Here is a 138,003-nt window from a genome sequence, read left to right as displayed (position 1 = left end):
ACAACAATGAAATCGGAGGATACGGATCTGGGTTCGGGTCGCCACGGGGATCGGTTTTGGGTCCTGGTTTTCGGAGCTTACCAACTACACCGACCCGACCCGGATTTATGAACATTTGGGAAAATGGTTTGGAGGAAGAACCGGCGATGGAACGGGTCGAGTCGGGTCGTGAACTGCGAGCGCAGCTGTTCCAGAAGCTGAGCAAAGAGAATTGCATGGGTCGGGTTGACCCGGATCCGGGTCAGGGAGCGGGTGATACTCCTGATGTCGGGTGGGTCTCTGACTTGGTTATGTGATTTTAACCGGATTCGTAAATTTAATTAAAGGAATAATTATCTTCGTGGGAGGTTTTTTTTATGAATCTCTTCTCTTAGGAAAAGAGGAGATTTTCTCGGAAAGTTTTTATGTAAATATTATTTCCTAATTTCGTATAATCTCTATTTTATAATCGATGATTCCAGGGAGATTTATTTCTCAGTGTATAGGAGTTGCTTAGGATTTTTCATTATGATGGATTCACTAATAATATTATTATATGATATTGTTGGTTTTTGGTTTTGATATTATGATGTTCGATGCAAATCTCAATGTAATTATTAAATATCTAATGAATGAAATGAGGATGTAAATTATTTATTTTGTTATGTGCTACATAAGTGGCCATTTCTTTAATGTACTTAGTTTTAAGTAATGATTTGTTTTGGTTAGTTTATTTTAGGCATGCTCAAAGTGGTGGTGATGTGATTAACCTCCGTAAACATCATTACCGTAAAATGAGTCGGAGATTGTAGTTGTACTTGTGTGTCCTTAAGTTCTTAACTTATATAAACCAAAAGTTAAATAGAAAATTATACTCTGACTTAAATAATGGATCTTAAACTGTATCGTAACACCTTGCACGTTGCACGATTTTGAGCTTATCCAGTATGAGATATGATACTTGGCTTAAAGAGTAGGGTTTATAAGTGGTTATATCGAAATTATTTGGATTTATAATCAAAATTCTTTTTCAGATAACTGAGAATTTTACATGTGGCCCTATTAAATATGAGTTTTTTTTTTTATCTATGAGGGAATCAACTAAAATAAATTGTGCACTTTATCTCCATTAACTTTCATATTTAACATAAAAAAAGTTTTTTGATTAAGGATTAAACTTTTTCCTCGCAAGCTTCTAAATTATAAATATACAGTTAGGCCGTAGGGCCGATCTTATCTTGGGTCCTTAGCAACAGAATAATTTGATAAAATTGGATGTTGGATCGGTTTGGAAATATTGTAATGTTTTCTGACCATAATAAACTATATGTTATAGTATAAAGTTGTCCAACATGTCTGGTTTAGGTTTTGAATCACCTTCTTGTTTGATGGTATTGAAACACACATCTGGTTTAGAAAACAACTTTAAAATAACTATATATATATAATGAACGTTTAATAACTTTTTGTGGAATAATGTAATGAACGTTTAATAACTTTTTGTGGAATAATGTAAAAGCGAATGTCATATTTTTTGGTTAAACAATGGGCGATACTTCATCTTTTAATTTTGATATTTGTCAATGTTTCATAATGAATTAATGATCACGACGTACTCTTAACGACGCTTTTAAATATTTTTCTTCAATGTTAAAAACTCTTTTTTTCGGGAAAAAAAATCTGAGTATTTGACTTTTAAAAAGAGGTCTGGTAGTCACAGATCTTATCCGAAGTAATATTGACTTTTAAAATGAGGTCTCGTAGTCATAGATCTTATCCAAAGGATTGAGCTTAGGACTGATAAATTTAATTATATGTTTATATTAGTTTTTTTCGATCTAGAAAAGCTGAGTATTTGCAATGATTTAAAGCAAAGCAAACAGTTAAATAAAATAAAGTAAACCACAAATATTATTTATACATTTTTTACAAATCGGTTCTTACCTGTATATTATTAGTATAGTATATCATAAATTTGTTATGTTTATTTACAATTTGTGTCTTTTTAATGTACATTACAAAAAGTATAAAAGAAAAAAATTATAAACATTAATATAAATTTTATATTATATGAAATATTTATAGAGTATACCAAGATTTTAATCTTTTACTCTTTATCATGTTTTTAAATAAGAAATTCCGGACTTCTATTTCTACCGCCTTAGTCTTCACATCTTGATTTTTTTTTTGTATTTTTGGAGTGACTTTTTTTACATTTCTTTTATCATTTTTATGTATTGCATCAAAAATTTTGAAATGTCATTAGATAGTGTATCAATTTTCATATTGTTTTTTTGGTTTATTTCTGTACTGCATCTCGGATATCCAAAATTTTGGAAATGAAATCTATATATATAATTAGAGAATTTTCTCTCCATCTAGGGTGTTCACATCATCATTCAAGTCATTATATTTTACATTTTATGTGGGCTCCATATTCTTTATTTATTAAAATAAAAAATATGAAAACTAAAATTAATTCACCTAGTTTATATTATTATCTTTCATTAATAAAAATTAATTTACAAAAAATAAAGTAAATATTAAAAAAGAAACGAAAAATAAATATATAACACAAAATATAAACAATTTGAATAGAGATTTGATAAATATAAAATTAGAAAATTCATATAATAAGTTAATATTTTTAAAATTCATATAATAATTAATTATTTTTAACTGGTTAGAGATAGGAAAAAAAAACTTATTATATATTTTAATAGTACAACAATCATTTTTAAGAGTAACAATTATGCAGTAGAATAAATAAAATAAGAGTTAAAAATATCACATTTAAAATTTTTATGAGTTTAAATTTAAAATAAAAAAAATATGAAGGATTTTTTTTATAAAATAAATGTATTTAAAATTAGAATAATTTTTATGAGTTCGTAAATTACACATTTTAGGAAAATCATTATCTAAAATCATAACATACGCCAGATTATATATGTGAAAAGAGAATTTTGTATTTTGGAAATGGTTAAGGTAAAATGCAAAATTTAACGTCGAATCCGATGTTTGTAAATAGGAATGAGTCTATATATGAGATTTGATGTCTATAAAACAGTGGAATATGCACCAAAATATGGTCAAACAAGCCTTATGACAATTGACAAACATCTTTCCAAATTTTCTGATCTTTACTTCAAAAAAAAAAAAAACGATCATACAACTTATAAAAAGAATTGAGTATTAAAAGATAAGAAAAATAAGAAATGATCTATATATCTTGAGAATTAATTTATACTCGAGTATATTATAGTGAACCAATATAAGGTTAAAAGATAGTAGATGTCAAGAGACGACGAGTAAGTCATAGAAAATAACGAGATAAATTTTTGTGGAAAGTTTGAAATTTTTTTACTACTTTGGAAAGATAATTCACATAAGTTAAGTAAAATCTTATAAAATTTAAATAATTATATTTATACTAAAAGATTCATATTGATAAAAAATTTAAATTAAAATCCTACATAACGAACGGATACATAATCTAGTATACATAAATGGAGTAATATGTAGTTAAAGATTGGATCACCCAGCCTTACTGTTTACATTATTTAAGATATGTGTGCCCAATCCTAGTTAAAAGGCAATGCACATTTGAGGGAAACATTATAATAATGTTTATTAGATCTTTTGATTAAAACAGGGAGACATATGGGGTCCATTTTTAGATACTGAAGAAATCCATATATGTATTGACGAAATCGATTTAATTATCAATTAAAAACATATAGATATGGTTATAGAGGAAAAGTCCAAATTCGTAGAGTTGAGTTAGTGATTATTATTAGTCTACACAATTATAATAAGTGATCGAGAAAAGAAAGAAACCTATGTAACTAGACTCCATTACTTAACGGGTGATATTGTCAAGAAAAAGTCGAACCAAATTATTAATTATTTATCCTAACCAAGTCTATTATCAATACAATAAAAACAACAAAAATCCTTCCATTGTTGATACCTCAGCATTTTGGAGTATTACAGGATTGACATGTCATTAAAATTATCAATCAATCAAAACATTTCGATTAATACAACTCAGATTTCTCAATCAATAATAGCTCTTTCCAATTTCAAATCACTTAATAATGATTAAATTAAATTCAAGCCCAAGCCCAAGCTCAATTGATTTAAATTTTTAAAACAACAACCTAATAATTAATTAAAATAGAAACAACTCAATGCCTAAATTTCTATTCAAAAATCAATTTAACGTAAGGTGATTATTAATTATTTCGTAGGTAGTCACGCCATTATATATATTTTTCAAACACGTAAGCTAACATAATTTTTTTTTCTAAATGCAAAACATGGTTTCCTTTTAAAAAAAAAATTGATAGCTTCAAGAATGGAGGCAGATACCAAAAAAAAAATTATAAAGAAAAAAAACTCGAAAAAAATATTTAAATTTGAAAATAAATAAAAAAAAATATTTCAAAAGTACATATACTTTTCGTCTTAAAGTACATAAATTTCTATGTTTTGTTTCACCGGTAGTTTTAGCTTTAAGTATCAATTGATGAAAAATATGAGTGGTCGATTGAAGAAAAAAGAGAATCATGAGCAATGGTGAAAAAAGGTTTGTGAAGGCTAAGATTCGGAAGAAATTAAGAACATGATATAAAAGAGACCTAATAGACAAATGGGTTGGAGAAAGTTTGCTTACTTAAACACAAAGTTAGATTTTTAATCATTATTCAATGTTTTCAGCTCTACTAAAAAAGAGAAAAAAATCTAAAAAATAGCTCACCGGTTTTGATTGAAGCTCTTGGAGCTTCTTAGAAATTCAAAAAAAAAATAGCACGATAAATAATCAAACACATGCAGCCATGTTCCTTTAGACTTTATATAGTTTAATTTGAATAACAAAAAAAAAATGGAGTTTGGAATTATAGAATGTACTTGAAGCGACTAAAGGTTCAGTTGTTGATTTAGTGCACATAATTTCAGAAATACAACAACAAATACAAATAATAAAACTCTCATTTCATTCAAAGAAAGGAAAAATTCAAGTCATTAATCTTTTGTTTCAGAATTCAAAAGTAGTTTTTTCATAATATTTATTGATAGTTAGATATTTTATTAATGCTAGAAAGAGACAATCCAAATACTAACTATCGGGTTTAGCAAAAGTTTTAAGCTTAAAAAGAAAACAAACATTTATATGTATATCATAAAAATATGATCTTTTAAAGACTTTTTCTAACAAAATGATCAAAACTTGAATTATAAAACCCCTCGATATGATTTGTCTTGTGTTCGAGTCGATTTATATTCTGCTCGGTTTGTTTTGTTTTAGTTGTGTAATTAAAAAAATTTAAAGGTAGGGATGTTTAAACAAAATCAATCTAATTTTTATATTTTATTAATTAAAATGAAAAAATATCTGACGATCTAAATCAAGTGCAACGTTGGTAAAACATTACATATTAGTAGTATTTACAACATTATTATTTAATTAAATAAATAAATATATTGGGTTATCGGTTCGGGTTGAGAAGAAATATAATCGAATGGTTTGATTGTAAGTTATGGTTTGGTTTGGATCGGTTTGAGTTTGGTTTGCTAGGTTTGGTTTCGTTCGGTTAAAATGTCACCCATAATAATATTGTTTTAAAGTTAAAAACTTGTTCATAGTGTTCAGCTTCTAACAAAAAAATACACACAAAGAACTTAGCGTATTAATTATTTTGATTTAATGGTCAAAAAAAAATTATTTATTAAAAGAAAAGGTATATTAAAATACTTTTAGTAGGATTCAAATATTGCTTGTGTATCATAAATGATTTTAACAAAAATAATTTAAGGTTCTTGAAGTATAATAATCGCTGAAAAAATATTTTTATATATCACAATATAAAAGATCTAACACTTGTAAGAATGTAAACATATAATAAAACGTAATATATGAGGGTTCGAGGCACGGTTACTGGCGGATTTATATGAGGGAATCGCCAGCTCCCCGGGATGTGGGGTACCCTAAGGCAGATGACGCATGTGGGTCCCACGCTAGTCGGTTCTACCTCGGTGGGGCCGGACACCCGAGTTATCAAAAAAAATGAAAAAAAAAACATATAATAAAACGTAAAATAAAAAAAAACGAATACAAAAATTGATTATAAGATAAACTGATTTCGTAAAGTAATATAGAAAAGTTATTTACTAATGTATTTATATATAAACATAAAATAAAAGCAACTAATGTACGAGTAAAGGTAAAATACAAAATCCATGAAACTTTATAAATTTCTACCATAAATTCTTATATTAAAAAACATTTTATTTACAAAAACTACTTGAGACCTAAATTATTTGTTAAATTCACTTGATGCATGTTGTTTTATAATAACAACTTGTTATCGAATAATTTCTTCAAAAAAAATCTTTTTTAAAAACCCCGCAGCGTAGCACGGATTTCGATCTAGTTACATGTTAACAACAAAACCATCTCGCAAGCTGGAGGTAAAACATAACAGAAACTAAAAATAATATTGGATTCACTTTTTTTTTGGTCAGGAGGATATCGGATATCAATCATATCATCATATACATTAATAATGAACTAGATAACAACCCGCACGATGTGCGGGATGAAGTGATTCAAGTAAAATTATTATGATTAAAATTATTATCCGGGATCCAAGATCCCTTTGTGTAAAACGAAACATGTTACAATTTTTTTTTTGTTTTATTCAAATTTGGGACTATTTCATATAAGAATATGTTTTACCCGTGAAATATTTGAACCTTGAATAAAGCTTCAACGTGATAAAAAAAGTATTGACGAAATGTTACCATTTATGGCAATATGTCTTTCCGTATGTTTTAAAGATTTCGAGATTTTGTAGTATAAAAAGAATTTTTTTTTTAATAAGTATAAAAAATCCAAAATTTAGCAAAGATGAGATTTGATAGTTTCCAAGCTAAGATTTTGTAGTGTTCCAAATCTAAGATTCTTAGATTATGAATGGATTATTTACGAAATGGTTATAATGTGGCCATATTTTGGTTTATATACAAATGTGGTTATAATGTTTTTCTTCGAAAAGTTAGAACTCCTCCAAAAAATAGGATTTTAAGTATTCGTAACATATATAGAAAGGAGATTATCTTATTTATTTAAGTAAAAAAACTATGAAAGATGTAAAGATTTTGTAGTTTTGAATTCGAGATTCTTAAACCAAATGTATATATTTTATCATTTAAATATAAACAGAAATATAAATATAAATAAAAAGATTGTTTACCCATCCGATAAAGAAAATTTATATAAATGTATAAAGAAAAATATAAATATAAAAATATAGTAATATAAGATAAACAAAAAGTGTATGTTTTAATTATTAATGGGATATATGGATGTATGAGACTAATGACAAATTCTGTAAATAGTTTAATAAATCTTAAGTAATTATCTAAATAGAAGCCAAATCATTGTGAAAGCGACACATCAGCGTGTCAATCTTGTTAATAACACATGATGGTAAGGTTTTTTTTTTAAAATGTTTCTCTATATATTTATTAATATATAGGGGATAGTGGGTCACTTTTGGATCAGGATGGAGTATAAACGATGCAATAGGCTTTTATGCTCAAAACTGTGACATGGGTATGCTTAGAATTCAAAAGCATTAAGCTTTCTACACGCAATTGTAACATAGAAACATAGACTTTAACCAGAGATATAACTATTTTGAAATAACATACAACCGATTACTAGAAACTGCAATCAAACTGTAGACAAGTAACGATTTTTGGGGAGCAAACAAAAAAGTTGGTACAATAACCGAGTCAAAACGGCAGAGTGGGAAGGAAGATTACCACAAGAAAGTGTCATAAAGAGTTGACAACAATGTAAAAGAAACATTCAAATCCAGTTTAATAAGTTAATTATATTGAAAAAAATAAAATCTTCCGATCAATTTGACTCGGATCCTTATATACATAAAATCTTTCTTTCTGTTTTGAATAATGCACACACAAAGCTCCCCACTTACCTGAAATCTTCCAAGGCTAGCTTCAGCTGCAGTAAACTAATGCCGTTTTAACAATCCGATAAAATATTGAAGTTCTTCAATGGGTTTTGTTTGTTTTTGATATGAGAAAGTTACCTTAGAGAGCCATATCAGCTTGTAAGGCAGCAAGTTCATCTTCCTCAGCAGTAGGTTGCTTTTGAGCTGGAGCACGATTAGGTTTGTTTCCATGAGGCACATGGATTGGAACAGGCTGAAGAAGTTGCTCTTCTAGCTCGGCGCCTTCTAGTTCTTCAAGTTCTGCTTCCAATTCATCCTGTAATTGCCAATAAAAATAGTGTTAATAAAAACTGAAAAAGAATGTGTTTTTCTAGTTGAGTATGATCATGGTCTAAAGGAAAGTTACCTCATCGAAATCAGCAGCTGTTCCAAATGGAGCCGACAATGCTTCTTGGATCTGTTTCATGTTCTCAGTTTGCTCGTTGATCTCATCCATTGTCTTGTCAACATCATCAATGTTTCTGCAAGACAAAACGCACACTTAGTCGCTGATTAAATTCATAATTCATTAAACCCGATAGTAAAATGAATAGTAAGGTAAATAAAACACATACGTTGCTTTCTGCATAGCTTTCATTGCAGAAGCTCCAGTCCTCAAAGCATCTACAGTCTCTGTTGTTGCTTTCGCACCTTCTAACATAATCATCTGTTTACACATACATAGTGGTATACTCAATTATTGTTTATCGTAGCAAACCTCATAATAAAGCTTCAAAAATAAAAGCATGAGAGCTCACCTGATCATGAATACGGAGCTGGAAATTCCCGAGCTGTTCAACTTGTTGCTCATATAACCTCTTCCTTTTCAAACATTGTATAGCCGCTGCACAATAACAATACACGTAAGCAATCTATCTATCTAGTGACAACACACAAACACATTCATGGATTCCTACGCATGGGATACATGAATATATTCAAACTATCTAAGCAAAAAAATTGGTCCATTGTATATCACAGGAAAAGTTGGTCATACCGCGTTTGTTCTTCACCCGGGAGAATTCCTTAGCTTTCTCAACCTCTCCATTAGCTTTCTTCATAAGAACATTCTCCTTCTTCTCTAGCATCTCAAGAGTCTGAGGAAGAACAATAATACAATTGAGAACTCACCAAAAGAAGTATCAAAAGAACAATAAACCAAAAGTGAATATTTTTCTCAAATTTGCTATAGCAATGCAGAGAGTATATATCTAGTTAGACACAATTCCAATTTACAACCAAAAATGTTAGCTTTGTCTCGAATATAGACCCCCTAAAAACGGATACACAAAGCAATAGTCATTATAAACCATTAAAAGTATTTGTAATCTGAATCTCCAATCTTGTTAAAAATCCAATTTTGACATTGAAGTTTGAATCAAAAACAGAGAATTTGGAGATTACCTCACTGAGCTTGTCTAATGTTTGGAGAGTATTGGTCTCCTGCTTGGGTTTCCCGAATAGCCGATTCATAAACATGGTGGCAGATGATTCTTGCTTAATTAAAACCACACTGAGATCAAGAAACAATGAATCAATGAAGTTTCACAACAACAATATCAAATTATTTAAACCCTAAAGATGAATCTACCAATCGAAATTTAGGGTTTTCGATTCTCAAACCTAAAATTAGATCCCGAAGACAGGTAAAGGTGAAGAATTTACAAATAGAAAGAGAAGAGTTTTAGGTTTTATGAATCTCTGAAAATCGATTTCATTAGAGACAAACCTGAGGGATTTGAGATACGAAGCTTTGATTGATTGAGAGATGAGATTAATCGAAGCGAGGAAGAAGAAGAAGAAGAAACGGCGTTGAAGTTTTTTTTTTTTTTTTTGTATGTATATAAAATAAAAAATCTAAGGTTTCGAAATCCTTCTCCTACCTGTACTTATTTAATTATTGTTACTTAATGATATTTTTGCTTTTTGATATTTTGATTGATTGATTCGTTCTACTACTCCGGACGGTTCTACCCTTTTATATTCAAATGAAATTATTATTTCTTGGAAATTTGGTTGAAAATAAGTTTCAAATATTTTACTAATTCCTCATAAAAAGGTTTTCTAAATGATTTTTTTGATTATTTTTTGGAAAAACTACAAAATCTATCACTTATTCTCAATTTCTTTCAAAATCTACCACATTCCTTCTCTTCTTTCAACTCATACCACATTTTGATGTAGAGTTACCATTTTGTCCTCCCTTTTTATCTTCCTTTTTATCTTTCCTCCCTAATTATTTCTCTTCTATATTTATCTCTCCTCCCTATTTATTTTCCCTACAATATTAGCTTCTCTATTTATCTTTCTCTCCCTCGAAACACGTGCACTTTAACCAAGAAACATTATATCTCCTGAGACTAAACAATTAACTTTCGTTTTTGTCTCCAGATCTTGTTCCCGATTGGAAATTCTCTGTTGCGTTTAGATCTTGTCCCCGATTTCATCATCTTGCTCTATTATCATGAATTCCACATCTTGTCCACCAATTGTTCTCATTTAAGGGTTTCGAATTTTATTTAGATTTTTCACCATCTATTTTGGTACAGAGATTAGTTGAGCATTATTGTCTTCACCTACCCTGATTATTGAATTTTTTTTCCTTCTATTGCAAAATAACAAAAAGATCCAGTTGTCCCCGAGTACTATTACTCATTCTATTACTCATTCGATATGAACTTGTCCCCGATCTAATTCTATTACTCATTCGATCTGAACTTGTCCCCGATCTAATTCTATTACTCATTCGATCTGAACTTGTTCCCGATCTAATTCTATTACTCATTCGATCTGAACTTGTTCCCGATCTAATTCTATTACCCATTCGGTCTGAACTTGTCCTCGATCTATATCTATTACCCATTCGATCTGAATTTGTCCCCGATCTAATTCTCTTACTCATTCGATCTGAACTTGTCCTCGATATAACATATTCGATCTGATTCTCTTACTCATTCGATCTGAACTTGTCTCCGATCTAATTCTATTACCTATTCCATCTGAATTCGATATGAACTTTTCCCCGATCTAATTCTATTACTCATTCGATATGAACTTGTCCCCGATCTAATTCTATTACCCATTCGATCTGAACTTGTCCTCGATCTAATTATATCACCCATTCGATCTGAATTTGTCCATGATCTAATTATATTACTCATTAGATCTGAATTTGTCACTGATATAACATATTATTTAAATAACCGTGCAGCATTTATTGCATACCTGCTCCTTCTTTGGAAGCGCCAGACAAAACTATCTGTCTCTGACACAGACTCTGTCCCTGACACAGACTCTGTCCCAATCAGGGGTATTTTGGTCCAGCATTCCACATGTGCTATTGAAATATGGTAGATTTTGAAAGTTTTTTGAGATTGTGGTAGATTTTGAATGCCAGTTGTTAAAATGTGGTAGATTTTGCAATATTCCCTTATTTTTTCCTTTTTACTCTTTTTAGGGTTCATATCTTATTAATGGTAAAATTTTCATAATGACTTGAGAAACTTTTTTGATTAATAATAAATTAATTAATCTAAAATCAGTTATATAGAGTCATAGAGATAGAATTAAAATTTTACTTTAATAATTTGTATTTTTTTTAATAACTGAAACACTTTGTTTTTAGTTTCTTACTTTGTAGAAACAATTACATTATCTCACGGATAAATATAAAAGGGACAATAATTTTTGAAAACACAAGACTTGCTCTGGGCTTTGCCTTGGTGTTGCTTAGGTTTGATGCTGGATCCGCTAGCTTGACGTCAGCTTCAGTGTTGCAAATGAATCCTTCTTTGTTAACGTCAATATTATGGGTTAGATGTTTGATCCAGATTCACATTTCTATTTCAAGCATATTTTTGATTTAGGTTTTTTTTTTTTTCCTTTTGTAATCATGTAACTGGTTTGGGCTATGAACCAAAGCCCATTAATAAATAGTTTTTCCAAAAAAAAAAATGTTTAAATTTAGTCTTGAATATGAAAAGTTGTCGGTGAACAAATTTTGCGGCCACTTGATTACATTGTCTTTTGTTTTGGTCAGAAGCTTACAATGCCTAGGTACATATCTCATATAGGAATAGGAGTTTAATTAACAACCATATTTGCTAATAATGCGTACCAAGCTTTCAATACGTAAGTTTAAATTCTTTCAAACTTAAGAAAACCAAATTAGACGAGATTCTTAATAAAATAATTAGAGTTCTCTTAAAAAGTTTTCTATATATTTTGTGTTATTTTTTTAAAACTCTTAACGATCTAATAACTAAGAGAACAATATTTTGTGAGATAAAGTTTAACCATTAGTCACCATTGATAGATTTTTATATATCTTGAGCTAAATTAGTTTTAATTAACATTAGCCCGTTTACAATGGGTGTGTTATTATCAAGACTTGAAGACACTATAATGGTGTGTCAAAAAAAAAGATGTAGATGATATGGCAAGTTTTGTGTTGAAACTTATCAATGGAACTAATAAAAATCAAGCGGAACACATGTCAACATCTATATGGTTAAAACAATTTTATTTGATAAATAAAAGATAGGTTATACATGTAAAACACATTGGTCGCTCAGATTCTAAGTTGTTTTCTCTTTTTAATTGTTTAACATCAACCATTTCGTAATAATTATTAATATATATACCAAAATTTATCATTTTCATATTCTATAAATAGAAACTTATTTCATTTGATTTGGACACTAAAAAAACCGTATTTTTTTACCATACTAATTTAATTAACATCCAATAAACTCTTGTTTTTCGCTTTAAATATCGCTTAGTGAAATAGATCCCAACAATAACTTTTTTAACACCCAGAATTCTTTTGCTTACCCATTCAACTAATAAAAATCTAGATGTCTTACTTTAAATAAATTTAATTAATTGGATACTATCTCAGTAATTTCTTCTCGATAAATATATAAATTTCATTTGGGCAAAATTATTGGTGTTTTTTTGTTTGTGTGCTCGTTAACCTCGAGCTCGTAGACATAGGTCCGATCTAAATAGAGTAGGCAGAGAGGTCACAGTCCATGGGATTATCATCTTTAAAAACCTAAAAAATTGGCCGGAAAAATTAATAAAAAGACCTAAAATTTTCTAACTGCTATCCTTTTTACATAGAAGGCCTTTATATCTTTAAAAAGTTACAAATTAGGTCAAAACTATATCTACAAAATAGTCCAGATTAATAAAAATTTTAAAAATCTCAAAACAAAATTTATTTACTAAAAAGTCCAAGAACTTTTTTTGCCCAAGAACACTCATTTATGTTGGGCCGAAGGTGCGTAGACACCAAACTGGTCCATTTGCAAGAAGCAAAAAACATTATGGGAATACACTAAAAGTCAAACGAATTCGTAGATGGGAACAATTTTTTAAAGTTTAATCATAGTAACTTGTAGGTTTACTATAGGTTGTATGAAAATATTCAGGCTTGTGTCGACTACGTATTGGGCCGACCTTTCTTAGCAGATTTGAATCTCAGAAATATAAACTAATAAGAAATTCAAAGAAATGTAATCTAATCATTTGAAATTTCTTTTAATTATCTATAAATTCTTAGAATACTTATCTATCCAAAACATTCAAAATTATCGAAGTTTTTTTTTTCTATTCATACTAGTAGAAGTACTTGAATGTAAAATCTATTCTTTAAATGTATGAATTATTCCTGTATTATTCGTACTCCCTGTCCGTTTCTTCCTAAATAAACATCGATTAACAATTTCTGATACTGTAGTTATTCTATAGATATTTATATTCCTATCCAATCAGTAGCCGCTATGGTCCCAATTTATACTAGTATCACTTTTGAGTCATAACGATAAAATTATTCTCGGATATTTTGGATATCCGATCCGTTTATAAATTTTGACATAAAAAGTTTGTTGGGTCGGGTTATATTTAACCCAACTCATACAACAGATATTCCATATTTAATAATTTAGATATTTCGAAGATTTGATTAAGATTTAGAATTATGATTATCCTATCATCTTTGTTTGATTTGTTTTTAACTGTTTTGAATCATCATATAATACATAAAGTAAAATAAAATCAAATCAAATTTTTTCTGCATATATTGTGATTCGAAATTTTAAAAGACATATATTATCCAGTTGACGAAAATGTATGTTCAACGTTCTACATCGGTTAAAATATTTAGACAATGATTCAGAATCATATCATAAATAAGATCAACATTAATAAAATAAATGAGTTTTTTGGCCGGACGGATTTGGCGGGACAGGTTTTTGAATCAACAATAATAAAAAAATTAAAATATTATTAATCTACCGCTTTAATACGAATTAAATCTTTAATTTTTTTTTATATCACCAATATTAGATATATTAAATAAATCTTTTTTAGAAAAGATTGTATAAACAAATGAGGTCAGCTACAGAAGACGATAGAAGAATCATCTTTCTCCACCGTTGTTTTGAGAAAACTACTTGTGGACCACTTACTTATTAGTTTTTTAGGGATATGATATTGACAGCGACTAACCAAAACGATAAATTAACAATGCTCATAAACTTTTTTTTTTAAAACAACTATACTATTTCAACTGTAAAATTGATATGAATATTGCCACCTTTTGGTTTTCAGTAAAATTGGATTTAGAAATTAAATATTTGTATACAACAAAACGTTTTTATTCATAAACATTAACGTTAATGGCATGGACCGAATATCCTAAAAATTGCGCCACCTGGTTGGCTGGTTCGAGTCGTCTACGGATGGGATGGTGTGTAGTCTGCCCACCAGCATTTACTAGTTCGAGATAAAAATCTTCTTGAGGTAAACAAGAAAAAACTATTGGTAACGTTGGACGTTGTTTTCAGCTTTCCCTTAACATAACGAGCATCCATTTATTGGTTTTCTTAAAGAAAATTTCTGTCATTGTCAATGTCGTGGACAAAACCATTAAACTGATTTTGAGCTTTTCTATGTTTTGTTTTTGGTTTGCAGGCAAATAGAACTTTTACTTGTTAGCTTATAAGTTGACAATAAATTAGCACGTCGTAAAAGTGATTAATCTATTGATGGTGTCCAAAGCCATTTTGGTGACTGTTCAATTTATTATTTGAATCATTGTATGTGAATTATTATTTTATTTTTTGTCAAAGATTGTATGTGAATTGTATTCCACATAGTTGTAGAAAACCTTTTATCATATATATAATTATGGTTTACGCTGGTTTGATTTGTTTCATTCTTTAATATTTTCCGAATTATATTCGAATATGTTGGTAAAGTTCTGTACAACCAATTAGATGACACACACTAATGCATGCCGAAAGAAAGATTGGGTACTCCTACCAACAAGTTTGAACAGGGATTCGATTTTATTCTATTCGATTTTGATGGAATGTCTACTCCTACCAACAAGTTTGAATAGGATTTTGCATAGTTTTAGTATTAAAAAGTGACTAAAAGGTAAAAAGTTAGAGAGTGAGTAGCGTGTTGCTAAACACTTTATGCTTTCTCGTACCAAACTGATGTGAAATCTAAAATGACTTTGATCAGAAAAGAGAGCATGCACTCGAAAATAAAAGGGGTTTGATAGATCCCACTGAATTTGCCAATAACAAATTTTACTATTCCCATTTAACTTTACCAAGCAATAATTTTTATTTTAAACATAATTTTGGACAATTTTTCGATATGCGTCAATCATCTTTGCGAAATGGGAATACTGATTTTCTATATATCGTTCAAATAACAAAAAAAAATACCATTCAAATTTTATTAGATGTCACCAAAATAAACTAAAATATACAATCAACCAACTATTTCTCATTATCTTTTTTGTTTGTTTGTTTAAATGTTACTTTTTGTTTGTTTGTTGCCGAAGTAGTTTTGGAATGTTTTACAAAAAACTAAAGAAACTGAATTCTTATTTTGCTGAATAAATCAAGGTAGGCCTTTTACATAGTAGTATAAAAAAATGTTGGATATCTCATATTGTAAAAAACAAAGAAGAATTATTACAACAAAAATGAATCGAACAATTTACGAAATAATTAGCAAAACTTTGGTCGGTGCTCAAATCAATTAACAAGCTCTTAATATATAGTGCTGGCCATAAATTGCGTCTTTTAGCTCTTAAATAGAGTCAAACGTTAATTTTGTTTTTTAATAAAGCAAAAAGACGTGTCAAAGTCAAACTAACTAAAATTAGATGTTCTCATATGCAAATCATTTTTAATTATGAAACTTATATTGCATCAAATATTATTCTTGCAAAAAAACCTCATAAATAAATGATAGTATAACAATAACATTCGATATCATAAATTCATTACATACATACTTTGTATAAAGTAATTAGATCTCCGAATAATAATAATCGGTTACTAAAATCGTCCTCCACAAAGTTCGGCAAGAAAAAGACCAAAACCAAATCTCTTAAAGGGTCAATTTCGTAAATTTACACAAAATTTCATGACCATATATTTAATAAAAAAAATCAGCCGAGAAAAATTCCAAAAATCAATAATTAAATCACTTTCCATAGTTTACAGACAAAACAGAGCTTGCTTACGTGTTCTCCAAAATTTGTATACAATTTTCACAAAACCAGTACCTCAACTAGATCCATCTCTAGGGTTCTTAAAGTTTCCAACTTTTTCATTGATTCTGGCAAATTTTGTTTTTTTGGGGTTAAATTTGGTTTAAAATCCGGTGAGAGAGATGGGTAAAGTGGCTGTTGCTACGACGGTTGTGTGTTCGGTGGCGGTTTGTGCGGCGGCGGCGTTGATAGTACGGCGGCGAATGAAAAGCTCAGGGAAATGGGCAAGAGTGATAGAGATATTGAAAGCGTTTGAAGAAGATTGTGCAACGCCAATTGCGAAATTGAGACAAGTGGCTGATGCTATGACTGTGGAGATGCATGCTGGTCTTGCTTCTGAAGGTGGAAGCAAGCTTAAGATGCTTATTAGCTACGTTGATAATCTTCCTTCTGGGTAAAAATTTCTTATTTTTTTCCTTTATTTTGTGAATTTGGATAAAGTTGAAATTTTTATGGGATTTATCTGAATTCAGATTTTTAAAAATGCTGAATTGGATTAATCATTTCCACGTTTATCCATTTTTTTTTTTTTGGATAATGTCATCTGAGAAAGTTTCTTGCTTTATGATTTATTTGGAATTCGATTTCGATTTCACTTGTTTGATTGAGAAAAATGGATAAAATTTGAGATTTTATCTGAATTCAGATTTAAAAATGGATAAATCATTGCACGTTTATTCAATTTTGTGTTTTTTTTTGGATAATGTTATGAGTTTTATCTGAGAAAGTTTCATGCTTTATGGTTCATTTGGAATTCGATTTTGATGGTTTGATTGTCAATAAGAGAATCCATGGAATCTCTCTTGAAATTGGGAATCTTGTGAAAATTGTCATGCCAAAGTCAATAGAATCAGAGCACAAGATTTGTATGTCACAGAACATAGTTGATATAGCTTTTGATGTCTCACTGTTTCAAAGCTTGGTTTCCATGTACTTTCATGGATTTTAAAGAGTTTGTTGTTACCTTTTCTTTGTCATGTTCTTTGTAGGAGCCCATATGTCTTTGTAAGAGGATTTAGTGGAACTTTTTGGGTGAATTATGAGTGTACTTTTACTGTGTAGTTGTTTGTTTTTGGGTTCTGATGCTAATTACGTAGTAAACTTTGAGCTGTGATTGGTTCTAATGCTAGCTATCAATATGACAGGGATGAAACTGGTTTCTTTTATGCATTGGATCTAGGAGGAACAAACTTCCGTGTAATGCGTGTGCTTCTTGGTGGGAAACAAGACCGTGTTGTTAAACGAGAATTTAAAGAAGAATCAATTCCTCCTCATCTTATGACCGGGAAATCACATGTCAGTTTTCTCACTAAACTTATTCCCTTATTGTTGTTATGCCTAGTCTTGGTTGATTGATCTATATCATTGTGTATTGATTATATTTTGGCAGGAATTATTCGATTTTATCGTTGACGTTCTTGCCAAGTTTGTCGCTACAGAAGGCGAGGACTTTCATCTCCCACCGGGTAGACAAAGGGAGTTAGGTTTCACTTTCTCATTTCCGGTTAAGCAGATATCTTTGTCCGCTGGCACTCTCATCAACTGGACAAAGGGGTTTTCCATTGATGATGCAGTTGAGCTTGATTTCTCTTCATCTATTTCGTTTTTTTTTTATTACACCAGCTACTATGCTTCCTTCCTCTAGACTGCAAATTTTCATGAACCCTGTTTTGTTGTAGCTAAGAAATTTACAGGCTTTGGTTTTGTCGATATGAAGACGTGTTTTTGATATGAGTATGCTATTTCTGAAAGCCTGTCCTCTGTATCTTGGCGATTGTGTAGGTTGATAAAGATGTTGTTGGAGAACTTGTTAAAGCTATGGAAAGAGTTGGGCTGGACATGCGTGTTGCAGCGCTTGTGAGTTTTGCTCCTACCCAATCTTTGTTTCAGCATGCATTAGTTTGTGTCATCTATTTGATTATGACCCTTTTCCTTTGTAAACTTTACAGGTTAATGATACAATTGGAACACTCGCGGGTGGTAGATACACTAACCCGGATGTCGTTGTCGCTGTTATTTTGGGCACCGGCACAAATGCAGCCTATGTCGAACGTGCACATGCAATTCCCAAATGGCATGGTTTGCTACCCAAATCAGGAGAAATGGTTTGTGTTTTTCGAAAAAACGTAACAACAACAATTGAGCTTTGAAGTAGTTGTATCATCTTATAGTATATACCGTTATGTAGGTGATCAACATGGAGTGGGGAAACTTCAGGTCATCGCATCTTCCATTGACAGAGTACGACCACTCGCTAGATTTGGATAGTTTGAATCCTGGTGAACAGGTATTAGCTTTGAAGTTATGCTGTTTTTCAAGTTTCCTTCAAAGAATCATCATCATGACCATAAGATTATATCTGGCTATTTTTGTTTTCTTCAGATTCTTGAGAAAATCATTTCCGGAATGTATCTGGGAGAAATCTTGCGTAGAGTTCTTCTGAAAATGGCTGAAGAAGCTGCTTTCTTTGGCGACATCGTCCCACCCAAGCTGAAAATACCATTCATCTTAAGGTTGATTAGTTTCTTAGTCGTCATGATTACTTGCCATCGAATCAAAAAGTCTAATAATTACTTTTACGGTATGCAGGACCCCGAACATGTCTGCTATGCACAGCGATACTTCCCCGGATTTGAAGGTTGTGGGAAGCAAGTTAAAAGACATATTGGAGGTTAGACTTTTTCCTCTACATAATAGTTTCACACTTAAACGTATAAGTGAAATCTCAAAAGAGTTTATTTGGTGAACTCTCAGGTCCCGAATAGTTCTCTGAAGATGAGAAAAGTTGTGATCAGCCTCTGTAACATCATCGCAAGCCGAGGAGCTCGTTTGTCTGCTGCAGGGATCTATGGAATCCTCAAGAAAATAGGAAGAGACGCAACAAAAGATGGAGAAGCTCAGAAATCTGTAATAGCAATGGACGGTGGGCTATTCGAGCACTACACTCAGTTCAGTGAGTCGATGAAGAGTTCATTGAAAGAGTTGCTTGGAGATGAAGTTTCAGAGAGTGTTGAAGTGATACTATCGAATGATGGTTCAGGTGTTGGAGCTGCATTACTTGCTGCTTCTCACTCTCAATATCTCGAACTTGAAGATGACTTTGAAACAAGTTAATTTTAAAGCCTTTTTTTTTTGTGTTGTAACCTTCTTTGTTTGCCATAAGGGTTTTAAACAAATAAAAAAGAAGAAGGTAAAATGCCCTTTTGGGGAAATTTTATTTTTGTCAATTTTCAAGAACAATAAAACCTGGATTCTGGGAATTCAAAAACCCAGCTGCTAATGTTGTAGAACTATATATATTCGAGTTCTTTATATACATGTTCATTTTTTTCTTCCCAAAAACAGAAGTCTAAGGGGAAGCAATGGTTTCATGAGAGCTATATATCTTATAATAAAGAGAGTGATTTCATTTCTGTACGATTCCACACACCAACACAATGTCATGTTAGTTTTGGTTGAGAGATTAGTCTGTAGTGGTTTTTGCTTCTAATTACTGTAAATAGGTTTGGATGTCAAAAATAAATAATTGTTTTACTTTACATATTGCAACGAGTGAGTAACGACGCCGTTTTGCAGTTTTTTCTGTAGTACTTGAGTTCTTTTCTTATCTTCTCCACTTCTCCTTCCTCTGGTCTCTCTCTTAAACCCTAAAAAAAAAATCTCTGGTAGTCAGATTGGTCTATCAATGGGAGAATCTTCAAATACCATTTTCTAATAGCTCTTCGTTTATAAAATTCACCTTTCTCCACCGGAAAAAGTTGGATTTTTCTCTCTTCTGTTTACTCCGAAATCATGTACTGTAATTTAACAAGAAGCCAAGGATTTCCAATGGCGATTAGGGTTTCATTACAACAAACAACAATCCAAAGCTGTTTCCAATTCTCAAAGTCTTTGTATTTACCAGTTAAGTTTCATTTAAACCCTAAAGGAAGAGCCTTTGCAAATGTTTCGACTGGTTTAGTTAGTTCTCGTCTTAATTCTATGAAGATTGGAATGTTGAGGAAACCTGAAAGTGTTAGAGAGTTTTCGAGTTTTGATTCTCAGAGATTTGGCAAACGAAGTAGTAATAGTAGTAGTAGAGGGAAGTCAGGATTAGGATCCAAAGCTTTCCGAGATAAGAGAAGTGGTGGTAATGGCCGTGCTAGTGGAGATTCAATTTGGGTGAAGTCTGATGAGAAACCAGTGGAAGAAAGGTTTCAGAGAGGTGATAGGCCTTCTTGGGAGAAACGAGATGGTAGAAGTGATTCGGTTTCTGATAGGAGAAGTAGATTCAGAGGTTATGGTGAAACGAGGAATCGAGATTCTTTTCGTGGTCGAAGAGATGATAGAATCAGTGAAGTGGAAGAAGAAAGTAAGAAAGGTAGTGGGAATTCAATTTGGGTGGCTAATAATGATAAACCGGCGAAAGAGCAATTGCCGAGAGTTAACAACCGGTCATCTTGGGATGATAGAACAAGAAATCAGAACTCTTTTAGTGCCCGAGGTGATGATAGAATCGCTGAAGAAGTGGAAGAAGAAACTGAGAATCATGGCCGTGATGACGGTGATGGAATCATTGAAGAAGAACCAGATAATACTAGGTGGTCTGAGATCAAAAATAGGTTCAATAGATATGATGTAAGAGATCAAGGACATGATAATGCAGCATATCGAAACTGGAATAGGCAAGAGAGCTGGGGTAGGAAAACATGGCAAGAGGCTACTGAGTCCAGCGTGCCTAGGCTGGAGGGTGAAGTGGTTTATGGAGTAAGTCCAGTGTTAGCTGCACTCTCTGTTGGGAGACGAGAGTTCTATGCTCTCTATGTTCAAGAAGGTTTAGATTTGAGCAGTAATAATAGGAAGAAGAAAGACAAGAAAGGGTTTGAGAAAGTCTTGAAAATCTCCGAAAAGCTCGGGTTAAACCTCAAGGAAACCTCGAAGCATGATCTTAACATGGTAGCTGATAACAGACCACATCAAGGATTGGTGCTCGATGCTTCACCGTTGGAACTGGTGAAAGTAAAAGAACTAGATCCGATTTCATCAGAGGAAGAGAAATCTTCTCTTTGGGTAGCTCTTGATGAGGTCACTGATCCACAGAACTTAGGCGCCATCATAAGATCTGCTTATTTTTTTGGAGCAACGGGTGTTGTGGTATGCGCGAAAAACTCAGCTCCATTAAGTGCGGTTGTGAGTAAAGCAAGTGCTGGATCACTCGAAGTTATGGAACTCAGGTACTGCAAAAACATGATGCAGTTTTTAGAAGCTTCTGCTGAGAACGGTTGGCGTGTGGTTGGTGGTTCGGTATCTCCAAAGGCTGTTGCTTTGAACGAAGTTTTACCCGGCAGCCCAACAATACTTGTCTTGGGGAATGAAGGAACAGGTTTAAGGCCATTAGTAGAGCGATCATGTACCGAATTAGTCAGGATTAGTGGTAATATGCCCAACGATGTTTCAGTTACAGAGTCTGATGATGCAGAAGGTGAAGGCTTCAGATCATTTCTTGCCGTGGAGAGCTTGAACGTGAGTGTCGCAGCTGGTTTGTTTCTTCATCACTTAATAGGCAACAAAGCAAGTGCTTGATTCCTCCTTGCGTTCTTCGTATCAATTACATTTTTGCACCAAACTTGGGATTTGCTCTTTACTTGTATAACTTTATGCTCTCATTCTATGGTTATTTTACGAAAATCTATTGTTTTCCTATCATGACCTGATCTATCTATGCTCGAAAAGCCGCATTATCAATGTTCTAATGTTGTGTCGCGTCAGTGAAGAGATACAAACAAATAATAACTAAGAATTAATTTAGCGTTAATCAGCACTATATTCTGAAAATACCCATGTTGCTTCTAACAAATTATTTTGTCAGTTTTCGTTTTTTTGCCAAAAAAGAGCTTCCTCATTCTCAATTTACTTTTTGCCACATTATAATGTTTTATCTCAAATTGGCTAAAATTTGGCATGTTCTAGTAAGTCATTGAGTTACCAATTCTCTAGATTTGAGTTACCAAGTGGTCCAAGTCATTGAGTTCCCATTTAATATACGGTCAAAATGGTTAAAAGACTATAAATACGGTTCATGTTTGTAGTGAAGTAGATTTCTACACCACATTATATTCCCTTGCTTTTTGTCTTGAGAATTATTATTATTTTTTAAAGGAAATGGACCCAAAACATGAAATGGGTACCACTATATCCTTTTCTAGGGATAGCAAAAGTAGGCATGGTCCAGTTCAAAATGGGAATTTAGATATACTATTTAGTTTTTGATTGGTAGTTCTTATTTGAGGTAGTTAAAACAACATTTTTGGTTATCAATCATCTATATTATTAATTGGGAAGCATTGGATAATAAATAACCTTATAAAGGGTAAAGAATTACAAAAAATGCCATTGGTTTTTAGTGTTTTTAAATAATTTCATTAAGAGTACAATAGTAATCACAAAATTAATATATTTAAATAAAAAATAGTTTAATTCTTTTAAATAATTATTAATTTCCAAAAAAATAAACTAATTTTCTCTCTCTTATTAATTATAAACGAAAATTTGAAATTAATTTTTAAAAAATTGTTAACCAATAGGAATTGAAAAACTAAGATTTGATATCCAACTAAGATTTTAATTCAAAAATAAAACAAATTTTAATAGACTATTCTATATCAAAAATAAAAAGAAAAATAATATCATTTTAATTCAAAATTAAAAACACTATCATTTAAAAGATTTATCAATGGAGGACTTTAAAATTAAATTTAAAATTTTGTAAGAAAATTAAATACAAATATTTTAAGATTCAGTTTTGTTATAATATTTTCACAAAATTTAAAATAATTTCACAATTTCTAAAATACAATATTAGGTATTAACAACTCTTTATATTTATGATGAAATAAACTCAAATAATAATAAATTTAAGGGAGACTCACAAAAATGCCCCTTTTTCAATACCCCTTTTCAAAAATGCCCCATTTGGCTGTCCATTTTTAAAAATATCCCTTTTTATGTACAAAATGACTAAATTACCCTTCTTTTAATAAATGATATCACAAATATATAAGGAAATATAACAAAATTAGGTCCACAAAATATTTTTTGGCGGAAAAAGTGATCCCGCAATTTTTCCCGCGAAAACACTTGTAAAAACCTTTAAAGACCTTGTAAAATTTTCCCGTAAAATTTTTTCCCGCAAAAAGATTTTCCCGCCAATAATTTTTTTGCGGGAAAAGTGATCCACAATTTTTTTCGCGTAAAATTTTTGGCGGGAAAAATTACAAGGTAGTGGAGAGGTTTTTACAAGTGTTTTGGCGGGAAAATTGCGGGATCACTTTTCCCGCCAAAAAATATTTTGTATTTTGTGGACCTAATTTTGTTTCAAATAAGGGTAAAATGGTCATTAAAAATTTAAAAAAGGCAAACTTAAAAATAAACTCTCAAATGGGGGCATTTTTGAAAAGGAGTATTGAAAAATAGGCATTTTAAACAATTTCTCTAAATTTAAAGTAATTACTAGATTGTTACCCGCGGTACACCGCGGGTTAATTATTTGATTTTTTTTGTTTTTTTATAAACCGATGAATTTGTTGTATATAATATTTTTTGTTGTACATTGCGAGTCACATGCGTTGTAACTAAAAATGGAAATTTTAAGTTGTATTTGTTTTGTTTAGTGTTTAAAATTGTATAATTGTATTTTGATGTTTGACAAAAAAAATAAAATTGTATTTTGATTTGTTAATCCCAAGATTTCACCCGTGATATATTATCCCGTATTAATATCAATCCAAATCCGACCCGTCCCACCATATAATCATGTCCCATAAAATTAAACATCATTTTGTTATTTCTTTTAATAACACTTTTATTTAAAAGACTTATAATTCGAGTCAATTTAAAAGTTTGCTTTCAAATAGTTTCTATAATATATATATATATATTATCAAATTAGTGTGTGTTTTTAGACCAACCCGTAAAAATATTTTAAAAATGTATATTAAAATACTAAATAATTGTATTTCGATTTGATAATTTTAAGATTTCACCGTGGTATATTGTCCAGTTTTAGATAATTGTAGAAATTAAGAAAATATCTGAATGACTCAATTCTGGGTCAGAGTAAAAAAAAAATACGACCTGATTAAACGCGCAAATTTGTTTTTCAAAAATGTTAATATAGATTGTACACATACTTTTTTCTTCATCGATTGAGTAATATATGTCCGTTTTAAAAAATTTGAATCATAGCATATGCAGAAAAAAATCGAATTTTTTTATTAAGTATATATATTTTATAATAGTTCAAAATAATATAAATATAAGATCATATAAAAGTGAAATGAGAATCATATATTTATGTTTTAATTAGGTAGAGAGGTTTTAGGAAATTAGTTCAAATTTGTTATATTAGCATTAAATAATCATATTTGATTTCTATATCTATAAAAATTGTAGAGAATATGCCATAAATAAAGAGTTGAGAAAATATATATTTTTTAGATTTTATTGATTAATTTTCGTTTTTTAGTTTTGTCAAAAATAAGGAAAGATCCGATTGAAGATTTCCGGGTCAAAATTAAACAAAATTTGACCCGATTAGGAACCCCAAAAAGTGTTGCAAAAATGTATAGTAGATGATTATAGCCTTCGTTTAAAGCAAGTTTGATAAATATCTAACAATAGATTGTATATATTAATTTCTAAATTATTTTGCGTTTTATTTTTTGTTTTTCAACCGGATCTTCCTTAAATAAATCCCTAATATATTGCACATAGTTTTCAAATAATGTAAACTAATTATATATTTTGAATTCAAAACAAATTATGCAGCAATAGCATATCCCTTTTAAAAATGTATCTCAAATTTTTATTTTTAGTCCAAAAATCAAATTAATTATGATTAAACAATAAAAAGAAGAATATGTAAAATTTAGCTAAGGAAAGAAACATTAATAAATTTGTTAAAATATATTTGTAACTTTAGCAGCATATATATTAATCTACAAAACTCACAGTATGTATATGGTATTTAAAAGTACGCAAATAAGAATTTGGAACATGATTTTAATGGAATGAAATGAGAATAGGAATTACGAGACGGGATGAGAGGGGAACATAAATTAAAAATCAAACTAAATACCCAATTGGTATGAGTTCAGGTTATGAGCACTATATAAAATAAATTTGTTTACATACATAACCCTGTACGCACGTTTTCAGTTACACATATTCTATTTATGCCGGATACTGGACTGTCATATTTTTATTTCACGTATACAAGACAGATTATGAGACCAAGAATTTATGACAGATATAGGACGGGATATGTTTCCCGTTCTAAAATAGTTACCTAGCTAATATACATGAAATAACCAAACTCAAACCGAATCTATATCCTATTTAACACATGTAATCAAACTATTAGAAATGTTTTGATTAGTTTAGAAAATAAAAAAGTAACATCATTTAAATTTTGCAACTAAATTATATCTTAGTTTTATCTTAAATATAATTTCCACGTACGTGTAGGTCCGGATCTTAAAATATAACTATGCACTAACGCAACTGAATTTCGTTTATTACTCTAATTTTATATTATTTGTACTATTATAAAGCTCACTAACACAACAAAATATTTTATATTTTTAAAATCTATATAACAATTTCTATAAAAATATCTCTACACGTACGTGTGAATCCAAATCTAATACACTAAAATATATATCATAAAAACAACGAAATAATTTATATTGAATTAAAATTTGTTAGAACTTTTTAAAAAATATGAAACCCCGCACGTACGTGCGGGTCATGATCTAGTATGAATGATACAACGGACGATTTAAATAGATGGTTTGCAGTTGAAACAAAATTTACATACTTACATATCATTTGAACTAACAACATTTTTGAGTTGATTTAAAAAAAAAAAAAGAATTTATCGTTCTTATAAAAATTATATTAATAACTAAGAATTAAAAAATAATAATAATAAACTAAGAATTTTTACAACATAATTTATTGTTAACTTCTAATATTTTCAAATATTTAAATCTGATTTACAATATATTCAACAATCATTTACCATGCTAACTTGCTAAGTAAACATTTTAAAATTTTAATTGTTTTGTCCAAATGAATATCAATCAATTCTTTTTTAGTTTAAATCTATTTTCTAGAAGAAGACACTAGATAACTCTAATTACACATCTTCAATTAAAAAACATTGGAAATTTGGTATAGTGGTATATATTTTTATTGGCACGAAAAAATGTTTGTTTACACAAACGATCATAATCCATTGAAGTCAATTTCTTGCGATATACGTAGTTGATTTATTGTACACAAGCAAATCTAGTTACGTACATTAGCAAACAATGTTTTCGATTGGTCCGAGTGATAGTTTGACCGTGATCGAAAAATAAATACACAATTTGAATTAATTAGCTTTGAAAATATGTAATTACAAAGCTCAAAATAGTTCAAATAAGAACGACAAATATAATTGGAACCAAAAAATAGTTCTGTTCCCTAGCAATATTATATATGTATAATTTACATTAGTACATTAGTATCAATCTAAAAAATCTAATCTAACTCGATATTAGGCCATATGTTTTTTAGTTTTACCACCAAATTTGATTTGAAAAACATTGCAAGTAAGGGAACACAATAATATTTTATTGTCACATCAGAGAAGAAGATGCATAGAATATACCTAGAAAATATTCAATTCGCAAAGGAGATCAATGATTAGGTCATAGAGTAATAAATTATAGAATAAAAATTTGTGGGAAAATAATAAAATAAAATCAAGAATAGAAATTGGGTTGTCAATTTTAAAAAACACCCATGTATCTAAGCTGTCACCACTCGTGATACTCTGTTCGAAAAGGACATCTTCAGATTCGGCATCACATTCTGGCATCTTTGCCGCCAAAATTACTTTATTATATAAATAATATTTTCCTCTTGAGTAAGAATAATCCTTCACGAGAAAGTAAAAACTTTCATCTTCCGAGCAAAAGTAGTTTACGCGTTTAGTGTGATTTATGCAAAATAAGTGACATTATTAAACTGTAAATGGTACTGCTTATAAGTTTGTTTGATGCGGAATAACCATGATTAAACATATTTGATCATTGTTTAGGTGAAACTTCAAATAATTTATAAAGTTGAGTATGAGTAGGTGTCTTTTGGAGATTTCATGTTTTGGTGGTTTGATTTATCTTCAAGAGTGTGATTCGACATTTGAAAAATAAAATAACATGCATAAAAAAATGGTAGAGAGATTCTCAGCACAATAGGTGGTTTTCCTAGAATTACTTAATATGATTTTATAGTCTAGATTATTAAGTCTTGGTTCAAACCGATCTGTTACCCGAATTGTAGAGACAAGGGACATGAATAAATTACACAATCAGAAGAATTTCTCTGAGACCACACTGCTACAGTTGACGATGAAATACTCCATCCATAGTCAGTGCCGGCTTAAGACATGTGCTAGAGGTGCGCGGGCACATGATCCCAAGACCCAAATTTTTTTTTTTACATGTTTAGTTTTTTTTTTTTTATATACATATTTATAATTTTTTATATTATAGCAGCGGATCTAGCAAATGTTTGAGTCCGGCCTATCCATAGTGCCACATTTTATAAAACTATATATATATATGTTACAAAAATATCGTTCAATTTTTTTTAGGGCTTTCACATATAAAAGTCTTTAATAGCTATGAAATCATTACTAATATGCAAGTTAATAAGCACATGAACCATTTCACGTGCAATTAAGATGTTGTCATATACCAATAAACATGTTACTATTGCAATCTTAGGTCAAGAGCATCATTTTTTGTTGAAACAAAACTTCCAAATATCATTATCCGCCAAGCATGTAGCAATATGCATATGATTCGAGTCCATCATCTCCCAATGATCAAAATCATCCACCATATTTTATTCGAAATGTCCGTAAAACTCATTAAAGTCACCAATCACAAACCGTAGTTATCCCAAACCGAATAAATCACTCCTACACTTCTTGTCCCAAATGTCGAATCGGGTCTCCATACACAAAGAAGATGAAAATAAAAACATACAAAACTTGCACATCAATTATCCCGTTTGTTTGAAAAAAGAAATATCTAATTTACAAGAATCTTTCCAGAACATAACCAATCCAACACTTAAACCAATACAATAATCCTACCAGTTGACACATGGTCACTAGAGTTTATAATCTTTTCAATGAACCAGATAAAAGTTTTCTAACGTGTTTTTAGGTGTCGAATTATCATCAGGATATTCTTTGATCCCTGACAAAAATCTCTTCGTTTAATTGCAATAAATTTTAGTTTACTATACAAAAAATTTAAAAAAATTAAAATGCAAATAGATATATACAACACGTAACCATACTTTTTTGACATAATAATACAATCATATATATTTCTTTTAACAGAATATATATTTCCGTAATTACTGAGAATAATTTCTTTTTAAGTTGATGACAACAACTTAAAAAATCTTATTTTAAATAGAAGGTGCTATTCTTAAATATTTTTGAATATTTGAAATAAAATAGTAAACTTTTGATTTTTTTTTTGAATTAAAAGAAAAATGGATGTGTCGATGATTGAATGGTGAATTGTGTGATTCCTTTTGAAAAATATTATAAGTTTAGTTTTTTTTTTTTTAGTTCTCTCTGGATTTTCGCTGGTCCGTCAATGGTGATCTGAGAGACTCTTTCACGAATCTAATTGGTTTCTATGTGTGACAGAGAGAGACAAGGAGACGAATTTCAAATCTAGGGTTTCTCATTTTTTGCTCCTCTGTTCTCTCTTCCTCTCATTAATCCTTAACTGTCGCGAGGAAGAGGACGACGTTGAATACAAGGGAGAGGGAAGAAGAAAAAGAAATATTGACGAAAGATGTCTACATTGGACTCCATTGATGCGATTCTCTTCTCTCTTAGCAGAGCTTTTACAAGCCCTTTCGCTGTCTTCGTTCAGATCCAGGTGAGTTTGTTGTTGTTGGTTCCGATCCAAAGTTTGGTCCTTTTCTCTTTCAAAATTTTGAATTTTGCTTGCTCTTCTGAATCACACGTTCGGATTCCAAAAAACCCAATTCGTTTGTTTTTTCTCTTACGTTGGTTCAGATCGAAAGTTTGGTCCTTTTCTATTTGAATGTTGAGGTTAAGATACGTTTTGTTCTCTAAAGTTATGCAAAGTACTGATTTTTATGTACCGTATGAAGCGTAGAGGAGAAGAAATTGAACGTTTGTTGTTGAATCAAACATAAATTTTTTGCATCATCAATGTATTTCAGGAAGAATGAATGGTTAAGATCATATAGATCCTATCAGTTTTTGGCTAAATGTCTTCTCTTTTAACTTGTTTGATCAAGCAACTTTGTTCTTAATGTTTCTTTTATATGCCTCAGGGGTGTACAATATGCTTACTTCTTGCTCTCGGCTGGTTAATGGCTGAATATGTCAGGTAGTGTCTTTTACCTTAAAAATGCCTGATTTTGATGCTATTTTGATTTTACAATCTGAATTTTGTTTTCTGAAATGTGTTTTGTGTTTTATCTCTACCTCTAAGGAACCGTGAGGTTAAGAGAATTAAAAAAAGCATAAAAGCGGGCAATAGCTTGGCGTTTCTTTATCAAGATATCAATGAACTTGAGCACTCTAGGCAGGAAAAACTTCCCAGAGTTTCTGTTGTCATGCCTTTAAAAGGTTTTGGAGAACACAATTTACACAACTGGAGAAGTCAGGTCAGTCTCTCATGTTGCAGTATCATTGTCTCCTTTTCTAGGCAGAGTTTTTTTTTACCAGAGAAGTTTGTTGCTTCCAACTTAATTTTGAATATTGATCCATGTGTAGATTACTTCTCTCTATGGTGGGCCATTGGAATTCCTTTTTGTTGTAGAAAGTACGGAAGACCCTGCATATCACGCCGTTTCCCGTCTATTATCTATGTATCAGGTACATCAGACATGTTTCAACATATCATTGTGGTTGTGTAATTTCTTTTCCAGCGATGGAAGTATAGTATACAAAAGTTCAACTCATAGTGTATAAGGCCTTCTTTTGTCTTGAAGTATCTACTGACTCCACATTTTTCCTAATCGATACACAGGATCATGTTGAAGCTAAGGTTGTGGTTGCTGGGTTATCAACAACTTGCAGCCAGAAAATTCATAATCAGTTGGTATGTATGATCTTTGAAGCAGATCGAATCAGTTGCACTAGTGTGTTTTTTTTTTTCTCTCTCAATATTTTCATCTCTCCTTTGTGACTGTTCTTGAATCAACTGTAGTCACAACCATGAAAAGCTAAACTATCTTCCGACATACATTTTTCATTTTTGTTGTTCATTCATTGGCTTTCGCTAAATTTTCATGTTTCTGGCTTCTGTTTCTTGAAGATTGGAGTTGAAAAAATGCACAAAGATACCAAATATGTGTTATTTTTGGATGATGATGTTAGACTGCACCCTGGAACAATCGGAGCTCTCACGACTGAGATGGAGAAAAATCCAGAGGTGGTACCCAAACTACAGAATTCCTGAATTAATTGGCTTAACTTTTCTATCTACATTTCTTCCTTTTTCTGTTTCTGTTTACATGTATAAAAGACATAGCTAATGATAGGCCCTTAATTATCTTTCCTTCTGTTTGAATTTGTTTAACAGATATAGTGATTTCTTGCAGATATTTATTCAAACTGGGTATCCTCTAGACTTGCCGTCTGGGACTCTTGGGAGTTATTGCATCTATGAGTACCACATGGTACAGTGGATCTAAACCCTGGCTTCTTTATCAAGTTGTTAGATTCTTCATAATTGTAGCATATCGTAATTTGAGCTAATATTTGGCATGTTCACTTTACAGCCTTGCTCAATGGGATTTGCGACTGGTGGAAGAACATTCTTTTTGTGGGGAGGGTGTATGATGGTATGTAGATAACATGGTATATATAATGTGTGTTTTGTATTCCCTGCTACATCTAATTTTGGTTTATGTTTGCAACTATTTGTAGATGCATGCCGATGATTTCAGACAAGATCGGTACGGTGTTGTCTCTGGCTTACGTGATGGTGGATATTCAGATGATATGACACTTGCCTCTCTAGCAGGTAACATTTGCTTCAAATTTCCCTCCAATTTGTAGTTTACAGTTTTTTCTTGTTTCCACTCACCTTCTTCTTTCCAGGTGCTCACAAGAGGCTCATTACATCTCCTCCTGTTGCTGTTTTCCCTCATCCTCTCGCAAGTGATCTAAGTTTTGGACGGTACATTCTCTTATTTACTTGTTTGAAACAAAAGGTACTGAATATTTAGATGCCTATCAATTTTTGTTCTTTTTTTGTTTTATAGATACTGGAACTACTTGAGAAAGCAAACCTTTGTGCTAGAATCTTACATATCCAAAGTCAACTGGATAATGAACAAGGCTTTGTTTGCCGTCCACTGTTATCTTTCATGGGGTTTTGTTGCACCATATGTTATGGCTGTCATTCACATCACATCAGCTTTAAGAATCTACATCAAGGGCTATCATCAACTTGAAGACACAACCTTTGCTTCTGGTGGTGAGCATACTTTTCTTCTTATTTAGGTGGGTTATGTGTTCAAGATAACATAAATTTGTTCTAGTGCCACGATGATTGCTCGTGTGTTGGGGGGGATCTTAGATTTGCTGCATTGCATGTGGAACCATAGTGATTTGTCATCTTCAACTTAAATTGTAGGATTGTCTGGTTTTCTTATGATACATACTGACCTGGAGGATGAGGTTCTATGTAGGTATGATGCTTGTTATAACGTTGGCGATCTGCACCTTCATCGAGCTTCTTTCAATGTGGAATTTGACGAGACGAGAAGTTCAGCTATGCAATATGTTATCCCCTGAGGCTCCCCGTCTCTCTCTTGCAACTTACAACTGGGGACTTGTATGTGCTTTCAACCCCCTTTATTGATTAGAGTAAATAGCGTCGAAAGTTGTGGCGATGATAGATATGGAGGTAACATTTTCGTTTTGGTTGGGGGGAAAATTACAGGTTTTTGTAGCAATGCTTGTAGACAACTTCCTATACCCGATCTCAGCTTTCCGTTCTCACTTTTCTCAATCCATAAACTGGTCTGGAATCCGATACCACTTGAAAGATGGAAAGATATTCAAGGTAAATCATTTGTGTCTCCAAATAGTTTCCTCATATCATTTCACGTGTCTTGAATATGTAATGTTCACCTAGAGAAGTGTATCTGTAATTGTTTGCAATGTGATGTCAGATTGAGAGACGAAAGGATATGGGACCAGCAAAGACCGATTTAGGAGGCAAACACTTGTATGGTAAGAAAGGAGCTCCTCAGAAAGCTTCATTCTTAAGCTCATTGGGAAGAAATTTGGCTCACTGGCGACAACCGAAAAAATTCGATGTTTAAAAAGTCCGTATTTATACAGTAGAAGAAAGCTCAAAAGTCATTCTAGCCCGGGAATTCGCGGGTAAACTGATGATTCTTTGCGATGTTGGTGATTCTTTTTCAAGAAGGGGAAGATTTGATCTTGTTTTAATTTTTTTTTTTTGGTTGGCTTCAAAATGTTTATTGGTGAAGAAAGGCATTATTCCCCTTTGGTAAATTTTTATTTATTGATCTCTCTGTTTATTTTATTATGGGGTTTTTTTTTTACTTAGCCGTTTTGAGATGAAATATATTGCTCACCATCTTAATTCATCACCTTGATTTCTGTAATTTTTGGTTCTTCATCTTTCATCTTTTTAGTTTGTTGTGTATCATACAAATGTTCAATCCAAATATAATTCGCATTCTTGCATTGTTTTCTTTTCTTCTTTACAAAACTTTCTCGTCTACATCTCCTTCGCTACTTTTATATGTATTGTGTAATCCAGATCTCCGTTTATATATATAGTGCCAGGGGTCAAACGTGTGAGAGTTCGTAAGATGTTAAGTCACATTTGTCTATGGTCATTGGGATAATCGTGCACCATCAAATTTGATGGTAATCTCTAAAAACATTACACAAGAACCGGAGCTCATCAAGGTTCTTCAAGCTTTGAGATCAAAGAATCATAATGTTCTCGTAGCACAGCCGCCTGATTGTAATGTCGAAACGGCAGTGCTACTTCAAACTGTAAGCTCATCCATATGGCGTTCGAGAATCCTACTTGATCGAGGAATCCTTATCGAACAAAGTGGAAGCTCACAACATGTTGTTAGTACGACTTGTACTTGTAACGGATGCTTACAAGCTGTTGCGAATAAGCTTGCCAACAAGCGGAAGAAGCAGCAGGAGCGTAAGAAACGGAAGAAGCAGAAGAAGCAGAAGAAGCGCAAGGTCACAACTACTACCAAGGGGGAGACTGAATGCAAATGATGTTTTATCATTCTTGCTTTTATTATATATGATCCTCTGGTATCTTAGGATTGAAGCAGCTAATTAGCTACAGTATCTTGCATTCTGTTTTTTTTTGTTTTTTGTATCTTGCATTCTTGCGAAAGAATTCCTTTGTGACTACTCTTGTGTGCCCAAATTATCGTAAAACTTGACTCTATACTTTGTGACTACTCTTCATTGATCTGCTTAGCTCCTTTAATTATTTCAGCATTCCAAAAACGTTTTTGTTAAGTTAGACAAAGGTTTGTGTCTTGATCTCTCTATCTTGCTCCTTTATTTCTGCATTCGTACGTATTCTAGCATTTTGCTGGGTTGGTGTTTCTCTCTTTGGTTTTGTTGTATGGCTTCCTTGCTCTTTGGGCTTCTATCCTTTGCTTTGTGTCCCTCTATTGGGCTATTGGCTCCGAAAGGATTTTAAACCTTGTTGGTTTTGTGTAATCAAGTTTTCATATACAACGCGGTCACAAAATCAAGGTTGGCATAAGTTTACATAATTGAAATCACAACCACCAACTACTCTTTAACCTCTATATAATCTCTCTTTGGAGTTCTCTCTTTGCTACAAAAAAAATCAAATCAATAAAATAATTGAGTGATCATGGCCAAGCCTTGTGCTGCATTTCTTCTTGTCTTCCTCTGCCTTTCCATGCTCATCCTGTCAACCCCTGGTGAGTTCTCTAATCTAATAATAACAATGCCATATATATCATTGTAATTTGTAAGTTCAGGATATTCAAAATTAAGGAATAAGCTAACTATTTCTGAAAAATGCAGAAGTGGATGCTAAGCTATGCATGTCAATCAAAACGTTGACAAATATTAGTTGCGAGATGGACGACTGCGACTGCGACTACGACCACAAATGCGGTGAGTGGGATGATGAGAGCTATGGAAATTGCAAACAACACCATATCCGAACCGTTTGCAAATGTACTTTGAACTGTCCTGAGACTTCATCTACGTCGAACGCATAATAATAATGCATGCATATTTTCAAATCAATGAAAGAAAACCATCTTATTAAGGAGTCGTAAGTTTGAATGTATTGAGATTATTATAACATATAAATACTGTGTTTCTTGTTTTTATGGCTATAAAGTTATGGTTATGGCTATAAAGTTATGGTTATGTGATCGTTGCTATGTATACAGCTTTTATTTTATTTTTGTGGATCTTGTGAAATGTTATTTATTATTATGTGGGTTTTGAATACAGGATTTCGAGCATATCAAATTTTACTATTAACTGATACATAAGAATCACAAAGACAGAAAATTGGGATATAGCAAAAAGAAGTCTAAAAAAAAAACGAATGCTGTGATATTGAAAATAAAAACCGATATATATATGGACCTTGTTCCAAAATCTATATGTAAAAACTAGAAAGAGAAAAAAAAAAAAGAAGAGCAAATTATAAGTACAAAATTTTTATTGAAAATTTGTAAAAATGATTTTTATTTTCATTATTTGACTAGGGGATATGGAAGAAGTACTCTCTAAACTATAGATTTACCAAGCGCCAAATAGTTTTACCAATTAAAACATTCATAGTAGCCAAGTGCCAACAAAAATCAAATCGTTTTTGATAAATTAAAACGAAATTCAAATGATGATTTTATTTTTGTTTTGCTTACTTTCTTCAATATTTGTTTCTATACACTGGGATTATTAAGATTTAATAGATGTGTTAGTAATTTCACAATTTAAAGTGAATGTAATTCAAACAACAAATCTTGAAGGGATCTAGGAAGATGTTAATTAGAGTCGAGAAAGTCATCTTAGCTAGTGCCAAAGTATGGGAAAAAAAAAAATGGTGAGAGGAGAAGTTTAAGGTCATACACTCACTAATGAATTGATGGTACAATATTGAAAATTGGTGAGTTTATATGGAAAAACCACTCATGTTTACTAGTCAAACTAGCGATGGAAATTTTACAATTTTTTTGCCAAATATAACATTTTCATCGTTTTTCTATTAAACGTATCAAGCAAATTCACTACAAAATCTTTGTATAGTCTTATGTTGGGGTTAGGTCATAGTTTGACAAACAGGAGTGAGTAATCTTTAACTTTCAGAGTTACAAAGTTGAGATGAGAGATCTTGCATGTGTTTGACCTCTCAACTTGAAAGACTCATTTATTACAGAAAAACTTGGGAATAACTGAACAAGGGATGAGAAGCACACAAAGTACAGACTTGAGTTTCAACTTTCAACGGTAGAGACGGTAGGTGGGGCTGTACATGCTACTCTCTGCACACTTGACTATATCTTTCGGCCGTGGAAGCCGCCCCGCCAGACCTAGTTCATATGCCTTAGTTGCTACATTGGCTGCAATATGAGCTGATATTTTCCGGATGGCAGAGAATGAAGGATATATCATCCCTTTCTCATAGTTCTCTTCGCTTACTTGTCCAGCTAATGCCTCAGCTATGGCGCAGAAGAAACACATCATTATATTAATAAACAACAAAGCTGAGAGTTTTTTTTTACTAATTTTATGTCTCTTAAATGCTTACCAGCAGCTAGAAGCATATCGTCATGTACCCGTATTGCCCCTGAGATAACCAAACCAAGTCCAAAACCCGGGAATATGTACGCATTGTTCGCCTGTGTGTTAAGAAATGCAGAGAGCTTTTTACTAACCAAGTTCCGTAAAACCCAATGGATGAAGAGAAGAGAGTTTATTTATCATATTACCTGTGTCGATACAAACACATTTCCTTCATACTCAACTGGATCAAAAGGACTTCCACTTGCGAAAATGGCACGACCCTTTATTCGAAGAATATACTTAATTTCCAATTGAGGTGAAGACATATTGGAATAATGGTGTGATGTGGTGTGGTGTGGAGAGACTTACCTTACTCCAAGTATAAGCTTCTTCAGCTGTACATTCTGATTGTGTTGTTGGGTTAGAGAGAGCCATTATCAGTGGTCTCTGCAAGAAATATTTTGTTGGTTTCTCTTCCTCTTTAACCAAAACCATGTTTTAATAATAATTAATATGATCACTCATTCACTTGATAAGAAGAATAAATACCTCATTAATGGAGGACATGGCTTCTATCACTTCTTTTGTAAAAGACCGTCCAACGCCAGACGATCCAATCAGAACAGTCGGTTTTATTGCCTGATGAGACATAACACTTAAGAGGAAAGGAGAAAGATCTAAGATATAAGAGGATCACGGTGCTTAATAGGAGAAGTTCTGAACCTTGATAGCACCTAAGAGGTCTTTGACTGGTTCATGTTCATGAGCCCATGGTTTCTTGAAGGCTTGAAGTGAATCTTTGCGGGAGTTAACAATCAGTCCCTATCAGAAAAGAAAACTTGCATCAAATTGTAGTTCACATGAAATGTCGTATGCACATTGTTTTTATTTCTTCTACCTTGGAATCAACAAGCCAGATTTTCTTGCGGCTTTCCTCTACCGAACCATTCATCTGCAGAAGAAAGATGAAATAAGTTGACAGCTACTAACACTTCAGAACTCGCAAATTTCAAAGAGCACTCATTACCTGTTTTGATATATAGAGAGCTATGAGTTCTGCTATTCCAGTTCCAGCCTGAAACAACCAAACAAGAAGACATACAAAAACATTGAGCAAAAGTGGACTTCAAGGATCAGACTGTGATTCCAAAAAGTTGATTCTTACTTCACCAGCACCAAGAAAGAGGAAGGTGTTCTCTGCAAGAGGACTATTCGTTAACTTCTGTGCGGAAACTAATCCCGCTAAAACAACTGATGCTGTCCCCTGGAATCGAAAGGCAAAGACAAAATTCTCTCAAACTACGAAGGCAACAAGAAACACAAAAAAGAGAGGTCTAAACTCTCACCTGTATATCATCGTTGAAGACGAGATGAGTATCGCGGTATTTTGCAAGCAACTCAAAGGCATTATGATTAGCAAAATCTTCAAACTGTATCAAATGGCAGATAACAAAGCATATAAAACAGCTTTATCAATGATTTACTGAATCCTTGAATTATAGAATCAAGAACCATGGATTCATTTCATACCTGAATAAGAACTTTTTCGCCATAGTTCTGTTTCACAGCACTCATGAATTCATTCAAGAGTTCGCTATATTCCTGCAATGATGTTTAAAGCTACTCATTCGTGGAAGTTCATATGATCATGTTTTATATTCTTAACAGAATACAGTATACAAGAACAAAAGAAGAAACCTGTCCCGTTGCTCTCTTTTGCCTGAGTCCTATGTAGAACTCATCATTCAACAGTTTCTCATTGTTTGTTCCCACATCAATGGTGACAGGTAAACACTGCCAAAAAGCAATTTAGTCTTAAGTTCCTGACTCAGAAATATTTTTTAAACCTTTGTACAACTAAACCATTACCGCAGAAGGACGAACGCCTCCAAGTGCTGAATATAACGCCAATTTACCAACCGGTATACCCATCCCCTAAAGAGAGACAAACACAAAGGCAAACAAACAATCAAAGCCATATTGAGATCACATCAAATCCGAAATGAAGCGATATCCGAGGAATACCTGACATCCAAGATCTCCTAATCCCAAAATCCTTTCACCATCAGTAACAACAATAACTTGTATATTCCTTTCAGGCCAGTTCTTTAACACATCTAGAATCTTTCCCCTGTATGAATAGTATAAAGGTTATGTATAAAGTTTAAAGTGGTGGAAAAAATGGAAGATCATAAGATAAAGACAGAAGCAATATGTACTTGTCTTTTAAACTGATGAATAAACCCTGAGGTCGCCTGAAAATACTTCCAAATTTCTGACAAGCTTCACCAACAGTTGGAGTATAAACAATAGGAAGAAGCTCCTCAACATTATCTATCAAGAGCTTATAAAACAGTCTCTCGTTTCTTTCCTGTTTCAAGTCCAGTAACAGATTCATTTTTCTCTGAAATGCTAAACACAGCAAATTTGTAGATTATCAAGACAAGATTTTAACCTGAAGTTCTGTCAGAGCCATGTACTTTTGTAATGGAAATTGATATTGTCGGATATTGCTCATCAGCCTCTTCTCCTAAATCATTTGAAACCCCGATAAACCATTGACAAAAGCTCATCAAATTGATGCTACTAAATTTGTCAACAAACAAACCAAATCGCCAAATTTTTACCTGAAGCTTTTGATCAAGAACAACTGGAGGAAGAAGACCACGCAAGTAGTGCGTCTCTCTCTCTTTCTCAGTGAAAGCAAGTCCTTTGTTGTAGCGAGGATCTCTCAGCAATGAATATCCACTGAAACAAGAAACAGAGTTACTAACTTGAGTGTTAATTTAAACACTTAGTTATGTTACCATGGAGAAGTTATGTTGTTACCTAGAAACAGAGAGAGACCAAGGAGTTATGTTGTGCTCAATGGTGGCTGAATCTTCTCCATACACATCAATAACGCCACCATCAACAGAGGATTTCAAATCTGAGTTGGTCACTTTCTCCATCTTGAAAGGATCAATGAACACAATCCCAAAACACAAAAGCGAAAAGAAGTAGATATTCTCAGGATCACAAAGGAAGAAGCTTTCTCTACTTTTCTTGAAACATATAGTAATGGAAGGAAGAAGGTTGTGGAAAAGCCAAATGGAAGCTTGAGAATGGAGAGAGGTGTCACACTGAAGAAGACAGCTTTGGACACCACATGGACTCTGAAGTTGCCACGTACAATTAATTGAAGTTAAATATAAGCTTTAGTTTTTTTTTAATTTATTCCATAAGCAAACATACACACGGAATTACTTGTACACTAGACGACAAATCTAAGATTATAACTAAAATAAAGGAAGTACACCACATAGCTTAACCTATAAGTTAGGTTACCTAGGTCTTGTCTAACGCGCATCTTATGAGACATGAAGACAACAAACAGGACAAGTAAGTCTGTTCAACCCCAAATCTTTTTAAGCACAGAGGTTGAAGCCACTACTAATTTCTCCTGCGTTTTCTTAAGGTAAAATCTGCACAGGACCGGTCCTGCAACCTTCCAGACAAACGCGCATTTCGAAACACCTTCGGGAAAGGCAAAATCATAAACGATGTTGTAGAGTGCCAAGGCTTGGGGGTAGAGTTCTTCCAGACTTTTGTTGCTGTCTTCAAACCTTGCAGCGCCATAGAAATCCTGATACAGAGAGAATAAACCGTTCAACCGATGAGTTGTGTTAAGAAGCATTAGATGGACTAATCAACAAAAACTGTGATTCATGAAATCTATTGGTCAGATCTTTGCATTGGATTGAGAGCTTACCTGCTTGTATCTCTGGATAACTTCATTGGCTAATTGCTTCTTCTTAACCTTATCAGTTTCCTCCATCGCTTGGGACATTTCAGCTCTGTAATTCTCGTACCAGGATGTAAATTTATCCATGTGAGACTTAGGGACCGGTTCATCTTCAAAATACCAGAGTTTACTGATTTCTGAATTGTAACATACAATAAAGACGTTAATACATATTCGAGATGATGAGTTCTTGTGTACTCTGATTATTGATAGAAACTAGAAGATCCGTACCAGATGGTGGGGGTTCCTCTGCATTATGAGAATCCACAGTGTCAAAGATTAATCCAAGAATAGAAGTCGACCTGAAATCTCTCTTAGGGTCACGCTCCATGTAATGTGGAAAATTTTTGATCTCTAGGTCGGGTGGGAGATCAACCTTAGCCCCCTTTTTTGGTGCATCAAGAGCATCATAGTATATATCAATCAACTTAAGAATATTCTTCTTCCTTTCATATTTTTCCTTAGCACTCTCATCTCCTAAGGTGAGGAGAGGGTCCATTATTCCTAGCCAGCAATCTGCAGCCATCCCTATAACGTCTCTGTAAACCATGAAAACAAGGCATATGTTAACTAAACGAACTATTGTGAGCTTGAAAGTAAGCCGACAATTAAATTATGCACCTCTTACAAAATCTTGCTTTTAAGAACATTTTGAAAAGCTCTTCTTCCAACTCTTCTTCTGATAGTTCACTTGGCTTTCTTCCAGAGTAAATTTTACTAGGTTTAGAAGAACTCACCCATGGTTCACTTGGCTTGAAGTATTCCAGTAGCTAAATAGACGAATTACGGTTCATAGGTCAGGTCTCAGCAATGAAGAGTTTATTTTCAAATGTGATGGATATAGCAGAGTACCTTGGGATTTCTGGATATGAAATACATATCGCCATCAAAGTCACCACCAGCAATCTCATCACCCAAGGATCTCGGACCTTTCTGAGGGAAGAACACAGCATACTTGGAATTTCCGACATAGTCTTCTAAGGCCTTAACATATGTAGCCTTAAGTACATGTATGTCTCCAAAATGTAATCCAGGATTTCTGTAAACTAACACATCACCGGAAATTTGGCCAGACTCGCTACAAAACCATGAAAAGAAAGCAGTTAAAATGAGCAGCTACTTGTACGGAAGAACTCATAATTCCAAGGAAGCTAATCACTTTTTTTTTATGTTTCCATGCAAAACTCAAAGCGAAAGAGAAAGAGAAGAATTTGCTAGCCTACAGGATGACACAGACTTCATTTTCCTTAAGCTTCCCGGTGGGATCCACTGTGCCCATGAGATAGTATGATTCATCAATAGGAAGCCTTCCTGCTTTGAGAGCCTTCCTCTCTGTATTTAAGAGATAAGACAGAGAATCCTTCAAGTATGGTTCATCAAGGGGGATACCAACCAAGATCATTTCTGCAATGTTCTGGTCGTCCAAATCCCCATAATTAATGGCAGCTGCACAGAAAAATGAACTTAATAAGAAGACCCATCGAGTGTCTCCTCAAACTTCCGATCATATGTAACTCCAGGACGCATATTCAGTTGGTTTAACTAAGTAGTTTCAGGGGTGGTAATAAATTGCAAACAAATCAGAAAGCTTTAAGGTTCTTAGCACCTTTAAACGCAGCACGTTCGCTGTAGAATATGGTTTTGGACTCTTCCAATGTGTTCCGCAGTATATTCAAAAAGAAGTCATTAGGGACTCCTCCATAACTAAGCAGAGCGACCAAATTTCTTGATAGCCTCGCATTTCTTGGTGGATTACTAGAAGATGTAAACAACTAGAGATCAAAAAAATATATATATATCGAGCGAGAGGTTCAGCTTCAAGATAGTAAGAATCCTCGAGACAGCTACCTTGTAGTGACTACCTCCAGGGAGTTAAAGGTACTAAAATTTGACATGGTTTGATCTTCATTCACCTTGATCATAGAAGGCCGAACCTGGACAGTCCAAGGAGGAAGCTGCCAAATAAAGGAGAAAACTGAGGAATAGCATGCAAACCTGATTTTGTTACATGAAAGAGAGTTGGCTTACTTTCTTGTTTGTGAGAAAAGTTCCCTTAACAGCATAGCCATTATGAAACATCCGAAACTGGATCAGCAGAGGCTGTTGAAAACGAATTGTTACTACTTCTTTTAAGTGATAGAAAAATACTGAATCGAGCGCTTAAAAGTGGAATATAAACTGCATACCGGCTCTTGGCCACATGGTCCCTGTCCTTCAATATTTGGAATCTTACTCTTGATCGAAAACAAATAAGAAACAAACATAATAAGGAAACAAGAGTGAAGAAAAGGCAATTAAGCAACCATCAAATAATCAAGGAAGTACAAGAAAGACCTGAATATTGTTACTTCTCATAGATTTCCCTTTAAAAATATTAACTGGACACATTCGAGCAAGGTCCTCAGAGATGTAGCCAGTTCCATCTGAATGTATACAAGGTTTCCCATTCTTGTCAAGAACATCCTTATTATCTTGATCCTGCAATTGTCAGAGAGGCAACGGGTCAAGGCACATATCGAATACAACTAAATAAAGGCATTAGAAAGAGATGCAGTTCCCGAAGAAACATGAATTAAGGAAGTACATGGCAGTGTATATCATCAATTTGCTCGAAGGTAATTCCAGTCATGTCAACTTCGAGCGTTTTAGTCTTTGACAGAATTAAAGAAAACCTGAAGCATCAACAAAAGGTGACTCTGATTACGAAGGAGGACATCTCAAGAGTTTAAAGATGAAACAGTAGAATATCTTCATATGTCTACAATAGAGTACCTTGCCATATAGTTGGGCAAAGATGACAAAGTATTCACATGCATAAAATGCATACGCGCTTCATGCATTGACTTTCCGGAGAAGATATAGGGGTTTCGCATATCATTTGAAGCTGTCGAGTCTGTGCGTATAAAGTAGCATTTCACTCCCTTTGTAGCAGCGTCTTTCTTCTTCTCTTCTTTCCCTCCATCTTTGAAAACTGTTTTTAAAGGAAATGTAAACAAGCTACTATATGCAGTCTTAAACACAAAGATGAAAATTATCTGCAGTGTGTTGCTAGACATGGCATTAGCACCTTAAAAATGAAAAGTGTTATATGCTCAATAAGAGATATTAAGAAGGAGAAAAGACCCACCAAAAAATCGATAACGGCGTAACCCAACCATGATACCATTCTTAGCAATCCCTTTGTATGTAGAGTAAAGGTCATTACAATAGGTTTCCACGCCTAACACTTTATCGAATTTGACGGTTAAAACGTTATCATCACCCAAAACCTTGTGCAGGTGTGTTCCAGTGTCCTCCAGAAGATAACCCTGTGAACACAGTCAATCAATAAGTAACAATGTATTAAGACACTGTCAAGGACTCTATCAAAATAGTAGGATAAACACATTTATTAGATATATGATAGCGACTTGCAAACAAATTATGGCAACAGCTTCTAGTAGTATCTCTTGAATTCAGATCCGTTCAAAACAAAGAAGATATATCAACACAGGAAAATGCAAACATGAACGACAGAGCTTAGAGAGGAGGGAGAACCTTGAATTTGTAACTACCATCGGGAGCAACATGACATTGATAGTAATGAGTCTTCCCACTATCCCCTTCAAGTGGCTGGGGAAAGAAGCATTTAAGAAGAAGAAATTAGTAGAAATTCCTCATAAATTGCAGTAGATAAAAGGAATATCAAGTATCCAACAGGTCTCACTCCATGTCTTGTCAATTGACTTAAGAAAGAACATGATAGTAGAACAGAACATAGAGAACTGCCATACCCTTCTTCGCTCCTTTGGGGGACAATAACGCTGTCCCAACCGGTTCCAAACCTCTGCTTCATATTCAACCATTGGCAAATCCTTCCATTTTCTGATCTCATCACCAGATATAACCTCCTCAACCAGGGATTCCCTGTAAAAAAAAACTGTCACTTTCCAAAGAAATAGATAAAAAGTGATGGAAAAAGGTCTCAAGCCTAAACATACCCTCCAATATAGCTAAGCAACAGAAACGCCTTCTTGAATTCAAGTTCACCAAGAGCTAATAGCGGAGGAATGTGCTTAGATGATCCTCCATTTTCTTCTCTTCTCAAGAACTTAGGAGATGGAGTTTCCAAATCAATAGACACATCTGCTACAAACAATTGACCAATAGTCATAAATAAAACTCTAAAGCATATAAAACAACACAACGCCGAAGTAGCTCTGAACCCATTAGATAACTGACCTTGAAAAAGCCTGCAACTTTTTTTCCCAGGAGTTCTAGGACACTGAACCGAAGAGCCATCAACAGTGGCCGCATTGTTAACAAAATACATGATTATCCCATCGAGGGTCTTCACATACGGCATGTTGAAAACTTTCCTGAGTGTTTCCAAAGCCAATTCCTCAGAAATCGAAGAAAGTCTCCGCCTTGTCTCCACTTTTATCGGACGATGCTGCTTGTGTTTCTCGTAGATTTTCTCCAACATGGTTTCAACACTACCCAGAAGAGCGATCTCTGTCCGCGGAGAAACTTCATCGCTGCCGTAATTCATCATTTTTTTTTCCCCCACAAATCAGAGTCAGTGTCTATCTAGGGTTCATATATATATAGCCCCACTGGGAAGAGAATCTTGTTCAACTATGGAATTGCTTTTGCTTTTGCTTTTGCTGCCATTTTCTCAAAGTTTCTTCCTTTAGGTTTCAAAGTTTTGTGTAAATCTGTTTGATTTGACTACACGAAGATTTATATGCAGTACACAATTCTAGCCGTTTATTAATTTTTTAATTTTTATCCAAAATGCCCAACTATGACTACTATATTTACAAATCTGCCACTACTTTCTCGCCACCGCTGTAAACGCCCAAGTAAAAATCGCGTTTTTCGACATTGTCATTGCATAATCGCGAATTATATACTTCATTTTGCTTCCAACTAGTAGACAGACTCTTGTTGGTTCAAGGTTTTAAATTATGCACATTCATATCATAAGTTTCAAAATTACAATAACACACCTGCAGAGGCAATTAATTAATTGAAAAGGTTCATTATTTATTTAACATATTAATATTCATTTAATAAGCATATTTATTCACAAAAAATCTACATTTAATAAGCATATTTTTACGGTTTTGGCGGAAAAATGCTGATTTACGGTTTTGGGAGAAATTTTTTTGGTGATAAAACGCAATTTTTCGATTTTGGCGGAAACACGGTTTGCGATTTTGGAGGAAAAACGCGGTTTTATGTATTTTAAAAAATGTATTTAAATCAAAATTTTAATTTAAGTAGAATAATTTAGTTTTAATGTATTTAATATATTTCTCTTTTATTTTAGTTATTAAGATATTAATATTTTCTAATAAATATAACTAATATAAATGGGCTTAAATGGGAACTTATTTAATTGTGTGAAACCCCATTTAATAAATAAGTTTAAATGGGTTAAATTTTTTTTATACATACCCATTTATTAAATGGGGTTTCATGCCCAAATTAACATCCCTATTCTTAGGTGACAATTTCACATTCATAAAATTTAATCACCTGAAATGGAACTATACCAAATCCTGTTTCTGTAAAGAACAATTGGGAAACATAAATATATATATATATATATATATATATATATATATATATGTGAAAACTAAAACCACATTCAATTTGCGATATAAACACAAGAATACCACATTCTAAAATCTGATCACCAGAAAACAGAACTGATGACATCATCATATGTGTAACATCTAACCCATGTTCAAAAAATCTCTAGGCGCTAGTCAGACGGTGAGGGTGGGCTTAGCGTCTAACAAGAAAATCGGAGATTAAACGGGGATTAATCGGGGACTAGTTTTAAGGTAATTTAATATTTTAAAAACATATTAATCCATTATAAATAAGAAATTTATATAATATTGTTTTTAAAATTGCATTAAACACATGAAAACAAGAATTTAAGGTCAAACTTATGATTTTTATAAAAATTATGAATATAAGTAGAACATTTTGAATTTTATATAAAAAAAATGTAAAATAAAAAAATTGGGCTAAGCGCGTCCTAGTTATGTTATAAACTTATAATTAATGTCGCTTTTGCTTGCCTTAACGACAGTCAGACGGCGAGCAGTAACCATCACACACGAAGTTTGGTCCATTGCTTTGAATAATATTTTATCATCAAGTAAATAACCATAGATAATAGATACTGACTAAGATCCACGTCACATTTTAATTTGTCATGCCACGTCGTGTACTTTAATTATATGATTCCATCTTCTTTATACTTTACTATTCGGACAAACTGCTTTCTGTTATAAATAACAACTAAAAGTAGATGAATATTTTTTTTTTTTTGTCGTCTGGTAATATTAAGAACCAAGGGAAGGATACATAGGAGGAATACATAACCGGATACACCGGAATCAAAGCTCGCAATTTCTGACTAAACTAAGCTCGGAACTTCGAGAGATAAAGCTCGCGAATTCCAACTAAACTAAGCTCGGAATTTCGAGAACCAAAGCCCGCAGATTCCGACTAAACTAAGCTCGGAATCTCGAGAGACAAAGCCCGACTACACGGGAAACAGATTCTTATACAACCAAAAGCTCTTAAATGAGATATGCAAACAAAACTATTCAAAACTCAAAAACTGGTCCAAACCCGAGAGCGGAAAACGATTAGACATGGTGGAACACCGACAATAACCAACCGTGGCTTCAACTCTACTTGTCCTCGCTTGATGTAGGTAGACTTCAGAAATTTGAAACTTGTGCTTCCTTGGGAAGGCAAGACGAATCTTTCAAAGGATAATTGACAAGACCGACGAAACTGCCTGGGGCCGGAGAATTCGAAACAAATGTCGAACCGGTTAGGAGGCAGCACAAACAAACAGGTCTCGACCAAACCTGAAATTAACTTCGTGTGGAGGAGACTAAACAGCCGCTTAATCGACTCACCAAAGCCTTCAGATGGAAGGAATGGTGACGGATGCGATTCGATTAAGACCTAGGGAAAGGCCAGCAAAGAGGAAAGAACAGAAAAGACATAATCTCATAAAATTACAGAGCTAAAACGAACTAAAGCCTTCTCAACCCCCGCATCTCCTCGTCGCGAGCAAATTCCAGAATGTGGACTCACCAAAACGGCACGCCGTTGATTTCTTGAATACCAACCACCGGAGACAGCAACATCTAGAGGGAGGAAACGAACATCAAACCCCAAAAAAGATATAGATCTAGAAAAGATCTAAATAAAAAAATGTAGATCTGAGACAAAATCCAACCCAAACTCGAGAAAAGGAAACACATGAGAGATAAGAGAGAAGGAAGCAAAAAAACAAGCTAAACTATACTACCGGTGCCACCGTCGGAAGGACGGCGGCCACCGAAGGAACCCTCGATGCTTTCTCTTTTTTTTCTCTCTCGCTCTGCGTTTTTTTTGGTTATTAACTTATTACAAAAATCTGCTAAAAGTAGATGAATATATATCTATATATTTGAAGTAGTATTATATATATAATATAAAGAGAATAAAAGAAACAAAAGAAAGAGAGAAGAACGAGGGAGAGAGAGTGGGAGAGCAAGAATCAACAAGTCCATAGAGAAGAAGAGAACAAGCGAGACAAAGCCATCAAACCGAGCTATCACCAAAAGCGTAGAACCAGAGACTGAGAGCCACAAAAACCGGACCATACGGCTAAGCCATACACACAACCCGACGAGAAAGGGCCAAACAATCAGCTAATTCTCAGATAAAGACCAAGCTAACGATTGAAACCATCCTAATAACACTTATTCCAACAGAACGAAACAAGGGTCTAAACTCAACTAACTCAAAGACGAAAGACACGGATGTCGGAAGTTACCGGAGAGAAAACAAACTCGTCTCAGTCGTAAAGGAAGCAATGGATCCGCCTATCACCAACGAGAGAAACCTAGACAAGGTCCAGATCTGAGGCTGAGAAGAACGAAACCACCGACGACCTCAAAGGAAATCGCGGATCTCCTCTACGAATCAAGAGACAGCAACACAGAGAGGAAATCTTGCCGGAATCGGAAGAGACCATCAACAAACGCCGTTCGGAAACAAATGAATCTAGATCTCTTTGGTTGGTGTTTATTGTGAGCTCCCTGTTTCGGTCTGTTGTCGTTCTTGTGTGAGTATGGCATCATCGGTTTGGAGTTCTGTCTCGCTCCTTGTCTCTACTCTCAAGACCTGATCGAGGTCTGGTCAGATCAAAGATTTCTATCAAGGCGTCAAATTGTCGTGGTTCTCGACAACGCCGCTTCCAGAAGATTTGTGAATCGTATAGTCTGTGATTTGCTTCTTTCTTGCTGGATATGAAGTCTAGGATTAAGTTATATGTGAGGTACTTTGGATTCGCTATAGGAGGTTTCGTTAGCTGCTAACGGACTCGTTTCGTCCGCTGTGGTTGGCTTTGCTCATCTGGGAGATAATGGGAGGTCTTTTGATAAGTCTATTTTGTTTGAGAATTTGTTTATAGACTTGGTTTGTCACTTCGCTTTTTGTGGATTGTTATTTCATCGTTTTCATTAGCTTCCCTGTAACTTAGGGCTTCTGCTTCCCTCTTTTGGGCTTTTGTCTCTGGGGATATCTCGTTTTTCCGCCGGCATATATATCTCATCATGTATCCTTTTATAGTTTTCTAATAAAATTCAGACGACAAAAAAAAAAAAAGAGGGAGAGAGAGTGAAATGAAAGCTTTATTACTCAACTTCTCTCTACATTTTACTTTTAATCTTTCGTACAAAGCAACATATATATAGAAGAATAAAAACTTGGTGATCAAGCTACTTCCATGCTAAGTAAACAATAGATAAGAGAGAAATTAAAGTGGATAGTGATCCGTAATGGATAACTATCATTTTATAACACTTTCTCGTTTTTAGTATGTTTTTCCTGCTATTTTCCTTATTCAATTGCAGTCACCATTCAGAATGTCAATCATTGAAATTTTTTTATCTTCTATTGATAAACATTGTTAACATTTGATGTAAAAAATTTATAATTATTTACACAAACAAAACCATAGTTATTTATACCATGAGATAGTTTTTAGAATAATTGATCAACACCATAATTGAAATCCCAGATTCCTTATATCTTACACGTAATGGATTCACAACAAATCTTTATAGACTCTCATATAACAGAGAGAGAGAGGAAAGCTTTCACTAAACCACTTTCTTAATCAACAAAACAAAAAAATTCTCACTAAACCAACAACGTAGAAAAGTTAGGTGGAGCAAGGAATATGGACTGAGCTACATATTTGAGATTTACAATATGGGCCTATAAAAAAAAATTAAGCCCACTTATTAAAAAAATTTGCAATGATTTATACTCTGAAATTCGTCCATCATAACTACACAAAATTACTGCAAGACAATCAAATGATAATGTATCGACACACTACCTAGAAAATGAAATCCACAAAACAAATTATAAACCAAGCACATGATTCGAAGTATTGAATCTTCAAACTAAAACGTCAATCCATATATCGATGGATTTCATATGACTGTTTATGGCAAAAGAAAGAATGTGAGAAAATAGAAAGAAATGAGACTTAACCAGATAGTGCAGGAGATTTCAGAAAACAAATAAAAACTTTGTAAGAAAAAGGGGCACTTATTTAGATAAATCGTAAATCTTGGCGATTTCGTATCGAGGCCTAGAGGTGTCAAGCGGGCCGATAGCCCGCGGCCCGCGGACTACAAATATTTAATAAAAATAAATAATTAATATAAATAAATAAATATTTTTACATAATTCTAAAAATATATATGTGAAATATATGAACATATAACGAAATTTAATGTATAAAATTATAAGATTTACAAAAAAATTAATTCTAAGAGTTTTTTTATTGAAAAATTGTTAATTTCAAATTTTAAAAATTAATTTTATTTTTTAATTATTTTTAAAATATGTAAAACTAAGCCCGCGGGCCGGCCCGCTAACCCGTTAGGCTTAGCGGGGCGGGCCTGGAGATATTATTTTTGCCCGCGGTCCTAGCGGGCCGGCCCGCCGCGGTCTCATAAATTTAAATGCCCATCGCGGGCCGGCCCAGATGGACGCGGACCGGCCCGTTTGACACCTCTATCGAGGCCCACTATAATTACAGGCCTTATCTGAGGTATTTCGAAAAGTATCATTAATTTTGTGTTTATTTCGCAAATATAAAACTATTTAGCAAAATATGCTTCCAAACAAAAAAAAGTATCTTTATCAACATCACTCATGAGTATATATTTATGCGGCATTGGATGGATTCTTATCTCAGATTATCAGCTTATTAATCAGAGTTTGACAATGTTTATCCCCACTCCACACAGAGTTTGAAACGCTTCTCTGGGTAATGAGATCCCTCACATCATTAGGCTATTTAAAAAATCGCTAGGCGCTACTCGGACGGTGACAGTGGACCTAACGCCTAGCAAAAAAATTGAAGATTAAACGGGGATTAATCGGGAACTAGTTTTAAGGCTATTTAATATTTTAAAAACATATTAATCCATTATAAATAATAAATTTATATAATCTTGTTTTTAAAAGTGCATTAAACACATGAAAACAAGAATTTAAGGTCAATTTTATGAATTTTATACAAATTATGAACATAAGTGGGACGTTTTGAATTTTATATCCAAAAAAAAAAATGTAAAAAAAAAATAAAAATTGGGCTAGGCGCCGTCTAGGCGGACAAAAATCGAATCACCGATTTTTTTTACCGATTTGGACAAAATCGCCGCGGTCCCCATCCGATCAGCGGTTAAGCGGCCGATTTTTAGAACAGGGCATCTAACTATTAAGCACTGAAAAGTTTCTATGGTTCTGTTTTTGGTTTTTATATATATGTCCCATAAACCATATTCTAACGTCTACTAAAGGAAGAAGACAACTTCAAGCCAAACAAGCTACATAAAAACTAGAACTAGAAGAGAACATTCAAGAAAAAGACTAAGAACAAAAAGCTTGTGGTCTCTCAAGAGATTCTGAAGAATGTACCTAAAGAAAGCAAGACTGTGGAAGATTGAAGGAAAGCTAAACATGTTGAAGAACCGTGAAAAAATCATTACCATTTTGCTATTTCAAAGACTCATGTTTTGGAGGAAACATTGACATGAGTCTTTCGCAAGGCCAGTTTTTTAACCCCAAAGGTTAAAAACTGTTTACAAGTATTTCATACTAAACAAGTTCTCTGGAAACAGTTACTTTGCAGAACAAAGAAATTGAAATCTTTCAAGAAACCAGAACTAGAATCATTCACGGTTACAAAATTAGCTTCATACACCATATTAGCTTCAGACACGAAGAAACGCAACACAAAACCAGAAACTAGTGAATTCTATTAGGAAATTAACAAAGCAATCAAACTTGAAAGACTTGAACTGAGCATATAATGCATGATAATTTGATGATGAAATATAACTTGTTAAAATGTAAATCCATGAATTATCGTAATATGTAGTAATCTGTACAAAATATTGTTGATCAACGAAGATTGTAACTGAGCACTAAGGATTTTTTTCTCACTTCTCAGAGACTCAAAACAAAAGAAAGATCTCACATCAAACCACTACTAAGCAAGTAAGATAATCTTCCAAGGACAATCAATAACCATCTCTTTTCGAGTTCACCATAAATTTCAAGGTTAGTAATAGCATATTTTTTGAATTAACACATAGACCACGCAAACAAACAACATATTCAAGATAGCATTAAACCACTCAACATAGAGATTCAGGTAAGCAAAAACCATGTAACAACCAACAGATTCAAGTAAGCAAAGACTACACAACAAACAACCGAATAAAGGCATAGCTCAAAGCATAAACCACACAAGGAACATATTCAAGTTAGCATATTAGACCACACAATGCATATATTCAAGTAAGTAAAAATCATGTGACAACTAACAAATTCAAGCCATCGCTTCAATCCACAGAACAACCAACGGATTCAAAGCCATAGCTTCAAAGCATAGATCATGCAACAACCAAAAGAATTCAAGTCATGAGTTCGAATCATATACTATGTACCGACCCAATACAAAAAAGTATAAATCAAAGTCAAAGCACATAGGCTTATGCAACAACCAAAATGATCAAGCCTCAAAACATAAACCATAATCCACATAATAGACCATAAACAACCAATAAAATCATCTCACATCTAATTCATAACAATACTAAACAATTACAAAGTATATTTTTCAACGATTATCGATAAATTTCATCTAAATTGTTTACCTAAGACAGGGTTGCATTTAATGTAACAAATTCTTCATTTTTATCAGATTCAGGTTTTAATTCTGATATTGTTTGTATCTTAGTATTGTTTGTATCTTAGTTGATGTTTTCACTTTCTACCCTGCACAAAGAAAGAGTTATTGTCAAATACATTCCATTAAATCAGTTGCTCACTTCAAGTATTCAAAAGCAAAAGCTTGTTAACTTATGATTTCTAACATTAGTAACTATATCAACCAATCGAATACACACATAGGAGAAGCACATGTCTTATCCTACACTAATTTCATATTCTTGCATCAAACAGTTTCTAAAAATCACCAAGAAAGTACGTAAGAGAAGCAAAATTTTTAATGATTAAGTTTATATCTAAACCGATTTACGTACCTGAAGGCTGTTATGCAGAGTCTATTTTCAATTATGGTTGTGATTTGCGCCATGATCTAAGTATGTAACAATACAAAACGAATTAAATACAAGTTTAAGGAGAAACACATACCAATCCTGAAGTCCATAGACACTTTGAAATCTCTCCTGAGTCTTCAAAAATATCTGGAAAAATAAAAAGTTGCATCAGTTCATCATTTGTAAAATATGGGTTTATGCCTTTCATGCACATACCCTGTTTAAATTTGTGATCTCAGTGTGTATGGCTTTCATTTTATAGCACACACTTAAACCAAGTAGTCACTGGTTCATGTTAAGCTTTAGTGTTTTTAAGTCGTTGCCATTGGTTTGTAAGCCGTTGGTATGTGTTTCTGTAAGCCGTTGGTATTTGTTTCTGTAAGCCGTTGGTATGTATTTTTATAGGTAACACCTGTGGGACTAGATGAAGAGCTCACAAAAATCAGACGAGTTAGTATGTGAGACCTCTGAAACTTGAAACTTAAGAGGGGCTTTTTCTATTCCCTTTACCCCTTTGTAGACCACACAAACGCTCGTTTGTATTATCCAGTGTGTGTAATAAGCTCTAAGGGATTTTGTAGTTCCCCTACCCTTTTGGGTTTGAAGCCGCAGCTGTTTTAATCTAACCAATAAAGGTAACTCCCAGTTTAACTATAGAGCTCATAGCGTGATAGTGTGTTTATCAGCTTTATCTTTGAACCGAGAACTCTGTCAAAACCATCTGTCAAAGGCTCAAAGCCATGTGTACTTTCTTTCAAATTCTAGTGTCTGTTATAAGCTTCAAGGGCTTTTGCAAATTCCCATACCCCTTTGTTTTTGAACCAAAAATCGGTTTTAAGCCCCAGGTTTTAGTCTCATCATAAAGGCAACTCTCATCGGACCACTTTAACTATAGAGTTCATAGCGTGATAGTGTGTTTATCAGCTTTATCTTTGAACCGGGAACTCTGTCAAAGCCATGTGTACTTTCATCGGACCAGTTTAAGTGTTTAACTATAGAGCTCATAGCGTGATATTGTGTTTATCAGCTTTATCTTTGAACCAAGAACTCTGTTAAACCCGTGGGTACTTGTACTCTTTTTTAATTCCCATACCCCTTATGGGTTTTAAGCCGGAGGTTAAGGCAACTCTCATCGGACCAGTTAAGCTAAAGAGCTCATAGCATGATAGTGTGTTTATCAGCTTTTATCTCTGAACCGAGAACTTTGTCAAAGCCATGGGTTTGAGATTGTCAAATGTATTTAAGCCGTAAGGTATGTTTCAAGATTCAGGACAATTGTTTCCGATCTTTTAGATCATCAAAGAGAGACAAATGTTCCCAATTTAGATTCAGACACAAGGCAACACATTGGAAACCACAGTTCAGAGAATTACCTGAAGAGATTATGTAGATTGGTGTGAAAGTATCCTCTAGAAAACTCTCTGTGATCAATGAGAGAATAATCCAGTCTCTGTCTTCTTATACGAACTTGATCTGCAACAATAAAAACAAATTTGTTTGATAAATATACAAGTCTTTGATTAACATAACGATTACAGAAATTGAAACCCTAATTCAAAGAATCAAACTGAAATCGAGTAAATCAAAACAAAAACCTAAAAAGAAAAAGCGATTATTGAGATTCTGAAACCCTAACTAGTTGATTCGATGAAGAGAAAAACAAGAGAAAGAATTTATATGCGATTTTGAAACCTAAAGATCGACTACAAAATTACTAACCCAAGAGAAGGATAAATCAACGATTTTTCAAAAGAAATCAGGATTAAACTAGATGACATTGAAGGATCGATTCGGAAACTTACAGAGCAATTTTCAAAGTCTCCGATGAAAGAAACGCAGAGAATAATGGAAAACTTCTTCTTCTTATTTGGCATAATAATGGAAATCGTTTAGGGCTTTTGATACGCGTGGCACATTCCTACCGTTATTCGCAAAAGCTAAATAACGGCTAGTTCACGTTTTAGAAAAAGAAAAGAACGTTTTAAATTTTAATTTGGGCGTCTTGTGATTAGTCAATATGGCCACGTCACAAGCGTTAATAAATTTTGTTTAAGTTGCTAAAACACCAAACTATTTTACTGAATTTATTTATTCGCTTAAATAAACAAATAAAGTCTATAAAATCTTATATTTAATGTTTGATGATTTTGATTAGCGGCACCTTTGCTAAAGTTGTAGTCTATAAAATACTGAATTTATTTGGGAATATATGTTTTTAAAATCCCCCACTTTTTAATTCCGTTGATTTAAATCTTCAACTTACTCTGAAAATTTTTAAATTTATATTAAATACCAAATTTCATTGATTTTGCCATTTTTGTCACGTTGTTAAGTCAATTGACGGAACAAACTAACGGGATTAAGTCTCTATTATCAATTTCTTTTGATTAAATTTATAAGTTCATGTATTAAACTTCACGTATCATATACTGGTTTCAGCCAAAATTAACATTTTGAGTTCTTCAAATGTTCACAGTTTATTAGCATCTTCGTTGTCCAGTTAATAACCATGTGTTTATTTTTCTAAGTTTTCTTTTTCTTGTCTTGTGTGTGTGTATGTACCAACTACCAATCATGACAGTTTAAATTTTTTTTTTTTTTTGGTAAACATGACAGTTTAAATTTTTTTTTTTTTTGGTAAACATGACAGTTTAAATCTAGGAAGCACGGAATCGGCATCCAACCTCCGCTTCCCGCTTCGGAACCGGAACCGGGTACGAAAACGTCAGGAAGCGCTCGGAAACGTGACGGAAGCGCAGTTCTAAAAAATCACACATTGGAAGCGTCTGGGAATCGGTCGATTCATATTTGGAAGCGTGGTGTTATGAACGGAAACGCAACCTCCTTTTTCTTCATGTTCAGTTGCCTTGGTTTTCTAATGGTGTGTGCGTGTGGTTCTTTGTCTCTTAGATGATAAATTATCACAAGCAAGAAGAAACATATAAGTGAGGCTTGCTTCCTTTGTCTTTGGTCACGGCGGAGCAGTCGTATAAGTGAGGTGAGTGGTCTTCGTCTGCGTTAGATTCCCGGTGTGTGTAGGCCGGCGTCTTTTGGTTGGCAAAGCTTCTCCGATGTGTTCTCCAGCAAGGGTCAAGTTTGAGTTTCGGTTCCCGGCGTTGGATCTCCGGTCGCTCGGTCTCCGGCCGAGTAGGGACTTGACGGATCTTGGCCAGGATCCGTCATGTGCGGACTCCGGTTGTCTCAGTCGGCGGCGGAACAGCTTCTTCGCTTGACCTAATTTTGGCTTGGGTTGGTTGTGGGCTTTTTCGGTTTGGGCATTTGGTCCAATCGATTTTGCTTATTGGGCCTCTTTGCAAGTTGGGTAAGGTTTCCCTTTAGCTGGGTTGGACCTCTTTAATTTCAGTTTTTAAATTTATGTAACCACTTTGTAGGGCTTAGCCCATTATGTTGTTTCCATCTATACTCACAAAAAGTCAATAAAAATGAAAACCCTTTGACAAAAAAAAAAAAGAAGAAACATATAAAATGTGCATGATTCATCTGTTACCTCCGGTGGTTTCAATTTTCAGATCTGATATTTCTTAAGTTTCCGGTGTTTTCATCGGGAAGAAGAATCTTAACAATTGTGGGCCTTACATTTTCCATTCTTTTGGGCTTTTAACATTCATATCTGATATCCCTAATATATATTCTCAGCAGCCCAATTTTGTTTATTTTTTCGTAAGCTTAAGTTTTTTTTTTTGTTACGCAAGCAAGCTTATATATTTATGATATTTATATATATATATATATATATATATATATATATTAATGCTTCCAATACGTACCCGCTTCCTATATTTTTCACAAAAATCGCTTCTGCGATTCCAAACGCTTCCGCTTCCGCGTACCCGCCTCCGATTCCATGCAGCTTAGGTTTAAATTTGCGGTAGCTCCACCGGACAATGATGGTAATGTTAATGAACCGTGTATTGATATCTTAGGTAATATTGCCCTGACACTTCTTATTGCAAACAGAGGCAGTAACTTATTGACTCGGCTTAGTCTGTAGATTCATGAGCAAACCCATAAAGGAGCATTGGCATGCATTGATGTGAATATTAAAGTATATCAGTGGTTCAGTGAAGAAGAAACTTTCTCTACTTTTCTTGAAACATATAGTAATGGAAGGAAGAAGGACATGAAAATCCAAATGGAAGCATGAGGATGCAGAGAGGGGGTCACACTGAAAAAGACAGCTTTGTACACCACACTATAAAGGACATTATTTTTTTTCTATTCCATAAGCAAATATACGTACACAAGAAATTACATGTAAACTAGAGGACAAATCTAAGACTAGAACTAAACCAAAGCCAGTACTACACCACACATCTTGGTTTGGGTTTAGCCTGTAAGTAAGTTACTTGCCTAACACGCATATTATGAGACATGAAGACAGCAAATACTTATTGTTATCCAGAACAGAACAGAACAGTGGTGTTCAGCCGAAAATCTCTTTCAGCACAGAAATCGAACACATTATTGAATTCTTCTCGTAGAATCTGCACAGGACCGGACCTGCAACCTTCCAGACAAACCCACAACTTTTAACATTATTCTTCTTGATGGCATAGTCGTAAGTGATGTTGTAAAGTGCAAGGGCCTTTGGGTAGAGTTCTTCCAGACTTCTCTTGCTTTCTTTAAACCCTGCAGCACCGTAGAACTCCTGTTACAGAGAGAAGAAACCGTTCAACCAATGATTTGTTTATAAAGCATTAGAATCAACAAAAAACCGGTGGTTCATGAAGGCTATTGGCTAAATGTTTGCTCTTAGAATTAACTAAATTGAAGAGCTTACCTTCTTGTATTTCTGGATTACTTCATCACAGGAATCATCATCAGAGTGCATCGCTTGACACATCTCCTTTCTGTAATCCTTGTGCCAGCTTTTACATTTCTCCATGTCAAACTCAGAGACCGGCTCATCTTCAAAACACTGGAGTTTACTGATTTCTGAAAGGTAACCCAGAGCTAAGCCGTTAAAACATATACAACGTGATGAGTTCTTGTGTACTTTGATAATCAATAGTAACAAGAAGATCCGTACCGGATGGTGTGGGGTCCTCTGCATTATGAGAATCCACAGTGTCAAAGATTAAACCAAGAATAGAAATGGACTTGAATATTTTATTCCTCTCCATATAATGTGGAAAAACATCGGCCTTTACGTCGAACGGGAGATTGACCTCAGTCCCCGTTTTTGGTGCATCAATAGCATCTTAGTATATATCAGTCAACTTTAGCATTTTCTTCTTCATTTCAGCTTTTTCCTTAACACTCTCATCTCCTAAGGTGAGGAAGCGGTCCATTATTCCTAGCCAGCTATCTGCAGCCTGTCCTATAACATTGCTGTGAATCCAAAAAACAAGGCATGTTTAACCCAAAGGACTATGTGACCGTGAAAGTAACCCAAGAATTAAATAACATACCTGGGACTAAATCCTGTCTTTAAGAACATGTTGAAAAGCTCTTCTTCCAACTGTTCGGGTGAAAGTTCACTTGGCTTTCTACCAGTGTAAATTTTACTAGGTGGAGAAGAACTCACCCACGGTTCACTTGGCTTGTAGTGCTCGAGTAGCTAAACAGAGTAAGTTGCAGTTCATAAGTAAGGTCTCAGCAATGAAATTTTACTATAACTGTGATGGACGTAGCAGTGTACCTTGGGATTTCTGGATATGAAATACATATCGCCATCAAAATCACCACCTGCAATTTCGTCGCCCAAAGATCTTGGACCTTTTTGAGGGAAGAACACAGCATACTTGGAATTTCCGACATACTGTTCCAAGGTTTTAACATATGTAGCCTGTAGAATATGTATGTCTCCAAAATGTAGTCCAGGATTCCTGTAAACTAGCACATCCCCTGAGATTTGGCCAGACTCGCTGCAAAACCACGAAAAAGAAAGTAGTGAGGAAATGAACAGCTAACTCACAACTCCAACGAAGCAAGTCACGGTTTGTTTATGTTTCCATCTACACCTATAATAAAATAAAAAGAAGAAGGATTTGGTAGCATACAGGATGACACAGACTTCATCTTCCTTTAGCTCTCCGGTGGGATCCACTGTCCCCATGAGATAGTATGATTCGTCAATAGGAAGTCTTCCTGCTTTGAGATCATCTTTCTTTATCTTTAAGAGAAGAGATAGATGATGCTTCAAATATGGCTCATCAAGGGGGATACCAGCCATGATCATTTGTAAAGCGTTCTTATCGTCCATATTCCGTAACGAAGTGCAGCTGCAGAAAACAAATAAACTTAAGAAAAGAGCCATCATGTGACTTCTCATGCTTCCTATGATATTAAAGACTTTAGGAAAACATCTTATGTTAGTTCACTCAGTTTCGGAGCTCGAAAATTGCAAAACAACTCCAAAGCTTTAGAGTTATAACCATACCTTTACCCGCTGCGCGTATTTTGAAGAATACGGTATTCTTCTTTTCCAACGTGTTGAGCAATATATCCAAAAAAAAATCATTTGGCACTCCTCCATAGCTCAGCAGCGCGACCAAATTCTTCGATAGCTTCGCTCTTTTTGGTGGATTACTGGAAGATGGAAACAACCAAAGATCATCAAATAAGAACCTCGAGTGAGAAGTTCAGCTTGAAGATAACATAAATCCAAGAGACATATACCTTGTAGTGACTACCTCCAGGGAGTTAAAAGTGCTAAAATTTGACAAATTTTTATCTTTATACACCTTGATCATAGAAGGTCGAACCTGGACGGTCCGTGGAGGAAGCTGCCAAATTGGGATGGGAGCAAATTTAGGAATAGCTCAAAAGTCTGGTTCTGTGACATGAAAGAGAGTCTACTTACGTTCTTGTTTAATAGAAAAATTCCCTTAACAGCAGAGCCATCATTAAACATCCGAATTTGGATCAGCAGAGGCTGTTGGAAACAAACAAAAAAAGTGTCAGTACTTGTGGTAAGCGATTGTCAATTACAGAATCGAGCTTAAACGTGGCCTGTAAAGTACATACCGGCTCTTGGCCACAGGTTTTTCCCTGTGATTCAAAACAAATCAGAAACAAACATAATAAGGAAACAAGAGTGAACTAATCAACCATTAAATTGTCATGGAATAGAACAAAGACCTGAATAATGTCACTTTTGATGTTTTTCCCTTTAAAAATATTTACTGGACACATCCGAGCAAGGTCCTCAGAGATGTATCCAGTTCCATCTGAGTGTATACGAGGTTTCCCATTCTTATCAAGAACATCATTATTACTTTGATCCTGCAATTGTCAGAGAGGGAAAGAAGTCAAAGCCCATATAGTGAATACAGTTCCTGAAGAACACATGAATTTAAAGAGGTACATGGCAGTGTATATCATCGATTTGCTTGACGGTAATCCCAGTCATGTCAACTTCAAGCTTTTTTGTCTTTGACAGAATTAAAGAAAACCTGAAACATCAACAGAAGAGAGGTGACCCTGATTACAAAGGAAAACATCTCTAAAACAGTAAGAAATCTTCAGGATGCCTCCACTAGAGATTTAAAAGAAACTAGAGTACCGTGCCATATAGTTGGCCGGAGAAGGCAATGTATGCACATGCATAAAATGCATCCGAGCTTCATGAATAGACATCCCGGCAAGGATATAGGGATTTTCCATATCACTAGACGCTGTAGAGTCCATGCGTATAAAGTAACATTTCACTTGCTTTGTAGAATTTCTCTTCTTTTTCTCTGCTTTCCCTCCATCTTTGAAGACTATTTAAAAGAGGTTAACAAGGTACTATGTGCTAAAGTATGACAATATCTGCTAGACATGGCCTTAGCACCTTAACAAGGAAAAGTGTTGTATTTGCAATAACATAAATGATAATCAAGAGAAAAGGAAAAAGACCCACCAAAAATTTGATAACGACGTAAACCAACCATGATACCATTCTTAGCAATCTCTTTGTGTTTAGAGTAAGGGTCGTTACAGTAGGTTGACTCCTTTGGTAATTGATCGAATTTGACGGTTAAAACATTATCATCACCCAAAACCTTGTGCAGGTGTGTTCCAGTGTTCTCCAGAAGATAACCCTGTGAACACAGTCAATCAATAAGTAACAAAGAACCTATGCAACACGGGAAAATGCAAACATGAATGATAGTGGTTGGAGAGCCCGGTTGAACCTTAAATCTGTAACTACCATCGGGAGTAACATGACATTGATAGTAATGAGTCTTCCCGCTATCCGATTCAAGCGACTGGGGAAAAGAAGCATGTAAGAAGAAGCAATTAGTACAACCTCGACACTCTAATTCCTCCGAAATTGCAGTGCAGCAAGCAGTTCAACAGACCATGATATATATAGCAACCAATATAGAACATAACAGAGAAGTGCCATACGATTCTTTGCTCGTTTTGGCCCAACTTGAACCACACTGCACTTTCATATGCAACCATTGGCAAATCCTTCCATTGTCTGATCTCATCACCAGATATAACCTCCCCCAGGGATTTCCTGTAACAAAAACGATCACTTTCCAAAGAAATAGATATAAAACTGATGGCAAAAGATCGAAAAAACCGCCAGCCTAAACATACCCTCCGAGATAGGTAAGCAACAGAAACGCCTTCTTAAATTCAAGTTCACCCAAAGCTACTAGCGGAGGAATGTGATTAGTTCTTCCAGTTTCATCTCTTCTCAAGAACTTAGGAGACGGATCTTCACCATCAAGAGACACCTCTTTTTTCCCAGGAGTTGTAGGAGACTGAAGCGGAGACTCACCGGAACTCAGCCGTGGAGAGCCATCAACAGTGGCCGCATTGTTAACGAAATACATGATTATCCCATCGAGAGTCTTCACATACTCCATATTGAGAACTTTCCTGAGTGTTTCCAAAGCCAATTCCTCAGAAATCGAAGAAAGTTTCCGTCTTGTCTCCACTTTTATCGGAGGATGATGATTGTGTTTCCCGTAGATTTTCTCCAACATGGTTTCAACACTACCCAGAAGAACGATTTCTGACCGCGAAAAAACTTCATCGCCGCCGGTAGTGGTCATCATCTTTTTCCCCAAATCGGAATCAGTTTTCTATTTAGGGTTCTCGTACAAATAAATACCCAGTGACTGAGAAGAGAAACTGTTCTCAAGTTTTCAAATTTCTTTGTTGATGCGACGTTGTTGATCTGACGATACACTGACCCAAAAAAAAAAATCGTAGCTTTTTCTTCTGTGAATCGATTTTAAGGATTTGACTTGACGAAGATTTTATACAGTCCACAAATAGCCGTTTATTCCTTTTTTAAATTTACCAAAATACCCTAGCACGACCCACCAGAATTACAAAATTTCTCCCCGCCGCTGCAAACGCCCAAGTAAGAAAATCGCGTTTTTTGCTGTTGCCATCGCAAAATCGCGATCAAAATTTTGTTTTCTTCTTTGTTTCCAAGGTTTTAAATTCTCAATATTTTTTTTTTTTTTTGTCTAAATGATTCATTGATGGGATACATTTGAGTTATACATCACGGCAAGGACATAGATCCTTCTGAAAACAAAGCCGGCGGGTACAAATAAATCCCCAGAGACTAAAGGTCCCAAAGGACGGACATAAAAGAGAGAAAAAACCTTAAAGAAAAGGGACAATGGCATAAAACAAAAGCTCAAAAGCAATTCACAACTGAAACTCTACACCAAAAGAAGACTACCATCCGAAGGAAGAACCCACCAAACGAAACCTTCACCATCTCACACCACTAGAATCCAGAAGGGAGGATAACAGTGAGGCAGAGATAAAAGCTAATAATGCCAACCCTAATCTTGAATCTAAGGCTTCACTCCTCAACCAAATTAAAACACAACCAAACCTAGAAGATACACGCGTCCAACCAACAGAGCAATTAACCAAAGGCAAAAACACAACCTGAAGATAAATGACGGAGGCCGTTGCCACAGATGCAGCCGGAGCACGCAACATACCATCACCAACTCCCAATCCAACGAGAACAGAGCCAATGAAAACAGATCAGAGAATTTCCACCCAAACGGAGAATCTAAAACTCTACCCCCAAAACGGAAGAAAGCATCCGAGCAGCAACAAACCTTGACTGAGCCACATGAGAGCAGAACCAACGAAGAACACCATAGATCTGCAAATTAACTCCTCATATCCGACGCCAAGCCACCGTAATGGGCCTAATGGACTTCGATATGTATCTCATAGAAGATTTAGTCTTATCTCATGTACAAGGGAAAACCCTTAGATCCTATATGTATAAATACTCACAACAAATGAATAAACACAACCAACCTTTTACCTATTATTTCATGGTATCAGAGCTATTAAATTCTGTGACCTAATTTTTTTTAAATAAGCCGCCGCCGTCGTTGTTCTTCACAACCACCGCCACCGCAATCATCTCTTTCGCTTCTATCTCTTCTACACATCATTCTCTATGTCAGAAATCGCCACCGTACCAAAACCAAACCCAAATCCATATCAACTTCATGCTTCTGATAATCCCGGTGCTTTGATTTCTTATGTTGTCTTAAAGGAAGACAATTACTCTGAATGGGCTACAGAGCTCATGAATTCTCTCCAAGCAAAACACAAACTCGGCTTTCTTGATGGTTCAACACCAAAGCTAACGACAGAACCTGATTTGATATCATGGAAAGCTGCAAATTCTATGATCATCGGTTGGATTAGAACATCTATTGATCCAACCATACGTTCAACTGTTGTCTTTGTGTCTGATGCAAAAGAGCTTTGGGATAATCTCAAACAACGCTTCTCAACCGGAAACGGTGTCCGCAAACAATTGCTCAAAGATGAAATTTCGGCGTGTAAGCAAGATGGCCAATCTGTTCTTGCTTACTATGGGAGACTAACCAAGCTTTGGGAAGAACTACAAAACTACAAGACTGGTCGGACGTGTACGTGTGCAGCTGCTCCTGACATTGCTAAAGAACGTGAAGATGACAAGGTTCATCAATTCTTACTAAATTTGGATGAACGCTTCCGGCCTATTCGCTCTACAATTACCGATCAAGATCCTCTACCAGCTCTAAATCAAGTGTATTCTCGTGTGATTCGTGAAGAACAAAACCTCAACGCATCACGCATCAAGGATGCCATCAAAACAGAGGCTGTCGGGTTTTCAGTTCAAACCACACCACTTTCGCAACCATCTCAAGTAGCGGCAGTCTCTGCTCCTCGATTTCGCGATCGCTCTTCTTTGAATTGTACTCACTGCCATCGTCAAGGCCATGAAGTAACAGAGTGTTTTTTGGTCCATGGTTATCCGGACTGGTGGCTAGAACAGAATGGCTCTAACGGCTCTACGACACGAGGATCATCTGGTCGTGGCAACACTGATCGTGGCAACAACAATCGCGGCGGACGTTCTTCATCCTCTAGCTATCGTGGAAGAGGCCGTGCTAACGCTGCTAGTACTAGCTCTCCTTCTACAAACAATGCTTAGATCAATCAATTGATCTCACTACTTCAAGCTCAAAATCAGACCACCACTACAGAAAAGTTATCGGGTAAAACTCAATTTACTGACGTTATCATTGACACAGGTGCTTCACATCATATGACCGGCGATGTCACGTTACTCACGGATGTCAAAAACATCATACCTTCGCCTGTCACAAAGCCTGACGGGACTGCCTCTCGTGCCACTAAACGTGAAACTCTTGCTCTAAATAAAGCATATTCACTTCCCGATGTGCTATTTGTGCCGGATTTTAATTGCACATTAATCTCTGTTGCCAAGTTACTAAAGCATACTGGATGTATTGCAATCTTTACTGATGCCTTATGTTTCTTGCAGGACCGTTTTACGAGAACTTTGATTGGTGCGGGTGAAGAGCGTGAGGGAGTGTATTATTTTACGGGTGTTCTTGCTGCTCGTGCTAACAAAGTTGTCAACGAATCATCATCGGCATCATTGTGGCATCATCGATTAGGACATCCATCTACCGGTGTTTTGAGTTCTTTACCAGAGATTACTCTTTCTAGTAGTAGCTTAGATTCCATTAAAAGTTGTGACATTTGTTATCGTGCTAAACAAACACGTGAAGTTTTTTCTCCAAGTCTTAATAAAACTACAGTTTGCTTTGAACTCGTTCATTGTGATGTTTGGGGACCGTACCGCACACCCGCTTCATGCGGATCTGTTTACTTTCTGACTATAGTTGACGACTTCTCGCGATCTGTCTGGACTTTTCTCATGGCTGAAAAATCAGAAGTCTCTCGATTAATTCGAAACTTCTGTGCAATGAGTGAACGTCAATTTCACAAACCTGTCAAGACGATCCGCAGCGATAATGGTACGGAATTTCTGTGTCTCACATCATTTTTTCAAGAAAAAGGAATTATTCATCAAACTTCATGTGTGGATACACCACAACAAAATGGTCGAGTTGAGCGCAAGCACCGTCACATTCTAAACGTCGCCCGTGCGTGTCTTTTTCAGAGTCATCTTCCTCGAAAATTTTGGGGAGAAAGTATCCTTACTGCTACTCATCTCATTAATCGCACACCCACCAAAATTCTTCATGGAAAGTCTCCCTATGAAGTACTGTTTGGATCTCGCCCCTCTTATTCAGCTTTGCGAATTTTTGGATGCTTGTGCTACGCTCACTATCGAGCTCGTGACAAGGATAAATTTGGTGAACGCAATTGACGATGTGTATTTGTAGGTTACCCCTATGGTAAGAAAGGTTGGCGTCTTTATGATTTAGATAACAATAAATTTTTTGTGAGTCGGGATGTTGTGTTTCAAGAAACAGTCTTCCCATTTGCTACTATAGACACTGGTTCACTCACCGTCTCTCCGTCTACGATGCCTTCCTCTACGATCTTTCAAGATGATGACTGGATTCAATCATTGTCGGTTGCTCCTTCACCTCCGTCGGATCTGTTTTCATCGGCATCACCTCCGGTTCCGATACCTACTACGGCTGAGTTACCTTTGGCACCAACTCCAGCCCCGATAACGACTCCGACTCCGATTTCACCATCGACTTCTACTCCAGCTTCACCTTCGTCACCTAGTTCACATACACCTTCACACTCATCTAGCTCGTCGAGCTCGTCATCTTCCTCACCTGAGGCTTCACCGGGTTTACCGGAATTGCTTGGTAAAGGACACCGTGTGAAACAACCATCCGTTCTTCTCAAAGACTATGTTGCTCATCACACCACAACTCCTACTACTACTACTACTACTACTACTACTACTACTACTACTACTACTACAGCTCCTACTACTACTACTCCTACTACTAATACACTCCCTACTGCTTCTTCTACACCTCTACCTGATCCTAGTCTCGCTAAAACGGTCTGCGGTAAGATACTTGATTCTATTCCCATATCTATTTCTGACGAAAAATTTTCGGAATTGCATCAAGTTTTTATGGAAGCTATTACCTCCACCACAGAACCAACAAGCTATCACCAAGCTTCTCTAATCAAAGAATGGTGTGATGCTATGGGTTTAGAAATCACCGCTCTTGAAGAAAATCATACTTGGGATATCACTACCTTACCTCCAGGGAAGAAAGCTATTGGCAGCAAGTGGGTCTATAAACTCAAATACAACTCTGATGGTACTCTTGAACATTACAAGGCTCGCTTAGTCGCCCTCGGAAATCGCCAAGTAGAAGGATCTGATTTTACAGAAACTTTTGCGCTAGTCGCTAAGATGACAACGGTCCGCTTTCTTCTTGGTGTTGCTGCTGCTAAACAATGGGAAGTTCATCAGATGGATGTTCATAATGCATTTCTTCATGGTGATTTAGACGAAGAAGTTTATATGAAATTGCCTCCCGGGTTTCATACTAATGGTACTAATCAAGTGTGTCATCTTCGGAAATCATTATATGGACTTCGCCAGGCTCCACGTTGCTGGTTTGAGAAACTTGCTACAGCCTTACGCACATTTGGTTTCAAGCAAAGTTATCCTGATTATTCACTCTTCTCATTTGTACAAGATGGCGTCATTCTCCACGTTCTTGTTTATGTTGATGATTTTATCGTCGCAGGCAATGATTTGTCTCAAATAGAACGTTTCAAGACGTATATGCATAAGTGTTTTCATATGAAAGATCTTGGTCCGCTGAAGTATTTCTTGGGTATTGAGGTCTCTCGTGGTCCTGATGGCATCTTTCTTTCTCAACGCAAGTATGCTCTCGACATTATCACCGAAGCTAATCTTCTTGGTGCCAAGCCGTTTGCTACTCCGGTGGAACCTAATCACAAACTTGCCTCAGCCACGGGTCCTGTTCTCAAACGACCAGAAGAGTATCGTCGCCTTGTTGGTCGTCTTACCTATCTTAGTATCACTCGCCCTGAACTAAGCTACATTGTCCATATTCTCTCGCAGTTCATGAACACTCCTCTTCTCCCACATTGGGACGCTGCCATCCGTGTTGTTAGATATCTTAAAGGGTGTCCTGCACAAGGGATTCTTCTTCGGTCGGACAGTGAGATTTCTTTAATTGCTTATTGTGATTCCGATTGGTCTGCATGCCCTCTTACTAGACGATCTCTCAGCGCATATGCGGTCTTCTTAGGCTCCTCTCCAATCTCATGGAAGACTAAGAAGCAACATACTGTTTCTAACTCGTCGGCTGAAGCTGAATATCGCGCGATGGCATATACACTTCGAGAAATCAAGTGGCTCCGCGAGCTTCTTCATACCTTCGGCTTTCGTCATACACGGCCTATACAACTCTTTTGTGACAGTCAAGCGGCTATCCACATTGCTTCTAATCCCGTCTTTCACGAACGCACAAAGCATATTGAATCCGATTGTCATCAAGTTCGAGATGCAGTTCAAGATAAGCTCATCACTATGGAACATATTTCTACCAAAGAACAAGTCGCAGATGTTCTTACTAAAGCTCTACCGCGACCCGCTTTCGATAAGTTACTGTCCAAGTTCGGCGTTGGTAACTCTCCCCGCCAACTTGAGGGGGGGTAATGGGCCTAATGGACTTCGATATGTATCTCATAGAAGATTTAGTCTTATCTCATGTACAAGGGAAAACCCTTAGATCCTATATGTATAAATACTCACAACAAATGAATAAACACAACCAACCTTTTACCTATTATTTCACACCGAAATTGCCACTACTCAAAATTGAGCCACCACCGTCGATCGAAAAAGGGAAAGAAGAAAGACGACGCAGCTAGGTAAACACGAGACCATTGAAGAGCAACTATGGAGAGAGGGACCGGCGACGATGCTGTGGAAGCCATCCATCACCGGCCATCGGAGAAAAACTTTTTGACGGCTAGGGCGACCTTGTTTTTGAGAGGAACTGCCTTTGCAAACGCGATATTTTTTTATTTTATTTTCACCCTTTTTGAATTCTCAACATTTATATTACAAGTTTCAAGGTTACAAAAAAACACCTTCATAGGCAATTAATTAATAGAAAAGCTTCCTTATTTAACATATTTTTTATTCATTTCATAAGCAAAATATTCATTAGAGAACAAATCTACATTAAAACCAAACCAAAGGCACTACAATACACACATCTTGGCTTCTATTAGTTAAGTTACTTGCCTCATACGCTTCTTATTAGACACTGAAGCAACAACAAAAAGGCTTATTAATTATTACCACAACAGTGGCGAACTAAGAGTGGTTGTATTCTTCAACCCCAAAGCTCTTTAAGCACAGATGGTGCACACACTAAAGATTTCTCCTGCATTTTCTTCATTAGATAGAATCTGCACAGTACCGGTCCTGCTACCTTCCAGACAAACCCACATTTCGAAACACCTGCATGAATGGCATAATCGTAAACGATCTTGTACAGTGTGAGGGCTTGCGGATAGAGTTCTTCCAGACTTTTCTTGCTGTCTTCAAACCCTGCAGCACCATAGAACTCCTGACACACGACAAATAAACCGTTTCTTTAATAAGCATGATTGACTCTTGTTGGTTACATGCTTCCACGGAACCAATCAACAAAACATTGGAGATTCATGAAGTCTACTGGTCAGATCTTTGCTCTTAGACTTAATTGAATCTGCAGGAGTGGTGACATCGGATTGAGGACCTTACCTGCTTGTATCTCTGAATAACTTCATTGGCTGATTCATCCTTATCAGTCTTCATCGCCTGGGTCATCTCACTTCTGTAATTATCATACCACCGTCTACATTTCTCCATATGAAACTCTGAGACCGGCTCATCTTCGAAACAGGGGAGTTTACTGATCTCTAAATTGTAAACCACAGTAAAACACATATCATGATTAATGATTTCTTTGGTGGTCTGATTATATGTATAACAAGAAAGGTCCTTTACCAGATGATGGTGTGGGTTCCTCTGTTGTCTGTGATTTAACAAAGTCATAGATTAATCCAAGAATAGAAGTGGACTTGAACTTTTTCTCCCGCTCCATGTAATGTGGAAAGATGTCGGGCCTCAGCTCGTTTGGAAGATAGACCTTATCCCCTTTCTTTGGTGCATCAAGAGCATCATAGTATATATCAATCAGCTTTAGCATTTTCTTCTTCATTTCAGCTTTTTCCTCAGCTCTCTCATCTCCTAGTATGAGTAAGCGGTCCATTATTGTTAACCAGCTATCTGCAGCTATCCCTATAACATTGCTGTAAACCCGAGAAAAAAAAAAGACATACATTTCAAAGATTGATTTTCTCTGCAAATCCAAGACAGTTTTGAGTCTTTCAATATTGAGAGCTTAAAAGTGAGTTGGGAGTACCTGGCATGAAATCCTGCCTTCAGGAACATTTCGAAAAGTTCTTCTTCCAACTCTTCTGGTGAAAGCTGGCTTGGCGCTCTACCAGAGTTACTTTTACTGGGAGGAGTCAAACTCACCCACGGTTCACTTGGTTTGAAGTGTTCAAGCAGCTAAAACAGAAAGCAAACCCAAGAAATCAGGTCACAACAATAATTAATTTTACTGTCTAATGTGGTGGATTACCTCAGGGTTTCTTGATATGAAATACATATCACCATCAAAGTCACCACCTGCAATCTCGTCTCCCAAGGATCTTGGACCTTTCTGAGGGAAGAACACAGCATACTTGGAATTTCCAACATACTCTTCCAAGGCCTTAACATATGTAGCCTTGAGAATATGTATGTCTCCAAAATGTAATCCAGGATTTCTATAAACTAACACTTCTCCTGAAATTTGCCCAGACTCACTACAAAACCATGAAAAGAAGCAGTGACGAAATGAACAACTAACTCACAATTCCAAAGAAGCAAGTCACTGTTTCAAGTTTCCATGTAAAACTCAAAATGAAAAAGTAAAAGAAGAGTTGAGTAGAATACAGGATTACACAGACTTCATCTTCCTTTAGCTCTCCGGTGGGATCCACTGTCCCCATGAGATAGTATGATTCGGTCACAGGAAGTCTTCCTGCTTTGAGATCATTTTTCTCTGTCTTTAAAAGAATAGACAGATGATTCTTCAAGTGTGGTTCGTCAAGGGGGATACCAACCAATATCATCTGTGCGGCGTTCTGGTCGTCCATTTCCCCATAATTAAGAGCAACTGCACAGAAAAATTGACTTCTTAAAAATGAATAGTTCTAGGCACATGAATAGAAATAAATGCAAAAGAACAAGAAAGGTTTGGAATCTTAAGCACCATTAAGCGCAGCATGTTTGTTGTAGAATATGCTTTTAGACTCTTCCAGCGTGTTGAGCAATATATCCAAAAAGAATTCATTAGGGATTCCTCCATAGCTAAGCAGCGCAACCAAATTTTTTGATAGCTTTGTTCTTCTTGGTGGATTACTGGATGATGAAAACAACTAGATGTCACTAGGATAACATCACTCCACGATAAGAACATTTGAACGAGAGAACTTCAGTATCAAAACAACAAGTAGTCAACGAACAAAATACCTTGTAGTTACTACCTCCAAAGCGTTAAAGGTGCTAAAATTTGACAATGAGGGATCTTTAGACACCTTGATCATCGAAGGTCGAACCTGGACAGTCCGAGGACAAAGCTGCCAAATTGGGAGCAAAATTAGAAATAGTTTGCAAACATTTAAAAACCAAAAAAAAAAAAAATATGTTGTAATGTGAAAGAGAGCGGACTTACTTTCTTGTTTAAGAGAAAAGTTCCCTTAACAGCATAGCCATCATAAAACATCCGAAACTGGATCAAAAGAGGCTGTTGGAAAAAGCAATTGTTTACTACTTGAGTTCAATAATAGACAAACATAGAATCAGGCATAAACATAGTTGTGAACTATATATTATACATACCGGGTCTTGGTTACAAGCTTCCTGTCCATCAAAATTTGAAATCTTACTCTTAATTCAAACAAATATGAGAAAGAAAAAAACATGATACGTAAACGTAAGAGTAAAAAAAGAGTGAACAAAGGGCCTACTAGCCAACCATAAAAGTCAGAGTAAGGACCTGAATATTTTCACTTCTGAGACATTTCCCTTTAAATATATTTAGGGGACACATCCGAGCAAGGTCCTCAGAGATGTAGCCAGTTCCATCTGAATGTATACAAGGTTTTTTGTTCTTGTCAAGAACATCTTTCCCATCTTGATCCTGCAATTGGAAGAAATGGAAAAAGGTCAAAGAACATAGCGAATACAATTAAGTAAAGGCATTAGAGACGCAGTTCCTAAAGGAAACATGAATTAAGGACGTACATGGCAGTGTATATCATCAATTGGATCAAAGGTAATCCCAGTCATGTCAACTTCAAGCGTTTTAGTCTTTGAGAGAATTAAGGAAAACCTGAAGCATCAGCAAAAGAAAGGTGACTCTGATAACAAAGGAACATCTATGGAAGAGTTTAGAGATGATACAGTAGAATATTTTCATATACTTCCTATAATGAACCTTGCCATATAATTCGCCAAAGTTGGTGCTCTATGCACGTGCATAAAATGCATACGAGCTTCATGAATTGACTTTCCAGTAAAAATATAGGGATTTTCCATATCACAAGAAGCTGTAGAGTCCGTGCGTATAAAGTAGCATTTCACTTTCTTTGTAGAAAGATCTTTCTTCTTTTCCTCTTTTCCTCCATCTTTGAAAACTGTTCAATAGAATGTTAGAAAGAGCTACAAATAACGGGTTCTAAATCTAAAGCAAGAGTATGATATGTGTATAGGTAGACATAACTTAGCAACATTACAATGAATAGTTGTGTATGTGTAACGACATAAATGGTAGTTAATCAAGAGGAAAAGGGAAAAAACCCACCAAAGAATTGATAACGACGTAAACCAATCATGATACCGTTCTTGGCAATTTCTTTGTATGTAAAGTAACGGTCATTGCTATATGTTGATGAGTTTTTCGGGACATCCGCGAATTTGACAGTTAAAACATTTTCATCACCCAAGACCTTGTGCAAGTGTGTTCCAGTGTGTTCAAGAAGGGGGCCCTGTGAACACAGTATGTCGATAAGTACCAGTATATTGAGTCAATGTCAAGGACTTTATCCTACTATTAAGATACAATGTTTAATAGACATATGATAGCGACTTGCAAAGAATTGCTCCTACGGCTTCTTGAATTAGGTATTGAATCAAAATTTTGACACAGTACATATGCCACATGGAAAAAGCAAGCATGAAAGATAGTACTTAAAGAGCTGAATGAACCTTGAATGTGTAGCTACCATCGGGAGCAACATGACACTGATAGTAATGGGTCTTGCCACTATCCCATTGCAACTGGGGAAATGAAGCATGACAGAAGATGCAGTTAATACAACTTTGATACCAAACTCAAATTCTCATGAAATATGTAGCAGTACGAAATATTTCTTTTAGTTAACACCGAGTCTCTACTTCAAAAATGCAAACATGAAAATATAAAAATACCCAATATGTAGAATTAGAACCATACCATTCTTCGGTCTGTTTGAGGACAATAACGCCGCCCCAAACGGTCCCAAACGGCTGCTTCATATGCAACCATTGGCAAATCTTTCCATAGTCTAATCTCATCAGCAGTTGTAACCTGGCCCAGTTGTTGCCTGCATAACATCAAAAGGAAAAAAAAGTTAAGTATTACCAAAAAAGGTAGTTGTCACCACCAAAACCAAACACTTAGAGATTATAGAGATGTAGTAAGAAATTGGAAAACTTGCATCACAAACATTACCCTGGAATATAGCTAAGTAACAAAAACGCCTTCTTAAATTCAAGTTCACCCAAAGCTACCAGCTGTGGAATGTGCAGAGATCCTCCATTTTCTTCACTTTTCAAAGACTTAGGAGAAGGAGCATCAGAATCAACAGACATCTCTTCTGCAATCGCCAACAAATCATAACAAAGTAAAGATTTTTACTATTACAATGGGTTGTCTTCTAAATTCTGATACTAACCTTGAAGAACCCTGCACACGTGTCTTCCAGAGGGACTACGAGAGTTCGCCGGAGACACACCTGAGCTCAGCCGTGGATAGCCAGTAAAATTAACGGCTTGGTTAACTTTAGAAACGATGAAGCTGTCGAGATTGTATATCAAACCAGCCTGCAAACTAAAAACATTCCTGACCAACTCAAAACCCAAATTCTCAGGAATGGAAGACAGTCTCTGTCTCGTCTCATCATTAATCGGAGTAAGATTAAATTTTCTGTAGATATTCTCTAAAGCTGTTTCAATCCGACCCGAAAGAGCGATCCTTGACCTCGTAGAAGCAGCGCCGCGTAAAGTTATCATTTTTATTCCCGTTTGTTCGTCGGAATCTCACACTTTCTTCTTCTTCTTCTTCTCTCTTACTTGAGAGTTTTAAGGGTTTTGCGAAAATACCCAGTAGAAACAGAGACTGTTCCCACTGTTAGTGATTGATTTGACGACAGAAGAAACCGGAAAAAAAGTTTGGAGCTTTTTCTCTAGATTTCTTCTTTTGACTCCGTAGAAACAAATTCTCTTAACTGTTTTTCTTAGTTCTATATTTACCAAAATGCCATATTCTTGTCGTCACTTGATGCAAACGCCAAGAAATTATCGCGTTTCTGCAAACGTTTAATTCGTCGTTATCGCTCCGTAGATAAACCGGGTCTACCTCCGGGTAACCCGTTAAAGTCCACGGGTTTTTTCCTCTAAACGGCGTCGTTTGATATAGGTTTTTAAGTATGGCTAGCTGAAACGACGTCGTTTTTTGCGTTTCATCCCACAATCTTTGTCGTGTTTTTTCTGCAGTCTTCTTCTCCGTCGAACTTCTCCGACCACTTCGTATAGAGAGAGAGAGAGAGAGAGAGTGACGAAGAGTTAACGGGTATTTGATTTCACTACCATAATTGACTCTCAATCTCAAATCACACATTGAGAGAAGTTAATTTCTTCCTGAGCAAAAAAATTCGTCCTTTTTTTGTTCCTGTTTGGTGAATTGGTAGTTCGATTCTGAGTTTTGAATTGTTGCAGAATCAAATCCAAGAATGAGTACTGCGTCAACTTTTAGTTCAATCCAAGGATGCTGGTTCAAGGTCAATTCTAAAACTCTTAAAATCTCTCTGTTTCTAGTTTCTGATTTTTCCACTGAATCCTCATTGATGAAATTCAACCTAGTTTTGATCCTATTTAAGCTCATTGTAGCTTGTTTTGTGTTTCTGTAATCTGATAAAATCTGGGTTTTCTCTGTTTTGAAAAGGGGGAAAGGAGAATTCGTGTAGCTGATAAACGAGTCAAGAAGCTTTCTTTGGGATCCCATGTGGCTTCTCCATCTTCAATGAGCTTCAGAGTTTCAGCTAGTAGTTCTGTTAAACCTGAAAAGGATATTCGGATTGGTCTTCTTGGTGCAAGTGGCTACACTGGTGCTGAGGTTTGTGCAATGTTGAACCTGTCTTTAATTTCCGTGGAATTGTTTGTTTTAGTGATCTCTTTGGTTTTGAAATTAATCAGAGCTTAAGTGGTATGCACCTTGTTACAAGTTTGTTGCTTTTTGGGTATTGTCCTCCTTATTTAGCTTAACTAGTGAAAGTATGCAAAGTTTAGCTTCTTCCAACAAAAGGAAGAAAAAGAGCCTTATAGTCATCGGTTTTAAGGTTATTTAGCTTAACTAGTGAACATATGCAAAGTTTAGCTTCTTCCAATAAAAGAATAGATAAGGCATTTCAAGTTTTGATTCAAATGCATGAGATGGTAAGTTTTGATTTTTAACAAATGATTTGGAATCCCTTCTTTATTGAACGGCAGATCGTCAGGCTTCTAGCAAACCATCCGCATTTCCAGGTCACTCTGATGACTGCTGATAGAAAAGCTGGCCAGTCAATGGAAAGCGTTTTCCCACACCTCAGAGCTCAAGTATAAGTGATCTCTATCCCTAGTAAAATTCCAAGTAATGAATCTGTTCAAATGATACTTTGTGATGGTGTATAGTGATCAATGATTAGATATTTTTCCTGTCCTCAGAAACTACCTAGTTTGATCTTGGTAAAGGATGCAGATTTTTCTACTGTGGATGCTGTATTCTGCTGTTTGCCTCACGGAACAACCCAGGTCCATTTTCCTTTCATTCTTCCATCTCAATTTTTTTAAAAGCTTTTCTTAGCTTAACGGAAATGAGTGTGTGTATTTTGACAGGAAATCATCAAGGAACTGCCTACTGCATTAAAAATAGTTGATCTTTCAGCGGTAATCCTTGAAGAAATGGTTTTTTTGGTTCTTTTTTTTTTCAGTTATATGCCCATCTAAAATACGCTTTTCAGGACTTCCGGTTGCGTAATATTGCAGAATATGAAGAATGGTATGGTCAGCCACACAAGGCAGTAGAGTTACAGGTACATTTCTCTCAATGCTACTGCTTGATTTTAGGTATGTTGTGTTCATAATGGTTATACTTACCTAGTGTCATACTGGGTTCAGAAAGAAGTTGTATATGGTCTAACAGAGATACTAAGGGAGGACATAAAAAAGGCACGACTTGTTGCTAACCCAGGCTGTTACCCTACTACGATTCAACTTCCTCTTGTTCCTTTAATAAAGGTTTTTTTTTTATATTCTATTCTGGAATGTGATTTTATTTGACTGCCTAGTCTTCTATTCAACTCTACTCAATGTGTTGATTTTGGTGCAGGCAAATCTCATCAAACATGAAAACATTATTATCGATGCAAAATCTGGTGTTAGTGGAGCAGGTTTGCGCTTACTCTGTGATCTTTTTAATGAACAATGATGCAGTGTTTCTAGTTTCTTGACTGATATGAAATTTTCATCAGGACGTGGTGCTAAGGAGGCGAATCTTTACTCTGAGATAGCTGAAGGCATTTCTTCTTATGGGGTCACCCGGCATCGCCATGGTATGTCACAAAATAATTATCACAATTAGTTGGAAATTTTGCTATGATTTGAATTCAATATCTCTTTTGTTTTGCAGTTCCTGAAATTGAACAGGGATTATCTGATGTTGCACAATCAAAAGTAACTGTCAGTTTTACGCCGCATCTCATGCCAATGGTACATATAATCTTAAGCATGATTTCTATATTTTTTGCCTTAAAACCCATTAACTGATTCCAGTTGTCTGGGTAGATCCGTGGAATGCAATCGACTATATATGTGGAAATGGCTCCCGGGGTTAGAACCGAAGACTTACACCATCAATTGAGGATGTCTTATGAGGTGATGATTACTCTTGTGTTGTAAGCCACAGTTACTACTTTTGTTACTTATTTATGTTCCAAAAATGTTTTGTAGGATGAAGAATTTGTCAAAGTGTTGGATGAAGGAGTTGTTCCTCGGACACACAACGTTAGAGGATCCAACTATTGTCATATGAGTGTCTTTCCTGATCGAATCCCCGGAAGAGCTATCATAATCTCAGTGGTAATTAGGCATAACCATCCTCTATTATAAACTCATCTTTAGCTTTCGACGATGTTATTTTGTATATAAAAGTTCTTTGGTGTTGCAGATTGATAATCTCGTGAAAGGAGCTTCAGGACAAGCATTGCAGAATCTTAACATAATGTTGGGATATCCCGAAACAACAGGGCTCCTACACCAGCCGCTTTTCCCTTAAAATTTCCACCTTTAAATCGGTAATATAACATTCGTCTGTCTTGTTGGCTCTGCATCTTGTAGATTTTTTCTGTCATTACTTTTGCCCGCTTAAAGCTGTTTGTTTTTATACTTATCTTCAGATGACCAATATGAAGCTGTTGAGACGGCAATGTTAAGCATAAAGATGGTTATATGAGTCATTTAACAGACAGAAAAGCCTCTTCTTTTGCCATTTACTAACAAATGGTTTTGTTGTTTGTTTATTAAGGTTTTGATGAACCTTTCCTCTTGTTTTCTCCATTTTCTGAATTGAAATTTTCGTTTCAATTAGCTTACTGTGACCAAACTAAACCGAGTTCGGCCTTTAGAAAATAAGCAAACTGAACTAAAATTAGGCTCAACAGACATATATTCAAATGCTTTTAAAACCAACCATGCCTATCAAACAGCGTGTATAAACCCCATTTACCATACCCACGGGTTAGAAGAGAAAAAAAAAACAATCTGTGCTATAGCCTCTATATAAAAAGTTTAAAGCCTTCTATTTAATCCATAGTTATGCCTCTTTCTTCCACATTTCTCACTCAGCAATCTCTTAAAACCCCATTTGTTGCTTCTCATGGAATCTGTTATGGTCTGAAAACGTTGTTGGTCATTTCAGCAACTTCCTGGGCCTCGGCTTGCTCCTACAAGAGGATGAGATTTAGGAACGACAAGAAGTTGAGTTCCATGACTATGATGTGATATTCAGTGTAAAAGGACCAAACATACCTGGAGTCGGTGTAATAGATACATTAAGAAGAGATGAACAAAGACCTGTAAATTCATAAAAGATGTCATTTTGATGTACCATAAATTCACAAGTAAGGCGAATGAGATTGAATAGATAAGCGAGCGTCTTACAAGGTAAAAAAGTAGGAAAATCCGTGCTATTGGGTACCGCCAAAGGAACCTAGTGGCCCTTACAGCTCCTGAGTCTAACAGTTTCACGGCATTCTGCAACTGAAGACAGAAGGCGAACAAAGCAAACATAAGAGTAAAGTTAAAAGAGAACGCCGACAAGCAGAGTTTTTCTTAATGGGTTCCCAAATCTCTACCTGTGTGCTCGCTGTAGCCATGTGTCGGTGATACAATGGAAGAGGCCTGAAATTGTTTTCGGTCAATATCGAACAACAAACTCAACATATATATCAGCATCATATTCTAGGTTACTTAGAACACAGACATAGCTAAAAGACATACTCAAGTGTCTTAATCTCAGAATCTTCTTCCCAAGTTGCTGATGGGCGTCGCGAAACTCTGCTTCTTTCTACCTCTACCTGAATCAACAAGTTTAGAACCTTCCTTGTAAATATTATAAAAAGTAAAAGTACATATATGAACCGTAGAGAGCTTTGACGTCGGACCTGTGCTTCGTGAAGACGTTTGACCTCTTTCTCCAACTGAAACTCCGCTGCAGCCTTCTCACTCGCCATAGTCTCTAGTTGCGTTTGCTTATAGTACTGAATCAAAACCCATGGCCAGAAGCTATCAGACAACTTCCCAATATGACTTTGATCTATAGAATCAGTACATTCAAGAAGTTCAGGTTACCAGTAAATCTGTTAGTTCACGGTAGCGTTTCTCCAGCTCCGTGTGCTCCTACTAGGTCAGGGATATAACGATTAAACTCATGTCACATAATCATATGCATTAAAGATACCACTTGACGAGCAAATTTAAGATAAATCAATTAATTGTAGGCACTTTTGTTTAGCAACCATTCGAATGAGTCTGTCATAATCACAAGACGTGTTAACAAGTAGAGTGGGTCTTTCCCACAAAATATTCATAAGTATTTTATTGGGCAATGAAATTTATTGCATTCAATGAAATAAAAACGCCAAGGGGTTTAACAGATAACTATCAGGTCTGCCTAAGCCACTTTATAGAAAAAGAGTAGTAACTAGGACATGCCATAAGTATAGACTAGGAGAAACGAAAAAAATCAGAAACTGTTAATGCATTGACAAGAAGAGACAGACTCTCAGAAACTGTCGATATTACCTGGCGTGAGTAATGTTCTGCATCCCTCTTCATGGCTGCCATTTCAACCCTCAACTTTTGCATTTCAGCCTATAACAATGAAACAGATCGTGTGTAAACAACAAAAATCATGTTATAAAGAATTCCGAGGTAAGTAACATACATACCTCCATTGAAGAAAGTTTCTCCTCAGCATCTCTTTGACCTTGCCGAGCACGGTCCACTTCGTCCTGCCATGCTTGAATCTGCATTATTAAAAGTAACTCCTCTGGATTAGCCAAAATCTGAACTTCTCAAAATTGATAAAAGTTGTTTTCAAGAATTATGTACTAAGCTGGAGTAGATTTTGACAACGCCATGTAATTTTTTATGTGAAAACGACCCACCATAAAATCCAGTAGAAGATTTAAACTCACATACATGAGTTATCAGAGTTACCAAGGGATCATAAATACTTTTTGCATATAAGTACATTTTGGAAATATGTTCTGTAGTTTTTCCTTCTAAAAGAAAATTTGAAAGTGTGCTAAGAACTCATTGTTGAAGGTAACTTCCACGATGTAGATCATGATAACCTAATATAACATACCTGGATCACTTGGTTTGCTTCATCTGGGGCCTTCTTTTGTCCTCTGCGAGCACGAACTTCCATATCTTGCAGCTCTTGATTCAGAGATGTACATTCGGCCTGAGTATTATTTGTCAATTCTTTGAATGAAATTCAAGTATATGAGGGAACAAATTGCATTGAAGATAAGTTCATCTACCTCAAGCAATGCCACCTTCTGTTCAAGATCTGCCACTTTCGCTGTCCTTTCATCAGCAATTCTCTGAAATACCATCCAATTAAAAAGTCAGATCAAAGTAGTTTTTGGGAAACAAGAGTTCCACATAGAATCTTTACATCGTTCATATATGTAGCATATGAAAATACAAAGGTTTTCTGAATTTCCATGCCGAAAAGAAGGAGAAAACAATTTAAGAAGAGAAAGCCAACACTCAGAAACTAACAGCATATCAAGTTGGATGGCCTATTTGAAATGTAAACAAGTGATAGTAGCGGTCTATCCAAGAATTCTGTCTCACCTGAATTCTAACAAGTGCTGTGGAAGCATCCACAGCCCTGTGCTCTAGTTCCCTTTCCCTTTCCATGGCAGCCTGTCTTAGAATCAACAATTCATGTAAGAAAAAAAAATTGATATAATGTTTTCATTATAAACAATTTTCGCATCGTTCAGGCAACAAACCATTTTTGTGGCATTATGCGCAGAATGCTCCTCTTCGGCTCTCCTTTCAGTAGTGGCAAGCTCCTCCCGCAATGCCTGTAATAAGAAAATATTGATTCAATGGTCTGAGGACCTTATATGTTTCTAATTGTATATACATGGCGGTAAATTATTGGTAGTCATTGATGAAAAAAAAATTAGTAATACCTGCATCATCCTAGTCTCAGCCAATTCTCTGTTTCTCAAAATAGACTCCATATCTCCCTGATAGAAGTAGTAAATGATTTTATTAAAAGCAGGTTGGGTGAAAAAAGAAAATGGCAACTGAAGAGATAAGTAACTAGGACCATTAAATACTCATGGTATGCTATGATAGGAAGCACACAAAAGAAAAATGAGTAAATGAGAGGCCAAGAAACCTGGAGAGACGACAATTTTCCTTCATTCAGAGCAGCCTGATTTTTCAGGGCATCCATTGCGCTGACAAGTGTTTCTATCTCTGAGTTCTTAGCTGCTAGTGCCTCAACCATGCTTGACTCTACTTTCGTCACTTCACTTTTAGCAGCTGACAGATCTTTTTGCAACTGTCTAATGCTAGCTTCATATGACTTGGTAAGCTCTTGCTATTACAGAAAAAAAAATAAAAAATTAGGTGCACTGAGAGCACCTTAGAGTATCAAAAGAAACTCAAAACTGTTGAAATTTACCTCTGCAGAGAGAAGCTCTTCTAACTGTGCATTTTCCGCTTTAATTTCTTGAAGACGGGATGAAAGTCCAGCACAAACCTAGAAGAGATGAAGACAAAAAATGCATAAACAAAAAATGCATACATCTGAGATTGCTCAGATCCAACCACAGACATGGATAAATCCTATCTTACATATGAAAGAGTACATTATCAACTATTTGATGCAGGAAAGTAGCGAAGGATATTTGAGCTTACCCTTGCTAACCTTGCTTCTTTTGACTGCCCAGTGGAAACGGTAGCTTTTAGCAACCCCTGAGCCTAGAATAAGTGAATAGATTGATCAACAGACTTTTAAGAAGACAACATACATGGAAATTTAAGTGGCAGCCATAGCATTTTCTATTTTCTTCATTTCCATAGACTAACTAACCTCTTCAAGTTGATCTTGAATCTTCACGGAAGTCGTATCAGCTCTACGATCTTGCTCTCTTTTCAGATTGGTTGAGGTGTCAGGAACTTCCGGTTCCTGTTCTTTCTCCAGATTGATTGAAGTGCCAACTTTCACCTCATCGCCCGTGCTTTGAGCCACATTCCCTTCACCAACCGAAGGAACATGCACTACAGATTCCAGTTTCTCCAGATCTCTTTTTGAAGAATCAACTAACTCTCGTTGTGCGCCATTTTTGGGAGCATCAACGAGGTTCTCACTGACAGCGACCTCAATTTCTTTGTCAGGTAAAGATGGTGATGGTTGCACCAAAGAATCATTTGGAATATCTCCATCAGCATGCTTTGACTCAGCTCCATCACCGTCCACAACAGATTCTGAACCTACCACAGCAGCATCATCACTTTTTGTATCTGCCACTGATTGTGGAAGTGATTGGACACTCTGGACATCTGCATCAGTCCTAATCTCATTTGTCTGCAAGACAGGCCCTGATGAAGATGCTTCGTCAATGGATGGAGGCACCTCTGACTGTGATACCCCTGGGCCAGATTGATCACCAGAAAAATCTCTTTTATTAGAAGATTCTTCTTTTACAAGTTTCTGTCGAGCCTACAAATACATTCCACAACAAAGAAGTTCATCTTGAGTATCGATGTACCAAACAACGAGATCAACTTACAGATAAGAGATCCACAGTAATACCTTTTTCTTTGAACTTGTTCTCTTCCCTTGAGACCCTTTCCTACCAGAAGCTTTAGCCACCCCAAAGAAAGACATACACAATATAAGAGACATATACACATGACTACAAGTTTCAAAATTATAAAGATTTGACCATCAAACTTTGCTTTAGATCAACTCCAGGACAATGCCTATGTTTCTAATCACATACAGATCAAACCAGTACCAAAGAGAAAGCTTTTAGTTCTATCAGAGTAATCTCTACACAGTACCTGGCAACTGCAAATCAGTCTGTTCTTCCGAAAGCTCTTCAACCACAGATTTTGCTCTTCGATCCACAACCTCAAATAAATCTGACGAAAAATTTAACGGAAACTTCAAAATTTGTAATCACGAATTTGAATTGCAAATAAACCACTACAATATTACCTTCGGCAGCTTTGAGCCAAGACGCCATTGATGAATCAGAATTGAAACAAACTCTCCGTTAATGGAGCTTCCATGCACCACCGGCTAATTTCACGATTGAAATCAGCAGATGCTTTAGAGAATCAACAATGGTGTTACGGATTCGAGTCTGATCTCTGTTGTTCCAAGGAGAATCAAATAGAAAAGCGCGAACGAATTCTTCAATCAGAATTTAGCGTATGAGTATGAGCGAAGAAGGAAGAACTCAGATCGTTGATCTGGTGGTGCCACGACCACCTGATTTACAGTGGTCTAGCTCATCGTGGCCGTCGAATTGGGATTATAGTAAACAGAGTAAAACGATGTCGTTTTTCTCGGAGATGGTCTAAGTGTAGGATTGGTAATGACATTTGTTTCTCTTATGTTTCTAAGCTGTTTTCTCCTCTGTTTGTAATTTGTAAACATTTCAATTCAATATTTACCAGATGAAAAAAAAATAAACAAGGTTACTTTACGAATACATTTTAGCTGGTGTCTAGTGATGTACTTCATTTACTAGATGGACGCTAGCTTCTAACTCCGTGTGAAGGGGTCAAAAAAATTCTCTGCTAGTGACTGATGTAGTTTCCAAAAGATCGTCTCGCCATCTTAATTTTTACAAATCCAAACAAAACTTATATAAACCGATTAATCGAGATTATCTAGTCTCTAAAAACTATTTTTCAGCATCTTGTTTCGACATGGTTCAACGGATGATGAAAGTTCTGGTTGTTTGTAGACGGAATCACCATCTTTACTAAGGTCCTTTTTAGTCTAATCAACTTGTGGGAGGTTCCCAAATCGAACCTTTAAATATATTCTTTTATCAAGCCTTTTCTAAATGAACTATAAAATCCACGGAAATTTTTGTAGGTTTTCTCTCTTTTCATCTTTGGAGATGCACCAAACAATAGAGTTAGAATTGTATATCGCATGGAACTTCTTGGATAATTGCAATCCATTCTGATTTTAACAAATTATGTGCTATCCAATATCTCCGCTTTCAAAATACAAACAAAACGTTTCCTCCCATATATGTCGGATGCAATGATTCCTCGAAACTCAACGTCATGTTAAAAGTTAAAACTATGCATCATTGTGTTTCTTGAAAAGTCAAAACATCGCTCTTTTGGTTCCTTTTAACTCTATTTCAATAAACTTAGTACTTTTAGAATTAGGAAGATGATAAGCTGTTATTAAACCGACCCAGTAGACAACTTTTAATCATTTTAAAGTTAAAGAAATGTTGATGTCCACAGGCTATAGAACTTTTATCTACTCTATTATATGTAGGATGCTTAGAGTCGCATAGCCCGCTTTAACCGCATCATAAAGCTCCCCAAGACAGAAATTTGCTCCATAATTTCTGCTAGAATTGTGACTACTTCTAAATTAATTGGGCATGCTCTTCAAAAAAAAAAGAACCATAATTATCTAAATACTCGTAATCAAATTTACCGGAAGCACAATATTTCATGTCTCTTAGCTACTTCTTTTCACAACTGATTTACTAGCTCTAGATACCAACGGACTAAATACAAAGGGAAATAACTCCGATTATACTTTACGAAAATATTGAAAATCTTCTATAACAAAAAGTTCATAAAATATTATATGAAATGTATGTAACCACAATTTATTTAACCAAATTGACCATCACATATTATTCTGAATGATTTCACAGCAACAACACTAATAATACAAACCAATAGATCATAAACTTGGTTTTATAGTCTTATACATATAATGGATCAGTAACTTAACATATTAATTATTGTCAAATCACATTACCATATGGATCATTTCTTCACATCAACATAATCAATAAGGACGTGTATTCTCATCACCCACTGGCATAGGATAATAGTTACATACAATATAAATTAACTCATTCTCATGACACCTGAACGAGCCACATCCGAGACTGAACGACTGATTGGCCACCATCTGAGTGTAGTGTCCGCAAACATCTTTGCACTTGTTGGTCGCATAATCGTAGTTTGGCTTCTCCGTCAACCAATACTTTGCCGCGATCGGACCGCTCATTTGGTCTTCAGGTTGGACCCATCCCGCAGCGATATTCTCGCCGTAAGGTCCATCAGAATGTCTCATGGAGCTGTAGTCGCAGACTCCGGCTTTGGCTTGTCTATTTGCGAACTTCTGTGCATAGGCCGCTACTGTTCTGTTCCACTTCAATGGAGCCACCCCGACCGCGGCTCGGATCTGGTTGTGAACCTTTAGCGTTTTTTTCGGTTGGACATCTTTGATTGGTCTTACCCTAGGTAGACCATAGGCTAGAGTTAACAAAACAGAGAGTAATGTCAGAACGACGAAGCTATAACGAAAAGGCAACATTTTGTTATGTTTTTGTGAATTTTTTTGGAACTTATGGTTCTGTGATCTCAATTCTGATTGTTCTTCCTCCTTATGTAGGCCTAAAAAAATAATTAAGAAAGGCTCTGCAACTATTTTTGAGATTATCTATATATACATTTTTGGATGACTTTTAGCAAATAAATCCTGGAGTTGGAATGTATTTACGGATGAATGCCATTGACATTAAATTATTTAAATTTGAAAAATATTAATTAAAGATATTACCAACACGATTTCGAGAATCATAAATTCATATCTTCCTTAATTTTCTGAGTCATTAATGTGATAATCTTTAGGAAATATTTCTCTGTAAAAAAAAAAATCCACATTAATGAAGGCATTAAAATCGACACTAACAATTAAATTATTTAGATATTCAATTATTTTAAGATTCTTATATCTTATTTGATAATTTTTTTTAATATCTCATTCTTTAATTACTGCGTTTAGAATTTTATGGTTGTTACCTATTTTTTGATGAAATTTATTGGTTGTTACTTAATAAGTAATTATGGTGCGTTTATTTTAGTTAATATCTAATTTAAAGGATTTGTTTTCTTTTATTATTAATAAACGAATAACATGTATAGAAATAAAAGATTTTTCTTGCGACTCCATAATAAAAATATTAAACTCTTATTTTCTACATTTCTTACACATAATATCCTCTTATTCAATAACAAAAAATATATATTGCATATTTTTAAAAATATTTATAATATTTAAATTATATAAAAAGTTTGTAATATTAATATTATTTCAACTCTATACAAATTTAATATATATGTATATATATCTTATGGGAACCATTTAAAAGAAATTTTTAAATTGACTTGAATTATATAGCTTTTAAATAAAAGTATTATTAAAAAGAAAAATAACTAAATGATGTTTAATTTCACGGGACGGGTAATATGATGGGACGGGTTTGGGTTGATATTTATAAAAGATAGTATACCACGGGTGAAATCCTAAAATTAACAATCAAAATAATCTATCAAACAAATTACATTTTGATTTTTTTAAGAAAATATAGTCCCGCGGTGTACCGCGGGTTAAAATCTAGTATATTATTAAATATGTATGGTTAACGTAAAGTTATTTTGGTGAGGTACGGCCGAATTTGGAAGGTTTATCTTTCTTCTATTCATTAGTCAATTAATCTCACACAATTAATCTTAGAAATCCCTTAAAATAAGATAAATCTAGAATAAATTCTTTAGTATTAAATCTTGAATTTCAGAATTAACAAAAGAAAATTTGATAGCAAAAAAAAAAAAGATCAAGAGATCAAATGCATTTTATGACTTTATAGATATTTTTTTTGTTAGTTCTATGACTTTATAGATTTATAGGAGAATTTTAAACTGAATTTCCAAAATATTATAGATTTGTGATTTATTAGTTTTCTTATTCTTTTCCTTAAAACAAAGGTTTATCAACAAAGATAAAATCAAATCAAAGCTTTGAGTGATGAGTAAATAGTAATATACAGAAAATGATAAGACTTATCTTCACGGATTTACCTAAACTTAATTACACACTGAGTGATCTTGTATACTAACACCAATTGATCATCCAATCAGTCCACATGAATAATATGGCCAAAAAATTTTAAACCACCTAGCACCCCAAACCCAAGTTTCATCGGTTTGGCTTAGAGCCGACTCTAATCAGACACTAGTCAATTAATTTCTATCAGTATTCTGCATGGGAGAAAATCTAGTAGTTGTACCTTTTTTTTTTTGGTATCATTGTCGTACATATTCACAACACTAACACAAATTAAACCACTAAGTACATGTAATGGTCGTTAGTCCATTAACAGGTAAAGCATTTAATTTAATACTGTAATATATTAACATCCTATGTATGAAAGAGTCCCAAAAACAACTTTAGGACATAACATTTACAACAAAAGAAAATCTAAAAAATTTGAAGACAAATACATAAAGTTTGATGTAAATGCTTACTCGTAAATTCAGGTAATTAACCACAAAAGTCAGAATCAGTGACGTGAAACACGATCGTTAGTCCCACCGAAATCGAGATTTGATTGGTCGTAAGAAAATAATGTTTATAATGGTCGTAAGTCTGGTAAGTAACGTATAAATATAATCCAATAATCCATCTCGTCTTTGTAATATTATAATGAGAAATTGTTAAAAATGCCCCCTTTTCAATACCCCTTTTCAAAAATGCTCCCTTTGAGAGTCCATTTTTAAGTTTGCCCTCTTTTAATTTTTAATGACTATTTTACCCTTATTTGAAACAAAATTAGGTCCACAAAATACAAAATATTTTTTGGCGGGAAAAGTGATCCCGCAATTTTCCCGCCAAAACACTTGTAAAAAACCTTTAAAAAACCTTGTAAAATTTTCCCGTAAAAATTTTTCCCGCCAAAAAATTTTCCCGCCAAAAAATTTTTTTTGCGGGAAAAGTGATTCCGCAATTTTTTTGCGAAATTTTTTTGGCGGGAAAAATTTACAAGGTATTTTAAAGGTTTTTTACAAGGTATTTACAAGTGTTTTGTAAGGTTTTACAATGTATTTTAAAAGCGTTTTACAAGGTACTTTAAAGGTTTTATAAGGTATTTATAACTTGTAAAACCTTATAAAAAACTTGTAAAACCTTATAACTTGTAAAAACCTTATAAAATAGCTTGTAAAATCTTATAATCTTATAAATACCTTGTAAATACGTTGTAAAACCTTTTAAAATACATTGTAAAACCTTATAAATACCTTGTAAAAAACCTTTAAAATACCTTGTAAATTTTTGGCGGGAAAAATTTTCCCGCCAAAAATTTAACGCCAAAAAAATTGCGGAATCACTTTTCCCGCAAAAAAAATTTTTTGGCGGGAAAATTTTTTGGCGGGAAAAAATTTTACGGGAAAATTTTACAAGGTATTTTAAAGGTTTTACAAATTTTTACAAGTGTTTTGGCGGGAAAAATTGGGGGATCACTTTTCCCGCCAAAAAATATTTTGTATTTTGTGGACCTAATTTTGTTATATTTCCTTATATATTTATGATATCTTTTATTAAAAGAAGGGTAATTTAGTCATTTTGTACATAAAAGGGGTATTTTTAAAAATAGACATCCAAAGGAAGCATTTTTGAAAAGGGGTATTGAAAAAGGGGCATTTTTGTGAGTCTCCCTATTATAATTCACGTGAATTTTATTCAACACCCGTGATTTGTTCTCAGCTTCATTTTCGGAGAGTAATTGTTGACTCTTTACTTTTTTAGTATTGGATCTTAAAAGGTTTGCTGATTTCTTTCTTAGTATGATCACTTTTTTAGTATTGATTTACATACGTTGATTTTAATATTGTGCGTGTTTTTAGTAAAACGAATCGTGTAGTGTACTTATAAATATTCTTAATAACAAATTGTAAAGAAAATATTAAATTGTTTATAATTAAACCAATCATATTAATTATGATTTACATAATGGAATTTTGTGTTTTAGAATTCAAAAATTAGACGAATCATGGGAATTAAAGCAGTCAAAATCGGTCAAAAACCGCGGGTCGAGCCCAAATCATCTCACTATAGGGCAGATTTGGGAAAATATATTAAACCCGCAAATAAGCGGGCCACATGGATTGATTCGCAGTGAGTCATCGATTTTCGTCCGAGGGTTAGCGGATCAACCCGCATGATAGTATTTATTGATAAAAATATAATTTATTCAACATGTGGTAGTTTAAAAAACTTTTAATAAATGAAATTATAATATTTATAAATATAATGATATATAAGATTATTTTCTCTAAAAAAATTTTAATTTATTTATTTTAGTAGAATTTTAAATTTTGGTTACTCTAAAATTATTTAAACAAAATCCACGGATTACCCCGCAAATCAGCATACATTCACGCGACGGGTTTGTGTTTCATTTATGCTACCCGCGGGTCGGGCGGACAGACTAACTACATGCCAAAGTATATTTTGCCTATTGCAAAACAGGCTTAACGGGACGAATCAACTCGTTTTGACAGCTCTAATAGAAATATTATTTAGTCATACAACACAATGGAGTTTGGACATAGGAATAATAGAATATGTATCTTATTTGTTAGATGAGAGATTGAAAGGTGACTAAATAATATTTAAAAAATAATTAATATTTTTCATGATTCACAAAATTTAATAAATATTTATCATTTTGTTGAATAATTCTAAAAATCATATTCAATAAATCTTTATAATTTGAAAATTAAACTTCTTTGGTAAGTTATAAGTATGAAAATACCATAATTTTGATTTAATCTAATTAAATTAAAATTAGTTACATAGATTTCATATCTATTTAATTTACATGACCAAAATAAAAATATCTATTTAATTTATAAAATAGATTGGTTAGTTGTGATAAATTTTCTAGAAATCTCTAGAAGAAAGTAAGATATCTTTTAATTAATTATAACTGGCTAAAATAAACAAAATTAATGAGAAAAACGTTGATTGTTATGAAATTAGTTCCAAAATTATATGAACAAATATATTATACGTAATTAATGTATAACATTATTCGGAATATGATTTTATAATTAGTTACCATTAGTACATATTATACATTTAGTCGACCTAAAGAACAGAAAAGAACATAGCAAAGTATAATGAAAGTATACTAATTTCTGATTTTGACATCAAGAAAGATCAATTACACATTCTAGTGATTCAATGGATTTCCAAGCTCCATCAATTAGACTAAAAGCAGACACAAATATCAGAACAGAGATAATTTCAATCACTATGTAGTAAAAACTCAAGGTAGCAGGTATAATTTATAGAATCTAACACAGTATCCACAGTTGATAATGCAGAATACCAAGAGTTTAGAGCATAACGTAAAACAAAGACATTCAAGGTTCAAAAAAACTACTACTATCATCTGTAGGAGTCTCATCTACGTTCAAATAAATATCTACAAAAGACTACAAGATGCATCATTTCATAAATTAGAAACCTTAAGTGCACCAAAACAAAGATAATACTAATGTTCTAAAACCATACGTGTAATCTTACTTTCTATCAATGTATGATGCAGAATTCCATAATGCCGTTTCTTATGCTGAAAATGATCAACAAGGGCAAGGTTTAGAGAAAACACAATATCTACAAAGACATTCAAGAGAACTACTACCATCATCTGCAGGAGTTTCATCTACGTTAAAATAAATATCTGCAAGAGACTATACAAGCACCAAACAGAGATAATTGGTATTTTACACATAATCTAATGTTTTAGTAAACATAAATAAAATCACCCTTTTTATCAATGTATGATGCAGAATTCCATAATTTCATTTCGTATGCTGAAGGTTTGCTAATTTCTTGATATTAACATCAAATCACCAACCATAGAAAAGTGTGATAAAAACATAAGGCATGGTATAGAATTCAAGAAAAGACTCATTGCACTTTGTGAGTAAATACATGTGTAATTCAATAGAGCTTCAACTCTGTAAGACTACGAGACCAAAGCATAGACACTAATACCATAAGAGAGATATTTTTAATCAATGAATTGTTAAAAAAGCAAGCCAACTGGTACAATTGGTAGAATCTAACACAGTAGTCATCAGTTTATTATGCAGAATTCGAGACTGTAATTTTTGAGCATAATGCAAGATAAATACATTTGTGATTCAAGTAAAATACTAACATCATTTACATGAGACTGCAAGATACATCCATTTTGCAAAACGAGAGAGCTTATGATACATTTATAAGTACCAAAACAAAGATGATAAGCTAGTATTTTAAACACACAATGTAATGTTTCAATACCAAGGTAAAAAAAAACAACATTTTTATTAGTGTATAATGCAGAATGTTATTTCTCATGTTTAGAATGATCCTATTAATCATGGAGATCGATGGATCCTTAATTTGTTAAATTAACTTACCACACTATATATTCAAAGAATTCAGAAGCAAAAGTCAAGATGGTATGTATCATCCAAAGAATGATCAAAGGACTTTCAGACAACCAACCAAAAGTCAAGAACTATGATCTTATAATGTAACACAAAGCTACACTACAGAAAACATTGTATATCAACAAAACTAAAACCAAAATTAAAATTGTCCATCTTTAAAAAACAAACAACAATAAATATTCCTTTCGTGAAAGGTTACAGATTGAATAAAAACATGGAAATAGACAAAATGTGCAAGATATGTATAAGGTTATAGTGGTACGATGCCTCAACATGAGCCATTTAGTTTACCAATTAGTTGTGATGTTTCTTAGAAAAGAAACATGACGGAACAGAGACATTTATACAATGTTATTTAATAGTAACTCAATGCACTACTTTGCCTAGTAACAAACATAAGACTGGATTTTGTACATGTTTCTATGTACTAAAGTAGAGAGTCAAGAGCTTTCAAGTCTAACAACTTACAAGTCCAAGAACCAAACATTTAATACGTTTAGTCGACATAAAGAACAGAGAAGAACATAGCACGTATTCCACATGCCAACAGTGGGGATGATAAAAGTGTATTAATTTCTGATTTTGACATCAATCATAGAATATTTAATTGTTATTGAAACAAATAAGTATGGTAAGGAAATCAAAAAGATCAATTCACATTCTAGTGATTCAATAGATTTTCAAGCTCCATCAAGTAGACTAAGAGCAGCCACTAATATCATAACAGAGATATTTTCAATCACTGTATAGTAAAGACTCAAGCTAGCATGTACAATTTATAGAATCTAACACAGTATCCAGAATTAATTATGCAGAATACCAATCACTAAGAGTTTAGAGCATAACGTAAAACAGAGACATTCAAGATTCAAGAAAAATACTATATCATCATCTGCATGAGTCTCATCTACGTTCAAATAAATATATACAAGAGACTACAAGATGCATCCATTTCATAAATTAGAAACCTTAAGTGCACCAAAACAGAGATAACTAGTAGTTTACACATAATCTACTACAAGTCTCATCTACGTTACAATAATTATCTATAAGAGACTATACAAGATATAATGTTAATACAAGATATTTTATAAAATTAGAAACAAGTTACAGAGTAGCACCAAACAGAGATAATTAGTATTTTACACATAATATACTGTTCTAATAACCATAAGTAAAATCATAAATACATAGTGTGATTCAATAGAGATTCAAACTCTATCAACTCTGTAACACTAAGAGATCAAAGCATAGACACTCATACAGATATATTATTAATCAATGAATTTACAGAATCTAACACAGTATTCATCAGTTAATAATGCAAAGTACCAAAATATCAATCATCAAGAGTTTAGAGCATAACGTAAAACAAAGACATTCAATATTCAAGAAAACTACTACATGATGCATCCATTTCATAAAATGTGAGACCCTATGATACACACAAGAACCGAAACACACAATGTAATGTACCAATAACCAAAGCAAAATCTACTTATTTATCAATGGATATGTTAGCACTCAGTTTCTAGAATCTGGCAAATATATCATTCAACTTAAATATGTAAATTTTCACTTGTAATAATATCAATTTATCACAGAAAAGTCTAAAAAAGGATATACCATTAGAAAGCACCTTTTTGAAGCATATACCTGAACAAATTATAATTAGTCATTACTTCATGTCTCTGTCTAATTACAAACAAGATAGAAAAGTACATACCTGTCAAAAAAGTCTTGAAATCTCCTCAGAGTCCATCAATTTGAACGTAGTCAGACGCACATACCTGAAGAAATAAAAATTGGTTAGTCTCCATTACAAGTAATACCCCTATACTTACCTCGTTCTTTGATGTTGATTGTATTTGCCTAAAGACTCAAAGACTTTTAAGCATTTCTTTGTTTTTCCTATTTGTTTTAGGCTAAGTCTTTATCTTAAGCCTTCTTTTAAGTTGTATCCAACGAGTCTTGAACACTCTATAGTCTTTATCAAGTATCTTCAAACTGTTGGTCGTTTTTACCATCCAACATATCCCCTCATCCTTTTCAGCAGATGGTCTATTCCATCCTAGGTGGTCGTTATAACCATCCACCCCCATTGTCTTAACTCTTTATGTCTTATCACTTTTCTAAGCCGATGGCAACTCTTTAGTCTATGTCTTTCTGACTTGTTAAGCCGTTGGTCCGAGGTGGTCGTTATAACCATCCACCCCATTGTCTTTGACTCTTTATGTCTTATCACTTTTCTAAGCCGATGGCAACTCTTTAGTCTATGTCTTTCAGACTTGTTAAGCCGTTGGTCCGAGGTGGTCGTTTTAACCATCCACCCCATTGTCTTAACTCTTTATGTCTTATCACTTTTCTAAGCCGATGGCAACTCTTTAGTCTATGTCTTTCTGACTTGTTAAGCCGTTGGTCCGAGGTGGTCGTTATAACCATCCACCCCATTGTCTTTGACTCTTTATGTCTTATCACTTTTCTAAGCCGATGGCAACTCTTTAGTCTATGTCTTTCAGACTTAATAAGCCGTTGGTCCTAGGTGGTCGTTATAACCATCCACCCCAATGTCTTTAAATCTTTATGTCTTATTACTTTCTAAGCCGATGGTATTAAAATTGTGAACTCTTTAGTCCTCTGTCTTTAAGACTTGTTTAAGCCGTTGGTCATTTCCATCTCCCAACACGCATGCACTACCCAGCCAATACATCTGATTCAATCCACAATTATGCTCGGGACAATGTCCCCAAATAGAATCTGACAGAACACTATTAGTTAGTGCCTGCCCATGAATCTTTTTGGGTTTTGAAAGAAAAACGAAAACATCAAAAACAAAACCAAAAGTTCCCAATTTCCCAAAATCAAGAATCCGGATAAAAATTATTAGGGTTTGAAAACAAAAAATCTTGATTCCAAAATCCGGATAGCAATTATTAGGGTTTGAAAACAAATAAAATCATGATCCCAAAACAGATTTCAATTGCAAAATAATCTCATCGACGAGAAGTGATCATACATGTTTGTTCTCGACCGATTTCGATACTTGAAAACTGAAAAACAAAACCAAAAAACAAAGGTTGAAATCGGGAAAGATAGAGATTTACATACCTCGAAGACGGGTTTCACGCAGAGACAAGCTTCCATAAAACCCTAAACAAGATATTAGATACGAAGTATTAGCAAACCCTAAAAGAAAACACATAATAGCGAAAGATGAGGAAGAAATCTAACCAATCAATCACCACTAGAAAGAAGAAGAAAATGGTAGCAGTTTTACGCTGAATCAAGCCTCCTCCAAGTACCATCAAAACCCTAGATCAATACAACATAAGATCCATCACAAGAAACTCATTAATCCGAAAAACAGATTCACGATCTATAGAAATCGAAAGAAACATTTGAAACGGATCTCTGATTATGGATCGAGAGAATTCTTCAAGAAATAAGACGAGAGCAAATTTGCGTTTTGCTAACGGATATGTTGACCGTTGAGATCTGTCAGATGCTCTAATCAGACGGTCTTGATTTTTCCATGTAAAAGATCAAATTAGGCCTAACAGAGCTCTAGCTAGGCCCAATGAGGCCCATTGATTCAAAATTTAAATGTTTTCTCTCACGCTCCTCTTGCGATTTTTTTACCGTTTGTTCTCCAGAGTCGATGATCGACTAACACTTTTTCACATAGATAGAAGAAAAGGTATACGGAATATTTTAATATTCTTACTAAACTAAAAAAGTTATTAAAATTAATAAGAAGTTGAATTACCCAGATTATCTTGTAAGTTGTAACATTAACACAAATATACGTAATACATTTATTTATTTATTGTTAAATTCAAAAATATCTTGATAGGTTAAATTTTGTGGACTAAATAAAATTTAAACTTATTGTGGACTATTTTAGAAAAATATTTTTTTTTCTTTTTTGCCGCTGCTGGAACTTATCAATACAATAAAAACACTATGTTTCTCTCATGATCTGACATATCAACTTTTTCAGCTTTCCTGGATGTGACACGTCATTAAAAACGAGCTCCAATCAAAACATTTTAAATAATACACCTCAGCTTTGTTACCAGTAACAATTTTCTATCTAGCCACGTCACTCTTTCTCTCTTTTTGTTTTTTTTAGTCTCATAATATTAAAGAAACAAAGAAAATAACAAAAATAAACAAATAGAGGAAAACGTGGAAGCCCACTCGATAAAATAATGGTGAAACTGTTCTTATTGAAACACCTGAAGAGACGACGATTGTCGTCGCCGATCACCGCCGACAGAGTTTGTTGTCAACTCGATTTGCCATCGGAAGGAGCTCCAACAACCACCGGAAAATTCACCGATTCTCCAACAAACGCCATCAATCATCTTCTTCTAAACGTAGCACGCGGCATCTAGATAAGCAATTGAATTGACGATTATGGAGAACACTGAATGCCTTTGGACCTCTCGGAAGTTTGTTGATTTCGACGAAATCATCAACGAGGGCTGCGTTTTGGTGATGGGTTCGTAACTTGGTCCGTGAGATGAAACAGGCTCGAGGATTTTCTCTTGCAATTGGACGCTCGGGCAGTCAATGACTTGTGAGATGCAGTTACGAAACACCTCGGTGAAGAGACGGAGGATGATTGAAATTTAAAGTAGGCACTAAGGACGGGGAGAGAGATTAAGAAGTGAGAAGAAGAGGCTAACAAATCAGAGTTTATCATCCATCCCTCAAAGAACCTCAGAGTGTGATCCATCATCTTCAACATCACAGCCGCCAATTCTCATCAACCAAGTCTCAAAGCCGGCAACGAGCGTTTACAAGATCCTTGAATGCCCAATCTACACCAAACCAATGTACCCACCAAACGAGTGGTCGAATGTCAGATTTCGAGTTTTGACGACGAGGCAATCAAAAAACTAAAGTCAGTTTAATTCTCGATATTCTTCGAAAGGGGATTCGAGTCTGGTCAACCATAACGGAGTAAGTTTCATTTCAAACATTTTGCTATTTACTTGGAATTAGTTCTTAGGATTTAGAGAAATTGAGAAATATAGAGGGATGCAGAGACTTTTCCTTCTAAGATGGTTAATCAATTTATGAGTAGTTTCCAGTGGCACTTGAATATTGTTCATTGTAATGTTTGCACATGTTAAACATCAATAGATAACATTTGTCCTGAGTTGGCAAATCTATGAAATTTATTCAATCTCTCTTTTAAGAAAGTTTGTTGGTTGATGAGTTTTGTTCTTATGAAACCTCATCTCTATGACCATGAGAATTTTGAGAGGAAGCACACCGTTCCTAAAATGTTCTTGATGGCGAATGCCAATGCCAACAAGAACGAACGAGAAAATTGACCATGGTCTTGATGTGGTGAAGGCAATTGAGAAGGGAAGACCACTGTTTGGAAAGCCGTTCAAGTAGGTGGTTGTCGTCGCGATTGTGTTAATTTCTCTTACATCATCTTAACCTCATCTATCATCTCATGCTTCTCCGTAGGTGAAACTATGTATTAGTTAGGGCGATTCAGCCTATGTTTGCCTTTGTTAACAATCATGTTCATGTGTCTCGACTTTGCTTTTGTTTTACTTTTTAGAGTTTGAATAGTTATAAGTTTGTAATTTCTTATAGAAGATCCGTTATTTTGTTCCGTACATACAACGTTAGTTTAGACGAACAAGCAATCTTCTGAGTTAACAAAAGAGAACAGAGAGAAAAATCAGAGTTTGTTTACCGCTAACATATCAATTATTTTAAGACCAATTAAACTACTTTGAGGAACAGAGGGTCATGAAGAGGAAACCAAATCGATGTAAAAGGCGATGGAGTTATAGTAATCCTGAAAAATTTTGGTAAAAAAACTTTTCTTCGCTCGAATTTGTTTGAGTGTGTAGTTCATATTTTTGTAATGTTAAGGAAGAGATTGTTGAAATATTTTTGAAGTGTTTTGTGAGATTCATTAGCTCAAATTCTGAAAAGGGCACATGTTAAAGGTAAATAATAAGAAGAAAAAATCGTAAACCATGTACTTATGATAGCTGGGTGGGATTTCTATTAACAATGATCATGATGTTTCACCAGATGAGTTAGGTGCTGTTCGTTTCTCCATTCAGATGATCCAGCTGAATGGAGATGAATATTGATGTTCGTTTAGAGCAATTTAACAGAGCAGTGAGATGGATTAGTTGGATGATTTTTAATAAACTCATCCAAAAAATGATTGGAGTCTGATCGGAGCAGTTAACCGGAGCTGATTCAGTCTAAAATAGAAAATGACCTAAATACCCCTACTTAATTTAGAAAATTACACTCCTGAAACCTAATCCTCTTCTCTTTCTTTCGTTCGTCGACGATTCTCTGTTTTTGTTCTCTTTACAAACAAAATCAGCTCTCTCTCTCCGCCGGATCTCTCGCCGGCCGTCCACTTCGCCGACCGTTTCTCTCCGCCGGATCTCTCGCCGTTCTCTCCGCCGAATCTTTCGCCGTTAGTTTAAGGTAAGATTCATAGGTTTTGTATTGAGTTTATGATGCTTATAGGCTATAATCTTTCATGGGTTTTTCATAGAATTATTTGTGTGTATTTGAGCGGCTATAATTTTTCATGGGTTTGATTATTGGATTCTTATAGTTCATGGGTTTGATTATTGGATTCTTAGTCGTGTATTTGATTCTTATAGTTCATGGGTTTGATTATTGGCTTTTGTTTTGGCACTTCTCTTGGGCGTCGTTGCTTATTAAGGAGCTTGAACTCTGTTTGCTTATTTTTCTATGGTTTGTTGATTGTATTCAGGTTGCAAGATACTGAATATAGAGCTTACTTTTACCTCAGCTAGGGTTTGTGTTTGTTGTCCCTTTAGTTGCTATTTGTCATTTCAAAGTGTCAAAGCTATAAAATGGTGCTTAGCTTTTGTGTTCCTTGATGCAGCTGATTAAAGAATTTTAGTTATTGCTTAGTATCAAACTCATATGTCAGCGGAAGATATGATGAATCTACTAGACATATTATTCAATTATCGTCTCCTTTTAGAAGTTTATCATGTCATAATTTTAGAAGATATGATGAATCTGATCGTTTCTGCTTTCTATTGCACTTTACTTTTGGCTTGGATTTATTGTCATCTATTGTTGATTGTTGTTGAAAGCCGAAAGCTTCTATCTTATATGGTTCTATTTTATATGTTTGAAAGCTGAAACGATGCATTATCTTAAAGCTGAAATCTTCTGATCATTTGGAATTGATTGATTCAGATACGTTTTGTAGTATCATTCTCATTGCAAAGATCTTATCTTGCTGGTAGGCTATAGCTAAAAGTTGCTTGGTCTTGGTGTTTGTATGAGTGATCAGAGAAATTTTTGGATGCATTATCTGCAATGGGTTGAACAACTGAGATTGATTAGCTATTTGTTATTTGGATTTTCTAATTTCCTTTATATGTAGTGTTATTTGGTGGTAGATCCTTGTAGTTTTTATGCTCTGTGTAGATATTAGGATGAGTAAATATTTCCAGCTTTAATTATTCTCGAACTTGTGTTTGTGTTCATGATTTTATTGTTTCTTAACTTAGAATCGGATTTGTAATATTTTAATGTAGTTAGAGAATCTTAAGCAGCTTGTAAGTGAGGTTTTCGTGGTGAGAAAGAAAACTTAGATAATTTGGAGTTTGTTTGGTATATGTTGGTTGTTGTTTAATTTCATAGCATATGCTTTGGTTCTTATATAAAAAAAAAAAAAAATCATGAAAATAGAAATTTAAATGTCAAATATAATAATTTGAAATTTATTTGATTGTAAATATATATTTGATCGGTAATTAATATGGTTAGATTAAAATTTAAATATAATTAGATGAAAACATAGGCATTTTAGTCATTTTCATATCAAAAACATTTAGATGGATCATTCAGCTGAACAAACAAACAAAATTTTAAAGAAAAGTAGTTAGATGGATCATCCAGCTGAACCACAAAAAATGGAAACGAACATCATTCAGATGGATTAGTCAAATAGACTATTTGGATGAACTATTCGGATGCATATCCCAAATAAGCAAACGAACAGGACCAGAGAAGAGGCGCTTCGCTACGAGATTTGCGGGACCAAATCAATGCCCATTGGTCCCTCTTCCTTCACACTGTGAGAGCGATTGGCCAATTTCTACAGATAGACGACGACAACGACGAAGCAGCAGCATGATGATGGAGTAACCAGACGAAGAAGAAGAAGGGTACTGTGGTTTTCTCTCTTTCTCTCCGTGTTTTTCGCACTAAGTGATAGAGATCCTGGGTTCTTCTATGAGTTTCCGATTCCACTGTTTCATAGATAGATAGGTTTCTCAAACTTCTCCTCCGATTTCTGAATCTTTATTTGGGTGAAGAAGTGTTCCTTTATCTGAAATTTTGACCAGCTTGAAGCTAGGATTTGGGTCAAGTGTTCCTTTTTCTCCCTATTTTTCTAGATCGAGATTGCTATTTTTGGTAACTTTTGTCAAGTTTCTTTTTTTTATATATGTGTTAATAGATTCAGAATTTTATATCTAGGGTTTATTAAATTTCTCAAAAATTGGTTCTGTGTTTTAATGCTGAAATCTGTGGTGGATGTTTTCAGATTACAAGAGCTTCTGAAGAATCACTTTGAAGAAGAAGACAACAGAACTCACAAGGTAAAAGCCTTCTCTCACTCATATTCAACATCTACCACACAACTTATACTATACTACATTGTCTATGAACAAGTTAAGATTCAGAGTTTATTAGTTTTCAAGATGTGGGGTATTTTGCATTCAAGTCAAAATCAAATATTATATTGAATTTAGTCATGATTCCTTTTAATGTTAACTTAGATTTTTGTTTTTCCTTTGTTTCATTATTATGATAACTCAAGTGCGCTGGTGAGATAGACTTAATGAGAGAATACAACAATTTCTTATAGTTATTAAATTCCTATCTTTAACGATAAACCCAAAACACAAAAAAAATGGTGCTACTTCTCCGATATCGATCCTTAACGATAAATCCCACTCCTTTAATACCAAATTCTCACAAATTCCACACCCTCCAATCATTTCGTAACCCTAATTTCATCTCTACCCCAAAAATCTCAGCCTCTTCGAACAATCCAACACCAACAACGAATCGTTCGATCTCCGATGCGGCCAAATTCGCTAAGTCAGTGTTATTCATACCTCCTGGTGTAGAGATTGAGGAACTAACAGATGATATGGTTCTTCCGGGCTCCAATATCGTAATCGGACCTTTTGCAGGTCATTCTCAAATCAAAGAAGTTGAATTTGTTAAAAGTAGTGCTCGAGCTAGAGATTGCACTAAAGATGATCGTCCTGAGATTGCTATTTTGGGTCGTTCTAATGTTGGCAAGTCTTCGCTTATCAACTGTTTGGTTCGTAAGAAGGAAGTTGCTCTTACCTCTAAGAAACCTGGTTTGTATTTCTTATAATTTTGCTTAAAAAATTGAACTTTTTTGTTTTGGAAATCTGAAAGTTTTGATTTTTAATTTTTGGTGAAACAGGGAAGACTCAGCTTATAAATCACTTCTTGGTGAATAAGAGTTGGTACATTGTGGATTTGCCTGGTTATGGGTATGTGTTTTGATCTCTTTTATCTAGTTTTCTTGTTTGATATTGAGACTAGGATTTGGCATTTAGGTTAATCGGTTTGGTTCCGTTCGGAATTTTTGGAATTTTGGTGTTTATGTTATGCAAAATTCTCACCGAATTAGATGGAATGAAAGTTCGGTTCGGTTTGGTTCAGTTCGTAAGGGACAAATTTTGGTAGGTACAAAATTGATGCCGAATTAGAATCGAAAACCAAATTCGGTTCGACTTTTTCATCAGAAATAACTTTGGCTAAATTTGGTATATTTTGGTTCATTTTGGTAAAATTTAGGATACAGTTACAATAATTACGGTTAAATTTAGGATCAAAGTTCGGTATTTTTTGGTTTGGTAGTTCCGAAACCAAACGGAACCAGTTACCGAATTTCATCATTCCTCTTGCCAATAGGTTTTCAACCAAATTAGCTAAATTTAGGTTCGGTTTGGTTGGCTTATTCGGTTCTGAACTGGTACATTTTGGATTTGCCTGGTTATTGTTTTTGATGATTTCGGTTCGATTTACCGTAAGAAGAAACAGAACAATGATGTTTGGTTAAATTTGGTATATTAATAGTTACTCCTCTCATGGTTCTACATAGCTTGTTTGGTGCTTTCGGTTTAATTTGGGTAAAATTTCGGTTATTCGGGTTCAGTTTATGAATTATGATAGTATATTAGTAATTTTACTTAAATTTAGAATAAAATTTTGGTAATATCGTTTAGGTGGTTCCGAACCAAACCGGTTGAGCTGGCTAATTCGGTTTGGAACTGGTACATAGTGGATATGTATTTGATATCTTGCTTTCAGATAAAAGTTCTTGTTTGATGTTGAGACTGTATTTGCAGATTTGCTAAAGTTTCAGATGCTGCGAAAACAGATTGGTCTGCGTTTACTAAAGGTTACTTCTTGAATAGAGACACTCTTGTATGTGTTCTACTTCTGATCGATGCAAGTGTTCCTCCTCAGAAGATTGATCTTGATTGTGCTAATTGGCTTGGTCGCAACAATGTAAGTGGTAAATTTGGCTTTTGTTTGTTCAGTGAAATGTTGCTTTGAGGAGTTGTTAAATGTCGTTTTCGATGATTTCAGGTACAGATGACTTTTGTGTTTACGAAATGCGATAAAATGAAAGCAACGAAAGGGAAAAGACCTGATGAGAACATCAAAGCTTTCCAACAAATCATTAAAGAGAACTTCAAAGTACATCCTCCTTGGATTTTGACGAGTAGTGTATCGGGTTTGGGCAGAGACGAGCTTCTTCTTCACATGTCGCAGCTAAGAAACTACTGGGATCAATAGGTGTTCGAAAAGGTCGGTTTTAATACATTGGTTATATCAAATGGCAGTTTTGTAATGTAACGGTAACTTTTTTATTCATAGATAAGATCGTAAAATGTTATAAATCTGTGGGAACAATTTCAAAAATTGCCGAAAAACTGGCAAGAATTACAATTAAAGGAAGCTTTTTTTTTCTCGCTACCATCTTGAAAGATTTGCAGGACTGAGAAGAGGGAAAGCTTCCCAAAACCGAGATGATGACGGTGAAAGATCAAACGCGAACGGGTTATCCTTAGCTGTTGTTGTGTCATCAGAAATCTTGACTGGCTTAGCTTCAACTTGATGCACCTCTTGCTCATGGTCATGTGCACCAGTTAGCCTCTGAACCAACTCCTTAAAGTTAACAGGCTTGACTCGGTAAACTTTAGGATGCATCCGCTGAGCCAAACCCGATACGGGTTTTTTCCATGGCTTTGCCGGTTGCTTTCGGGTCGAATGAAGCGAGGAGTGGTAGTTCTGAGAGAAACATGGCTGAGAAGTAGCTTCCATGAAGATCAGAAGTTTCTGCAATACACAAATGATTTGAAGCGAAGTGTCTTCTTATCTTGATGGCTTTGTGTGTACATAAGTATTTATATGTGTGTGGACGGCATTATTATATGTCAACGTTTTTGAAGCGTGTGGGTCAAAAGTGTTTTGGGTTTTATGATCTTCTTTTGCGGCTTATTCGGTTTTGACTTTTAAGTGAAATAAATGTGCGTTTTTGGGAACGAGATGGGTTGGTTCATGGAATTGAAATGTCAACGTGGGCGTGCTAACTATTTTTATGTTCTTGTTTATTTAAATGTTAGGTGGAAAAGCAATGAGAACAATTTTGGATTAACATGGTTCAAGTCTAACACTGAAGGAGAGCAATGGAGCATCATTAGTTATTTAATTCTCTTGTTTTGTTTTTACCTTTTCTACCTTTCGTTAAGATCCTGGAAAAATGTTTAGGTCCACAACTACACAAAATAACAAACAAACAAAACTTTTGCTTCCAAGTGTCAGAGTAACCAGACGAAGAAGAAGAAGGGTAATGTAAAGAGATATCTCGATAAGTGATGAGACTCAATTATCCACATAGAAAGATATCCTATCTACAAAACTTGAATACCACTTTCCAATGTTTGCAAACATTTTAGAAGTTGCTACATTTACCCTAAAAATTATATATTAAACTTTTCAAATCTATCAAAATTGTGATCTACATGTTTTTAAGTAAAAGAAAACATTTGGTTTTTTGGAAATCAAATTAATAAGTCTTAAACTAAAAGATAGATTAATCTCGAAATCGCGGGTAAAGATCGAGTTTTTGCCACTTAAAATGGCGAAGAATATATCTAAAAGTGCCGCTAACATTTGAATATGTCGGTTTCTTCCATCCATTCGGAGTTTGACTCGGTCCATGACCTCGGTCTCACCCCCATCTTGAAATATAACACCATCTCCATTGCCTCAAAGACCTTGCTTTCATCCAAAACCTTGTTCCAAACCCCACTCACTACGCAGTAATTGTTATTATACGGTGCTCGGTGATGATTCACATGATGTACACGTGAAACAAGCAGCCCAATGTCTTGCAACCCCACCACAAGAGATGGAAGTTTGCTCTTGGTTCCATGAGCCCAAGTATGGAACAGCTGACAAAACAACACGCTAAATGCAAACATGCTTACAAAGCCATGAAACACATGGTCATCAAATGCAAGGTCTAGTGATTTTAAAGGTGGTTTTCCTTTAAGTAGCCAACTAGTATATATTATAAAAGATTAATAAATACAACAAATATATTCTTGCCGCTTGTAAAGTTTTCTATTTGGTTGCTCTATGAATTTTATATTCCAAAAAAAATCCGAATTACATGTTATTATTATTTTTATCTCAAAACACGCATTTATTTATACTTGAATCTAGATAGTGAGACATCAACAATACTAATACAAACTACTAAATTGCAAACCACGTCGCATATAATCGTGCCTATAATAACGCATTATCTTAATTTTTCTATAATAGTCACATTATACGGTATTGATCAGTACGGACGAGTATTGGCATCACCCATGGGCCTAGGAGCATAGTTACATACAACCCAAACATACTCATTCTTAAAACACCTAACCGTACCACAACCAAGGTGTGTCGATTGATTAGCCACAATCTGAGTGTAATGCCCACACGGTTCACTACATCTGTTGGTGGCATAATTGTAATAAGGCTTCTCCGTCAACCAAAACTTTGTCGCGATCGGACCGCTCATGGTGTCCATAGGTTGGACCCACCCAGCGGCTATATTCTCGCCGTACATTCCATCAGTGGAATGTTTCATGGCACAGTCTTGGGATCGTACGTTAGCGTACCTCTGTGCATGGGCAGCAAGTTTTTCGTCCCACACCAATGGAGCAACCCCGACCGCGGCTCGAATCTGGTTGTGAATCGCTAGTGTTTCTTCCGGTTGGAGATCGTCCATTCGGTTAAAGTTTCTCAAACCATAGATTTGAGTTAAGACGATGGAGGATAATGTTATTACCACGAAGCTATAACCAGAAAAAGACATTTTTCTCTCTTTTGTTTTTGTTGTAGAATTGTTTTGGAACTAATTATGTTTTCGTGAAGACTTATCAGATTCCTTTTCTGGTGGTTTTTCATCTCTTTTTGTAAGCCTCTCAAACAAAACAAGATCTCCGTGACTATTATTAAGTTTTCAATATTCACCATTAAACCAAAAAAAGAAGAAGAATTGTTTTTTCTTTCTGTTCAATTATCAAATAGTACGTAAAACCTATCACTTACGTTTAGAAATTTCTTAAAATAACATAAACTTTAAGATGAGATTCTAATTTTAGAGTAACAAAATATATTTATCATTAAGTGATAATTAAGTTATCCTAAATTTAAAAATTTGATAAGAATAATCAGAAAAGTCAAGAGTTAAATTAAGGGTTTGTTTGGAAACTAATTCGTTTCTGAAACATAATTGTAGAAATGGTATAGTTACTATTCACAATTAGGAGAATAGTCGGTGAGACGTCTTTGTGAGATACAGAATTGTGAGATAGAAATATTAGTGGGTTTTGGAAAAGACCAAAAAGGGTTTTTGTGTTTATTCGTTTCATCTCTCGGTTTCTCTCTCCATCAAAGCTCTGCAACTCTGCTCCATCTCTCTCCCCGCTCTCATTGCTCTCTCTCTCTCTCTCTCTCTCTCTCTCTCTCTCTCTCTCTCTCTCTCTCTCTCTCTCTCTCTCTCTCTCAATTTTTACAACTTTTCTCCATCTCTGCAACTCTCATCTTTTTTTTTGGACAAACTAAACATATCATATAATAGAAATGAGTTTAACCTCTACTAAGAGAGGATACAAGGCTACAAAGAGCCGGATAAACCGAGACAACGGCATACATAGAGGTCGAGAAAGAGTAAAAGCTAACAGCAACAACAAAGCTCAAAATGAGACTTTGGGATAAAGGTGAACTAAAAAGTTCTACCAAAGAGGCATCCAACCAAGAGCATCCAACAAAGCAAACATCTTTAGATTGGAAGACCTTGTTGAAACCACAAGGAGGAGAAAACAAAGCCTCCATAGGTCCTGACGCCAAACAGTCAGCAAAAGCTGAACGAGAACAATCTTGAACAATGATCCTCGCTTCTACATCAAGTAGAACAGTCTTCAACACAATGCTCCCTGCAACAATACCACTAAACACAAGTGAAGTATTTGGGAGGATAATAAGCTCCTTAGAGGAGAGATGAGGGCTGTGAAAGCCCCAATGACCCAGGTGAACTGGTCGGTTGTTGTCAATACTCAAACATCTTTGTCCAAGCTGCCACGAAACAACTTGTAACAAAGCAAAATCGAGATAAACTCTGCATACTGCAGTAAGTGATCGCATCAAAGCGATAAGAGTGCTACAAGAGAGCACAAAAGTAGACACAAGAGTATCCAAGCCCATCAAAACTGAATAAGCTAGATCAGAGTTCCACAAAACCAAAGCCAAAAACTCAACGAACATCCAAATAATTCTTTCCATCCTAAAAGAATTAGAGGGTGAAGAGCTAGAGCTAGAGCTAGAGCATACTTGGGGGAATGTCTGAGGAGGGAAGGTGTGGGCGTCGACGAGATGACAACCATCACTGAAGTAGGCTATGGTTGAAGAGGTTGGGCAGTGACGAGCATCAAGATCTCCAAAACAGATTGCAAAAGGAGACTCGTCGGGAGGCTGCCAACCAACGGTGAGGGGCACCTTTGTTGGCAGGTGAGAAACACTCGCCGTCGTTGGAAAGCTAGTTCTGGCGGAGGAGAGTTGGAGGAGTGAGTCAAACGCGCTGAAGGAAGTGAAGCTCGGCGGTTGAGAAAGAGATTCACCAAAGGAGAGGCAGATCTGCGGGTCTGGTGGAGTCGGCGGAGACGGAGGCTGCGGCGGTGGTGCACGAGTGGGCCTCAGATTGAGGAAAGCAACCGAAGACATCGGTAAGCAACTAGAGCGGCTCGAAGTCGACAGAGGAGAGAACGTCATCTTAGGTGAAAAAAAACTCGCCGGAAAAACAGGTCCGTCACCGGACAAAGAGGTCCACCTGAGAGATCTCCCCTTAGCAGCAAGCACCGATCAGGAGAGGACGTTGTCGGAGGAGCAACGCCGGAAGAAGAAGCTCATTTCGTCAAGAGGAGCGGCTCCTTGGTTCTCGTGCCTGGGAGAGAATTTTAGGGCGAACGATGGCTTATCTCTGCAACTCTCATCTATCTTCTCCAATGTCATAGCTTAAATCTCGCGTACCCTCACTTACACAACTCGATTACGACCAATTAAACACAAAGCCATTACGAGAAACATAGACAATTTTAGGAAATCCCTATAACAAATTAAAATTGGTTGATTTGTGGATTTCAATTCCAGGTTCGTTGGGTTTGGGAATTCATTTGTGAAATTAGAAATCAAGTCAATATTCTACAAGCATGACCCTTCAATAATTACAAATAGATCGATATCTATAATTAATCAGATGATTTTTTGTTTGGAACATTTAGGATTGGTCGTTGCTTTTACTTGATATAATAAGTGAAATTAGAGTTTTTTTTATCTTTTGAGTTAGTTGTTGTTCTTTACTCGGGATTCTTTTGATTTCAATGTGCTCTCTATCAAAAGGTTACCGTTTACTTCTTCTTTGGTGTGTAGCTATTTCTGCGATTCTCATCAATTAAGGTTTATTTGTTGGAGTTTTGGTTAGTATTTGTTATTAAATTGAGAATCGATTAAAGATGTTGTTGTAGGTTCCGTGGTGGAGAATGGCAGCGCTGAAATCATCAAGTGGAAAGGAGAAACTTTCGAAAAAACTTGAAATTGCTGAAGATGGTAAAGAGGAGAACGATGAAGAAGAAGGAAGCAAAGGTGAATAATTGATTTTCTCTTTAGTGATTATTGATCACGTGGTTTTGTGTTTGTGTCTTTAATTACTGCACACATTTGGTAAAAATGGATCTTTTGTTTTTGATCTTTTAAGCTTAGGTAGGCGTCAACGAAGAAGAAGAACAACATTAAAAGCAATTAAGAGATTTTTGTTTTTGACTATTTGTTTCTTGTAACAACATTAAAAGCAATTGAGAGTTTTCTTAGAACCGTGACGCCGTCGCTCAATCTCAAACGACACAAAGGCCAAGCTGATCAGTACTCTCCTTCGTCCCTGGATAATTGCTTCTCGGTTTAGTGTGTCTCTCCTTCTTGATTTAGTTACGCAATATACTTTGGTGGATTAATGGCTAGATAATAGTAAGAAGAACCTTTTCTTTCTCTTTTCCTAAGATTTGGTTTGTATGGTGTTGAAATAAATCTCTTAAATTCACTTAATGTCAGGTCGATATGTGTAGAGTTAAGTTAGAGTTAGACAATTTGGATCTTGGAATAAACTCTGGTTAGGGTAAGAAATTCATTATCAATTTAACTTGCCATGTTTTGCTGCGGATTATTTGTTACCTAGACAATGGGAGTATGACTTAAATGACAATGGTTGATTTCACAGGAATAATCTAAAGTACTACTAGATATCAACAAAGAGCAACTACTACTTGGAGACGCTCTTCTTGTACCTTGCTAGAAAATTGATTGGGGATAAAAAGACTTCACTTTGTGGAGACACGAGCGCTTGCTCCACCAGAGATTCACATTGACATTGATGATCAACAGAAGAATGAGGACGAGCTCTTACAGTCTACAGCCAAGCACTCCCCATATGCTCCTTAACTATATTGTACAAATTAAAGTATCCCTCCATCAAATACATCGTACCATCAAATACATCGTACAAATCAAACTATCCATCCGCCAAATGTACCGTACAGATCAACTATCGGTCCGCCAAATGTACCGTACAGATCGACTATCCGTCTGCCAAATATACCGTACAGATCGACTATCCGTCTGCTAAATATACTGTACAGATCGACTATCCGTCTGCCAAATATACAGTATAGATCGACTATCCGACCTCCTACCGATGTACCAACAACTAACGATCAACGGTTGACAGATACTGATCCTGCGTGACAAAAAGACTTCACTTTGTGGATACACGAGCGCTTGTTCCACCAGAGATTCACATTGACATTGATGATCACTAGAAGAATGAGGACGACCTCTTACAGATCGACTATCCGTCCACCAAATATACCGTACAGATCGACTATACGTCCGCCATATATACCGTACAGATCGACTATCCGTCCGCTAAATATACTGTACAGATCGACTATCTGTCCGCCAAATATACCGTACAGATCGACTATCCGTCCGCCAAATATACCGTACATATCGACTATCTGTCCGCTAAATATACTGTACAGATCGAGTATCCGTCCGCCAAATATATCGTACAGATCAACTACCTATCCGCCAAATATACCGTACAGATCGACTATCCGTCTGCCAAATATATCGTACAGATCGACTATCCGTCCGCCAAATATACGGTACAAATCGACTATCCGTCCGCCAAATATACCGTACAGATCGACTATCCGACCTCCTACCGATGTACCAACAACTAACGATCAACGGTTGACAGATACTGATCCTGCGTGACACAAAGACTTTACTTTGTGGATACACGAGCGCTTGTTCCACCAGAGATTCACATTGACATTGATTATCACTAGAAGAATGAGGACGACCTCTTACAGATCGACTATCCGTCCACCAAATATACCGTACAGATCGACTATCCGTCCGCCATATATACCGTACAAATCGACTATCCGTCCGCTAAATATACTGTACAGATCGACTATATGTCCGCCAAATATACCGTACAGATCGACTATCCGTCCGCCAAATATACCGTACAGATCGACTATCTGTCCGCTAAATATATTGTACAGATCGAGTATCCGTCCGCCAAATATACCGTACAGATCGACTATCCGTCCGCCAAATATATCGTACAGATCGACTATCCGTCCGCCAAATATACGGTACAGATTGACATCTTGGTATGACTATTAGTTGAAATTTGACTAATGCATTTAAAAATGTATATTTCTTGTAAGAAATGCTCACATATCTTTTTTTTTTGATAAAGAATGCTCATGTATCCATTGTGTGTGTATATATAGATGGCTATCATCTGGGAAGAAGAACACAACACAACTCACCACAAACACACAATTTAATTCCAAAAGAAAAGAAAAAACAAAAGATGAATGCCACAAAGTGTGTTGTGCTTCTCGTGATTGGCGTTTGTTGTGCCATTGTCACCGCAAGGCACGTCGAAGAAGTGTCCAAAGAGACCAAATTAGGCACCTCTCTTCCAAAAACTACTACCAAAGGCGTTGGAGCTCAGCTTTCTGCTTATGGCGCTACTTACAGCACCAGTGATGTCTATAGCTTTGCTAATGCTTTTAAAAATCCCAAAGGTCCAGGGAGCAATGCATACAAAAATGGCTACACAGGTACCAACGGAGTAGTCTATGCCAAGGGTCACAAGGCAAGAGTTTCTTCTGCAAGTCGTTCTAAAGCTAACGGCAATGCTGAAGCTGCAGTGACTCACAAAGCTGCTGCTGCACGTGCAAAAGGTTTGGTAAAATCCGACTCAAGGGTGAAGGGCAGTTCCTCTGGGAAGAAGAAGGGCTACAAAGGATAAAAGAAGAATTGAGCGTGAGGCGATCTCATGCTTATTGCTCAAACCTATTAATAATATCCTACAAACTCACAATCTCTTTTCTGTTCATAAATAAAACTAGAGATTGTCACCTCTAAATATTATTATGAAATGCTACTCTTTTCATTGACCTCTGTGAACCTTCCAATTTAGAAAAAATTCTAAACAATATGCTAACTTTTAGGACCAGACTCTCACATGGGTTTCCAGTGGTCCCAACTCCATAGGTTTAGATCGGTCCTCTGCAATAATTCTACATGATATGAATGACATTAACTCTCAAAGGACCATACAAAAAGGAGACTTCATGTGTATGCTAACTTAGATCTATATCTGGTATTTAACAACACAATGATAGTTCTTGATTCTTCAACAATGTATCATCAAATTTGAGAACTTTCCATCAACAATCATCCCCAAAATTCAGTTTTTCCACTGGATTCACTCATATCTAAAGAACAAATTTTGAGTTGCAGTCAAAGACTATAATAAATTTACAGATTTAAGAGGACCAAAATTGAGATTGACTTAACTCCAACTTCAAGCTCTTTTCAACAAAGTCGATTTCTGTGACAAGATCCTGAATCTCTCACTCAGTGTCTATCATTGATCTTAAGGAGAAGTTGTCTTCTTTTGAAAAGCAAGAAAGCAGCTACAACTACTTGCAAAGCTGCAGCTACACCGGCGAAGAAAAGCCCCACCGTCTTTCCCGTGTTCACCTTCTGTTTCTTCCGAGGAGGCGGTGGTGGGTGTTTATGGTGTCTTCTCTGTCGCCATTTTTTTCTTCGGTGGTGAATCGCCTTATTACTCTCAACGACCTTTAACGGAGGTTGCGGTGGAGGAGGAGTAATGGAAGAATCTTGTGATTGTGAGTCGACGAAGAAGAAGACGAAAGAGATAAGAAAAAGTCTCAAACTTTGTAATGGCGTTGCCATTTCGCGAAATTACAGAGGAAAAACAAAGTGAGATTCAAAATCTCATAATTATGAAATTAGGGTTTCGCGATTGGAGTAACTGCAAAACCAATAGTTGCAAATTGGGAGAAATAATCTAAATCGATTTGAGGAAAGAAAGAGAAGCGAATCTGAAGAAAGTCTCAAACTTTATGTCTATGGCATTGTCGTAAATATAAGAAATATAGGAGGGTTACAATGTCTCCAAAACAGTAGAGCACAGTGAAACGTGGAGAGTTTGCCAATTGTGAATAGTACATGTACTACTTTCCCAATTATGTTTGAGAAACGTACTATATTGCAACATATTCCTTAGTGATTTCCAACTCGATAGAAGGTACGAAAAAAAGTCAAGAGAATCTACAAAAGGCACGAAAAAAAGTCAAGAGAATCTACAAAAATTTATTGATTAATGATTTATGGTTTTCCTTCCAAATTCATTAGTTTCATTTATGTAATTAACAACGAAAGTCGACGTGAAAAACGCTCGTTAATCCGACCAATCGTCGAATTTTGATTGGTCTTGTTAGTTACGTCGTTCGATCGCATAATTATATCTCTAAACTGTGTACTCCACGTGATGTTATATAACTCTCGTGAGTTTATTCAACACCCGTGAATCCGTGATATATAATTGTTCTACGTAAACCATTCCTTAAGATTGTGAGATATAATATTTTGTAATGTAGAGTGAGTGAGGTGAGGCACTAATTTAAATTCTATAATGATGATGACAATTTTAACATGTTACAAGCTTTCTCTCTCTCTAACAAATTGAAAATTTTTAGCACACCCGTGAAGAAAACGTACTATGCTTTTTAAAATTAAAGAACAATCTTAACCGAAATTGATAACGACCTCTAATTTAACAATGGTTTTGATCGGTTTAATCAACTCAGTAAAGAGAGACATACTACTCACGTGAACTATAGCTCGATTCATAAGTAGAAACTCAATGTTGGTGAGATTGATTATTCATGGTTGAGGTAGATAGATGTAGGGTAACGATATTTCACCCACAAGAAGAAAATATTCTCTTAGAGTTGATTAATTGAACAAAAACAAGCTTGAGGGAAGGTGGTGGTATCGTTTAGAAGTCCAATATAGCTCTTTAGGAGGGTCCTTTAAATCCCACCATACCAAGATTCAACTTTTGGATCTGTCTTTACACGGTACTTTTTCTATTATGTTAATAAAAATCAACTTTTGTATATTAATTGAATTTAAATTGATATACACTGCATTAAGGTATTTCATATATATATATTATGAAAATGTTCTATTTTGTTCTAGGGTTTCCTCTTCTTATAATCTTAAATGTCGATATAAATCGATTATAATAAAATCCACAACGTCAATATATCATGGATGCATTTCTCACATTTGATGGTAATTAAACAACTATAAATTTAGTGTGTATTTATGTATGCTTTTCTCATTTACGTATAGTCGGATAATTTAGAATCTAAATCGTAATTTTTGGTAAAGTAAAATGTTGTTAAGAACAGAAAACATTATAGTATTATTTTTACTTGAAATCACATGACGTACCGTAGTAATTTTTTTTAATTTGGTATAAAATGATTTAATCATTAATACGGACGTTGACCTATGTAATTCCCCGGAGGATCATAGCTACAAATCACCCAAATATACTCATCATTCTTACACCTCACCGAGCCACAACCGACTCGAACCGAGTCACGCCACACGATCTGAGTGTAGTGTCCACACACACCATCACCACCGCCACACGTGTTACTGTCATAATCGTAATTTTCCTTCTCCGTCATCCAATACTCAGTCGCAACCGGACCGCTCATTGTTCCCCAACCCGCGGCTAGATTTTCGCCGAATGGTCCCGAGGAATGCTTCATGGCACAGTCTCTGGCTCTTTCGTGTGCATAGTTTTGTGCATAAGTCGCAAGAGTTTCGTTCCACACCATTGGTCCGACTCCGACCATGGCTCGGGCCTTGTTGTGAACCGCGAGCGTTTCTTGCGGCTTGACATCACCATTTGCGTTTGCTTTTGGCGGTTGAGCGGGAGTGTGACGATAGGCTTGAGTTAAATCGGAGAATAATGCGACTACGATGAAACTATAACCAAAGAAGGACATTTTATTCATTTTGTATTTGTGTGGTTAATTGTTTTGGAACTTATTGTGTCGTAAAAGAAAGCATTTTCTTGGCTAACGTATTTATAGAAGTTTCTTTGGTGGGCTAGGAGTTGGGAACGTTATTATTCTTTTAAGTTTTGAATTGTTGAAAAAATCTTTAACATAGTGTAAATCCAGGACAACCAATTACAATTTTAGCATCAACTTTCCAAAATTTCATCTTTTTCACATTTTAGATTGACAAAAGACATATTTCATTATCTACGTTATCCTAAGTCAGAAATATAATTGCAAAGTAAAATAAGAGTTTAAATGCGCCCATAATGCATTTCCAAATTTGCAAAATGAAATGGTTTGAATGCATTTCCAAAATGTTACGGTTTTTGAATTGATTTTGATATTATCTTTTACAAAAGTCAAATGTTCTTCCATGTACAAGAAAAAAGTCATTTCAAGAGCAGATAAATTAATATATGATCCCAAAGACTCAAACTAGATTTACTTATAGTTTATCTTAGCATATACAAATTCATATTAACATGGATTAGAGGGCACTTTTGTATGTACTCTCTTAACTGTAAACAAAAGTACCGCGATCTTGTGTATTAGCCCCAATTTTATGAAATCCGGTTATAACATGATAAGCAGTTATAAACATATAATATAGAACGAAGGAAAGTTATAAAAGTATATATAAGGCAATCATACGATTTGTTGTAAATGTTTACTCGAAGTCGCCGTTACTTTTCAAACCCTTTAAATTGAGGCAAATAAACACAAAAGTCAGAATCAATGACGTTCGTTAATCCCACCGAAAGTCGAGTTTTGATTGTTCGGAAGAAAAATAATCATAATTATAGAATTATACGTATCACTAAGTCTAGTAAGTTACCTTTTTCTTTCTTTCTTTTTTTTGTTTTTTTTTTTGGTGCAATTGCAAATCTCGTAAGTTACGTAAAATCTATAATCATCAAGATATTATAATTCACGAGAATTATATTCAACACCCGTGATTTGTTCTCAGCTTCATTTTCGGAGAGTGATTGTTGACGTTTTACTTTGGATGGTAAAATATCCGCTGATTACTTTATTATAATGCGTGTCCCTGCTTCAGTCTTTTTTCAAAACAAAGATGAATCACAAAAAAGACTTTTTGTACAAGTTAATTAATCATATCTTATATTTATATTTATATCTTTTATTCGAAGTCGTATCTTTTAATTATATTTATATCTCATTTGATCAATGTTATATTAGAGATTTCTTGGAAAAAAAAAAAGATTTAGGTTTGAAAAAACGAAGAAGATTTAGGTTTGAATCAAGGTTAAAAATATATGAACTGAAGAAACAAATTGTCTTGGTGAACAAGATCTCCGTGAGGTTTATACAACTTTACAAGAGCTCGAGCATTGTCTTCACACTCTTGAATGATCTTGATGAAACAAATGAAAAAAAAAATCTGAAAATATAACGATCCTTTAATATAATTTAATACTCGTAATATTATCCACATGGCCACATGCCATAGAGAGATAACAAAAATGTTTATTGCGACATCTAAACTCATCATGGTTTGTGACTAGCTCCTTCAAGCTTAGCTCTTCTCATTTTCTTTCTATGGATATCACAATAGTAAACGTTAAAATCATCAGAAAACGAATTTGGGGCAAAAACGAGTTCCCCATCATCAGTGGTTCCCGAAAAAGTTAGTCGTAGACCCCAAAACGCATGCGAAAAAGCAAAAGTCTTCGACCAAATTTGCTTCTTCGCATCATCGAGAACCCACAAACTAAAATTATTACCTAAGAAACTAAGGCCTGCTAATTTCCCTTGGTACTTTACTAGGTAACTTAACGTTTCTCGAGGTGTTTTAATGTGACCTAAACGCTCAGAACAAAGATCAAAACTAGCCACTATCATAGAGTTAATCCACGGCTTTATCCTAGCTTCATAATACACAACTCCATTAATGTATACACCACTAGTACTAGGAATATATTTAGAGATACCACTTTTGACGCGCCTCCACGGAAAAGAAGAAGATTGTCTACACCCCAATGTATACACACTATGTTCAGAAACAAAATTACTCCATGGCCTAGTGATCATGCGCAATACCTTGTATTCATCATTGCTTGGGTCGTATCCCAAATGCATATAACATTTCATGTTATCAGGATCAAAAAGGTGATCTTCCGGTAAATTTATGACTTGTCTTGTAGTTGGATTACATACCATGAATTGACACTGATGAGAACAACATATGAAGCCGCGAATAGAAATCACTATGGATGATGTAATCACCAACTGGATATGTTTTTGATATCTTCATCTCATGCTTGGCCACTATTGATGATGTTGTTATGTTTGATTCGTGGGAAAGATGAGGCGAGGAGAAGAAGAGCAATTGGTTATTTTCGCCATGATTGATTTTGAACGCGAAAAGGAGACATGGTCGAGACATAGACATTGACATGAAAGTATCTATGAATGGTTGGCTACGGATTACGGAATACCATGTTTTCGATATACATATGAACTTGAGAAGGGCTTTTGCTGGCAGTCTTTGGAGTGTCTCGATTGTTAGATCAAGAGGAATCGACTCTAAGCTACTTTTACGGGTTGTCATCACTATTTCTTCTCTATCCTTTGCTTTCATATCAAGTTTTCCACCGTTTTGACTCATGACCACCTTTTATAATATAAAACAAACACAATCAATTGCTTTAATTTACAATAGATTTCCCCTTTACTTCTGTTTTCCTTCCAATTATGATAACATATCCATGTTTTATATAAATTTATATATTTATCTTTACTTTTACTATATACTATTATTGGCAAACATTAATATTTTCTATTTTTTTCTGTTAAAAATGTTAATATCATTTATTTTCTCTATTCAATAGAGATATCATGCATTATAATCTTCCTAGAAAAACAGAAGTGATGAGAGTTACAACTTTCATAAATATTTTTTCCTCTAAAATCACTTAGCCAACAAGGAATTGAGGACATGCCTCAACTAAATATATATATGTATTAAATTTCTAATTGATATTATTAGCTATCAAATTAATAATGGTATTTGATATCAAAAGTCCAGAAAAAATAAAAAAATTTTATGTTCGCACAAAATTTTGGAAACTTTAAACTGAAAATCTTACTAAAGCAAGAATATGTAAAAACCAAGTTCGAAAAATACATACTCATGTGGAAAATTTATATATTGCGAATAAGTAGTTATGGACAACATACAGATCAACTCATGATACATACTCAAGTCATGTGGTAAGTTCGTGTGGCTGTGTTACGGTTTTGGTACCAAAGCTACAAAATCCTCGTAAGATTTAAGACCCAACTAGTTCCCTAAAAGAGGTAGGCTTTGCACAAATATTTCATACCCGTGGTTCGTGGAGCAGCAACGGTTTCATATTAATTCATACCAAGGTTCTTGGAGCATCAATGGTTTCATGGGCTCACGTCGATCTCATCTGGAACATGCAATTTCTCCATTGCAGCCTGTTTCAGACAATAAGAATAACCAGTTTACCCGATGAATGCTTTCACTAGACTCTCAAAATACTCTGTTTGTTGTAGTTCTAAAAGACTCAAACCTTTATTGCAGCAACGTCAGTTGCAGGCGGTTTCATATCCAAAGCTAGACCGAAGTGAAGCATGGCCTTATCGTGCATGTTTTGCCGCTTATAGATCCTCCCCATTAAAGCGTAAACACTGCTCTCTGAAGGCGCATACTCTTTGAGCTCCTCAAGAACTTCTAGAGCTTCATCTAATCTTTCTAAGCAGACAAGTATGTTAGCTTTCTGGTACATTGGAAGAGGGTTTTTTCTGTCTGCTACTATAGCTTGCTCCATTATCTCTAGTGCTTCCTCACTTTTCTGTTAACAGAGAACAAGAAGAAGCATTTAGTCATTCTTTAAAGATTGTTTTACTTGTAGACATAATAAAATGAAAGTAATAAAATAACCTTTAAGGCATGCAAAGATGTCCCTAAATAAGACATTATAACAGACGAACTCGGGTTAATTAGGAAAGCCATTCTGAAGTGATGCTCTGAGAACTCTAACTTCTCTTGGCGTAGATATATCATTCCAAGCCCGTACCATGCGTTGTAGTGTCTTGTATCTACACGAAGTGCGTTTTGGTAACTTTTCATTCCGTTCTCAAAATCTTCAAGAGTTGTGTATCTACAGAGACAGTAAAGATAGAGAGTGTCACTTAGACCAGCAACCAGAGGATTTAAAGCACATTGTACAAGACAAAGTCAAATGGATAGAAGCTTTCTTACTCGTGGCCACATAGGGTATGTGCATATGCAAATCTTGGATTCAGTTGAACAGCTCGTAGGAAATTCTTCAGTGCAGTCTCATGGTCCTTTTGCAAGCTATAGCAATTTCCCATAGCACACCTACATAATTGATTTTTTTCTCTTATTTCTCCTATTACCAACAATAAATGAAAACAATAATCAAAAAAATAACTTATAAACAAAAGTTACCAAGATTGAGGGGCTAAGCGATCGGTTGATATTAGTTCCTGAGCCAAGTAACTCAGCTTCATATCTTCCTTCAAATGCTGCAAAAAAAATTACAATACATGATATTTCTTTCCAGAAATTTTCCAATCTTCTCTGAGCCTAAAGCAAAATGTCAAATTTTGAGTTTCATCAGAGACTCAGATGAGATTGTATGTTAGGAAACCAGGAAAATACACTTACGTAGAGGACCGTAGAGTATATATCCATTCCTTCTAAGCAATAAGGAGAAGCCTGGCGGGCAAGACGGAATGCTTTTTCAGCTTCTAGATAGTCAATTAATTCAAAGTATGCCTTCCCGACCTGCATTTAATAGCCATAATATATGTATACAAGCCTTTCAACAATAACTATCACAGGCCACTAGACTAAAACTCATTCAGGGGTTCTCTTCGGAAACTTCCGTTCAAGTAGTCGTTATAAAAAGGGGGAAAGTGTATATACAAAACAAAAACAAAAAACTGAATAAGATAGCTCCTAAAATGGTTTTCCAAATAGAACATGTCCAAGCTATATCCATATATGGCAGCCTAAAAGAGAAAAAGAGTCAATAATTACCTGGGAAAGAACCCATCCTGTATTATAATGCTTATGTGGAAGTTTCATATACGTATCCAGTGCCTCCTGAACCACCCAGAAGCAGAGGGAAACAATGAGATAAACTTATATAAGTTCACCTCACCTTGCATAATGCACGAGAACAACACTATGCCTACCTGACACCTGTACATGTACGAAAGTCTACACCCTTCTCCGAGTGTCCTAAGGAGGTTTAAAATTTCCAAAACACCAATTGTGATTCTTGCACTCATCGCTGTGCCACCAATCGACATTGTTTCATCTTCTTGATCACAGGATTTAGCATCATTGGAAGTCGTTGAGGCAGTATTAGGCCTTGAATCATCAAAAGGTTCCCCACGGACCCCTAAACCCATCAGAATGACGGTATTACAAATACGCAGACACCAAAATAGATGGCATGATAACAATAATCACACAAGGCCAGATTTCAAACAAAATAGTGATATAGTGCATGGAATGTCACAACCTTCATCCATGTTTTCATTTGCCCAGGAGTGTCCCTTCCGAAGTGTTACAGAACGAAGTGCCAAAGAACTCAATTTAGAACCTCCCAAATACTTGGAAGCGTTGTTCACATTTCCGCTTACTGTTGCAACACTTGAATTAGTGTTTGCCCCTGAATCAGCGGACAGTCTTGAGCTCCGTCGTGGACCAGAATCAGAAAATAGCCTGCCAGAAATCTGCAAACAAAAGAGACATGCACTCACGATGAGAAAGTTGGTATAGAAAATTTCATCCCGAGTAAGAATCAGACTATTACAGAGAAAGTCAAGACCAATAAATTCAAAGTTATGATTTGATGATGTCAAGTAGACCAGTACAGATATGTGAATACTACCTTACGTAACTTTCCTTCATCTACAAACTTTCTTCTGGGTGCTTGAAGAGTAGAGTTAACTGTGGACTTTGGAGAACTGTCAGTAATAAGGGAGTTTGGATTTGCAACAGCTGGCTGAAAATTCCGGAAAAGTGGTGGTGGAGCTATACCGGATAGCTACAATTTCAAAAATACAAAAAAGCATTTCATTTAAAGCTGTTATCATTCAGATAACTAAAAAGGCTGATAAAATTAACAAGCCAAACCATAGACACTAAAACATAATGAAGACCCCATTTTTAATAGTCAAAAGATTAGACAACCCATTCTTTTGGCATAAAAGATATAAACGCTGTGAAATCAACACCCATGATGCACTAGTCTCCTAAGTACTAAAGAATGTGTGATCAACAGATGGAGACATAGTTGTACATAAAAAAAAAAACCAGTACAACAACTGTGTGACATTACCTGTGCAGCCACTGGCGAAGGAGTATTATAGAATGACATGTTCGAAACACCTCCATTAAGTCCATGAGAATGGAAATTTCCAGAGATATCTTTAAGGCCATGGCTTTGTGTGTGTTTAGACTGCCTGGGACTATAATCTTCAGAACTCGTGTTTGTAATAGAAGTCGAATTACGTTCCTCATTATACGTGTTTAAGCCGAGGGAAGTTGACAGTTGTTGCATGTACTGCTTTTGAATAGAGAGAGCAGCTGTTTCACCAAAAACTGCAGTTGCTTCCTCAGCAGCACCTGAAAAGTTGAACGGACAGAAAAGTGTTAAGCGAACCATAACAAATCTGTGAAGTATGCAGAAAAGAGATTCTGCTCACCTAATATACATAATTCCTCATATGCGGCCCAAAGTAGAGGGTCTATTGTCAAAGACTGTTTAAAGTGTTGAGCAGCATTCTTCCTTCTATCAGTATACCTGAAAGGTCACTATTATAAATTAGACATATCATCGAAGACATTCAGAATCAAAAAAAAAAAAAATGCATAGACAGAACAAAGAAACGAACTTGTATATAAGTCCAAGAAGGTAATGGCCTGCTGCACCATTTGGGATCTGCACAATAACCAGAAGCGATGTTGTTATCTTAAGTAAAATAAATCAATAAATAAGGTCCAGATACTGACACACTGTGTTTGTAAAATGACATTCAGTAAGCGAAAAAAGGCAATATACCAAAGAACATTAAATACCTCCGCACCAGGTTCATTAACAGGGCAGAGTGCAGATTCAGCTTCATTGAGAAGGTCCATCTGAAAGCATGATAACGCGAACAAGTACCGGGACTGAGCCATTTGTGTTCCTTTACAAAATATTGAAAAAAAATATACAAAGATGATCAAAACGACCAAAGAAAAGAAGGCGCAAAATTCCGACTAAAAGGCTAAAAAGCAACAAGTAAAGAAACAATGCCACACACCCTTTAGCAAATGATATGCACTGTAAGCTTGATTATTCTGCAGGTAGCTGGTGGCTAATAGCTGCAAATTAACCTATATAATAGGAAAAGTCAGAAAGTGATCAAACAGAAAGGCCTCAAAGTCTAGTCTTTTATTGACATGCTTTCTACTAACTGAAGCTAGAAACTAGACAACCACTACGAATGTTGAAATTAATCCAGACCAAAGGCTGAATGAATGAATACTTTCTCAACTATTACTGAAGCTGTATTAACCAAAATTTTAACAAAGCTTGAGATAATCCCAGAGACTTTCCTCTAACAGTTGACTCATAGCTAAGTTCCAAGGATAATAAAAACTTAAACTTGAGATCATATATGGACAAAGTCATTAACTTCGGAAATCTAAACCCTCAAATTGCAAATTTTCCAATCAGTAATGACTAATGAGCACAGCTACTAGAGAAAACAAATTCAACAAAAGAGAGAATAAAACAACGAATTCATCTCCTAATTGACCCAGAAAACAACACATAGATCTCGAAAACAAAGGGCTAAAAGGTAAGAAACCAAAATCGTTTAGAAGAAACACAGTGAAGCTATCAAATTCCAAAAAGAGATGCACTTTCGACGAATTCAAAGATACCCAGACAAATTACAAACCCAAAACTCTCTAATTTACCATTCCAAGAGCTTCGATTTACAGAATTTGAATAAAGAGAGATAAAATCAGAGAGAGTGAAAGAAGAGGGTGATACCTCAGAAGGAAACTCAGCGCAGAGACGCTCGCACATGAAAATAGCATTCTTGTAGACAAAATGACGAAGACTGTTGTTCACACAGTCCACAAGCATAGCTTCCATAGTTGCCTTTCTTCTTCGAGAGAGAGAGAAGAGAGAGAAACGAGGGTTTTCTGTTTTTTCTGCAACTATTTTTTTTTTTTACCCTTTGGGATTTTTTTTTTTGAAGTCGTCGTGATTTCAAATTTTGATGCGGCACGTGCGATGCTCTGTTTTCAAACAATTCCGCACGTGACAGATCCATTAGCCTTGGGCTTAGTTAGCTTATTGGGCTTTGTAATCTGACCGTGTTCAACAATTAATATAAGGTTGAATAACTATCTAGGGTTTGTGTTGTTTACTTGTTCGAGCGGCCACCATGAAAACACAGCAGCAGAGAGATGAAGACAACGACGACGGTTCGATCACAACCGTTGGAAACAGTAACACAGAATCGATTCCTCTAGATCTGACGATCGAGATACTCAAAAGATTGCCAGCGGAATCTATTTTCAGGTTTCGGTGCGTATCGAAGCAGTGGTGTTCCATTACATGTAGCAGACATTTCATTGACTCTTTTTATGTCTTTGTCTCTGTCTCGACCACGTTTACTCGTCTGCTGTGGTATTAAACATTGGTATAGAACTTATAGTAATGAGAATCCATTGATCTGTTACTCTACGCCTCTTCCTCCTCAAGAATCGAACAATTTATCACTTGTATTATCCAAACACGACATGCCGGAGTCGAGAATAATCTCTCCTGATCAGTTAATGGAATCCTCTGTATATCTGTTTTGGGTCAGCAGAGTCGTCATTTCTTCATATGTAATCCAACAACAAGACAAGTACTAAGGATTCCTAATGAGTATCAGAGGTGTTATATATATGTGCTTAGGATACGACTCAAGGAAAGATCAATACAAGATATTACGCAGGAATGCGAGCCACGACGACTCTGTTGAACATAGTGTATGTACGTTGGAAAGAGGTCAGATACAATCTTCTTCTTTTTCATCATGGAGGCACGTTGAGAGTAATATCCTCTATCGCTATGAAGTGATGTGGTATGCATCAACGGAGTTGTGTATTATGCAGCTTGGAAAAAAAATCAAGCACCAGCTTTGTGATAGTGAGTTTTGATGTTGAGTTTGAACGGTTACTTCTCATTGAAGCACCAAAAGAAGAAGTGAAGTTAGATTATCGTCTAAAACTAATAAACTACAAAGGGAAGTTAGCGTTATTTACTGTCAACAATGATTATAGTTATATTTTGTGTGTTCTTGATGATATCAAGAAGCAAATTTGGTTGACCAAGAGTACTGGTGTTCTTTGTCCTTCTTTTTGTGATTTATCGTCCTGGAATTTCTTAGTAAAGACATGCGACACTGATGCTGAAGAAATCTGTTTTGTGTCGCCATCAAATGCTTCCGAGCTTTTCTTTTACGATTCGAAGAAGAACAATGTCAGAAGAAGAGTTACAGTGGAAGGAATCACAGAAGAGTTTCGTCGTCGCTGTTTCTTTAGATCATGTGACCATGTAGACAATATTGTTTCTTTCTAATTTAATTGAAAGACTGTTTGATTATATATAACTAACTTCAAATAAAACGTAACATCCGTGTTCAAACAATCATGTACTTGTACGTATTACATATATTTTCTTGTAAAAGCTCTTCCTTGCAACGAACAGTAGTTGAGGTTGTAACGGATGGAGAACAACTCCAGGAAATCAAAGAAGTTGAAGAGGTGTATCATAAAAATGAATCGAAGATATTGCTCGATTTAAAGAAGTTTTTTTGTGTGGTTTAATAAGTTTTTTTTTTTTTTTTTTTTGCGTTTAAACAAAGTTGTGCTTGATCATGATGCAGAGAGAGAAGCAGCGTAAAGCATGCAATAAACTTGTTGATTCGTATATATTTTGAAATTTTATTTCTATTAAAAATCACTACACAATTTTAACAGAAATACTAGAAACGTGTTAAAATACTTTTATCCATCAAATATGTTATCCATTCCATGAACACTATGAGTTTTAAAAGAACATTGAATAAACCATCATAGCAATTTTGCAATTGTCAGTCCGAAAATCAAATAAAAGTTGAAAAAGAAAGATGAAAAACAAAGGTATTACAATATACAAATTATAACAGTTGACAACATGTAACAAAGCCCACAAGCTTTGATTAGTAGTACAAAAGAAGAATATTTCACTAAAAATTTCTACTTTCTTGTACAAGTAATTTAATTTCCCAATACCAAACCGCTAGCCGCTTAACCAAAATAATATTCCACGTTTCAAACTAAACCGGGTTTTGTACCAATGTAGGTCACTCTCAGGTTAGCTTCCTCGGCAAGTTATAAGTCTTTTTCAGAAACTTAGTCGCAGGCTCATCATAACGATAACACAATACTCTTAAAAGTGTGTTTGGTTCTGTGGGACTCCACGGACCAGAAGTCGGCGGTAACGGAAGCTTCCCTCTGTCAGAACCATGATTCTCGAGACACACTGCTTTAAACCGTTCAATCAAAGAATCTGTATCCGTGCGCAGCAGCGGAAGTATACTCTTGACTGTCGTCGAAACCTTCTCGATTAGATCCAAAGGCAATCCGTCTCCATTTGACCAGAAAAGATCGCACAGAAACTTGAAATCCTCCTCTACGGCAGCAGAGTCTTGAATTGTGAAGCCACGCGATGGCCCGCCTGCGAGGAGGACCAATAAGAACCCGTCAAAAGAAGCTCTCATGATGTCCGAAATGACTCTGGTTCGGACTCTGTCGTGAACCGATGAGGAGATAATCTCAAGGCACCGTTCGAGCTCTTGAAGAAACGGCTCAATCCTCGAGGAAGGAACTTCCCCGAGGTAAAGACCATCCCAGAGAACGTTGCTCAGGTCATGGAAGACGATCTTGTAAGCAGTTGCTTCAGACAATTGCTGTATTCCTTTCGAGCAATAACCAATTGACTGTTCAAAGATTTTACCTTTACCATCCAAAGCCGCAATTTCAGATTCCGGGAGACGATTCAATGTTTTTCTCCCGGATGATTCGATCTCTGTCCTGATATACTGCAGAGTGTTGATCCTGCAACAGAACTGGAGTATTTCCGCGGAGTCATTACTCGTCCCCAGCTGTGATTTTCTCCTGTGAGAAGCTACCACTGGCTTCTCCTTTTTCTTGAATACACCATGTAGTCTGGACCCGACCGTGCATCTTGTTAAAGCAGGCAAAGCGGGTAGAAATGTATTCCGCGAGCCTAATGGAAACCATACAAAAAAAACCAGAAACTCCATAAGTGAAATCAACAAAGCGTGAGCTTTATCATTCCAAAAAACAAACAATCGACTGCGTACCACAGGAAGATTTCGCCTTTGATACATAATGCTGCATACACTTGTCGAGTCCTGACGTTAGCTCAGGAAGTAAAACTGGATGCAAAAGTATCGGCAACAAGAAAAATGCTTCCAATGTCTCATCTACCATCCTCAGTACATCCACAGCAGAAGGAGCGATACCGAGTTTATTCGATCTCGGATTCCATACCTTCAATAGAAAGTTACAAAACCAATCAATAAACGAATAAACTCTTAAAAAGAACAAAAACCAGGAAAGATCTTTAAAGTTGTTAGATACCTCTTGTTGGAGATTCCGGTCGATCCACTCTTTTAGCCTATCGACTCGGGTCTTGATCCACGATTTCACAAGGTTACCAATAACGACTTCCGCCTCAAAAGGAGGCATCTCTCTTATAACAGATTTTCCGCCATCTTCACTATCTACTGCATCTTGTACAGCAATTTGCACCAGATCCTTCTCAAGCTTATCTGCAGCAGTGAGTACTCTTATAGCATCAGGCGTCAACTCGGTAATACCCGAGACAAACTTCTTCAACTCGGTTCCATAGCACGAATGAAGCGTAGCTGCAGCCACACCAGCTGCAAGCGGGTGCCAATTCTTCAAGATTGGACTAAATATCGCCTTCTCGTTGAAAGCTAAATGACCAATATCCTCTGCAAGAATCGCAAGAGCAGGAAGATTATTCGTGTTCTGCCGGGAATTTGACTTCTTGCTATGTTCCACCATCCTCTTTGTCTGTTACAAACAAAAACAATAACACTACATAAATGGCTGCAGATACGAAATCAGATCGACAGAAATAGGAAAAATATGCGAACCTGTGAAAAAGCCATACGCAACGAAGACCTGATATAGGTATCGACTCGATCACGCCCTGAATCGACATGCTTTTTTTTCCTTCTATACTCGCTAGAAATATCTTCTCCTAGTACCTTAACTACCAAAATCCCCAAAGAAACCGTAGTTTCCAGCGTCTCAACGTTATCGATGTTGAAAGTATCATGGTAAGCAAGAAGTCTCTTCTCAGCCCAATCCATCACCAAACTCAAAACAGAACTCGAGATCTTGGAATACTCAGGATCATTTGCCTCCTTTGAGTCGTTCTCAATTTCGAGTATCAAGTTTTGAGCAGCAACAAGCAAGTCATTCTCCACTTGTCCGGTTGAAACATACCGATTAAACAACACCCAGAGAAAGCAAACATTGTGAATCAGCTGATTCATCCCCAAGACAGGCCATGTTTTCTTTATAAGCTCTAAAACTTCATCTACTTCTTCAACAATCAACAACTCGTCGTTCACATCAAAACAAGACTCTAAAAGCATTTTATAGATTCTAAGATTCAGCGGAAACCCATCAGCCCAATGACAAGTCTCAGAACCAATCCCATTGTTGTTCTGCCGACTAGCAAGAGACATTACTAAACTCCTAAGATTCTGCGTCTCCCCCGTGATCTTCCCGGTATCTAACGGCCTCTCGATACCCGACCGAATAATCTGCTTAAGCTGTTGAACAGATTTATCAGATTTACTTAACGGCACACAGGGATATAATATCAAACCGGCTTCAAGAAGCTTCAAGTTTCTTCTCTGCCATGACTCATACTCTTCTTGGTCTGGAAAATCTGAAGCTTTAAGCTGTTGAAGAAGCTCAAGAGGTAGCACCATCATCTCCACACGCCTCCCAAGCTAAAATCAAATCACAAATTTCAAAGCTCAAATCATAAAAAATCAAATCGAGAAAATTACAATGAGAAACGTACCTGACCAGAAGCGATCCTGAGAAGAGCTCTACGAATCCTTGAATCGATCTGCTCCGAAATTCGCATTTGTACTCGAACTAACTCTCCCACCGTGACAGATTTCTTGCTCCGATCCGGTTGATCCGACGATTCTCCTCCGTCTCCTTCTCCTCCGCCGATTCGTTTCTTCATCCCTAACGCCTTCTTCACCTTACTCGCAGCTGTAGAAGTCAGAGATCTATGAAGTGACGGTGACGGAGCTAACGACGCCGTCGCCACACCGTTGCTCCGATCAGATTTGGGCGATTGAGGGATGTAAGTCAGCGGACGACTTCCAGTGCTACGGCAAGCAGCGACTAAGATCTCGTAAGCAGTTTCTCGGAGCTCTGAATCAGATAAATTAGGAGCTGGATCGCCAAATGGAGATGGTAACGATTCCATTTCCACTTCGAATTCACCAAAAAAGAGAGAAACTTTGGATCGAAGTATGAAGCTTTAAACTCAAAACCCTTCTCAGATTTAACACACAAGTACCAAAAATGATTCTCTCTTGTATAAAAAATTAAACTTTTTTTTTGGGGATTATTAAGCTTGGAATCAAAAACGACGAGAGAATTTTGCGGAAACGATCAGATCAAAGGTAAGAGACAATCATTGATTCATCACCAAATGCACAAAGAAACAAACAAAAATTGCAGAGATAAAGTATTAAACTTTTTTTTTTTGTTCTTGAGAAAATTATATTAAAAAAGATGAAGAATTTGGTGTTGCCCAGATTATGATTCTTGCTTGAGGTTAAAGAATGAATGAATTTAAGAAAGAAAAAGTAAAACCAGACGGCGACAACAAAAACATGAAAGAGAAGATTTGAGGCAGGTGTTGTCTTTGGTACCAAATGCACATGTTTTTATTTATTTTGGTTTTATCTTTTTCTTAGGAGAAGAAAATTAATCAATAGTGGAAGAGATTAGGGATTGTCATTAGTGTGTAAAAAGAAAGGAAATGTTATAATGGGAAATAAAATTAACCCAGTTGTTGAAACTTGGAAGAGATCAAATATGTTTTCATTTAATTGCAAATTGATATTTGACCTATAAACTGAGTTGTCCAATTGTTTTTTTTTTTTTATAAACCGCGAGGTTCGAGACCGATATCCGTAATTTTTGTGGTTCGGAGCAAGCTTGGATCTCTTTCCAAGCAGAATTCGAACTAGAAGACTTAGGTAGCACATCATTTGGATGGACCTAGGTGCGTTACTAGACCTAGAGTTAGAAATCCAAATGTTATATGACGATAAATTCAATAATGTTTTGTTTTCTGCCAAGGATCGAAGACTTTCTACCATTATGTGTTCTAGAAATTGTCCAAATTTCACACGGCAAATTCATTTAGCATTGACAACATTTCTTTCACACGGCAATAGCAAGTACCGATTCAACTAAATATTTAAGCTTATTTTTTGTCAAAGTTACGAGATATTCTTTAATATTGTCATGTGGTGCAGCGGTTGTTGACCATTGTTTAGTTATTCTTCTAATCATAATATTTGTCCCTTCATTTTCAAATAATACAAGACAAACAATAATGAATAATCATGCCTACCAAAAAAAAAACAATAATGAATAATCATTGGATTGAATGAAATCTTTTGAATTCTTCAATTTTACGTAAACAGTAGTATTTTATTATTTGAATTACTAAAAACTATTGTTAATATCACCTTTTGTATTCGAACTAGGTCCGATTAAAGCCCACTAGTAAAAGAATCTAAATTTGGCCTAGTGACCGAACCAGTTTTTGCCAAGTGTGGATTTAGCTGCTTGGAACAAATCTCCTGCAAGTCTAGTCTAGAAAACACACGGGGGAGAAGTGTTTTTGAAAACTCTTGGACACTATTACACTCAAAAAATCAAGTCACTAAAACATATCATAAGATTTTATCGATAGCATGGAAAAGAAAATCAGAAAACAAAGGTGAAAAATTAATTGGGTTAATAATTAATGGAAGTGAATATTGAGTGTTTAAAAAAAAAAAGAAAAAAAATATTTGGATTAGGGTTCGGGTTAAAACGGAGTGGTGTCCTCCGCATATATATAACCCTAAATTGTATTAAAACAAAATTCAGGGTTTGTATAAACTTTTCTCTCAGAGCAAATTCAGGTTCTACACAATGTCGTCTATGCTTCTCAGACATCTACGGAAAGAAGTCCTCGTAAGCTGCTCTTCTCTTTCTCTCTCTCTCTCTCTCTCTCTCTCTCTCTCTCTCTCTCTCTCTCTCTCTCTCTCTCTCTCTCTATGTCTCTGTTGAGTTATGTTTTTGTTTGTTACGATGCATGATTGATATTTGGCAGGGACGAAACCAGAGTCGTCGGTTCTCATCTTCTTTATCCCAGAATCATCAGCCCTATCTCATCCTCGGCGGCGATTATTCTGGGGTTAATTTCAAGGGTGATAACGTTGGGCACCTCGAGTATTATGATCCTTGTAAAGGTGATGTCAAGATTTCTGAAAAGATAGTTCCTATGGAATTGCTTGAGTTAACGTATTTCATTGCCTCCTTTTGCCACTTTGCCTTATTGTCAAACCCAACTTGTCACTAACGTGACCATGTCCGCTTCTCCTGAACAAGAGGACTGTGTTTTGGCTGTCAAGTTCTTGGGACCTCAACTTAGCTTATGTAGGCCATGTTCCGGTTCGAATTCGAAATGGGTCAACATCAGAACCCCAAGTAGCTTTTTCAACTCTCAGGTAATGTATTCCAGAAGAAATCAAATGTTCTGCATGCCCGCTTCTGGAGGCCATTACACGGGATCATGGGATCTCCACACACATAGGCATAACCCTATATTGAATCAGTTGAGGTTGCAAGACCTTCCCAAGTTGGTGCATTCCGAGTGGGAACTGTTGAACTGTAGACTTGAAGTGGTTTGAAACTATCAATGTCTTAATATAGTCTTTGTGAAAACCCTAAGTAAGTTACTTCTTCACTCTCTTCTCTCTCTTCTTTTCTCTCTCTAAAAAGGGCGAAATTGCCGTCGTTCTCTTCCTACCTCCGGCGTCTCTCACGGCGTCGGAATCCTCTCCCTCCTCTCATGGGGAAAACCTCGAAACCAAAGAAGAAGCCGCCTGGGAAGAATCCCCAATCCGTCTTAATCTCTCCGGCGTCTTCAACCTCGAAGTCAGATGTTAACAGTAACAGGCAGTCGCTTCCAAGGTCGCCTATCGCTCCGATCTCTCCTGAAATCGCCTCAGTTCCTTCCAATGTGAAGAGCTCAGCCGTTATTGCAACAGAATCCACTGTGTTGGTAGATCTGGAAGGGAAAATGAAGTCTTTGCCTGAGGCTTCATCTTTCTCGCCTCCAGGGTCGCCTCAACCACAGATCCAAGTTCAAAATGCCTCAGCCGTCCCAGTGACTTGCTCAGCCATTATCGAGATTCCAGCCGCCGGTGCTCCGGACTTAGGTCAAAAAATCTCTGTGAATGTGGCTCTGAATCAATCTGATTCCGACCCATTGAATACTTCGATTGACGGTGAATCTGCTCAATCCAAGTCGGCTGTTGAAGCCTCAAACCCAGTGGCGACCAAAATCACCACGCCTGCTCCAAAAATTGATCCATGGCTGGGTCTCTTTAAAGGGCCTTCAAAGAACCTCTCCAAAAAGGGTAAAGCTTTCGTTCTACCTTCGGGAGAGTCTTGTGTCAAAATCCCAAACTCTGTAATAGAGAAAAATCTAAAGGCTTGGGAGTCTTTCATTATCGGTCAATTCTATGCCGACCCACCACCGCAAGCTCTGATTCATACGATCGTAAATGGTATTTGGAGCCCTCGTTTCAAGGATATCTCTGTCTCAAAATTAGAGGGGAATGCTTTCCTTTTTCGAATTCCCAACGCCCAGACTCGCCTTAGAGTTCTGAACCAGCGTTTGTGGCAAGTGGAAGGCCAGACATTGTTTGTTGCGCATTGGGAGCCAGGCGTCGTTCCAGTCAAGCCTGAATTAACCTCAGCACCAATCTGGTTGGAGTTGAGAGACGTCCCTTTGCAGTTCTTTAACGAGGATGGTCTCGAGCGCATTGCTGGTTTGGTTAGAGATCCCAAATTCCTTCATCCTTCAACTGCAAATAAAACCAATCTGGAAGTCGCCAAAGTCTTTACTTTAATTGACCCTAGGAAGCCTTTGCCTGAGGCTGTAAACGTGCAATTCGATACAGGCGAAATAAAGAGAATCCTGGTATCTAGCCCATGGATGCCTCCAATCTGTTCGCATTGCAAGGAAGTTGGACACAGCTTGAAGAGATGTCGAACAGCCCCAGTGTTATGCAAGAGCTGTAAGTCTACTAGTCATGCTGCGGAGAAGTGTCCTCGAATCAAAGGAAATGGTGCGAGAAAGCCATCTTCTATGAAAGGTAAGGCAAAGGTTACTGCTCAGGTGGAAGTTGAAAATCAGGTTCATGTTGTGGCTCCGCTGCAGACACAGAGGGTAACAGCAGTGCAACAATCACCTACCAAGAACAAGGCCTATGTAGCTAAAGCAATTCCAGAAGCTGAGACTGTGGTTCCTATTGCTAGCCATTCAGTCCCTCTTGTAGGTGAGTCTAGTAAGGCTGCAGGAAAGAGAGTGCTGGTTGAGGATTCAGATACAGATAAAGGGAAGGTTTCTGAGGCTGAGCCAGACTCCTCTGATACCTCGTCAAGTGAAGAAGGAGAGATTTCTGAGGATGTATGTACCTCTGAAGAAGAACACGAGTACTTGGAAGTTGTTTCAAAGAGAAATCGGAGAAACTCCAGGGGCAATGGCCCCAAACTCCATTAATGTCTATGTATAGAGACATTTTTTGTTGGAACGTCCGCGGATTTAATAAGCAATCGCATCGTAGCGGGTTCAAGAGGTGGTGTTATAAGAATAAACCTCTTTTTGGGAGTCTTATCGAGACTCATGTCAAGCAGGCAAAGGTAGCAAAGTTTGTGAATGCCCTTCTGCCCGGCTGGCTTTTTGATAATAACTACTTTTTCTCTGAATTAGGAAAAATTTGGATCCTTTGGCACCCAAGCGTGAAGGTGGTAATCCTTTTCAAATCCCTTCAAATGATTACTTGTGAGGTTGAGCTTCCAGGAAGTTCTGCGACAATTGTCGTCTCTTTTGTTTATGCTTCAAATGTAGCTGCTGTGAGGAGCTCTCTGTGGGGAGAGATTGTCAGTCAAGCTGCAGATCCCAGTCTTGTCGGAAAACCTTGGGCGGTTTTAGGTGACTTCAATCAGATTCTGAATCCAGCAGATCACTCTACTCGGACAAATATGAATATGGACAGAGCTATGAGAGAGTTCAGTGACTCAATGCTGGCTGCTTCTTTGATGGATTTGAATTACAGAGGCTGCTCCTTTACTTGGTGGAACAAGAGAAGAGCGAACCCTGTGGCTAAGAAGCTTGACAGGATTTTAGTAAACGATGAATGGCAAACCATGTTTCCTCTCTCAACAGGTTATTTTGGAGCCCCATGTTTTTCTGATCATTCTCCTGGATCTATCTCCCTTAACCCGGCTGACCACAGAAAGAAAAAACCATTTAAGTTCTTCAACTTTCTTCTAAAGAATCCAGATTTTCTTCCATTAGTTTGCGAAAACTGGTTCTCTTTCAACATCTCTGGCTCCGACATGTTCAGAGTTTCAGTAAAGCTAAGGGAGCTCAAAAAGGTAATAAGACAATTTAGCAAATCAAATTATTCTGGTATTGAGCTGAGGGTACAGGAGGCTCTTGTTGTGTTATCAGAAATGCAAGAAAAGATGTTGTCGAACCCAAATGTGGCAAATGCTAGTCTTGAGCTGGAGGCTTCAAGAAAATGGGAGATCCTCTCCAAAGCTGAAGAGAGTTTCTTCTACCAGAAATCCAGAATTACATGGTTGGGTGACGGGGACAAGAACACAGCCTATTTTCACCGTATGGCAGCAACTAGGCAGGCCATAAATCATATACACTACCTTGAAGATGAGATGGGAAATCGTTTTGACACTCAGCAAGGCATCCATTCGCACTGTGTGGAGTTCTTCAAGAATCTTCTAGGCAGCTCTGAAACTCAACCCCTGTTCATGCAGGATGACATAACGGCGTTGTTGAATTTCCAATGCTCTGATGCTCAAAGGTCTCTCCTTGACTCTATGTTCTCCAAAGAAGAGATCAAAGAAGCTTTCTTCTCTCTCCCTAAGAACAAAGCTAGTGGACCTGATGGTTACTCTTCGGAGTTTTTTACTAGTTGTTGGAGTGTGATTGGGGCAGAGGTGACGACAGCTATTACTGAGTTCTTCTCCTCGGGTACTTTACTTAAACAGTTGAATGCTACTACATTGGTGTTGATTCCAAAAATTCAGAATGCGTCGAAGGTATCTGATTTCATACCTATATCTTGCCTCAACACTTTGTATAAAGTCATCTCTAGGCTCTTAGCAAATAGGCTGAAGTCCATCCTCCCATCTGTTATATCCCATGCTCAATCTGCTTTCTTGCCTACTAGGCTGCTGTCAGAAAATGTTTTGTTGGCTTCAGAGATTGTGCAAGGCTACAATAGGAAAAATATAAAAGCAAGAGCAATGCTAAAGGTCGATCTAAGGAAAGCTTTTGATTCTGTCAGATGGGACTTCATGCTTGCTACTCTGACAGCTTTAAACATTCCTGAAAAGTATATTGGATGGATTCGAGAGTGTGTTTGCACCCCATCCTTCTCGATCTCAGTAAACGGAATGTCTGATGGGTTCTTCCAGAGTACAAGAGGCTTGAGGCAGGGAGACCCTCTTTCTCCATACCTATTTGTGCTCGCCATGGAAGTGTTTTCAAAGATAATGCTATCAAGATTTGCTTCAGGTTCTATTGCTTACCATCCAATGACATCTGAGTTAGAAATTTCTCACTTGATGTTTGCCGATGACGTAATGGTTTTCTTTGATGGTAGTAGTTCCTCCCTGCATGGTACCTATGAGGCTCTGGATGACTTCGCAGGCTGGTCAGGACTTACAATGAACAGAAATAAGACTACTCTCTTCCATGCTGGTTTAAATCCATTGGAGGAGTCAGCGATTGCTCAATATGATTTCCCCATTGGCACGCTGCCCGTAAGGTACTTAGGACTTCCCTTAATGTCCAGAAAGCTCACCATTGCTGAATACTCACCTTTGCTTGAGAAAATCACTAACAAGCTGAGAGGATGGGCAACTAAGTCACTTTCTTATGCGGGGAGAACCCAGCTCATTGCTAGTGTGATATACGGAACTATTAACTTTTGGATATCCACCTTTACGCTTCCCAAGGGTTGTATAAAGCGAATTGAGTCTCTATGTGCTAGATTCCTCTGGTCTGGGAGCACTGACTGTCACACCAAAGCAAAGGTTGCATGGTCTTCTGTATGTATGCCAAAAAATGAAGGCGGTCTAGGCTTAAGGAAATTATCTGTTTGGAACACCACCTTGAATCTGAAGCTTATTTGGCTCATGTTCTCTAACAGTGGCTCGTTATGGGTGGCTTGGCAGCATTACCACCACGGGCTTGCCTCCATTAGCTTCTGGGATATCAAAGCTAAAAATACCGACTCTTGGTTTTGGAAATCTCTTCTAAAATTAAGGAGCCTGGCCAAAAGATTCATAAACTGCAGAATTGGAAGTGGAAACATAGCTTGGTTCTGGCATGATGTATGGACTCCTTTTGGTCCCCTGTTAGAGTTTTTGGGAGATTCTGGTCCTACCATACTACGGGTTCCTAGGAATGCGAGAGTCTCTGCGGCTTGCACTTTGGAGGGTTGGAATATTGCCTCTCCACGATCTGATCAGGCACTTGCTTTACACATCTACTTGTCTACTATTCAATTACCAACTGTTTCAAATGAGGATGATTCTTTCGATTGGTTAATTGAAGACAAGCCGTGCGGTGGTTTCTCCTCGAGTAAAACCTGGGAGATTCTCAGACCAAAGGCTCCTGCTGCGGACTGGGCATGTTTGGTTTGGTTCAAAGGTGCCACTCCAAAGCATGCGTTCCACATGTGGGTAACAAATCTTAACAGGCTACCCACCAGGGATAGGCTAGCTTCATGGGGACTTCAAATCTCCACTGACTGCTCCTTTTGTGTTGGCTCAATGGAGACCAGGGATCACATCTTTCTGCATTGCACATTCGCTCAATCACTATGGAATCTCAGCCTCGCAAGATTGCGTTTGGCTCCGACAGTATTTGCAAACTGGGCAGCCTTATTGGCTTGGCTAAAGGTCAAGAACACTAACTCGCCTCAAACACTACGACTATTGATCACCCATGCTCTAGTCTACGGGATCTGGAGGCAGCGAAACAACCTGTTCCACAACAATATTTCAATCTCGCCGCTCACCATCTTCATTGACATTGACCGGCAAATTATCAACTCAATCACAGCTAGGAGGAAGATGAAGAAATTCAAAAACCTTATGGCGCTTTGGCTCACCTAATGGATGCTCCTGTTTCCGCTTTCTGAGAATGTTTATAATCTAAATGTAACCTTGTTTTTTATTCTTTTTGCCAAGGTTCATTTGTTCTAGGTCTTCTATTGTAACACCTACATTTCATCTAATGATATTTACTCTCTTAGCAAAAAAAAAAAAAAAAAAAAAATATAGTCTTTGTAAAACTAATGAAGTACATGCATAGACTTTGTTCAGGTATATGTACGACACTAGGATATGACCCGCGGTACACCGCGGGTTAATTATTTGATTTTATTTTTATTTTTTATAAACTGATGAATTTGTTGTGTATGATATTTTTTTGTTGTACATCGTGGAACACATGCGTTGTATATAAAAAATAAAAATTTTAAGTTGTATTTGTTTTGTTTACTGTTTAAGATTGTATAATTAAATTTTGATTTGTTAATTTTAGGATTTCACCCGTAGTATATTGTCCCGTATTAATATCGATCCAAACCCGTCCCACCATATACTCATGTTCTGTGGAATTAAACATCATTTTGTAATTTTTTTAATAACACTTTTATTTAAAAGATATATAATTCGAATCAATTTAAAAGTTTACTTTCAAATGGTTTTCATAATATATATATTTTAAAATTAGTATGTGTTTTTGGACCAACCCGTAAAAACAATTTATAATTGTATCTTAAAATACTAAATAATTGTATTTTGATTTGTTAATTTTAGGATCTCACCCGTGGTATACTGTCTTGTTTTAGATAATTGTAGAAATTAAGAAAAGATCTGAATGATTCAATTTCGGATCAGAATAAAAAAAACGACCCGATTAAATGTGCAATTTGTTCTTAAAAAATGTTAATATAGATTACACACATACTTTTTTTCTTCATCGATTGAGTAATATATGTCTGTTTAAAAAAATTCAAATCATAACATATGCAGAAAAAAAAAATTATTAACTATATATATTTTATAATAATTCAAAATAATATAAATATAATATCAAATAAAAGTGAAATGAGAATCATATATTTATGTTTAAATTAGGTAAAGAGGTTTTAGAAAATTAGCTCAAATTTGTTATATTATCATTAAATTATCATATTTGATTTCCTAATCTATAAAAATTGTAAAGAATATACCATAAATAAATAGTTTAAATATAGTAATTAGTTGAGAAAATATATATAATTTAGATTTTATTAGGTATTTTCGTTTTTAAATTTTGCCATAATTTAAGGAAAGATCTGATTGAAGATTTTCGGGTCAAAATCAGAAAAAAATCCCGACCCGATTAGAGGAGCAAATTTGTACTTCAAAAATGTTAAGTAGATTATCTGTTATAAATCATATACTTCTTAATAGGTCTTTAACTAATTCCTTTGTTAACATCACACATGTACAATTTCAGAATAGTTTCAACTTTATATATATATAAATATAGATTTAAACATGGCTACTATTTGGTGCCTTTTGTTTGATATCATATCAGTTAGTGGCTTCTGAGATATGTAGAAAAGAAGACACATCACACATAAAGAAGTTCGGGTGTGGTGATTATACAACTACGAAGGAGATAGATATATATATAAGTTGAAGTCTTCAAAACATTTGTTTCGGTCAAATATTTAAATTTGCATCCTATACTATTATTTGGGAAAAACATTAAATCCTTTGTAAGATATTACATAAGAAATCCATTAGAGTTAAAATTTCAAAGAGTAAATTAATTCATCTAGTTAAAGATAAACAAGTCAAATACTAATTTATGCAGTTTAGTTAATTTAATTTAATTATAAAACGAAAATACATTATTAATTTTAAAACATATATTTAAAAATATTTATAATAGGCAGCAGGTTGAATTTAATGTGTTATATGATGACATGAGTTATGATCCTTATAACTATTTGAATATTTATATTTAATTCATATAATTTTATTTAAAATATTTAAAATATTTATAGCATGTTGAAACAGATATATTTAAAATATTTATAGCAGGCAATGAGTTAAATATAATGTATTATATGATAAAAATTGTTATGATCCTTATAACATATAGCATGTTAAGATTATATGATGAGATGATTAAATAAGGTTTGACACTTCTAAATATTTAAAATTTGATTCTGCAAGCAATTTTGAAAATAACGAATGATGGAATGTGCACGCAATTTTTTCATTGAGATTCTAAAATGAAAATATACTTCACGCACGGGTTGAATTTGATATTATTATATACCAAAAATATGTTCATAATATATTCGACTATGCGAATAATTGCTAAATTCCATAATTAGCTAAAAAATTTATATTTCAACAACTAAAGAATTACAAATTGAAAATAAACTTCTTAAATTAATTCAAAATAATAGTTAACTTCCTTAATTAATTCAAAATAATCTACGTTTAAGATGCGACTCATTTATGAAATTTTGATTTTTGTTCGAACTGAATTATATGCAATATCATTTTGTGGTTGTTAACATAAAGTAACTCATTGTTCAAACAATATTAAATTTTTTTAAATAATATTACTTTCCGTTTTCATATCTTAAGAAAAATTATCCATAATTAAGTATTATATAAAAAGAAAAATATATTTATTATAAAAATTATATATATGTACTTAAAAAAAGAAATATATTTTTCACTTACTACTATACTATATCAAAACTTTACTCTAAAATATATAATATATAAAATATTGTACTGAACAAAATTTAACCCGTACTACTATAGTACGACTCATGATCTAGTGTATAAATATAATGTAGATAAGAGAAAATCTATGATTAAAAAAACAAATAGTATCTAAAACATATATATATATATATATATATATATATATATATATCTTGATATTATGAAGGGAAACACAACAATTTTTGACAACCTATAACAACAAAATATACCGAGATTAGGATAATGTTGAAATTATTATCAGAAATATTTTATATACGTAGTGCTGTGTATATATATAATAATGATAGTATTAAATAGGGTTTATGTGAGAAAAAATATATATTGGCCATGTTCGTTTGTCTTTCGCGGATTCAGCGATAGCGACCAGCGACATCGATAAGTAACCAACGACAACATGTATTGTTCGTTTGTCTGTCGCTAGCGGCTGTCGCTATGTTATTCGTTGGCTTTGTTTTGTTCCTTTTATTGTATTTTTTTTCTTTTTCTTTGTTTAGTATCTGTGTGTAGTCCCCACTTGTTATTCCTCCTATATCATAAATGAAACAAAAAAGAGATTCCAAAAGTAGCAAGCAAAAATATTGCCGTCTTCTCCCCCCAGCAAAATCGATTCCGGCCATCGGAATCTTCAAATTGATCTAATCTTCGATTTGCTTTCTATCAACGACGCCTTAACGAAACGATGCCGCAGAGACGGAGACTAAGAGGAGGAGGAAACATTCGGCGATTCTTTTACATGGCAACGCTTCTGGTTAGTTAA

The 138,003-nt window shown here is 35.4% G+C and overlaps 22 protein-coding genes and 2 long non-coding RNA genes across 33 annotated transcripts in view; 10 read left to right on the top strand and 14 right to left on the bottom strand.

Moving 5' to 3' along the window:
- The window catches only part of LOC9320035 (zinc finger CCCH domain-containing protein 20), a 1,506-nt gene extending 870 nt beyond the window's left edge, over positions 1–636 (top strand). The window contains exon 1 of the mRNA XM_021032460.1: positions 1–636. This exon is cut by the window's left edge and continues 870 nt beyond it. Within this exon, the coding sequence (XP_020888119.1) occupies positions 1–296 (296 nt within the window). The 3' untranslated portion in view covers positions 297–636.
- A 7,072-nt stretch (positions 637–7,708) lies between these two features.
- On the bottom strand, positions 7,709–9,848 carry LOC9322085 (vacuolar protein sorting-associated protein 32 homolog 1). Of its 2 annotated transcripts, none has more exons than XM_021033355.1 (8): positions 9,733–9,848; positions 9,408–9,516; positions 9,001–9,100; positions 8,762–8,847; positions 8,579–8,670; positions 8,371–8,485; positions 8,103–8,280; positions 7,709–8,024 (listed from the first exon to the last, which is right to left on the bottom strand). In XM_021033355.1, exons 2-7 carry the CDS (start codon positions 9,480–9,482, stop codon positions 8,104–8,106), a joined length of 645 nt encoding a protein of 214 aa, XP_020889014.1. In that variant the 5' UTR covers positions 9,483–9,516; positions 9,733–9,848; the 3' UTR covers positions 7,709–8,024; position 8,103. The 2 variants fall into 2 exon arrangements, with proteins under 2 accessions (XP_020889014.1, XP_002883967.2); XM_002883921.2 differs by having other exon boundaries at positions 7,709–8,014.
- Positions 9,849–16,505: 6,657 nt separating this feature from the next.
- On the top strand, positions 16,506–19,900 carry LOC9322084 (hexokinase-2). Its single transcript, XM_002885972.2, has 9 exons — positions 16,506–16,978; positions 17,730–17,880; positions 17,975–18,157; positions 18,367–18,441; positions 18,534–18,689; positions 18,773–18,871; positions 18,967–19,097; positions 19,174–19,255; positions 19,339–19,900. Exons 1-9 carry the CDS (start codon positions 16,707–16,709, stop codon positions 19,696–19,698), a joined length of 1,509 nt encoding a protein of 502 aa, XP_002886018.1. The 5' UTR covers positions 16,506–16,706; the 3' UTR covers positions 19,699–19,900.
- Positions 19,901–20,067: 167 nt separating this feature from the next.
- On the top strand, positions 20,068–22,305 carry LOC9322083 (uncharacterized tRNA/rRNA methyltransferase slr0955). The gene has a single exon (XM_021031284.1). It carries the CDS (start codon positions 20,377–20,379, stop codon positions 22,144–22,146), a length of 1,770 nt encoding a protein of 589 aa, XP_020886943.1. The 5' UTR covers positions 20,068–20,376; the 3' UTR covers positions 22,147–22,305.
- Positions 22,306–29,014: 6,709 nt separating this feature from the next.
- Positions 29,015–33,403, top strand: LOC9322082. Its single transcript, XM_021032774.1, has 14 exons — positions 29,015–29,579; positions 30,004–30,059; positions 30,165–30,339; positions 30,449–30,550; positions 30,705–30,776; positions 30,993–31,109; positions 31,279–31,356; positions 31,459–31,521; positions 31,607–31,703; positions 31,781–31,859; positions 31,945–32,159; positions 32,374–32,519; positions 32,628–32,750; positions 32,860–33,403. Exons 1-14 carry the CDS (start codon positions 29,493–29,495, stop codon positions 33,010–33,012), a joined length of 1,563 nt encoding a protein of 520 aa, XP_020888433.1. The 5' UTR covers positions 29,015–29,492; the 3' UTR covers positions 33,013–33,403.
- Positions 33,404–34,103: 700 nt separating this feature from the next.
- LOC9320034 (putative defensin-like protein 12) lies at positions 34,104–35,197 on the top strand. Its single transcript, XM_002885969.2, has 2 exons — positions 34,104–34,653; positions 34,760–35,197. The coding sequence occupies exons 1-2, from the start codon at positions 34,584–34,586 to the stop codon at positions 34,957–34,959; spliced, it is 270 nt and encodes an 89-aa protein (XP_002886015.1). The 5' UTR covers positions 34,104–34,583; the 3' UTR covers positions 34,960–35,197.
- Positions 35,198–36,022: 825 nt separating this feature from the next.
- LOC9320033 (NADP-dependent malic enzyme 1) lies at positions 36,023–39,498 on the bottom strand. Its single transcript, XM_002883920.2, has 18 exons — positions 39,308–39,498; positions 39,106–39,226; positions 38,934–39,008; positions 38,698–38,849; positions 38,504–38,609; positions 38,348–38,413; positions 38,177–38,272; positions 38,009–38,080; positions 37,825–37,908; positions 37,644–37,742; positions 37,506–37,553; positions 37,377–37,430; positions 37,202–37,300; positions 37,028–37,117; positions 36,848–36,925; positions 36,685–36,759; positions 36,504–36,594; positions 36,023–36,414 (listed from the first exon to the last, which is right to left on the bottom strand). The coding sequence occupies exons 1-18, from the start codon at positions 39,427–39,429 to the stop codon at positions 36,197–36,199; spliced, it is 1,746 nt and encodes a 581-aa protein (XP_002883966.1). The 5' UTR covers positions 39,430–39,498; the 3' UTR covers positions 36,023–36,196.
- Positions 39,499–39,536: 38 nt separating this feature from the next.
- LOC9320032 (probable RNA-dependent RNA polymerase 3) lies at positions 39,537–45,307 on the bottom strand. Of its 5 annotated transcripts, XR_002333287.1 has the most exons (19): positions 44,484–45,306; positions 44,243–44,390; positions 44,036–44,168; positions 43,800–43,874; positions 43,390–43,570; positions 43,035–43,233; positions 42,847–42,934; positions 42,597–42,740; positions 42,449–42,496; positions 42,291–42,362; positions 42,111–42,217; positions 41,869–42,017; positions 41,486–41,708; positions 41,115–41,340; positions 40,884–41,032; positions 40,494–40,801; positions 40,230–40,399; positions 39,806–40,103; positions 39,537–39,633 (listed from the first exon to the last, which is right to left on the bottom strand). XR_002333287.1 is itself a non-coding variant. In XM_021031770.1 (18 exons), the coding sequence occupies exons 1-18, from the start codon at positions 44,794–44,796 to the stop codon at positions 39,870–39,872; spliced, it is 2,940 nt and encodes a 979-aa protein (XP_020887429.1). In that variant the 5' UTR covers positions 44,797–45,307; the 3' UTR covers positions 39,648–39,869. The 5 variants fall into 5 exon arrangements, 4 of the variants coding, with proteins under 4 accessions (XP_020887429.1, XP_020887427.1, XP_020887428.1 ...); XM_021031770.1 differs by lacking the exon at positions 39,537–39,633 and having other exon boundaries at positions 39,648–40,103; positions 42,449–42,469; positions 44,484–45,307; XM_021031768.1 differs by lacking the exon at positions 39,537–39,633 and having other exon boundaries at positions 39,648–40,103.
- A 5,569-nt stretch (positions 45,308–50,876) lies between these two features.
- On the bottom strand, positions 50,877–54,805 carry LOC110230039. The gene is made up of 3 exons (XR_002333288.1): positions 54,721–54,805; positions 54,292–54,391; positions 50,877–53,065 (listed from the first exon to the last, which is right to left on the bottom strand). It is a non-coding gene; the product is annotated as an uncharacterized LOC110230039 (long non-coding RNA).
- Positions 54,806–57,134: 2,329 nt separating this feature from the next.
- On the bottom strand, positions 57,135–62,272 carry LOC9322081 (probable RNA-dependent RNA polymerase 4). Its single transcript, XM_021031773.1, is given in 18 exon segments — positions 57,135–57,587; positions 57,720–57,874; positions 57,969–58,270; positions 58,351–58,499; positions 58,581–58,806; positions 58,942–59,144; positions 59,147–59,163; positions 59,322–59,470; positions 59,561–59,667; positions 59,745–59,816; positions 59,909–59,932; positions 60,023–60,166; positions 60,249–60,336; positions 60,447–60,645; positions 60,786–60,966; positions 61,060–61,134; positions 61,277–61,391; positions 61,475–62,272. Coding segments are annotated over 18 exon segments (2,895 nt in total). The 5' UTR covers positions 61,939–62,272; the 3' UTR covers positions 57,135–57,362.
- A 6,066-nt stretch (positions 62,273–68,338) lies between these two features.
- LOC9322080 (probable RNA-dependent RNA polymerase 5) lies at positions 68,339–73,786 on the bottom strand. Its single transcript, XM_021031772.1, has 18 exons — positions 73,253–73,786; positions 73,030–73,174; positions 72,772–72,901; positions 72,525–72,596; positions 72,121–72,304; positions 71,755–71,953; positions 71,562–71,649; positions 71,314–71,457; positions 71,157–71,177; positions 70,990–71,061; positions 70,788–70,894; positions 70,528–70,676; positions 70,209–70,431; positions 69,853–70,078; positions 69,631–69,779; positions 69,213–69,517; positions 68,967–69,124; positions 68,339–68,790 (listed from the first exon to the last, which is right to left on the bottom strand). The coding sequence occupies exons 1-18, from the start codon at positions 73,587–73,589 to the stop codon at positions 68,554–68,556; spliced, it is 2,946 nt and encodes a 981-aa protein (XP_020887431.1). The 5' UTR covers positions 73,590–73,786; the 3' UTR covers positions 68,339–68,553.
- A 243-nt stretch (positions 73,787–74,029) lies between these two features.
- On the top strand, positions 74,030–77,198 carry LOC9320030 (probable N-acetyl-gamma-glutamyl-phosphate reductase, chloroplastic). Of its 2 annotated transcripts, none has more exons than XM_002885967.2 (15): positions 74,030–74,148; positions 74,295–74,356; positions 74,521–74,691; positions 75,066–75,173; positions 75,282–75,368; positions 75,453–75,503; positions 75,578–75,649; positions 75,735–75,854; positions 75,946–76,006; positions 76,088–76,168; positions 76,246–76,325; positions 76,401–76,490; positions 76,566–76,694; positions 76,783–76,909; positions 77,012–77,198. In XM_002885967.2, exons 2-14 carry the CDS (start codon positions 74,309–74,311, stop codon positions 76,888–76,890), a joined length of 1,206 nt encoding a protein of 401 aa, XP_002886013.1. In that variant the 5' UTR covers positions 74,030–74,148; positions 74,295–74,308; the 3' UTR covers positions 76,891–76,909; positions 77,012–77,198. The 2 variants fall into 2 exon arrangements, with proteins under 2 accessions (XP_002886013.1, XP_020887434.1); XM_021031775.1 differs by having other exon boundaries at positions 74,030–74,204.
- A 45-nt stretch (positions 77,199–77,243) lies between these two features.
- On the bottom strand, positions 77,244–82,716 carry LOC9322079 (golgin candidate 1). The gene is made up of 21 exons (XM_021031774.1): positions 82,372–82,716; positions 82,215–82,295; positions 81,964–82,013; positions 81,241–81,870; positions 81,066–81,128; positions 80,830–80,907; positions 80,542–80,745; positions 80,330–80,386; positions 80,144–80,218; positions 79,983–80,054; positions 79,664–79,726; positions 79,486–79,584; positions 79,064–79,141; positions 78,918–78,986; positions 78,465–78,512; positions 78,278–78,373; positions 78,114–78,190; positions 77,969–78,014; positions 77,775–77,873; positions 77,643–77,687; positions 77,244–77,557 (listed from the first exon to the last, which is right to left on the bottom strand). The coding sequence occupies exons 1-21, from the start codon at positions 82,397–82,399 to the stop codon at positions 77,501–77,503; spliced, it is 2,115 nt and encodes a 704-aa protein (XP_020887433.1). The 5' UTR covers positions 82,400–82,716; the 3' UTR covers positions 77,244–77,500.
- Positions 82,717–84,085: 1,369 nt separating this feature from the next.
- LOC9320028 (pathogenesis-related protein 1) lies at positions 84,086–84,863 on the bottom strand. The gene has a single exon (XM_002883915.2). The coding sequence runs from the start codon at positions 84,742–84,744 to the stop codon at positions 84,211–84,213; it is 534 nt and encodes a 177-aa protein (XP_002883961.1). The 5' UTR covers positions 84,745–84,863; the 3' UTR covers positions 84,086–84,210.
- Positions 84,864–94,913: 10,050 nt separating this feature from the next.
- LOC110229965 lies at positions 94,914–96,363 on the top strand. Its single transcript, XR_002333254.1, has 2 exons — positions 94,914–95,687; positions 95,984–96,363. It is a non-coding gene; the product is annotated as an uncharacterized LOC110229965 (long non-coding RNA).
- Positions 96,364–97,041: 678 nt separating this feature from the next.
- Positions 97,042–101,791, top strand: LOC9320027 (GTP-binding protein At2g22870). 4 transcript variants are annotated; one of them, XM_021031278.1, is made up of 7 exons: positions 97,042–97,202; positions 98,699–98,932; positions 99,313–99,367; positions 99,589–100,141; positions 100,231–100,300; positions 101,162–101,324; positions 101,406–101,791. In XM_021031278.1, exons 4-7 carry the CDS (start codon positions 99,682–99,684, stop codon positions 101,613–101,615), a joined length of 903 nt encoding a protein of 300 aa, XP_020886937.1. In that variant the 5' UTR covers positions 97,042–97,202; positions 98,699–98,932; positions 99,313–99,367; positions 99,589–99,681; the 3' UTR covers positions 101,616–101,791. The 4 variants fall into 4 exon arrangements, with proteins under 4 accessions (XP_020886937.1, XP_020886936.1, XP_020886938.1 ...); XM_021031277.1 differs by lacking the exon at positions 98,699–98,932; XM_021031279.1 differs by lacking the exon at positions 97,042–97,202 and having other exon boundaries at positions 98,491–98,932; positions 101,412–101,788.
- Positions 101,711–102,244, bottom strand: LOC9320026 (VQ motif-containing protein 29). Its single transcript, XM_002883913.2, has one exon. The coding sequence runs from the start codon at positions 102,141–102,143 to the stop codon at positions 101,793–101,795; it is 351 nt and encodes a 116-aa protein (XP_002883959.1). The 5' UTR covers positions 102,144–102,244; the 3' UTR covers positions 101,711–101,792.
- Positions 102,245–103,426: 1,182 nt separating this feature from the next.
- LOC9320024 (pathogenesis-related protein 1) lies at positions 103,427–104,284 on the bottom strand. Its single transcript, XM_021031280.1, has one exon. The coding sequence runs from the start codon at positions 104,191–104,193 to the stop codon at positions 103,672–103,674; it is 522 nt and encodes a 173-aa protein (XP_020886939.1). The 5' UTR covers positions 104,194–104,284; the 3' UTR covers positions 103,427–103,671.
- A 3,964-nt stretch (positions 104,285–108,248) lies between these two features.
- Positions 108,249–108,704, top strand: LOC110230148 (proline-rich extensin-like protein EPR1). The gene has a single exon (XM_021032149.1). The coding sequence runs from the start codon at positions 108,249–108,251 to the stop codon at positions 108,702–108,704; it is 456 nt and encodes a 151-aa protein (XP_020887808.1).
- Positions 108,705–109,215: 511 nt separating this feature from the next.
- Positions 109,216–109,950, top strand: LOC9320023 (UPF0540 protein At1g62060). Its single transcript, XM_002885962.2, has one exon. The coding sequence runs from the start codon at positions 109,318–109,320 to the stop codon at positions 109,759–109,761; it is 444 nt and encodes a 147-aa protein (XP_002886008.1). The 5' UTR covers positions 109,216–109,317; the 3' UTR covers positions 109,762–109,950.
- Positions 109,951–110,372: 422 nt separating this feature from the next.
- On the bottom strand, positions 110,373–110,714 carry LOC9320022. The gene has a single exon (XM_021032148.1). It carries the CDS (start codon positions 110,712–110,714, stop codon positions 110,373–110,375), a length of 342 nt encoding a protein of 113 aa, XP_020887807.1.
- Positions 110,715–112,233: 1,519 nt separating this feature from the next.
- LOC9320021 (pathogenesis-related protein 1) lies at positions 112,234–113,962 on the bottom strand. The gene has a single exon (XM_002883908.2). The coding sequence runs from the start codon at positions 112,856–112,858 to the stop codon at positions 112,325–112,327; it is 534 nt and encodes a 177-aa protein (XP_002883954.2). The 5' UTR covers positions 112,859–113,962; the 3' UTR covers positions 112,234–112,324.
- Positions 113,963–116,042: 2,080 nt separating this feature from the next.
- Positions 116,043–121,161, bottom strand: LOC9322074 (cell division cycle protein 27 homolog B). Its single transcript, XM_021032518.1, has 16 exons — positions 120,979–121,161; positions 120,242–120,314; positions 120,015–120,124; positions 119,831–119,877; positions 119,642–119,739; positions 119,275–119,561; positions 118,825–118,980; positions 118,453–118,666; positions 118,121–118,329; positions 117,963–118,028; positions 117,588–117,707; positions 117,369–117,445; positions 117,159–117,278; positions 116,838–117,057; positions 116,467–116,748; positions 116,043–116,371 (listed from the first exon to the last, which is right to left on the bottom strand). Exons 1-16 carry the CDS (start codon positions 121,081–121,083, stop codon positions 116,321–116,323), a joined length of 2,235 nt encoding a protein of 744 aa, XP_020888177.1. The 5' UTR covers positions 121,084–121,161; the 3' UTR covers positions 116,043–116,320.
- Positions 121,162–123,111: 1,950 nt separating this feature from the next.
- LOC9320019 lies at positions 123,112–126,982 on the bottom strand. Its single transcript, XM_002883906.2, has 5 exons — positions 126,118–126,982; positions 125,174–126,043; positions 124,632–125,090; positions 124,352–124,541; positions 123,112–124,254 (listed from the first exon to the last, which is right to left on the bottom strand). The coding sequence occupies exons 1-5, from the start codon at positions 126,535–126,537 to the stop codon at positions 123,335–123,337; spliced, it is 2,859 nt and encodes a 952-aa protein (XP_002883952.1). The 5' UTR covers positions 126,538–126,982; the 3' UTR covers positions 123,112–123,334.
- Between the last annotated feature and the right edge of the window lie 11,021 nt (positions 126,983–138,003).

Source organism: Arabidopsis lyrata (genome assembly GCF_000004255.2).
Source record: "Arabidopsis lyrata subsp. lyrata unplaced genomic scaffold ARALYscaffold_3, whole genome shotgun sequence".
Taxonomy (NCBI): domain Eukaryota; kingdom Viridiplantae; phylum Streptophyta; class Magnoliopsida; order Brassicales; family Brassicaceae; genus Arabidopsis; species Arabidopsis lyrata.
Note: the sequence above shows the minus strand (reverse complement) of the source record. Positions and strands in the feature narration are given on the sequence as shown.

Coding starts and splice junctions, on each gene's coding strand:
- LOC9322074 (XM_021032518.1), bottom strand. CDS start 121,083: ATGGAAGCTATGCTTGTGGACTGTGTGAACAACAGTCTTCGTCATTTT. Junction 117,279..117,368: donor CGCTTAGCCCCTCAATCTTG/GTAACTTTTGTT, acceptor TCAATTATGTAG/GTGTGCTATGGGAAATTGCT. Junction 117,058..117,158: donor CATACCCTATGTGGCCACGA/GTAAGAAAGCTT, acceptor CTGTCTCTGTAG/ATACACAACTCTTGAAGATT.
- LOC9320032 (XM_021031768.1), bottom strand. CDS start 44,796: ATGATGAATTACGGCAGCGATGAAGTTTCTCCGCGGACAGAGATCGCT. Junction 43,571..43,799: donor ATGGTAGTTACAAATTCAAG/GTTCTCCCTCCT, acceptor CTGTGTTCACAG/GGTTATCTTCTGGAGGACAC. Junction 41,709..41,868: donor CGAACGTGCTGCGTTTAAAG/GTGCTAAGAACC, acceptor TTTTCTGTGCAG/CTGCCATTAATTATGGGGAT.
- LOC9320033 (XM_002883920.2), bottom strand. CDS start 39,429: ATGGAGAAAGTGACCAACTCAGATTTGAAATCCTCTGTTGATGGTGGC. Junction 37,743..37,824: donor TCTTCAACGATGATATACAG/GTGAGAGTTTAG, acceptor TTTCGATTCCAG/GGGACAGCATCAGTTGTTTT. Junction 36,926..37,027: donor CCATGTCCTCCATTAATGAG/GTATTTATTCTT, acceptor TATTTCTTGCAG/AGACCACTGATAATGGCTCT.
- LOC9320030 (XM_002885967.2), top strand. CDS start 74,309: ATGAGTACTGCGTCAACTTTTAGTTCAATCCAAGGATGCTGGTTCAAG. Junction 75,855..75,945: donor CTCTTGTTCCTTTAATAAAG/GTTTTTTTTTTA, acceptor ATTTTGGTGCAG/GCAAATCTCATCAAACATGA. Junction 76,169..76,245: donor GGTCACCCGGCATCGCCATG/GTATGTCACAAA, acceptor TTTGTTTTGCAG/TTCCTGAAATTGAACAGGGA.
- LOC9320024 (XM_021031280.1), bottom strand. CDS start 104,193: ATGTCTTTTTCTGGTTATAGCTTCGTGGTAATAACATTATCCTCCATC.
- LOC9320026 (XM_002883913.2), bottom strand. CDS start 102,143: ATGGAAGCTACTTCTCAGCCATGTTTCTCTCAGAACTACCACTCCTCG.
- LOC9322085 (XM_021033355.1), bottom strand. CDS start 9,482: ATGTTTATGAATCGGCTATTCGGGAAACCCAAGCAGGAGACCAATACT. Junction 9,101..9,407: donor CATTAGACAAGCTCAGTGAG/GTAATCTCCAAA, acceptor GTTCTTCCTCAG/ACTCTTGAGATGCTAGAGAA. Junction 8,671..8,761: donor AGCTCCGTATTCATGATCAG/GTGAGCTCTCAT, acceptor ATGTGTAAACAG/ATGATTATGTTAGAAGGTGC.
- LOC9322080 (XM_021031772.1), bottom strand. CDS start 73,589: ATGATAACTTTACGCGGCGCTGCTTCTACGAGGTCAAGGATCGCTCTT. Junction 70,895..70,989: donor CTTTTCTCTTAAACAAGAAA/GTAAGTCCGCTC, acceptor CCAATTTGGCAG/CTTTGTCCTCGGACTGTCCA. Junction 70,079..70,208: donor GATGAAGTCTGTGTAATCCT/GTATTCTACTCA, acceptor ATGGTTTTGTAG/TGAGTCTGGGCAAATTTCAG.
- LOC9320019 (XM_002883906.2), bottom strand. CDS start 126,537: ATGGAATCGTTACCATCTCCATTTGGCGATCCAGCTCCTAATTTATCT. Junction 126,044..126,117: donor TCAGGATCGCTTCTGGTCAG/GTACGTTTCTCA, acceptor ATTTGATTTTAG/CTTGGGAGGCGTGTGGAGAT. Junction 125,091..125,173: donor TGCGTATGGCTTTTTCACAG/GTTCGCATATTT, acceptor TGTTTGTAACAG/ACAAAGAGGATGGTGGAACA.
- LOC9320028 (XM_002883915.2), bottom strand. CDS start 84,744: ATGTTGCCTTTTCGTTATAGCTTCGTCGTTCTGACATTACTCTCTGTT.
- LOC9320034 (XM_002885969.2), top strand. CDS start 34,584: ATGGCCAAGCCTTGTGCTGCATTTCTTCTTGTCTTCCTCTGCCTTTCC. Junction 34,654..34,759: donor GCTCATCCTGTCAACCCCTG/GTGAGTTCTCTA, acceptor TGAAAAATGCAG/AAGTGGATGCTAAGCTATGC.
- LOC9322079 (XM_021031774.1), bottom strand. CDS start 82,399: ATGGCGTCTTGGCTCAAAGCTGCCGAAG. Junction 78,987..79,063: donor AGAAACTTTCTTCAATGGAG/GTATGTATGTTA, acceptor TCATTGTTATAG/GCTGAAATGCAAAAGTTGAG. Junction 78,513..78,917: donor CAGAACATTACTCACGCCAG/GTAATATCGACA, acceptor CTGACCTAGTAG/GAGCACACGGAGCTGGAGAA.
- LOC9320027 (XM_021031277.1), top strand. CDS start 99,682: ATGGTGCTACTTCTCCGATATCGATCCTTAACGATAAATCCCACTCCT. Junction 100,142..100,230: donor TCTTACCTCTAAGAAACCTG/GTTTGTATTTCT, acceptor TTGGTGAAACAG/GGAAGACTCAGCTTATAAAT. Junction 100,301..101,161: donor GTGGATTTGCCTGGTTATGG/GTATGTGTTTTG, acceptor CTGTATTTGCAG/ATTTGCTAAAGTTTCAGATG.
- LOC9322084 (XM_002885972.2), top strand. CDS start 16,707: ATGGGTAAAGTGGCTGTTGCTACGACGGTTGTGTGTTCGGTGGCGGTT. Junction 18,690..18,772: donor TACCCAAATCAGGAGAAATG/GTTTGTGTTTTT, acceptor ACCGTTATGTAG/GTGATCAACATGGAGTGGGG. Junction 19,098..19,173: donor AAAATACCATTCATCTTAAG/GTTGATTAGTTT, acceptor TACGGTATGCAG/GACCCCGAACATGTCTGCTA.
- LOC9320022 (XM_021032148.1), bottom strand. CDS start 110,714: ATGGCAACGCCATTACAAAGTTTGAGACTTTTTCTTATCTCTTTCGTC.
- LOC9322083 (XM_021031284.1), top strand. CDS start 20,377: ATGTACTGTAATTTAACAAGAAGCCAAGGATTTCCAATGGCGATTAGG.
- LOC9320023 (XM_002885962.2), top strand. CDS start 109,318: ATGAATGCCACAAAGTGTGTTGTGCTTCTCGTGATTGGCGTTTGTTGT.
- LOC110230148 (XM_021032149.1), top strand. CDS start 108,249: ATGAGGACGACCTCTTACAGATCGACTATCCGTCCACCAAATATACCG.
- LOC9320021 (XM_002883908.2), bottom strand. CDS start 112,858: ATGAATAAAATGTCCTTCTTTGGTTATAGTTTCATCGTAGTCGCATTA.
- LOC9322082 (XM_021032774.1), top strand. CDS start 29,493: ATGTCTACATTGGACTCCATTGATGCGATTCTCTTCTCTCTTAGCAGA. Junction 29,580..30,003: donor CTGTCTTCGTTCAGATCCAG/GTGAGTTTGTTG, acceptor TATATGCCTCAG/GGGTGTACAATATGCTTACT. Junction 30,060..30,164: donor TTAATGGCTGAATATGTCAG/GTAGTGTCTTTT, acceptor TCTACCTCTAAG/GAACCGTGAGGTTAAGAGAA.